The sequence below is a fragment of the Microtus pennsylvanicus genome, chromosome 14 (assembly GCF_037038515.1).
Source record: "Microtus pennsylvanicus isolate mMicPen1 chromosome 14, mMicPen1.hap1, whole genome shotgun sequence".
Lineage (NCBI taxonomy): Eukaryota > Metazoa > Chordata > Mammalia > Rodentia > Cricetidae > Microtus > Microtus pennsylvanicus.
In genome coordinates this window covers 13598829-13743007 of record NC_134592.1, presented here as the reverse complement: position 1 = coordinate 13743007, position 144179 = coordinate 13598829, and the positions used below count along the sequence as shown (strand labels likewise).

At 49.7% G+C, this 144179-nt stretch overlaps 1 protein-coding gene across 4 annotated transcripts; it reads right to left on the bottom strand.

Moving 5' to 3' along the window:
* Positions 1 to 53998: 53998 nt before the first annotated feature.
* On the bottom strand, positions 53999 to 142688 carry Syne3 (spectrin repeat containing nuclear envelope family member 3). Of its 4 annotated transcripts, none has more exons than XM_075947450.1 (19): positions 142609 to 142686; positions 107033 to 107190; positions 100873 to 101045; positions 99585 to 99894; positions 94278 to 94439; positions 91898 to 92245; positions 89431 to 89564; positions 87948 to 88122; positions 84294 to 84476; positions 82276 to 82419; positions 80365 to 80499; positions 76441 to 76602; positions 76140 to 76312; positions 75560 to 75686; positions 72919 to 73077; positions 69113 to 69262; positions 67738 to 67776; positions 61914 to 62140; positions 53999 to 54236 (listed from the first exon to the last, which is right to left on the bottom strand). In XM_075947450.1, exons 2-18 carry the CDS (start codon positions 107174 to 107176, stop codon positions 61931 to 61933), a joined length of 2928 nt encoding a protein of 975 aa, XP_075803565.1. In that variant the 5' UTR covers positions 107177 to 107190; positions 142609 to 142686; the 3' UTR covers positions 53999 to 54236; positions 61914 to 61930. The 4 variants fall into 4 exon arrangements, with proteins under 4 accessions (XP_075803565.1, XP_075803564.1, XP_075803563.1 ...); XM_075947449.1 differs by lacking the exon at positions 53999 to 54236 and adding an exon at positions 120068 to 120207 and having other exon boundaries at positions 55099 to 62140; positions 142609 to 142688; XM_075947448.1 differs by lacking the exon at positions 53999 to 54236 and having other exon boundaries at positions 55099 to 62140.
* Between the last annotated feature and the right edge of the window lie 1491 nt (positions 142689 to 144179).

Here is a 144179-nt window from a genome sequence, read left to right as displayed (position 1 = left end):
CCACGTGCTGATGATTTGTCACCCCGCCCCCCCTTATCTGTCCTACCACCCCTCAGCTTTCCCTCCCCCACTCTTCACCCTGTTCCTTGGACCTGGGTTGGATTCCATGGCTTGCTTGAGAAAGGGAACATGGCAGCTGTGATGCCCACCTGAGACTGGTCATAAGCAGCCCCGTAGCTCCTGCCTGGACTCTGTGAACGCCCCTTGGATGAGGGTACTGCCCTTTATTCATTCATCAGCACAAGCCTGAATACTGGAGGAAATGCAGGCACGTCCCATGATGCAGGATGAGCAGAAGAGAGAAAGGCCTGCCCCACCACCCAGCAGCTAGCGCAACTGAGCTAGCAGACAGACGACACGGGAGCTTCGTTCCGGAGCCCACGTCCAACCCAACTGAGCTGTGGAGGGTTCCAGCCCCAGCAGTCACCGAATTACATGAGAGATGTCCAACATCACAGAAGAAAATGTGTGGATGCTTTAGAGTGCTAGATAGCATCACAAAGAACTAGAAAGCCAGAACCTAGCCCCCCCCCCTCTGTCTCCAGGGTCCTCTGTTCCAGTGGCTGATACACCCCGCCCCTACTCCCTTCACCACTGCCTGCCTGTGTCATTTTCCCCTGAAGGCCTCCAACCTCTTCCTCATCAAGTTATCTTAAGTCACCATTAGAGACAATTGATTCTAATCCTTGGTGTGTCCACAATCCCTACCATACACACAGACACACACCACACACACACACACACACACACACACACACACACACACACGGCCCTCCCCTCCTTCACCCACTCCATTCTCCCAGGCTATCTGCTCCTATTAGTTCCTCCAAAGTGCTGCTTATATGCAACCTCTTCAAAGGCCCCCTCAAAGTCTGAGGCTCCCCCATTTGAGAGGGCTGGGAATGTAGTTTGCTGTGGAGTGCTTGCCTAACATGCACAGAGCTCTGGGCTCTAGCCCTAGCAGCCACATAAGCTGCCATGGTGGCGCGTGCTTCTAATCTCATCGCGTGAGAGTGGAGACAGGAAGACCAGAAGTTAAGGTTATCCTCAACCACGTAGGGAGTTTGAGGCTAGCCTGGGCTGCATGAGACTCTGCCTGGGGGCAGGGGGCTGGCCAAAAGATGTGAAATGTGTTTGAGTGGTCCTCACATTTTGTCCTCTATAGCCTGAGTGAGTGCCTTGACTGCCATTAGGAAGAGAATAGACACATCACAGAACCATGTTTATCAAGGAGACAGGAAGACACAGGTCAGTCTTAAAACCACACCATAAAGCCAAAGAATCCAGACACAGAAATGTGAACTGTTAAGAAGTCCCAGGGCTGGTGATGGAATGTAGCAGAAGTCCAGATGAAGATCTGCCTCGGAGGCAGAGGGGAAGGGGCAGGAAGATAGGGGCAGCCCCAGAGTATGGGGGAGGGGTAACTCGGCTTCTTACAGGGGCAGTTCTAATAGGCCGGTTTACCCATTTTCTGGGTGGATGTTCAAATGAGTGTTGGGGGGGTCTGCTGTCCCACCTACCAATCGGCTTTCACATTCACTCTTTGGCTCTCTTCCCTTGGTCTCTCTTTGGTGACCTCCTATGGGTTGCTCTGAGATAGCCCAGCTTCCCCCTTCTTCAGAGCAGTCCTTTTCCTATTGTATCAGACTGTTGTGGCCTCAGAACAAACACAGCCATGAGGAAAGTGACTGAAAACAGTGATTGTAAACTCACAATTCTGTATTTGGAATGCTCATGAGCCAGAATGTCAGATTGGAGGGCTCCATCCATACAGTTCTCAGGGATAGAACCATCGGGATATGACATGGGTCGTCTGTCTAGGCCCCTCAGTGACCAGAAGGAGACCAGACTCACGCGGAGATCAGGTTGTGATTGCTGGTGGGCATGGATTCCAATTCCAGCCCTACCACCTCCTTCCTGTGCCACTTTGGGTAGGCCTGAACGTCTGCCTTTGTGAAATGGAGTCACAGCAAGTTTTAGAGACAGTAAATGGACACTGTGTGCAGAGCCGCCCCCTACACATAGTAGGCACACAGCAAGGACCCTCCCACTCTCCTTCCGTCACAGGCTAATGTCACTTGGAGGCAAGTACAAGGCTAGTTCCCTGGTGAGAGGGGATCCTGAGGTGTTCAGTGGCCTTGGTATCCTCAGTGCCACAGTGGCTATGGCCTGGGACAGCTGTGACTAGGGTGTCCCTCTTCAGGAGCAGGTGCTGGGCCTGCAAGGTCCTCTAACCAGCCACATTTTTGAGCTATTGCTGAGTCCACTAACAAGAAGTACTACTACAGTGTCTCCTTTGCTAGTTAGACAAACCCTCCAGGCGCCAGGTTAGCAATGCCATATTAGCCTCACTTTCGGGCATGCCCTAGGGTGTGGGTCAGAGAGAACCAGGCATTGTCCACCTCCAGCAGTGTGGAACACAGGGGTTAAAGTTGGAGGATGCTGGCATTATCGCTGTAGGGTGTGCAGGAGCCCTGCCCGCTTCCCCCCTCCTCCAAGCCTAGGAACTGGCTCGCTCTCTAACCAGCTCCCCTGCCCTTGGGGTCATTCCCCAGCCTCAACAGGAAGCTGGGAAGGAGGAGGAACTTGGGGACAGATGGGGTTAGTAGCAGTGATGGCAGGGACTCTGGCACTTATCTGAATAAGTCCCAGACTATCTGCCTAATTTGTTGGCCCTAGTCTAAGAATGGGCTGATTTGTTTTTAAGCCCTTCTCTAGGAAGACCTGCCTATGGGAGTATCTCCTGACCCAGGGTCGGATCATTGCAGAAAGTACTGTGGAAAGCAGGAAGCTGGCTCCCATCAGACGACTGGTCCTGAGGTGAGGCTCGGTCCTCCAGCTTCGCCATTCACAAGGGGCATTGTGTGGGCCACACCCCTACTGCAGGACCTTCGCCAGCATCACAACAAGAAGCCTCTTCCAAGAAGATGGAGACCTCACTTCAGGGCCACAGGGTCTCACTGCAGTGTGGGGACAGGTGTGGAGTCTCAGTTCCACTTGATCCTGACAGGACATGGAACAACTGTGGCCATAGACCTCATGGCTGACCTCATGGCTCGTTGATTTCATAGCAGAATTCATCTCTCAGTCCTGTACTACTCAAGGGGCTGCTGGGTACTCAGTGGAGATGCCAGAGGGTACGTCCACGACAATGAGGCCACAAATAAAGGTGTTCCATCTGAACCACAGTGACACTCAGGAGGGAGATGGGGCGGGGGAGAAGTGATTGGTATGGACAGGAATCTAAAGCTGTGGATAGAAGGAACCAAAGGCCGAGAATTCCAAAGATGGAAGGTTATCCAAGTGTGGACAGGGGGGCCTGACTATGGCGATAAAGACTGGCTTTATGCCAGTGGTGGTGGGGAAGAGGACAATCAGCAGCCCAGACTTTCCCGTCTGTCCCCTGTTGTGGACTGTCTCCATCTTCCCAGGGCTTCTTGAGTCCTCCATCCCTTCCTTCCTACCCTTCCCACCTCCTTCACCAGGCCTCATTGGTACTCATTCTGTCAGGGCACAGGGGGTCCCATGCCAGTCCCTGCCTCCAGCACCATGGGACAGTGGGAAAGAAAGGGGACAGTTTGTCATGCTCCGGGTGGGTGGGGACAGACATGGCTGTAAGAACTTTTGTCACGTGGAGTTAGACTTCCTTCTCTCATGTCTCTATTTTAACTCCACCCAGGAGATTTGCTTCGTTCTATGGACATTAGCAATTGTGACCCACACAGAGACTTAGATAGGACTTGTGCACTCAGATTTGTGCCTGCCTTTGGGTTTCTTGGAATTCTGAGACCAAGGTGTGCAGAGCCCAAGTGAGTCAATCACTGAGGCCATGTGGAGCTGCCCCAGCAACTGTGAGCCAATCCATGCAAGGCCTGCTAGATCATCCAGCCCTGGAGTATTCAGCTAAGCGAGGCAGTATCTTCCTGCCAGGCAGCGCTGCATATCCCGGTTGATAACTGAAGGAGATCTGCCACCCTGGAAACTGGACTTCACGCACAAGCTCACTTGTTGCAGTTGCTACTTGCAGTTTGCATGCAGTTGGGTTTGATCATTGCTGAAGACTTACACAGTTGTGAGATAGCCCTTGAGGATGTATTGCAGGAGAGTTTGCAATTGAAGAAGGAAGGGACCTGGTTCTGAGTGTGCAGTTGTTAGAGCCTCGGATGCAGAATAATCAATTGCTCCTTGCCTGACCTGTAGCCCCATATCCATGAATGGGGCTATGCTTGCTTCCGGATGGCCTTGCAAGCTAGGAGTCAGGTCTGTGGATTGCTACTCAGTGGCAAAGGCTGATGCATATACTCATATCCCTCCCCACCCCCCAATGCAGACAGTCCAGGAAAAGGCAGATAGCCTTTTCTTAGTGAAGCCATGTGGCCAAACCTTAACCACCCTTCTTCTTCCTAACTAGTGGGGATGGTACTGTTTCTTAACTGCTGCTCAATTCAGTGATGGGTCTCAGGGAGGAAGACAGGGGTCTTGTCAGTTCTCTGAGACGATACCTAGCAGAGGTTCCCAGAAGTCCTTACCTGGAGGAGGCCAGCTTCCTCACGTGGACTGGCCACATGCTGCCTTATTTTTACTTGGTTTTATATGTCCTCCAGTTTTCGGAACCATTCTTGTCCAAGAAAAGCAAAATTAGACATTTATACCAATCAGAAACCTTGAGGGGAAGGCCATAGGTAGCATCTGGTGGCTGGTTTGCCCCTAAATGTCTCGAATGGATCCTGATAATACTCCCTCGAAGGGAAAGCAGAGCCAAGTGTAGAGCATAAAGCTCACGGGGGAGTTCCTTGGGGATCACAGGGACATGGTACCCCCATAGGACATGTGAGCTAATTACTCAGGCGGTCACCATGACTTCAGGGTACCTGCAGTGAGCATCCTCTTGAGGTCTGAGTCAGCTCCGAAGGGACAATGGACTAATGTGAGGAGGGGAGAATGTGAGTGTTGGGGTGTCCACCTCCTTTTCCTCATGGAAGGAGACACCTTCTGAGCTCAGAGAAGTGGCCATAAGCATCCAATCTCAATGGCAGGAGCATACAACTAGTATGTCAGCCACAGACCCAGGGAGGCTGTCACTGCCACTGCACTGGGTGACACTCTACAAGCTGTGTCAGACACTTGAGTGCTCCTACCTTGTTCCATGTTTCCATGGGATAGGCATGACCATCTCCATTTCAGAGAGAGGAGACAGCTGATAAATGTTGGTTCTGCCTGTCCAACGACCACTCCCTCTCCTTCTGGTGTAAGCATCTTGACTTTTTTGCGGGAGTTGCTTCTTACCTGGGAATGGGCTAGCTGGTAGGATTCTCCGCCAAGAGGCTCATTTTAGTCACCTTTAATGGCTGTGAAACATCATAGCCAAGGCAACTTGGAGAAGACGGTTTATTGGTGGCTTGCTAACACTTTCAGAGGGTGAGTCTATTACCCCCATGATAGCAAGCATGGTGGTACACAGGCAGGCATGGTTCTGGAGTAGCAGCTGAGAGCTTAGATCTTGACCCACAAACACAAGGCAGAGAAAGCCAACTGGGAATGGCATGCACTTTTGAAACCTCAAAACCCCCTCAGTGATACCCCTCCTCCATCAAGGCCACACTCCTAATCCTTCCCAAACAGTTCTACCACTGGGGACAAATTATTAAACATATGAGCCCATAGGGCGCGGGGATCATTCTTCTTCAAACTACCACAAGATTTATTTCCTATAGCCACAGATCAAATATAGGACCAGTTTAGTCCATCCAGAGCAGACCTCATATAAGTGTTACAACTCTGAGTGGGATGGTTCCAGTGCAAGTGTTACAGTTCTGAAGGGAAAGGTGTCTTAGCAGTTGGGAGCCAAGGAATACCACCAAGTCACACTGCACAACAAACCTCACGGAAGAGATTTATTGGGAGAAACCCAGGAGGGTAGCTGCCTCTGCTCAGGCAAGAAGTAACAAAGAACTGAGTGAGAGGCTGGCTTATCTAGAGTTTCTTAGGGATAGAGTTTTCCAGGGTGGGGATTGGTGGAATTTCAAGTCCCCATCTAAGGGTAAGCTCAGGGATGGGTAGGATTTTGAGCTCCGAGATTGGTGAGGTTTTGAATCCTGATCTTGGGGCAAGCTCAGGGACTGGTAGGATTTTGAGCTTAGAAATTGGTGGGATTCAAGCTCCAGAAGTGAGCTTGGACTTTTTACCCCACACCTCGGTCCCTGCAGTTTCTGTCTTGCAGAGGGGCAGCTGCGCTAAAATTGCAGGAAGCTGACTTGTCTAATAAGAGGACAGAGCAGTGACCCAGGCGACCTTCCTGAGGGCTCCTGCTGCCCAGACTGCTCTGTTCCACCCCTACCCAAGAAGCCAGAAGCCTGACAGGGGACCTTGGGCCTGACGTTTCCTGCATAAGCCATGCTGCTGTCTCTTGCTTGCAAAAGAATTCTGACACAGGAAGCGATCCCTCAGCATCCTCCTGCTGACGAGTAACTGAGTCAGAACCAAGCCCCCAAATTTCACCAGACTCCTGGGCAGACACTGTTCTCCAGTGCCTGTGGTTGGTCTGGAGGGGGCCCTGCCACAGCTAGAGCCTTTGAAGAGGAGTGAAAATATCAACCAAGGCCTGGGATGGGATGACGCCTGTCACCATGGAGCGGCCGTGGATACCCACGCTCTGTGAAGGCATTCGGCGGAAGCATGAACCGCATGCCCTCCCTGCCTAGAGTTAATGGGATATCTTGATTGCTCCTGTCAGCAAGCTTCTCCACTAGTCAAGCCTTCGATTCATCATGTACTTTTAAAAGCAAAATCCCGAGGCCTCGCTTAAACAAGCTTCCTTGTTTACCTAATAATGGAAGCTTATTGACTGACCAGGGACATTCTGTAAGGGACATTCCCTTCATAGCGTCCTGCAGGATCGGAGCAGGAGACTGGGTGGGGTGGGGTGGGGTGGGGAGGGGTGGGGTGGGGTTGGAGGAGCAGCCCCAGGCTGGCTTGGAGTCTTGGAGGCTGTGGAGAGAGCTTCCTGGGCTGGCCTGGAAGTCACTTTTAGGCTGCCTAGGTTTTTTAGCACCCCTCCCCCAGACCCACTCCTGAGTAAGGCAGGAGTAGCTTCTGACACTAGCAGAGGCCCAGGGTTTTGTTCCTCTCACAACTCTTTGCCCAGTGGCCTCTGTGACCCTCTGATTGGGCTCCTGGAGCAGAAAACCAACATGCACCTCTAACGAGAGGCAACTGTAACCACCATGACAGCCAATCTCTCGAAGAACTCACTTCCTCCTCTCGCCTATGTTTCAAGGCCCTCTGATTCCTTTTAACCCAAGATGGCTCCCAGACTCCATTTTGCTCATCTCTGGACCCGTAATCCATCCTGAAGTCTGAACTTGGGTCAGCGGAAGCTCCCGACAGCCCCGCCACAGACAACTCTCATGCGGCTGTCAGACGCTCATCCCCTCCGCAGAATGGAGGAGCCGGCAGTCCTCATGGTAATAGCCATAACTGTGGCCAATTTCAGCAATTTCAGAATTGCCAGGGAATTCCAGCCTGTCACAGCTGCTCCTTCGAGCTGCCTTTGATCTCCACTGGCCTCCACGAGACACAAAATACCGTTGTCGTCTTCAATTACTCGAAGGGACAAGGTAGCCTTGACCTTGCGATCAGGCTTCCCCAGCCCACGTGAGGCAGAAACTGTCATGGAGAACGAGGGGACTTCCTCAGACCCATTGTAGGGGTTGGGGTTTCCGCAGCCACAGTTCAGACTGTGTGTGAGCACGGAGGGCCGGTGTCCTGGGGTGGTGAAGCCCAGCTAGAGCAGGCTGCAACACCTCCTTTGTTCCGGCATGCTTCCTCTGGGACTCCTCTGCCAGGAGTATCGCTCTTTCTGTTTGCTGGGTGTGGAAACTGAACCCCAAAGAATTATGCAAGTTGGGGAATGGGTTAGTGGTCAGGCCATTGGCTCCACCCTGTTTGGCTGCCTCCAGCTCAGAGCTGTCTATGACTTCTTGGTTTGTGTGAGGTACCAGAAACTGAACCCAGAGTCTGATGCGTGAGAGGCAGCCACGTTGTCACTGAGAGGTATCCAAGCTCTGGGTTTTTGTTTCTTTGTTTACTTTTCATTGTGAGCCAGACTCATACCAGGTTGCCCAGGCAGGCCTTGAACTTGAGTTTTTCTGACCTCAGCTTGCCAAGGTGCCAGGATTACAGGCCATTGTTCACAGCCCTGGATCTGGGTGCATGATGAAAGCCCACCTTTCCTACTGGCTCTCCAAGATCAGAAACCGGGTCTCCCCCTCCACAGCCCCTGTCAGAGGGAGGCTCTGTGTTAGTGCACCCCAGTCAAGCTCTGGGCTTCAGTGTCCTTTCCACACACTCATGTGTGTTCTTACTACCTATTGCTGTCTCAGCAGCTGTTCCCATGACCCCTAACCAGCTCGTCCAATCCCCAGGCCTCTTACCGTTCCCTCCAGAGCATCTGTTCTCAACCTGTGGGCTGCAACCCCTGTAGGGTCAAACAACCCTGCTACAGGGTCTCCTAACTAAGACCATTCAGAAAACACAGATATTTACATTACAGTTCACAACAGTAGCAAAATTGCAGTTATGAAGTAGCAGCAAAAGTCATTTTGTGGTTAGGGGGTCACCACAACAGGAGGACCTCTACCAGAGGGTCACAGCATCAGGAAGGCTGAGAACCCCTGCTCCAGGACATATTCCTTTGCAGTCTCCCCAGCCTCAAGTGGGGCTTGCAGTCCTTCTGGGCAGCCAAGTGAAGGCCTTTGTCCCCTTCATCCCTCTCGCTTCTTCCTTTAAGCCTTAAGCTTCCAGTTTAACATAAAAACAAAATAAAATCCATAACCCATCATGTCTTCCTGACTGTGCTGCCTCCATCTCTCCTGGGACAATGGTAGCCACTTCCACCCTACTTTATCACTTCGGATCCATAACCGTCCCCCGCCCCCCTTAGATGCCAGGCTAGTGAGTGGCAACCTAATGATTTATGCTGTGGCTTGATCTAGCCGCTTCCCTACCACTGCCGCTCTTTGGGCTGAGGAGAGCTGGGCACACGCCCAGAGACCTTTGCACTGCGGAAGGTTATTTGGTGTCAAACCCTGCATCTTTCTTGTCCAACCAGAAGTTTCTGTGTACACAGCACTGTAAACCCCATCTCTACTTCCTTATAGAAGCCAAGACTGCTTTTATACCCTTCCTTCTATGTGAAACCCCTTGGAAGAGTTCTGCAGCCATGGTCCTTTCCCCTTGAAAAGTGACATAGCCTTTACCACGAGGCTCACACCTACGTTTTATAGGCACGCGCTCCTGGCGATCTCTGTCCCACATTCATCATTTCAGGAGGAGCTGGGGTCAGAAGCCACATAAAGGAAGAACTGTCAGATTATTCACCTAAAGTAGGGGCGTTAAGGGTGAGCTGAGGCTCCCTAGCTCATCAATTCAAGGAGGATGCCTTCAGGATCAGAAGGACAGAAGTTCTGCTCCTGCTCAGTCGGTTCCCTTGGGCAAGCTTCACACTGCCCAGCTGGCAATTTCTCCAGAGCATAGTAATGATGGTGTTTACCTGACCGCCTCCACAAGGACTGATGTCATGGGCCCCACAGAGGGCCAGACACAAAGGCGCATGCCCAGTTAGACCTCACTACTCTGTGGGCTGTGGTCACACTTGGGCAGCCCTAGTGTGTGGGTGGCACTGAGGGAAGGGCTCAGTGCTGCACTGAGAGGTGGCTCTCTCCTGCCTGGGACACAGCCTCTTGCTGTGAGATCCCAGAATGAGCTCTGGGGACAGACAGAAAGAGACCAGCTCATCCCACCATCATCTTGATGACACTTCCCTAGGAGCTGGTGTGAGGCAGCATAGACCTTTTTGTCGTTTCTGTTTTAGTTTGGTTTTCTCCCACCACCAATCTACTAGCCACCACTTTGCACGTCTGTGCTAGCCCCGCCTTGGTAAACATGAGGAAGAGCAGGCCTTAGGACAGTGTCTCCATGTGGGGTGTGGGAAGGAGACTAGGGGTGAGTTTGTTCAAACGCATCAAGAGTCTTAGGAACGCCTGGTGCTTTCCTGGGCACAGGGTGGGCGTGGCGAGGAGGAAGTAAACAGGGAGTGTGCCTTCAGAGAGCTATAATCCCACATGGACTGCTGAGCAGACGAAGATGGAGTGATAAAATGCCATGTGGCCATGGGCTGTCTGGGTCAGTGCTCCACTGCTGTGGCAAATAGCTGGAAAAGTCAACTCAAAAGAACAAAGATTTGTTTGAGCACACACTTTCAAAGTTTACCGTCCACCGTCAGCTGGCTCCATTGTTTCCTGGTCTGCAGTGAGGAAGAAGGTAATGGTGACAGGGCTTGCTGGAGTAGGCTGTTCATTCGATGGCAGCCGGAAAGAGAGGAGGAAGGGGAAGAAGAGGAGGAACTGGAGACTAAACCCTTCAAAAGTTTGACTCCCACCCCCATAGTGACCTATTTGTTTTAAACTCACCCTCTAGTTTCCAAAGCCTCCAACCTCATGATTATGACTCTATAAATGGGTCTTTCCATTGATAAAGACAGAACCTTCTCATTTACTGGTTCATGTAATTTGTGGGTTCGTGTATACTGCAGATGCTACAGCTAGTATGTGTGTGTGTATGTTTGTATGCATGTATGTCATGTGTATGTATGTTGTGTGTGTTATGTATGTGTGTATGTGGTGTGTGTATGTGTGCATGTGTGTATGTATGTGTTTGTGTGTGTGTTGTGTGTGTGTTGCATATGTGTGTATTTGTGCATGTTTGTGTCTGTATATAATGTGTGTGCGTGTGTGTGTGTGTGTATGTGTCATGTGTGTATGTGTGTAAATATGTCTGTATGTATATGCATGTGTGCATGTGTGTGTTATGATTGAGGTAGAAAGCTTTGTGCATGCTAGGCAAGTACTCTACCCCTGAGCCACACTCTGAAATATTTACTCAGAAGAGAAGCGTGATGTAATTTGCTGTCTTGAAGGATCATACTGGCTGCCGTGTGGAGAAAAAGTAGGGCAGGGTGTAGCAATGAGGAGGCCTGTGAGGAAATAATCCAGGCAAGGACTGATAGTGACTTGGGCCTGGGTGGGGTTAGGGAAAAGAGAAACAGATTCCAGAGCTACTTTGAAGTTATTTGCTGATGTTGGGAGAAGAGGAATGAGAAAGAAGCAAGAATGATGGTGGCTTGAATATTTGGGTAGACACTGAGACAGGCAAGGCCAAAGGCCACTGGATACTGCAGACTGGAAGTCTGAAGACAGGGAAGAGGCAATGCGTCCCATTCCTGAACTGTCAGAGGCAGGACATGTGCCCGGTCCTATGGGACCCATTATCGCAGCCAGTGCGGTCTCACTAGCTGTACTTCAGGAGTCGTAAGGATGTAAACCCCAGGGGAGAATGAAGACTGGCCATCAGCACCCAGAACATCAGCCTTTTCTGTGAACAGAGGCTCTGGGATGCTGTGCTGTGATGGCCTAATGTGAGCCATACGTCTTCCATAGCTCACCTTGTCCATAGCTCAGGGCGGATGGGGAAGAACAATCTAGGTTAATTTCTACGCTGAGAACTTCCTTAGCTTTGTTAATCACCAAGACCCCCATTAAAACTGCTCAACTGACGTAGCAGTGAGGAACAAAGTTCACTGGGGAAGACCTATTTCTCCCAACCCATTACTCACCCATGATCAATGAATGGATTGACTCATGATGCATACATTCCTTTCTTATTCTCTCATTCACAGCTCATCCATTCAGAAGCCTGGTGTGTGGGTGGGGAAGAGACAACTGGACCATGGAGTGCTGGCCTTTGCCTCTCTCTGCTTTCTGAGCACCACAAAGAAAGTCTTCTGCCACTTGTGTTCATAGTAGTGTGTGTGTGTGTGTGTGTGTGCGTGTGTGTGTGTGTGTGTGTGTGTGTGTGCGCGCGTGCGTGCGTGCGTGTGTGTGTTGGGGGTATGAGAACAGGTAAATTCCACACAGAGGGTGGGGAGAGGAGGAAGGCAGGAAGCCTAGGCTCAAGAATAGTCTAGGGAGAAGGTAACAGTCATCAAGGTGAGCTAGGTTTGCCTGGGGTGGGAGGAATAGGCTGCATTCTCCAAATAGAAATAGACCCCAAGCCCCAAGACAAGTGGAGCAACATGAAACCACGAGGCTTTGGAAAGCTCCAAGCAAGGGCAGAAATCTAGCCAGAGCGGCTCTGCCTGAGGAATGATGAGGATTATTAGAGGTGATCACTGAGCAGACTAAGATTCAATCACTTGATTGAATTATATCATTTCCTGGGCGACCTCCCGTGCCAGCTCCTTGGATGGGAAGGACATTATCTCTAGCTGTGTGTTTAGAAGGCCCTAGGTGGCAGGCCCCCATTGGTACTCCTCTGTCTCCTACAGTATAGACCAGACCCTCTGGGCGGGACCTCAAAAGTATGACTGGGCTTGGATTTCCTGACTGTCCCTGTGCTCATTCATAGCAAAGCACAGACAATAAGCAGGAGCCTGGAGACTTCACAAATACAGAACTGAGAACCCATCCACCCACCCAACCTTCCGTCCCAATCTCCCTCTGACCTGGGGGTGTGGAGAGTGCTTTTCTCTCATCTGAAAGTAGCAAGACCTCAGGCAGTGGAATGCATGCTCTCTCTGGCTTCAGGGATAGTTTGATTGGCCCTGAAGAAATCTCCAGGGTAATCGCTCAGGCCTATAATCTAGCACTCAGGAGTCAGAAAATGGAAGGATCACAAACTTGAGGTCAGCTAGGGTATGTGGCAAGATCTTGTGAAGAAAGGAAGGAAGGAAAGAAGGAAGGAAGGAAGGAAGGAAGGAAGGAAGGAAGGAAGGAAGGAAGGCAGGCTGACTTGGGCTGACAGGTCAGTCAGTAGATGCGTGTTGTGCAATCCTGAGGACCAGAGTTCACTCCTTGGGACCTCTGTGAAAAAGCAGGATATGGTGGCTCATACTTGAAAGACTAGTACAGGGATTTCCCTGGCACTAGTGCAGACCCCTGGGGCTTGCTGGCCAACCAGCCAGCCTAGACGAGTCAGCACCGAGAGTCCATGCCTCAGAAGAACAAGGTAGATGGTAACTGAGGTTCGCCTCAGGCCCGCACACCTACAAACCAAAGAAAGACAAATGTCAATCTTTAGGAGGTTTTTTGAAGTGACTGTGACACCAGAGGATGGGCAGGCCATACTCTCCTGTGATTATTGGACTTCAGATACAGAGTTCCCAGGAGCCTTTGTGTCACGTGACCCTGCACTCTCTACCTCAGGCTATCACCGGACAGGAAGAGATGCTTCAACCGTGACTGAAGGTAGGTAGGTGTCTCATTGCTACATTGAATGAAGGTTCTATTTACTAACCTGAGTTCAGGGGAACCACTGGCCTCAGAGAAGTATTTGAGTGAGCCAGAGGCTCCCCACCCCCCATGCCTCATCCAATCTCTCCACCCAGCAAAACCCGGCACATCTGTCTTCGAGGTCTAGACTGATGCACGTTGTCCTCACTCATCATCAAGGACACTTCTCTTTACAGCAGAGATTATTACAGAAAACCTCAGCCAACCAAAATGCAGAATTGTTGAAATCAGTCCCAATGAATATATCTACAACTCCAACACCCAAGGCTCAGAAAACACTTTGTCTGAAAGACTGTAAAAGAGAGGCTCAGGGAGTTCCTTTGAGACTGTGTCTCCTATGACTGTCAAAAGTGACATCCAGACAGTCTCACCAGTAAGACTAACATGCCTAAACGTGAGCTGAACAAGGACAACGTGATAATGTGGGCAGGGGAAAGGCCTCACCTTCACACAACTACAGGCCGCTAAGGAATGCTGGGAGTGGGAGAAACAGGTCCTCTCTAGGGAAGAGCACACCAATTGAGTAGTCATTACCAAATGGTGAGCCCTGAAAACATATAAACAAGTGACATTATATAGACCGAGCAGGGTGTACTTAGAAACGAGTGTGTGTGTGTGTGTGTGTATGTGTGTGTGTATGCGTGTGTACATTTCACTAGTAAGAGCTAGTGAAAAAAGAGACCATGAATTTGAAAGAGAGCAAGGGGTTTGGAGGGAGGAAAAGAAAGGGAGGATGGTATAATTATAATCTCAAAAAATTAAAAGGAATACTTTTTTTAAAAAGTGAGTTGGAGACTTCGTGAGGACTCCTTAGGATTCCTTCCTGCGGTAGCATGGGCCTCAGGAACAGGGCTTGAACAAGTGACAGATAGAAGGGACATGTGTATGCTGGGGCGGAGTGGAATGTTCTTGATTGCACACCTGCAAGCCCCAATCGATTACTCCAAGTCCCAGGCCCTCCCCTCAGGCCTGTGATTCTCTCTGAGCAGTGTTGCTATCACTCTTGTAGAGCAGGTGAAGGAGAGATGTGATTGATAAGGGCTTGGATCCAGTGTGGACAGGATGCCTGGGTGGGATTCTCTGGAGTGAGGGAAGATAAAGACTTGAACAGAAGCCACTCCCATCAGGAGTTTATTGGACTCGACTTCACGTGGTGCGTCTCAGGAGGGAGGAGTTAGGTTACGGCACCTTCCCCAGCTGGTTTGGGGGCTCCCATTGGAACTGACTAGTGGTCCAGAAACCATTTTCTTGCTGTTTTACACATGGCTTGCACTCAGTGCTGTGTATGGGCTGGGCAGGCGTTCTACCTTCAGTCTTCCTTTGAGACGTGGTCTTACTAAGTAACGCAGGCTGGCCTCAGATCCGTGGTCCTGCCTCCACCCTCTGAGTAGCTAGAACTTAGAGCTTTTTGATAGGTAAGTACTAGCATCAGGGATTGGGTCAGGTTCAGAGTCCAGATATTTGCAATAGGACTGAAGGGGGAACTTTAGAGAGGCAAGGGGGTGGGCTCTCCACCTTTCTGGGTCAGAAGAAGAGAGGTGGCAGAAAAAGGCTCACCCTGCTGCTTCCAAAGCAGCAAGTCTCATGGAGGCAGGAGGAAAAGCCACCTAGGCATGGACAGTGCAGGCTCCAAGCTGCAGGAGAAACAAGGGAGCCAGAAATAGGAGTCCCTGGGGAATGTGTTCTGGGAGCCTTGGTTGTTTGCACAGTCTTGGAAAGTAATTCCTGGGAAGAAAAAGGCAGGAGCCTGAGCGATAACACAGGGCGGGAAAACCCTAGCAGGCTTGCCAGCTGTCATTCTCCTAGTCCTAGGGGCAGGCCTGCATTGTCATTGCTCAACACTTTACCCCATTCCTGCAAGGCCTTGACTCCTGGAGATGACCTGCAGAGTCTAAAGCCAGATCTTACTTGTTCCCTACTTTAGTGGCCTCATTGGACTCCAGTGGGTATTTACAAGTATGACTTAAACATCAATAATAATGATAAGCAGTAGCATTATTACATGAAATCCCCAGCCAGGCCTTCAGCATCTACAGCGAAGTTGTGCAGCCCCCTAGAGCTGAAGAGAATTTGGGCGCAGCTTCAGACCCAGGTACGCTGATTGCTGTAGCGCATAGAGTAAGTCGATGCCTTTCCAGGCTGGACAGAATTTGCACCCTGAGGATAACTAGGAAGCCCAAGTGAGATGAGAGATGCCCTTAGGCGTGTACAGAAGCAAGACATGGATGTATTTAACTTATAGGTAACACCTTCTCCTCTGCATGGTTTGCCGTGCTCTGAAGTGACATAAATGGAACTCATCCTGCCTGTGGGTAAGGAGCCATGGTGTGAGCATAGAGGGACCATCGAAGCTGACAAGATATCCTGTCAGGGCAGCTCCTTGATACCCAGGGGTAGAGAGTTCCTGCCACACTTTCTTACCATGGTATTTCATTTCTCAATCCAGGTGAGGGATCTGTGTTCCCTTCTCCCTTCTTTGGATGCCCAAGGGTGGATGTTACATGGACCCATGCCTTATCCAGCCTTGCCAAACTGACATGTAACAGAGCTGAGATTTAAGGATTGCCTGCCATTAACACCTGTCTCACCTTCCTGCTCCCCCAGTTTTCTAGCATCAGTAGCATTGCCTCTCCTCTTTGAGCAAGAACACAGACACAAAAAATCCCCCAAAAAACAAGGACAAAAACAAACAAAAAACAAGGTGAGTATCCACAGATCTCTTGTTCAAAGTCTATCAAGAATCATGGTCAAAGATTGAGGGGATGGCTCAGTGGGCTCAGTGTCTATTGTGCAAGGATGAGTTCTTGTGTTTGAACGTCCCAAAACTCATATACAAAGGTAGATATGACTCATTGGCTCATGCTTGCCATCCCAGTGATGACAAGACACAGGTGAATCCCTAGAGTGTGATGGCCAGCTAGTCTAACCTACTGGTCAAAGTTCCATGTCAATGAAAGATCCTGTCTCAAACAGAAAGGTAGAAGTGACCTGAGGAACACACCCAAGTTCTGTCTGTCAGTCTGTCTATCTCCCCCGCCCCACACACAGAGAGAGAGAGAGACAGACAGACAGACAGACAGACAGACAGAGAGACAGAGAGAGAGAAAGAGAGAGAGAAACACACAATTTAAAAGTAGAATATCAGGCAACTGACATTAATTTGAAAACTTCTCCCTAAATTATATCTTACCTGGTCCTGTCTCCTCCAAAGAATACAGACAATTCCCGAGTTTATATGATAAAGTAGCATCAATAAATCTGATTTTTCTCTAGAAACAGAGTCCTGCTATGTGCTGACTCCTTCACCAGGGCTCCAGAGCCCAGGTTTTTAGTAAGAACAAACCTAAATTCTGCTGAATTGACTCTACTAGTGGGAAGTATCATTGCATCTCTCTTACCTAATAGAGCGCCTGGAACCCAGGTGATGCCTGGCACACCTTTGTGAAGATGACAAAGGAGTAAAGATGCGCTGGCCAGTCAAGCTATTAAATAAACACAGCAATCAATGGCACTTGTTGTGGATCCAGGAGAGAGGTGAGGAGTCTGATTTCAGATTTTCTATTTCTCCTTGAGTCAACACAGACAGGTAGGTGACAGCTAATCAGCTTGCTATCACACTTCATCTAAGCTGTCGGAGGTCCTCCAAGAAGCTGTCCCCCGATGTCTGCAGCAGCTAGCAGATGTTCCCTCCTGTTTATTTGAGAGGTCCCGTTCTATTTAAGATACGTCCTAACTCCTCCAGCAAATTTCTCCGTTGACTTTGAAGTACCAAGCACATGGTGAAATTTTCAAGATGAGTCTGTAATGAGGGTGTGCTCATAGACACTGTTGTGGAGGCAAGAGGAGAAGCCAGGGATACCAACCTTTGCTTAAGTGTGTTAGTTCATCATGGTTGCATGCACTGTTTTATTATTTTGTTGTATGCACGTGGGTATTTTGGCCGCATGTATATTTGTGCAGCAGGTGTGTGCCTGGTGCCTGTGGAAGTCAGAAGAGGGCATCAGATCTCCCAGGACTGGAGTTACCGACTAGTTATGAGTCACCATGTGGGTGCTGGGAATTAGCCTTCTGTAAGAGCAACCAGTGCTCTGACTACTGACCCATCTCTCTGACCCCTTTTTTTTTTAAAGTATTATTTGTCTTGGACCGACATAAAAGCTCTGTTGGTAAAGTGCTTGCCTTGCACAAACATGAGGCCCTTGAGTTCATCTCTAGAACCTGTGTAAAAAGCCACACAATAGCATATACTTGTAATCTCAATGCAGGGGCTCGCTGGTCAGTCCAGCTGAAACAGAGTTTCCTGCTCGATAAGAGACCTTGTCACAAAAAACTAAGGTGGAAGACACCCCATGTGACCTCTAGGTGAGCACAGCTGCACATACATATATGCATAGATTCATGTCTCACATACACCTGTGCCATCAGGTGACATGCCGTGATGTTTTCTCCAATGACAAGCCTATGGAAGAGGATGGCCCCAAAGATGATGCCGTCTAGCGGCACTGTGGCTATCTTGGGTTATATAGATACACTGGATGATGCTCGCATGACAAAACCTCCTAACAGTATGGATCTCAGAACATTGTTATTAAAGCAACATGGGACTGGATTTCATTACCTCGCCTCCTGCTTCAGTTAAACAGACTGGTTCACTATGGGTTCCTTTCCTCTTTTTTATCCTAGATACTTTTTAAAAAGTGTGTTTTCTTCCTCTCCCTTCTTTCCTTCCTTCCTTCCTTCCCTCCCTCCCTCCCTTCTTTCCTCCCTCCCTCCTTTCCTCCCTCCCTTTCTTCTTCCTTCTTTCCCTCCTCCTTTCTTTTTCTTTGTTCTTTCTCTCTCTTTCCTTCACCTCCTCCTCTCTCTTCATTCCTCCTTCTTTTTTGTTATGTGAGGATCCAACCACTGATCCACTCCCCCAGTACCCTTGGGCTCATTGGCTAATTCAAATGCTCTTCTTTAGCTTTGATTTTTGAGAATTTGATCATTGCGTTCATTCTTCTATATTCTAACTTCTAGGGTTGATATTTGCTAAAAATTTGGGAAAACTGCCCATTATTTCTCTGTATATATATATTTGTGTCCCCTGGTCTCCCTTCACAGGAACTTCTGGGTGCACATATGTTAGCTTGTTAGACATTGTCCCGCTGCAAGCTGAGCATTTTTCCATTGGTTTCCCAATATCATTTTCTCAGTTTGGACCATGTTGTGTTATCAAGTTCACTGACCACTTACGCCATTCCTAATCTGCTCTCAACCTGCTCAATAAATGTTTATGCTTTTATTGCTGTCTAGTTGACATGTAATAAATCACACATATTTAAAGTACAAGCTTTGAGTTTGAGCCCAGGTATTGCCCTGGAAACATCACTATGGTGAAATATCATTATCTACTACCCCCTCCCCAAAGTGTCCTGTGCTACGTTACAATCCATCCCCTCTCTCGATCTTGATTCCCAGTGACCACTGGGCTGGCTGATTACTGAATTTGCATTTTCTGGGATTTCAAGTCATTGACTGACGGTGCACAGTAGCACAATCTGCTCTCTCTGTCTTCCTCAGTGCAGCGTGAAAATTATATACCAGTTCCGTTCAGGCTTCAGCACTGTGCGCCTGCCATACAGCGTTCTGTTATATGGATATGTCAGTCCCTGAGGACATTACCCGGCTGATGGACACCTGAGCTGCTCCCTGTTTCTTTCTACCAGCGACGAAACAGCAGTGAGCATCCGTGTTTCTGTCTTTGTGGAAACAAGCTCCAGTTTCCTTTGTGCAAACACGTTAGTGTGGAGTGACGGGGTCAGAGACATTGGCTTCAGAAACTGCCCAGTCCTTTCCCAAAGTGGTTGTCCCATCTCACATTCCCATCAGCACACACCCACAGCAGAGCAAAACACAATGGGATACTTAAAGTTCTGGCAATCTATTGTGAAGTTTGTAATGTGTACACTAGGATATGCGCTAAATTGGCACAAAAGCCAGGGAAGGGACAGTGGAAATACACAATCATAAAGCTCTCCCACAGTGTGAGGCATTACTGTAAGGAAGTGTGTGCCATGATGCAGCGACTGCCAACAGATAAAGAAGGGGCATGGCTTAAAAGACGATGTGGAATCATAAAATGTTCTCCATACAAAACATGAAGGCAGATAAAGAAAAAGGGGGACCAAGGAAGGATGGGGTACCCTCAACCAGCATGATTTAGTGAAAAATCCCTCACCCAAGGAATCAGAACACACGTGAGTTTCCAAAACCCAAGGACCACACATCAAGGTGAGCATCTACTGTGCTGAAGAACGATTCTCAGTGAGTGCAAAAAAATTCCAGTTGTGCAGAGGATTGAACATGCTGAAGATACTCAGAAACAAGCATCGCGAGAGGAATGAAATAACACATACGTTTTAGTAAAGGTTATCATTGTTGTGAAAAGACACCATAACCATGGCAACTCTTATAAAGGGAAGCGGTTAGTTAGAGCTTGTTCACAGTTTCAGAGGTTTAGTCCATGTCGTCATGGCAGGAAACACGCCAGCACACAGGCAGGCATGATGCTAGAGAAGGAACTGGAGCTTCTTCATCCAGATCTGCAGTCCACAGGAAATGAAAGAGAGAGTGGGCCTTGTTTGAGCTTTTGAAACCCCAAAGTCTACCCTCAGTAACACTTCCTCCAACAAGGCCATACCTCCTAATCCCTCCCGAGTAGTTCCACTCCCTGATGCCTAAACATTCAAACATATGAGCCTATGGGGCCATTCTTATTCAAACCTCCACAACATGACCCATTAACATGGGTCAAACAAAAGAGTTCTTTGAAGGGAATGCAGATGCACAGAAAAATATAGATTGGGGGGAGGTCATTAAACTAGAAAGTCTAGATGACCTAGGTTTTCACCTGAAGAAATAGAAGAAGGAGAGACAAAGTGAAGAAAAAGGCATTTAAGACAACAATGCAATTGAAAGTCAGAGAGAGAGAAATATAATAAAACCAAAAGCTTTTCCTTTTAGAATAATTAAATTGCATTTTCTTTAAATGGTTTAAACGTTTTAGTTCTGTGGGGGGGGAGGGTGGGTATTGCATGAGTGCCGTGCAATGCCCACAGAGGGCAGAAGAGGGCGTTAGAGCCCCTGGAGCTGGAGTTACAGGGTTATGAGCCACCCACTGTGGGTGCTGAGAACCAAACTTATGTTCTCTGCAAGAGCAGTTTTTCTCTCACCCACTGAGCTGCCATCTCTCCAACACATCCCCCCCTTTTTTATTGGGTCGCCACCAGACTTGACTTGATTTTTAGTGCCTCCAATATTTGTTGGGCACCACACACACACACACACACACACACACACACACTACACTGATTGGAGCCATATGAGAGCCCCGTCTCCCTTGTTTGCTGTTCTCAAATTGTCCAAGCATGAGGTAATCCCATGCTCACTTTAGGGAACTCCTGAGAACTGGTTCTAGTAGACTCTGATGAATAAGACCAGTGAATTTCTGTCCAAAAACATCCTTTGTTTACTGCCAGCGGTGTGGTAATAATGAATTGGAGATGGCCTCCGAGTCTAACTGAATTGTCCTTCAGATCCTGCCTCGGTCACTTAGGGTCATGACCTTGGAAATGGGCTGGCGAGATTCTCTCTATCGCTGGGATTAAAGGATGCATAGAAAGCAACTGCTACCCTAGCTGCTGCCGGAGCTGGTGCCATAGCTGCTGTCATATCTGGTATCATGGCTAGTCCCATAGCTGGTTCTGTAGCTGGTAATGTAGCTGGTGCCATAGCTGCTGCCCAACAAAACGACCTTCTCCTTCCCTTTCTCCTTTCCTTCCTGTGCTGGAAGCAGTCATCAACTTACTCTAGGTAAATTGAGAACGTTTCCAGATGCTAATATACAAATGAGCCCAGATTGTCCTTGAACTCAGGCTCCTCCTGCCTCAGTCTCACAAGAGTTGGAATCACCATCATGGGCTACCACGCTCAGTTTCAATTTTTCTTCAGTTGTGTGTATTCTAGCTAATCGTAAAGCGTCAAAGATCCTATTCAGCATAGCAAACCTCTTTCCAGGTTTGTGGTACACCCTAGGTGCCACTCCTGAGAACACAGTGAGAACAGAAGAGTGGGTTCTGTTCAGGGACCACCAGAGTCCTGAATCCAGCTGTCTCCCAGTGAGTCAGTTCATGGCTGGGATGCATGGTGTCCGTTCTTGGTCAGCACGGGTGACTTGCCTGCCTTGGGTGCAGTTCTCTCTGAAACTGACCCAGCTCTGCCTGATGCGTGCGATTGGACAGCTAGTGACTCAACAAAAGGGCACCAGGGGCACTGCTCTAGCAGCATCCCTACCTCGCATCAGTAGCCCAGTTTGTGCAGCCGCCTGCATCAGTCCGTCTGTAATACTCCACTGGCAGCCAAGCCTCGCAAGGGGCAGAGGATCCCTGCCCTGAACTGCTCTAAGAAATACTGTTTTTCTGTTTCTTCCCTGACAGAAACAGGGGATTACCATCCTAGATATCCTAGAATATAAACTGGAAGCCTTTCTGGGATGTTTCCTGCAGTTTACAGTTAGAATCTAGCTGGGCAAAAGTTACTTGAAGGCCTGACTGTGCACAATGTCCAAAATAGCTCGCTCAGCCATAGGGCGTCAACCGGGAGCACAGCAAGGCATGAGATCATTGACTCCACGGCACAGTGGCTGAGACCTGAGGGATATCATTCCAAGATTAGCATGAGATTGATCCAAGCATCCCTCCACATACTTCCACACTTCTTCCGACGTTGCCCTTGTACCCATTACATCTCTCGCTGACGCGACGAAACACCCAAGAGAAGCAGCTTACTGGGTTTTATTGGAATCACAGCTGGAGAGATACAGTCCATCCCAGGGAGAGAGTCGCGGCAGCAGGGGTAAGTCAGCTCGACCCGCTGCATCCACAATTAGGAAGCAGAGAGATGAATGCCAGTTCTCAGCTTGCTTGCTTCTTTTTGTGCAGTCCAGGAACCCAGCTGTGGAATGGTGCTGTCCACATTCAGGGTGCATCTTTCCTCTTCAGTTAAACGTTCCTGGTACCACCCTTATAGATGTACTCTGAGGTGTGTTTCCATGGTGATTCCAAATCCAGTCAAGCTGACAGTGAAGATGAGCCATCAAACCCTAGAAATCTTAAAGCATCGCTAAGGCCGCTCCTATTGGTGAGGTAAGTCGTTAAAGTTGGCCCTGATTTGGAGTGGGGCTGATACCATAGTCTGCATCCTGATTAGCAGATGGAAATCCACAGAGGAGGATCCTGTGGGATTGGACAGGCTGTTGGGGCTACTTTTGAAAAATACAATGCTCATCAAGCATTCGCCATAGAACGTTCTGGGGCCACTAGCATGCTCCTCATAGGGGACATGTGCTTGGTGTTTATCCCTGAGATTCTCAGGATGGAGCATGTGACTATTTTACAGATACTGACCCTGGAGTGTCTCAGGGTCTGTTCACACCATCTGGTCATGCCTTGAAGCTTTAGTTCAAGCTCTGGGTTTGCTTCTTGCTTCCAACTCAGAGGTGCTGCTGGGCCTCAGTTTCCCTTTCTATTTCGTTATTTTTACCTTCTTTGGAACTCCCATGTAACATGAAGGCCTGCTCGTTGGGGTTTCTGTCCTGCCCAGTACCCCACAGCCGGCAAGCCCCAAAGAAAATCACAGAGAGGTCTCCATAAGTTATAAACTGATTGGCCCATTAGCTCGGGCTTCTTATTAGCTCTTATAGCTTATATTAACCCATTATTCTTATCTATGTTAGCCATATGGCTTGGTACCTTTCAGTCAGGCAGGTTACATCTTGCTTCTCGGTGGTCTGGGCTGGAATGGGAGGAATGGGCTTCCTCCTTTCCAGCATTCTCCTGTTCTCAACGCCCCGCCTCTACTTCCTGTCTGGTTGACCCACCTATACTGGCTAATCAGTGTTTTATTAAAATACATGATTGACAGAATACAGAGAATTTTCCTGCACCACTCCCAGAATTGTTATGAAGGTCTAAGGACACACCGGAAGTGAAGGTGTTTTGTAAACTGTAAAGACCAAGACTGTTGATGGACTAGTAGCTCCACGTTTGGAGGTTCTCCCTCTCTGTACCCAGCTAAGGCAGGAGAAACCAGCTCAAGATAATCAGATGTCACCTGTAAGCCACTTGCTAGGGTCCAGTGCTTAAGGGTGTCCCTGGGGATGCTTTTTGGTTGCTATGGATTCTGAGAGTGCACAGAGAGTGGATGAGACGCCAGGATGCTGGCTTAGGTGGGTGTTCCAAGAAGGCCAGTCAGTGAGTAAATGAGGTAATGGTGGATAAATGAGAGGAGGATTGAAGAAGGTTCAGCCAGGCATTTTGTTCAGAACACCTTACAGCCCTTTGAAAGCTCAGCTGTACCTCTTAATACTCTTCACTTCATTTCCTTCAGATAAAAACAAATAGCACGGGTAAAATAACAGGCAGGTAAAATATGGGTTTATCTCTTCTTCAGACTCCCGGGATCGTAAGAGGTCCTACCTTGTTTCTGGGTTACCTAATGTTTCTGTTAGGGCCTCTGCCCATCTCCCAGGCTGACTGACCCTCTCCACTTTCTTTGAGCACACTGCAGTCAGGACTCACGTACCAGACACCGGCTGGCACCGAGGACACAGCCTGGTCATTTCTTCAGCGCACCACTTCTCAGCGGCCCCCTGTGACTGCCCTCACTTCTTTCTCCCCAGCATCTAGCCGCCTTGAATCCTGCCAGCTCAGAGGACGCCGGCCGGCGAGGAAAGATTAGATGAATAAACAAATGTCCTCATGTTCCGAGTGAACGACTTTGGAAAACACTCCGGGCTTGTTCTGGTTCAGTGAAAAGTGAGCGTTTGGCTTCCGCCAGGGTGCATTCCACTCTAGGTTCCAGGGTTGTCTCTGTCCAGGACTCTGCAGAGAAGCGTGGGTTTCTCCATGAGCGGGGACTGCTCACAGGTTCGGAGAGCTGCAGTGAGGGCTTCATTAGGGCCAGAGAGGCAACTGAAGCCTTCACCTTCCCTGCGTCCCCAGAACCCTGACACTGAGACAAGTGTCCCTGAGGCTGCAGTAGAGGCGGCAGGCAAGTCCCTCACTTATCTCCTGCTCTAGGGCTGGCCCTGATCTGTGCCCCTTAGCCACAGGGGGGCTGGCCTCAGACAATGCATAGTATGCAGGACCCAGGCAGCCCTGGGCTGGTCACAAGTGTAGCATTGAGCTGCTGTGGCATCAAGGAAGGGACTCTGAGGCCTCTTTGTTCCAGGGTTCACATGGGGTGGTTGCTTGGCTTGCCTCACAAGTATGCAAAGACTCCATGACCCTGGAGGTGGAAAATACCTGCCTGGCCCAATCAGAGCAAGGATTAAGTGCAAGGCCAAGGAAGGTGACCAAGGGAACAGAGCTGTGCCTGTCCTCTGATGTGCACCTGCAGGCAGTCACCCGGTGTCGTTCCCAGCCAGCAACCCCACCACAATGCAAACTTTGAAAGGTTCTATTATTAGGCAGGGGATGGGGAAAAGTTGAGGCTTAGGGACTGCCAAGTGCTTAGGTAGGGTTGGTGAACCGGAAAACCGGAAAACACTGGTCCCATGGGATCATAGATGACATGCCCGTGAAGGAGCAGAGGTTACAGAAAGCTCTTGCTTGTTTTGGAAAAGCCAGGAGCCGGTGTGTTACGTGGGAACTCTGCAGGAGGTGGCCAGGTATGGAAAGAATGCAGGCCTTGGATCCCATCATTTCCAGGCTTAAATCTGGGCTCTGTGTGCTGCGGCTGTGTCATCTTGGGCAAGCTATCTGACTGCTCTGTGCCTCCGCAGGAAACATTATACTCATTACAAGTGTGTGAGAAAAGCCAGCACAGCCAGCGCCAGAGTCAGGCCCCTGGGTATCTCTCGACTGGAGTTGTTACTACTATTTCAGGGCCTTCAAACAGGGTCCCTCTGATCTTCCATGCTACCAGACCAGACGTCACCCAGGCTGGGCTCCAAGTTGCCTCTGTGAGAGATCAGAAGGAAAAGAGACAGGACTAGAAACAGGTGTCTCAAAAGCATGCCATGTGTTTGCGGGACCGAGCCGTTTTGTCTTACCGCACTGTCTGGGCATCGTGAGAGACACAGCAGTTTCCCTGGCCCCTGCCCACCAGATCTCAGAAGCTCTACCCTTCCTAGATGTGCAGATGGCAGATGGCAGCTGTCCCCTGGCGTGGTAAGGAGAAAGCAGGGCCTGCTGTTTGACTTGTGCGTGCTGGGCTCTACAGGCAGCAACCCAGCTCCCTGAGTCTTCCCCTTTACATAGGAAGCGTCATGTTCTGAAAGCGCTCATTCAACCCCTCCTCCATGCCCGACCCTAGCCGGTTCTGAGGTCCAAGTTGGAGTACTACTTCCTCCAGGAAACCGTCTGACTTCCCCAGACTCGGAAACGGGCTGGATTCTGCTTGGTCTCCCAACAGCCTCTCCTGATTTGGGGCTCAGTTAGAGGGGGTGGGGCTGGCCATTTGAGGTGGTTTGGGTGTCATATGAAGGACAGCTAACGAAGGATTTCCTTGATGCCAGGGGCAGGGAGCTCTGTGCAAGGTTAGCAGCTGAGGCAGGAGCAAGGACTGTAGGAAAGACATGACAATAGAAGGAAGCCCCGTGAGCACCTGCTGATTGGCTAGGAGCCTGAGCCCCTGAGCCTTGCCATTCGCACCTATAAAACGGGACTAATCACCCCATCTCCGGAGGACTCCTGTGGGTTTGGGTTCAGTAAGTGGTGTCTGTGGCCATGATGATTGGGGTCAGCACTAAGGAAGCAAGAGGTGACCAGGATGTGTCAGGTAGGGTTGATGTGGGCAGTCTGCAAGCAGCTGGGCACCCTGGACTGCTACAGGGCCCAGAGCAGCCTTCCCTCCTTGGGAGGCTAGGAGAGCAGCCACATTGTTGAGCTAGCCCATGTGGGGTCAACAGTGTCCCCTACTGGATAGCTTTCAGAGTGCAGGGGCAGGGGTCTGTTCCCTTGGACTTCACAGAGTTGTCTGAGCCTGTCTGGTTTGACACAACCTTCCAGTCAAAGAACAGATCATGAAGACTCTCTCAGTGCTAACTCCTTGCCCACTTTCCCACACCCTGCCAATCCCTGCCTTTCTTGGTCCAGCCAGGTTCATCCTTGCATTTCTCAGATTTAAATCAATCATCTTCCTCTGGGGCAACAGAAGCAGTGGGCCAGGGGTGACTGGACAACACCCACCTGCCATTTTGCCTCTGAGGAGGAGGGGCCTGTGCTGTGAGCATGCTCAGTCAGCTGAGCAGTCTGTTCTTCCTCAGTAAGAGGGGAGACGGCTCCCTCCTCCATGTAGCAGGCACTTTCTCTCCCCCAAGTACTTACCGAGGTTGCCATGGGCAGCTGTGGGCACACATGCTGGGCATTAACTCTCCCTGGAGGGGGGTTCTACTGTGGTCCCCATATTGGAATGTCCACAGACTTCCTAGTTGGTTTCTGCAGAGGGCAGGGGTTTTCAACCTGCAGGTGGACGTGAGATGGCCAGATAGAAGGTCACCTTGACTCCTCCTTTTGTGGGACAGGAAAATGTCCTTGTACTGGAAACTAAACTTTGTTATCCAGGCAGGTCCCAAAGTGCTTAAATGGGGTTTTCTGGCGAGAGGGATGACCTCAGTGTCTTTATTTTTCTAAGTGTCAGGAGCTGACCTCCAACACCCATGAAGCACAGGTTTGCCATGTTGAGAGAAAAGGGGGCAAGGACGGAGTTCAGGTGGCTTCACTCATCTCCTACTAGGTCTGTAGCATCTCCCCCTGGGGCCCTAGGATTGCTCTTGCTAGGCTCATCCACTGACTGCCTTGCCCATGCATAAATGAAGGCTACTCACAAAGCTACAGACGAGTCTCAGGCACTGCAGAAGGCCAAGGCACAGACTGTCCAGGTGGCAAATGGTTTGCCCTCTTGGCCAGCATTCACCAAGAGAGTCTCCTGGCTCTCTTCCAAGATGACAGACTGGATTCTATCCCAGCCTGCTGATGGCCTCCAGGAATTCCTGCCACAGCCTTGAGCTGGGCTAGCTGGGAATTTCCCTCGAATCTCTATAAAAAACACTGTGTATGTGTGTGTGGGGGGGGGTGTTCATTTATTTCAGACTAACTATAAAAAACAAAATTGAGAGATTCAAATTGATTTTTGACTATACGTTGACAAAGATACATTTTAGTGTTTGTATCATGACATGTTGGAGGATAATTCTATTAAAACCTATTTTGGGAATTTTTTGGGGGGGGTGTCTAAATCCAAATTTAACTACACATCTTATATTTGATTTGTTAAACTTGCGAACCTACAGACACATAAACACACACATACGTACATGTGTCCTCTCCATATTATGTCCACTGTACACAGCCCCCTAGCTGTCTATGGAACGTTGGTCCTAAAATCCCCCTCAGACACCCAAACCTACTGATACACTCAAGTCCCTTACGTAAGATGATGAGGCTTTTGAATGTCACCTGGACACACCCTCCCATGCACTTTAATGCTACATAAAGAAATATGCTGTCTTGCTCGGGAAACCATGAGAATGTACAGATGCAAATATTATAGGTCTAACTATGTTTTTCACATTCTATGACAGCAGTTGGCTGAATCCACAGACAATTCCATGTGTCCACAAATAAGGAGAGCCTGCTCTACACATGAAAACTGACGTGCACACACATTACTGGTATGTGTAGTGGCTGGGTTCTGATCCACACATATGCACGCAAATGCATACACATGTACACACACACACACATCCCCCTCCCCTCTCTGTGGACCAACACACTGCATCTCCAAGGCACCTTCAAAGTTAAGTTTATAGCCCTTAGGCCTGCAATTGTTTCCTAGGGCTGTTTCCCCCTAGATTCCTCTAGGAACCTGTGTTTGCTGGCAGCCATTGCTCCTTCCTGAAGCTCCAATGGAGTTAACAGCTTGGGCCTGGTTTTGGACCAGAGGCCTGGAAAGGTGGCAGACTCTCCCCCTCCCATTCAGTCACCTTGCCCTCCCTCTCCCTAATGGCTTCTCTGTTACTTTCTGGCCTGTGAGCTGCTGGCTGGTGGGCCTTGTCAGGAGCAGGCCTTTCCCCTTCCACTCCCCAGCTGCTCATAGCTGGTTTACGTCCGGGCAGTGCCTACAGGGCCAGCAGCCTGGATGTTCTGAGAATTTTATTGGCACCTCCATCAAGATGAGGGCCATGGGGGTCCTTGGGGCCATTCGGAGCTGCTTTATTGGAACCGGCCTTCCAGACGCAGCAGGGAGCAGCCGTTTCAGGGGAATCTGGTTTCTCTGCAGGCTTGGGCTTGTTTCCTCTCTGTTTGGCTTGGCAGAGCTGCAGCCTGGCCTGTTTTGAGCTGCACCTCATGTTTGGGCTTTTTGTGGCCTGTTGGTGGATGCGGCGGTGCAGGGTTAGCCATTTCCCCCACAGCCACAGGGACACAAACGGAGCTCTGTGTCAGCTGGCGGCAGGTGGAATGGAAAGAGTTCAGGCCCCTCCAGGGCTCAGGGGGACAGCTCTGGAGTTTGAAGCCGTTAAAATGCAAATAAAAACACTCCACAGCACCTACACCTTGGGAACCCAAGGCTGCCTGTGAGAGGACCGTATGGCTGGGTCTCAATTACCACCAACTCCTTTGGGGTCTGGGATAGGAAAGGGGCAAGCAGAATTAGTATTCTGTAAGGGGATTTAAATTTTAAAGCCTCTCAGGGGGTAAAGTTCGCAGCCAGGTGAACAACAGACGGGACAGCGTGTCCCTGGCATTTGAAACCCGGAGGGCACACTTAGGAAGAGAGGTTTGGCTGAGAGAGCCCTGTGCCATCCGTGAGGTGGCTAAGGTAACCCTTTCTGCATTTGCTCAATCCCCAGGTCAAATAAATAGTAGTCTACTTGAAATAAAAGAGCCATAGTATCTGACTGGGGCTCCTACCTCAATCCATACTTCAGAATCTGCCCCTCAGATTGTGACTAATCGAAGACAGGATCTCCAATGAGATAATTGTTTAAATGAGGGCGTTAGGATAAACCTCATTCACTACAATTGTGTCTTTTTCTTATGTGTGTGTGTGTGTGTGTGTGTGTGCATGCACGCGCGCACGCCTGTGTTTGCATGAAGATGTCTGTGGAAGCCAGAGATGACATCGGATGTCTTTCTCAATCACTTCCCTACCTGATTTTTTGAGACAGGGTCTCTCCCTAATCCTGGATCTCCTCCTTTCCACTAGACTAGCTGTCCAGTGAGCCCTCCCACCCCGCATCCCCTTGTCTCTGCCCTCCATCCCTGTTTGTTATATGGGCGCTGGGGATTCAAACTCCGGTCATCATACTGGCACAGCAGGTACTGTTCTGCAAGGGTTAAATTTAGAGATAGTACAGCAAGGGCCATCTCCTCAGCTTCAGCTGTGTCTTCATAAGAAAACATTCGAACACAGACACACACCGAGGATCATGTGAGACAAAGGGAGAAGACAGCACGGAGAAGCCAAGTGAGAAGCTTCATCAGAAACCAGTTCTATCCACCCGTGGTCTCCAGAGCTGGGAGGAAAAAGAGTGCCATTGTCTTTGGCATTTGGCTGGACGGTGCTAGGGAGCTCAGAGGGTCAGCAGCAAAAAGGGAGTCAGCCTAGTTTGCCTCTCTGTTGCTGTGGCAAGCACTAACTGGGAACAGCTTGAGGACAAAAACATTGATTGCAGCTGCACCTCCCAGGCCACCGTCCATCACTGAGGGAAGTCAGGGCAGGAACTGAAGCAGAAGCCATGAACTAACGCTGCTTGCCGCCTCACTCCCCTCTGGTTTGTGCTCAGCCAGCTTCCTGATATAATCCTGGACCCCTGGTCTGGAATAGTGCTGTCCAAAGTGAGCTGGACTCTCCCACAATCAATAATCAAGTCAATTCTCCACAGACATGATAGTTACTTACAGGTCAGTCTGACTTGGGCACTCCTTTAAATGAGACTCCCTCATCCTGAATGGCTCCTTAAAATTTTTTATTATATATATATATATATATGTGTGTGTGTGTGTGTGTGTGTGTGTGTGTGTGTGTGTAATTTTAGTATATATACGATTGATTCTATGTGGTATAATTATATGTGTGTATATATATGTATATATAGATATATGGGTATTTATGTGTATGTCTGTGTACCACATGTGTGCAGTGCCCACAGAGACCAGAAGAGAGCATTGAATACCCTAGAGTGGAGTTGCAGGTGGTTGTGAGGCACTATGTGGGTGCTGGGAATCAAACCCAGGTCCTCTGAAAGAACATTGAGTGCTTTTAACTGCTGAGCCATCTCTCCAGCTCCATCTAAATGACTGTTGATTGTGTCCAGCCAACACTAAAAACTAATGATGGCAGGAGTTTCCAGGTAGAACTCTAGTTCTGTTTCTTACTCTGTGGATTTGGGGACGTGGGCTCACACAGCATGGGAGTGAAGCTTCTGGAGCACAGAGTTGAAACTGTCTCCTCTACCCTGAGCACATCAGCACAGTCACCCCGGCTGCCCTCATCAGCTGGATCTCATCAGCCATCCAGTGGTGGCTGGGTCCTCCCAGAACTGATGTTTCTCATTCACTCAAGAGAGAGTGAAGAGTGGTCAGGGGGGCCCAGTTCCCTGAGACCCTCTTAGGCAGTGGTTCTCAACCTTCTCAATGCCGCAATCCATTACCACAGCTCCTCATGTTGTGGTGATCCCCAGTCATAAAATTATTTTGTTGCTACTTCATAACTGCATTTTCTTCTCTGTTATGAATCATAATGTAAATATCTGATATGTGGATTATCATATGGATAACTATCTGATGTAGATTATCTGATATGTGACCCCAAGGGGTCTCGACCCACAGGTTGAGAGCCGCTGCTCTTCGTGATTCTTTGGAGTACCTTTCATAATTATTCCACAATAGGGCGGGACAATGGAGCACCACCCTCTTAGCCACCTTGCCCCTCCTTCATGGATTATATTGGCCCCAGGGTTACTCTAACTGCTGGAGAAGGTGACCAGGTGGTCAGAAGGATAGGGACATGGGAGGTGACCTAAAGAAGCAGGAATAACCTGAAGAAGGAATGTCAGGTGTTAATGGCCCCTCCTCCTCACCACAACTATGCGTCTCCTAGGAGCTGGCTAGCCATAGGGCTGCACAGTAACTCACGCTGGCCAGAGCTCAGGATGGGCCTGCTTCCTGGAGTCTGTCTCCCCTGAACACCTACCTCTCTTCTCTTGAAAGAATCTTTGTGCTTCGCTTGCCCACACTACCAGGGGCAGAACAGACGACGGCTCTTTCATCATCCCTCACAATACCTTTGGCATCAGCTGTGTGTTTGTGTGTGGTTTCCCCACACAGCGAGTCTTCGGCAGACACCAGCTGGGCATCCTGTAACCCAACTCTGACACAGGCTACTCAGGTAGTGTCAGATTACTGCAGGCAGGAGTGTTTGGTCCCCTGAGATCACGCCCTTCTTTAACATCAATCACAAGCCCCTGGTGGTTTTACCTGTGACTCTGACTGACTGGCTATAAAGAGATTTGATTTGATCTGACTTGATTACTTTGCTGAAGGAGCCCACAGACCTCAGGAAAACAGTTTAGCCACAGGTGGTAGAGGGTGTAACCCTGGATACAAAAGTAAATGGGCAGGTGAAAGAGACACACAAGGCCAGGGACAGGGAAGGGACCAAGTTCCCTGCCTTTTCTGGATGGGCCACTCTCCAGGAACCTCTAGGTATTCAACCAAACAAATCCTTTTAAGCCTGAATCCCATCCCGTCTGGGACAGCCCTATCCCCAGTCATCTCATTAGCATATAAGAGGTCATCATCACGTCAGAGCTCTCTGGGACACTTGGAGTGGTGTGTAGACATCAGATATATATTCCTGTGTCATTATACCACACATACTTAATCCTGGATCTGTCAGCAAATCCTTCCTCCAACACTCCATCAGTGCTCTCAGACTGGAATCTTCCGAATTGTGAACCACCCTCATCTCATTCCCCTGGAACGCTGGTGTCTTCCTTGTGGCTGCGGAGTGGTCCCAAGACCCAACTTGTCAACATAGTAAAGCTTTCCCTTGCCTCGGTTCCCTCTCTCCTCCCTTGCCTTCCTGTGACACTACCCGGGGATGCGAAATCTAAGAGATGGGCATACTGGGAAATTTTGGTCTTTGGAGGCATGTCCTTGAAGAGGATTATGAGATTCTGGTTCTCTCTTCTCTCTTTCTCACTTCCCGATCCATCCATGGAGTGAGAAGTTTTATGCCACCACAAGGTCCCCGCCACGACATACTGCTTGCCCTAGTCTCCACAGCAGTGGAACCAACCATCAATGAGTTAGAATCCTTAAGCCCAAGTAAGCCTTCTATTTTTACTAGTTGATTTATCCCAGGCGTTTGTTATGGTAATGACAAGCAGACAGACATAGTCACATACTGTTGTGTGTCTCCTAAGGTTTTAGGTTTCCATTTCCCTTTGGGAGGAGCCTGAGAGTAGAACTGTGGAGAGCCACATCGTGGGTAAGTTTCTAAGAACTTTCCAAAGTGACTTTGCCTTTCTGCACTCCGCCAACAGTGCGTGCGCAGACCTGCCTCCCCGAACACTGTCTGCACGCAGTGTTTGCAGGACAGCAGCTGTTTCTGTGGGGTTTGCAGTGCTATCTACTCTCTACTGGCCGGTCACACATCTCCGTTCACTCAAATCTTTCTGACCTATTGCATGGAGGGATGCACGGCGTGAGAGCATTTTTCCTACACGGTGTTTAGAATTCACCAATCCTCGTCTACTTCCCACTTTGTTTAAACAATAAGAGAGCTAATTTTCACTAGTACTGCTTTATTCTTAATTTAAAATTTATAACAGCTTTATGGAGGTATAATTTATAATCCATAAAATCCACTTATTTTAAGTGAGCATTCGTGATCATTTTAATTTTTAATGCTGCAAGTGGTTTTAACTGAATGAAGTCCCATTCTTCTTCACTGGTTAATAGTCTTTTCATCCTAAACATTTTCTTTTCTATCGCAAGCTCGTGAAGACATTTCTCTTCTTTCATTTTCTTCTGCAAGTTCTCCAATGTGAGCCCTTGTGTTCACACAGCCCTTTAAGTTGACATCTGCTTGCTGTCATGTGTTTGTTCTAGGTAAGTTTTTCAGCAGACACAGTCAGAACATATATAATATGCAAAACAAAAGTTCCAACTGATGGCCTTAATTTAGAATACTACTACAGTTCTTCTTATTCTTAACCCATTTCAATTTTATTTAAACCATTTCTATCTTATTTACTTCCTCCAGGTCAGGCATCCTGATGGTCAAGGGCTTAAAAAGGAGATTAAGAAGAAGGATTAAGAAAAAGATTTAATCCCTAACAGTTTGAATCTCCTATTAATACCCATTTTATTATTTGACACATTACAATCTTGTGACATTAATAATATCTTCACCAAGCAGGGCATAGTGGTGCACGCCTTTAATCCCAACACTCAAGAGGCAGAGGCAGGCAGATCTCTGTGAGTTTGAAGCCAGCCTGATCTATAGAGTAAGTTCCAGGACAGCCAAGGCTACAAAGAAAAACCCTATCTCAAAAATAATAATTATTATTATTATTAATATCTTCACTAGTTGTCAAAGTGCCTTCAACTCAATGGTTGAATTTAGGACCTTATAATGCACCCAAATGCTCTACCACTGAGTTGCATCCCCCAGCTGTAGCTCATTCATTAGAGATTGTTTTGCTTGCTAGTATGCATGAATCCTCTAGCAATCACATATAACTGAGTATGGTGACTCACACCCATAATCCCAGCACTTGGGATCTGAAGGTGGGAGAATCAGAAGTTCAAGGTCATCTTTAGCTATTTCTTTCAAGTGTTGGGATAATTTTTTTTTTACACTGTATGAAGATGTGTCTGTTTAACCTCACCTGCCTTAGGTATCTTCTGATTGGTTTAATAAAGATCTGAACAGCCAACAGCTAGGCAGGAGAGGATAGGCGGGACTTCAGGGAGAAATAGGCACTCTGGGAAGATTTGCCAGCCAGAAGCAGAAAAAGATGGACATGTACCGTAACAACGTGAGGTAACGAGCTCCGTGGCAGAACATAGATTAATATAAACAGGTTAATTTGGCTAATTTAAGTTATAAGAGCTAGTTGGGAGCAAGTCCAAGCAAGGCCAAGCTATCATAATAAGACTTATTAATAAGAAGTCTCCATGTCATTACTTGGGAGCTGGCAGTCCAAAGAAAGACCTGTTACATTCAAGGCTCTCATGGAATACATCAGACCATATCTCAAAAAGTAATGATGGTGGTGGTGGTCAATGTGATACCAATTTTGACCACTGAAAACTGCTATATTTTTTTTCTTCATGGAACAAGGTATTGTTGTGTAGCCCAGTCTGGCACTGAACTCAAGATCCCCCTGCATCAGCCTTCTGAGTGCTGGTCTTACGGGCATGGGAGCCACTCCTAGTTCACAGACGCTTTTCCTATCTGTCTCCCTCTTCATCAGGTTTCTCTGTCTTCCCTGTTGCCATGCCATGTGTCCTTGCTGGAGCATGTGGCTAACACTTCTTTTTGTAGGCTGTTAGGTGACCACACAGTCCCTGTGTTGAGTCCCTGGTCACCCTGGTGCTCTGCACTCTCCTCTCTGTCAGATTCTTTGTGGGGAGTGGGGGACTCTGCAGCAATGGCTTCTGATTCCTACAGCTTGGTGACTTTGTTGTGTCTTTACACACTTCTCCTTCTGTAAACTCATTTTCCTGAACATAAATCCCTCTGCTTGCGTCCTCTTGTGTATATGAACCAAGACATTGCTTTTCTGCTGTAAAATGATACTAGTGAGGAAAAAAAATATGACAGAACACGACACCACCACTTTCTTTACCTCATCAATCACGTGCTCTTTGTTCCTAATTGCCCACAGGAACTTCTTCCTTCTTCCTTTTTCCTTTCTGGTTTTTGGTTTTGTTTTTTCAAAACAGGGCTTCTTTGTGTAGCCCTGACTGTCCTGGAACTTGTTCTATAGACCAAACTCACCTCGAACCCACAGAGATCCTCCTGTCCCTGCCTCCCGAGTGCTGGGGTTAAAGCCATGTGCCTCTACTTTTCTTAAAGGCGATGATTTGGAAAGACTGTTAGGGTGTTAGTGGTTTTTAGCTGATAACTGCGGGTGTGCAGGGTGCTCTTTCAGTGATGTTTGCTCTTCTTATTTTTAAAAGTGTCCTTGTATGACTTATTCTTCACTTTCTTGCTGTTGTTTTATCTCTTACCCACACACCACGTTTTCTTGGACTATTTTCACTGCTCTCAAATCTTTACCTTTCTTCTTCTTTTAATTTTAAAAATCTCAGGCCACAGAAATGGCTCAGCAGGTAAAGGCATCGAGTCTGATGACTGGAGTTCTATCCCTGTGACTCACATGGTGGAGGACAGGACTGACTCATAAAGGTTGTCTTCTGAGCTCCACACATGTGCCATGGTGCATCTGCACCAACACAGACATACACACACACACGCACACACACGCACAGACAAACGGACAAGCACAGACAGACATACAGACACACATGCACAGGCAGACAGACACACAGATACACACACACACACACACACACACGCATGCAAGCGCCCAACAGGCACAAAGCAGTTGGTGGTTTTCCTTTGGTACGGAGATGCATTATGACCTGAACTTTGAATGTTTCTCCTCAAGATTTACACACTGAAATCTTAACTCCTAAGGTCATGGAACTAGAGGGTTGCATTAATCAGTTTTCTGCTACTGTGACAAGGGCTCTTATAAAGAGAGAGGGTGTGTGCTGGCTTCCAGTCGTGCCCCAGTCCATGATGAGTTGGCCCCGTTGCCTTGAGCTCATGACGCCCATCATGGTGGGTGCCTGTGGTGGAGAAAGTCTGGTCAGCTCAAGGCTGTGAAATAGAGGAAGAGGAAAGGCCAGGGCCCCACATTCCCTTATCACATGTCCCCAGTGAGCAGAAGACCCCCTACTGGGCCCCACTGCTAAAAATTCCCTCAATCTTTCCAATAGCACCAACCCATGGATTCAACTTTGAAAACAGCAATGGGTCCTCAGGGGACACTCCAGACACAAACTGTCACAAAGAGGGAAGTGTTTAAGTCTTGGGTGGTGGGGTCCTCATGAATGGAGTTGTAGTCTCAAAGGGGTGGACAGGGAGAGGCTCTTCACTCTTTTCTCCATGTGAGTTTAGAACAAGTAAATAGGATCTCACCAGAAACCCATCTAGTAGGGATCTTGGTCTTCCAGCCTCCATAACTATGAGACATAAACTTCCGTGTTTACAAACCACTTAGCATATGGTGTTTCGTTGTTGTAGCCTTTTGTGACTCTAAAATGTCTGTCCCACTGATGATGATACTTACAGGTATTGTCTTAGTCAGTGTTCTATTGTTGCGCGGAGATGCCATGACCACAGAAGCTCTTAAGGAGGAAAATATTTAATTGGGGCTTACTTACAGTTTCAGAGGTTTAGTCCATTAACATCATGGTGGGAAGCATCGCGGTATGCAGGCAAACATAGAGATGGAGAAGTTGAGAGTTCTACATCCGGATCTGCAGGCAGCAGGAAGAAAGAGAGAGCCTCTGGGCCTGGCTTGGGCTTCTGAAACGGCAAAGTCCACCCCCAGTGACATACTTCCTCCAATGAGGCCACACCTCTTAATCCTCCTAAGTAGTGCCATTCCCTGGTGATTTAACACTCAAATATATGAGCCTATGGGGACCATTCCTATTCAAACCACCACAGGGATGTTTGAGGATACAGGTTAATTCATTTATCAGACAAATATTGGGTGAGCATCGGCTCTGTGTTGTATTTGTACTAGTGACCTTGGGACTGGAGATGTAGGTCAGTAGCTGATATCATGCTTGCCTGGAATGCATGAAGCCCTGAGTTCCATCGCCAGCACTGTATAAGCCAGGGTGGCACACACTTGCATTGGGAAAGAGGAGGCAGGAGGATCAAAAAATCAAGGTTATCCTTTGCTAAGTAGTAAGTTGGAGAATATGTAAAGCCCCAGAAGAGGAAGAAAGGGGGAGGAGGAGAGAAAAATGGAAGGAAGGAGGTAAGAGGAAGGAGGGAGGATCCATCCCAGGCCTCTTCTGTTTGTAGAATGGAAACCTGATGCCCCTTGGCAAAATATTCCCAGTGCTGTAAAATGACAATATTTGCTGCTGGGGACAATGGCTCCCTGAGCAGTTTCACCTTGTTGAAAGTAGATTTCCTCTTGGGAACACATACAAAAACACAGGCCAAACAGAACACGGCTTTTCATGTTGGTGTCTGGTTTTGATTTTCTCCTTTGGTGCCCAAATCAGATTTGTGATGCTAAGGAAGCTAACCGGGGCCCGAGATGGAGCTGGGGTTTTGTACTGAGTCCAACCCTTTGTGTGATGCCCGTTATCTTCAGCCTTCGAGCAGCTGTTCCTATGATCTCCAATCTGCCCCGCACTGAGGCCTGACTTTATCATGAAAAGAGATGAAGGGGCAAAAGGTTTGCCTTTTTTCTCTAAGAGAACGCTATAACTTCACAAGAAAACGTTTTTTATCTGATCACTGATTGGCAGGATTTACAGCCTCCCAGGAGGAGAAAGGTTAGGAGAGGTCCGCAGCCTATTTTGCCTGCAATTAGGAAAACAGAAGGCCTCGAAACAGGATTAGTTCTCCACTTGGGTCCTTTGGGTGCTTGGCCTCCCCAGGGGTCAGATCATTCCTCAAGGTGTCTTTTCAGCTCCATCTGGGTGCCAGGTGCCTTGCCTCATTCTTCAGAGTTAAGTCAGCCCAGCTTTGAAAGCAGGCCAGGGGCAGAGGAAGTCCGAGTTTGTCTCTCACCCTCAGGGCACAGGGCTTCTCATACAGGGCATCAGGGGTGTCCTTAGCAACCCCAAGGTCAGAGGTGAGTGATGAGACCAACATACTGAGGTCAAATGCAGAAAGACAGGTTCAGGCCCAGGCTCTCTGAGCCTATGTCTCAAACCAAAGCCCTGGGTCAAGGGTGGAGGTGGGGGAAGGCAATGCTGATGGCCTGTGCTTGTAATCCCAGCACTGGAGTTGGCATGGGGGAGGGGTTGTACACAGAATTCCCTGGGTCTTGGTGGTCAGCCTTGGTGGTCAGCCAGACTAGCCCAATCAGTGAACTCCAGGCCAAATGAGTGACTTGGTCTCAAAAAGCAAGCTCCTGAGGAATGACATATGAGATTGTCCTCTGGTCTACACACACACACACACACACACACACACACACACACACACCACACACACACACACACACACACAAATGTTTGTATATATGTATCTATCATCTATCTATGTATCTATCTAATCTATTAATCTAACTACATACTTACTTACCCCCATATAATTCTGGTCTATTTATCTATCATAAATGATAGATAATATGTATCACATTATATATGATATATAATGCTGTGGGAGAATGCTCTTGTACACGGTAAAGATTTGTTACCCATACTGGTTTAATAAAAAGCTGACTGGCCAGTAGCCAGGCAGGTAGTATAGGCAGGGAAATCAGACCAGGAGAATTCTGGGAAGAGGAAAGGCAGGGATGCAGTAGTCAGCCAGATGCAGAGGAAGCAAGATGAGAATGTCTTACTGAGACTTACTTACATGGCTAAACATAATTAAGAATTATGGGTTAATTTAAGTTATGAGAGGTAGTTAGTAACAAGCCTGAACAATAGGCCAAACAGTTTATAATTAATATAAGCCTCTACATGTTTATTTGAAACTGAATGGCTATGGGACCAGGCAAGACAAAAACTTCTGTCTACAATATATTTTATATATGTATATGTATACACACATATATACATACACATATGCATATATACACTCATATAATTTCTGATGTCATCAATGCATTTTAATATCTTCCTGTAGGCTAACCAGCCTCTGGGACTCGGACTGATGGAACTCAATGAGGTTACCAGCAGTCATGACTTCTTCTAACCTTCCATCCCTTACATAACCTAAGAGCAACAGTAGCAAACTGACACATAAAAATTGTTCTCTGGCCAACACGTCACTCATCCAGTGGGTTCATCCTCTGGGAAGCCTAGCTGATCTCCCACTCACCATACTGACATTCAGCATGGGGCTTGCAGAGTTCTGGCATTGTATTTGCTGGTCTTAGCACCCAGGAACTAGGGGTGAAAGGTCAAATGAAGCACTGATTGAAGGTGGGTAATGTCTTGGTCAGTCATTTTACAAGAGAAAGGATAGGAAGAGCCTGATGGACCAAATAACAGAGCATCATCTATGGAGGGAAGGCTCCTAGGAGATGCTGGTCTGGGGACCTTCCATGCTCAGAACCAGGGGACCAGCGACAAATGTGAACCCACCCACAGTTAGGAAGCTTAACTGGTCTCTAGGGCTATCATTTATTTTCCTGCAAGTGTAACCACCCAAACAAAAGTGGCTTCTGGAAGGTCACGGGTGGGTGGAGTGTGAGTGGGTGCACTGTGAGCTTGGTGGATTCTGTTTCCATCACGAAACTGAACACCCCAGGGAGCCAGGGCACATAGGAATCAGCAACACATCCTGGATCTGACACTGGGTGAGCGTGGGCCGTCATCTGCTTCTGGCAGCCTGACTCTGCGGCTTGTGTGGGATGGCGATAAGGACACAGAGAAGTGTTGTTTAGTGCTCAGCATGCCTTACCCTGTAGCAAAAGCCTGAGAGAAAACCGGTTGTTTCGCAACCGCCACAGTGAGTTACCTGACTCCTGGGGCCACGGTTTCAGATGCTGCAGCCTAGAACTTCACCCCCCTAGAGATTGCAATCTGACCCGAAACCAGAGAGTAGCCTCGGACATGACCAGTGTTAGAGAAACCAGAGAGCGTCCCGCTTCTGGTCACCACAGACAAAAGCTTGACACTAGACATGGCCTGAGGCAGCTCAGCTGACAGAAACTACAAAGACCTGTAGGTGTGTGACATCCTGTTGTAGCCACCTTGGGGAGAGAGATTGCTTCCTTCGCCTCAGCTAGAACCCCAGCCAGAAACACATGGCATTTCCTGGGCTTCCCTTGTCACTACAGATATAAAGGTCAAAGGTCTTGGCGGTGCCAATTTCCTTGACCCGGGTCATGTGACCTCTCTGCATGGGGGCTGGCTTGTAGTTGAGCTCGCTCATTCCACAGCATGGAGGATACAGCAGCTCAAGGAGAGGAGCTCTGATCCCAAGGAGACCAACATATTAAGATGGGTTGGACAAATACATATACACATATATATATATATTAAAAATAGAAAAAGAGGATATATTAGAGAAACATGGCAGTGACTGTGGCACCTTCCTGCTGGGGCACAGGTTAGCGGTACCCATTGGCCGTGTCTGTTCCCTGCCTCCCCTTTCTGTCCTCTCTGTCCTAGAGAAACCAGCTGATTCTTCCATGATGTCATCTGTGAGTTCTCCAGGGTGCTGCTGAGAAAGAGGAATTTCTGAGGGACTTGTGGAGGGAGCATCTCTTCCATGACTCTCTCCAAGCCTCTGGTAGTGGTTAAGGGTCCCCAGTTGTATGCAGGATTAAACATGTGCCTCTGTTGGTATGTGACCATCTTCTTATAGATACCAGGAACATTAGATTCAGAGCCCAGCCTGCTCTCCAAATATGGTCACCTTCGGAAGAACTGGGTTAGGATGTCAGTGCTTCTTTCAGGGGGAATACGCAAGCCCTAGGACCCACTAACTGTGGGGTCAGACCTCAGATGGCATAGCCTCACTCTGTGTACCTGAAGCTGGACACGGTGCAGCCAGCATTTCAGGTGGCTATGGTGCCGATGTGCTTGGTATTTAAAATTCACAAGTGCCCCCACAAGCCAGGCATTGAGACCACCCCTCTCCCCCGCTTAATCAGGGGCTCTCTAGGTAGCCCAAGCTGTCCTCAAATTTAAAATCAGGTCTGTGCCGCCATGCCGGGACCGAGTACTTTTTAAACGTGAGCTTGAGGCAGGGAGACGGTCAGACTCAAGACCACAGGATGTAGTAGGAGTAGAGTTGGGATTTGAGCTGGTGTTCTCGACACCTCGCGAAATTCCCTCAAGAATCGCCTTGCTGAGAATAAGGGTATAATGTGCATATATATTTGCTGAAGCACTCTGGGAACCCTTCAGACAGGCCACAGATACCACTGTGGTTGGTGCAAGCCTTGGCAGAGAAAAAAAACTTGGATAATTCTTCATGGAAGAAAGGACCTGTCAAGGCCTAACAGACAGGGTTAGATTTCCTAGGGCAGAGACAGGGAGTGGGGGATGGGGACGAGGGAAGTGGGGGTGGAGGTGGGGGGTGGGGGTGGGTAGTGAGGACTGGGAGTGGGTAGTAGTCCATCTGGCTGATCCCAGCGCTCTTGTCTCTAGATGAGACAGGAAGAGGGCTGCTTTCACTGAGAACGCATGCCGAGGGAATCTGTGTGGACTTAACCTCCAGGCTCCACTCCAGTAGAAATGTACTTTGAAAGTTTCATTCCAATCACGAGTGGGGACATCTCAGCAGGGGGTGGAAGCTGGAAGAAAGGGACCAGCTGAGGAGGCCCAGTGCCTTTCTCCTTCCCACGGATCCAGAGCCAGCCCGCATCCCAGCCCAGAACCCAGAGCACTGAGGGCAAAGCTGCCTGCCAAAGGCCGGCCTAGATCCATCCTAATGTCCAGAGTGGAAGACTCCCAGGGAGCCAGTCCCGCTGCTGGGGGTCTGTTGTCTGCGTCAGGCGGCCAGCTGTCACAGCTGAATGACATTTGACAATTGGATAATACTTGTATTTTTAGGCACGGGTCACAGCATCTTTTTTCTACTGCCAGGTTCACCCCTCCGCTGGGACTCTAAGGGACAGAACCTCTGGGTATCTAAAATTAATGGTACAGTAAAAGACGGTGGGTGCTGTCTGCCAGGCCAGACACTGTGTCCTAGGGTGAGAAGACCGCTACCCAGGAGATGGGGTCTCTTTGGTGTCTTGGCAGAGGATAGCCACTGTAGCTAGTGCTAGCCTACATAGGTCCAAGTTCTGCCCTTGTGGTCCCGCAGGAGGGCCATACAGATTGGATGGGGGTGACTTGTGGTATGGGAGCAGGAAACAGGTGACCCCATCCAGCCAAGCCACCAGGATCAGGAGGAGCCATGAAATGCCATAGGTGGGCAGCTGGCATGAAGTGGAGTGAGGGATGAGCTCTGAGGGTTCTGGCCACGGAGGGATTCAAAAATAGAATGTCCATATTAGGGCCAGCAATGGACAAAGCTGAGCCCCAGGCCGTGAGCAGGGCTCCTCGACCCTGACACTCAGCCTGCAGGGCTGGCTGGGTCTTTGTTCTGGGTTGCCGACTTCTCCACTGTTGGGCATTTAACAGCATTCCTAACCTCTACCCAGAAGATGCTGACAGCAGCCCTCCCTAGCTGTTGACAATTAATAATGTCCCCAGACATTAATAGATGTCTCCAGGACAGGGACATAAAACTGTCCCCCAGGGAGTGTTAGGAGGACCTGTGGGCTGAATGGTTTGGGGAGAGAAGTGCCAACTACAGTGCTGGAGATGAATAATGGCCCAAGCCATGGAACAAAGGACAGGCCAACCCTCAGCTTGCCCTTGGTGCTATAGTAGGGCCCTGGGGAAAGCATAGGGCACCTCACTATTCTGCTCCCACAGGGAGCACCCAGGAAACTGTGACAGGCAAAGGGAGAGGCTGGAGGATGCTGGGAAGATCTGGGTTAGAAATGGCAGGAACCAAGGCATCCTTGGTTTCCCCATTTGTGTAATGGGGGTTTCTGATGCTGTGAAGAGACACCATGACCATGGCAACTCTTATAAAGGAGAATATTTAATTGAGGGGGCGGCTTACAGTTTCAGAGGTTTAGTCTGTTATCATCATGGCAGAGAGCAGGGCTGCTGGGAGTATGGTGGCATGAAGGAAGACATGTTGCTGGAGTAGGAGCTGAGAATTCTACATCTTGATCCAAAGGCACCAAGAAGTGAACTGACTCACTGGGCATTGCTTGAGCATATATGAGACCTCAAAGCCCACCTCCACAGTGACACACTTCCTCCAACAAGGTCATACTTATTTCAACAAAGCCACACCTTCTAATACTGCCAGTCCCTTTGGGGACCATTTTCCTTCAAGCCAGCATATGGGGTAAGAACAACTGCTTCTTCACAGAGGCCGTGCAGGGTTGACAGCATTTCTTTGCTTGGTGTAGGGAGCATCAGCCAGCATTGTTGCTGCTGCCATAGTTGGTTCTCCTGTCTTCCATCATGATCTGAACATGGCTCCTTCCACCCCCAAGTGCTGACACCTTCCCTTGGTGTCCTGAGCTCTCACTATCACAGGAAGCCGCGGGCACCGTATACACTAAGCCAGTGCAGATTTCCATTCTGCTGAGGAAACTTCTTGGCATTTATCTCAAGATTCTGGCAATGCTGTCTTGAAAGTGTTTGGGAGAGAATGAGTGTGGCATGAAAGTCGCAGGTCCCACAGGTGTTTTCTCAAGTGAGGCTGTGACATGCTATGGCCAAGGGACTTTCCCAAGTGTTTTGCTATTATTGATTGTTTGATGAGCAAGATAACAGATTGCAGGGAACGGTCTAGGCTGGACCAGAGCAGGAGGCAGCATCCAAGAGGACAGGACATAGTCTTGGGTGTGAAGCAGCATGACTGGACATGTCTTGCTTTGGGCTCCAAAGAAGAATAAATCTCAGCAGAAGCACATCTATAATGGAAAGGAGGGGTGACAGCTCCCCCCAAACCAGACACTCGGGAACCTCAGTGGTTAATACTGTCAACTTGACAAGATCTAGAATGTTGAGCAGGCAAACTCCTGAGCATGCCTGTGAAGAAATCTCTAGATTAGGTTAGTCTCTGGGCATGGAAGTTTCTAGAATAGATTGACTGAGGAGGAAGATCTATTCTGAGTGTAGATGGCACCATTTCATGGGCTGAGGTCTTGGTCTGCATAGAAACAAGAAAGAGAAATGATTACAACATCCATCACTTTCTGTTTCCTGACTGTGGATGCCATGTGACTAGACACTTCACACTTCTGCTGCCATGCCTTCCCTGCCTGATGGACTGTGTACCCTCTGCCATGCCTTCCCTCCGTGATGAACTGTGTGCCCTCTGTCATGCCTTCCCTGTGTGATGGACTGTGTTCCCTCAAACTATGAGCCAGAATAAACCTGTCTTTCTTAGGATGCTGAGTTAGGTATTTTGTCACAATGACATCAGAAGAAACTAACACAAGGACAGAGTATTAGCCATCAGTGACTCCAAGAAGCGTGAGATGAGGCATTCAACACCAGCCATTGGTGGTGTGAGAGGGCCACGGACAAGCAGGTGTGTGCCTCCTTCCATGCTCTGGAAGCTCTGTCATGATAAAGGATGATGTAAATGCGACCTCTCTGGGGCACATGGTGGGAAGCAGCCTCATGGGGGAGCAAAAGCCGCTGGCTCCAGGAAGAAGGCAAGAGACTTGGGCCCCAGGTGGTATGTTTATTTTACAATTGCTTTGTATTGACGCCAGACTTGAAATGGTTATGCAGAGAGCCGTCACTGCAGGCAGTTAAATATTTACCTTCTCATTTAACAATTTCACCTTTAACAGATAAAGCCCACTTCATCTATCACCTCTGCCAGGAGCAGCTCAGGTGAGCCCACGACAATCCCCCCCACCCCCCAACCCCCTCCCCCAACCCCCTCCCCCCAACCCCACCCCCCGACCCCACCCCACCCCACCCCCGTCACAAAGGGATGTCCCTAGAATGCCAGGCAGAGAAGCAGTGGTGTGGGCTGGAGCTCCCCCACAGCAGGCCCAAAAGTGGTTACTGATGGAGGCAGGAGAGTTTGACCACTGTCAGTGGCAGCCTTTGGTTTCCTTCTTAAGTTAGCAAGCTTAACTTGCTAAGCCTCACTTTCTCCATGTGTAAAATGGGCAGAAAGGGGCTGCTCATTCAGGGCAGTGAAGCTGAACTAGATGGGGTGCCAGATACGTGACAACAACTATTGGGGGAAGGGATTTAAACTGTGCGGGTTCAAATCCCTCCTCAGGCTAGGAGAAACTAGCTTGGTGCTCGGAGACGTTCGTTCCTATGAACTCCAAAGTGGTTCTCATCCTGGCACATCGGGAAGCAAGCATGCAGAGATGCCTGAAAGTAGGGCCCCTTCCCTCACCGTTGTGAGCAGAGCAGGGATAAACATGGGTGTGCAAGGGTCTCTGTGATAAAGACCAGACCTCTTTGGGTGTCTGTGGGAATGTTTGGTTGGGTCATATGATGTGTGTGTGTTTGTGAAAATGTATGTTGGTATTTATGTGTGTGTTTATATATGTGTATATATATGTGTACATGTGTGTAAATATATGTGTGAATATGTGTGCATGTTTATATATGTGTGTATATGTATGTATATGTGTGTGTGTATGGAGAGAGGAGAGAAAAAGAGAGTGTCTCACAATATCACCATGTAGCTTTGACTGGCCTAGAACTTAGTATGTAGATCAGGCTGACATCTAACTCCCAGAGATCTGCCTGCCTCTGATTCCTGAGTTCTAGGACAGCCAGGGCTGTTACACAGAGAAAACCTTGAAAAGCAAACAACAAAACAACAACAAAAACCAAGAGTGGTACATGTATACATGAATGTATGGATGGATGAGTCTGTGGATAGATGGGAAGACAAGCAGTGGATGGGCGAGTTAGTAGATGGACACATGGGTGGGGAGATGGATTTAGGGATGAGTGGATGGATTTGTGGATAGAGGAAGACAGGAGTGAATGTATGGATGAGTGGAAGAGTTGGTGGGTGGACGAATAAGTGGGTAGGATGAGTCTGTGGGTAAATGGGAAGACAAGCAGTGGATGGGCGAGTTAGTAGATGGACATGTGGGTGGGTGGATGGATTTAGGGATGAGTGGATGGATTTATGGATAGATGAAGAGATGAGTGGATGTATGGATGAGAGGAAGAGTTGGTGGGTGGACAAGTAAGTGGGTAGAGAGATGGATGAATATATAAATGGATGAGTTGGTAGGAAGATGAAAAATAGGTGGATGGGTAGATGGGTGAATGGTTAGGGTACACTGTCAGCTAGAAGAATGAGTTGTGGATGGACGAGTGGATGGGTGGATGGAGGTGTGGATGTGTGTATGGATGGGTTTGCTGGTGTGAGTGTATGTATGTATAGATTGATGGATGGGTTGACTGTTGATATGTGTTTGAATGGATTAATGGATTGGTTACTGAGTGGATGAATAGAAGTATGTATGTATGTATGTATGTATGGATGGATGGATGGATGGATGGATGGATGGATGGATGGACGGACAGATGGATGGCCTTCTGTCATCTCCAGGGCTGAGACCATTAAGGAATGTCTCTTCTTTCCTACCCCAGTCCCTAGAGCTGTCATTTTCTCCCACCTTTATCAATCTCAAAATGCTTCCCGCTCAGCTTTATGGTGGGAACCTGTTCTCTTTCCAAACCACCCACAGAACTGGTCAGCTCTAGTCGTGAGAAAATAAGCCTGCCACTTAATCACCAGTGAAGTCAGTCTGGGACCCTTTAACAAAGAGATTCGTTCTGCTTTTATTTGTTGCTACAATGAAAAGCATGACAAATTTAACAGCACCCTAACGGGGACCAGATGGGAGAGACACCAGCTTTCAGAGCTTCTCTGTCTCTCCCCCAGACCAAAGGTTCTTCTGGACAGTTGCCGGGACAGACTGCAGTCAGGTGCCTGCGCTTACAGGGCTGCAGGTTCAGGTCCAGCTCGAGAATGTTTGTTGAGTTCCTCACTACAGTGGGTCAAGTTGCAAACCTCTGGAACAATGGGGATGTCACTGTGGATCTAGATATGAAACTGGGGTCCTCCCAGGCTTTAGGCACACACCTTTGGGGTTTCCACTGAATGCTGCTGATTATGTCATAGAATTTCTACCCATAAAACCCCCAAACTTTGAAAACCGCAAAGAATTAAGCTTGATTTGGGTTTGTGTGGCACAATCATGAGCAAGGTCTCTGGGCCTAAATTTTCAGGTGCAGAAAAGAAGAACCAAGGGGAAAACTCGTAAGGTTTGAGCAAGACCAAGCCTACAAGATCCGAACGGACACTTGCTTATGACCTCCTCCTGGCTATGTGAGGAAGGGACCAAAAGTTGACTGAGAGACTTATCAGGCACATGGCCTGTGGGTCTCATATGAAATTTCTGAGGAGAATCTTTCAGATTATTAAAAAAAAAAAAAGCTTGCAGAGCGACTCACTATGGATCATACCAGCCTGCGGACATGCATGCATACAGTATACATAATTACTTTTTAAGTATTTGCATTTGTTATCATTGGGCTGGGGAGATGGCCCAACATGTAAGAGCGCTTGCTGCGTATGCCTAATGATCTGAGTTCCACCCATGGATAGAACTGGAGGTAGTGGCGGGCGTCTGTAATCCCAGCACTCCCGCAGGGAGATGGATAGTGGTATGTTACTTGTATTTTAATAAATAAACCTTGCCTGAAGACCAGAGGCAAAGCTAAAGCCACTAGACGTCAGGTAATGGTGACACACACCTTTAATCCCAGGATTTGGGAGACACAGGCAGATGAATCTCTGTGAGTTCAAGGCCACCCTGGGCTACACAAGATCGATGCAGAAACAAATCCAGGTGCCTCACACCTTTAGTCCCAGTCCCAGGGAGTCATGCCTTTAATCCCAGCACTAGAGGGAATATAAAATGGGAGGATAGAGAGGCTTAGTCTGCTTAGTCTATGGTCACCCAGCCTTGGTAAAGGTAAAACTTCTCTAGCAGCTTAGCCTCTCTGGGTCTGTGGATTGTTGCCTGATTCTCCTTTACTTTACAGCTAATATCCACTTATGAGTGAGTACGTACTGTTTGTCTTTCTTCATCTGGGTTATCTCACTCGGGATGATTTTTTTCTAGTTCCATCCATTTGCCTGAAATTTTCATGGCATTTTTAACTGATAAATAATATTCCATTGTGTAAATATACCACATTTTCTTTATCTATTCTTTAGTTGAGGTTGTTTCAAGATTCTGACTATTATGAATAAAGCTGCTATGAACATAGTTGAGCACATGTCCTTGTGGTAGAATGGAGCATCCTTTGGGTATATGCCCAAGAGTGGTATTGCTGGCTCTTGAGGTAGATTGATTCTCAATTTAATTTTTTATGGACTCACCATATTAATTTCCATAGTGGCTGTACAAGTTTGCACTCCCACCAGCAGTGGAGAAGTGTTCCCTTTGCTCTACATCCTTGCCAGCATGAGCTGTCACTTGTATTTTTGATCTTAGCCATTCTGACAGGTGTAAGACAGAATCTCAAAATAGTTTTGATTTGCATTTCCTCAATGGTTAAGGATGTTGAGTGTTTCTCGGCCATTTGAGATCCCTCTGTTGAGAATTCTCTGTTTAGGTCTATACCCCATTTCTAACTGGATTGTTTGTTGACGTCTAGTTTCATAAGTTCTTTATATATTTTGGAGAATTTTCCTATTGGGATCTCATGAGTTCTTCCAGTATTTACAATAGCTAACTAAAGCATCACTATGCGGTACCACGCCATCACGTGTAATAGCGAGATTTTGTTAGGGAGAGCAGCCTGGTGGGCATGGTGGGCCCTTTATCAGGCCCTTTATCAGGTGTGGAGTTGATGAAAATATTTTCCTATTCTGTAGGTGGCCGCTTTGTCCTAATGATGGTGTCCTTTGCCTTGCAGGAGCTTTACAGTTTAATGAAGTTCCATTTTATTACCCGTTGCTCTTAGTGCCTGTGTTATCAGTGTTCTGTTCAGGAAGTTGTCTCCTGTGCCAATATACTCAAGTCATCTTCTGTAACCAGGCGAGGTTTCCAATGGAGGCACTTGAACACCAATACAGCCACAAAACCTTTGGCCTACAGCTTGTCCTGCCTGCAAGGAGTGTTGGGAGAAATGGTGGCACAGAACTGTTGGGAGTGACCAACCAAAGGCTGATCCAACTCGAGGCCCATGCCACAAGAGGGAGCCCACACCTGATACTGCCTGGATGGCCAGGAACCAGAAGCTGGGCAGCTCAGACACCTGGAATAGAACCAAACATGACTCTGGGGGAAAAAAAAGTCAATGAAATGATCCCTAATGACATTCTGCTCTAACTCATGGATCAGAGGCTAGCCCAGTTATCTTTAGTGAGGCTTCATCCAGCAACTGATGGGAGCAGATGGAGAGACCCACAGCTAAACATTAGGCAAAGCCAGGGGAACCCCACATAAGAAGGGGAGGAAGGACTGTAGGAACCAGAGGATCTGAGGATACCACAAGAACATGACCCACAGAATCAACTATGCAGGGCTCGTAGGGGTTCACAGAGAGAAGGGACAAACACAGACCCTGTATGATGTGAGCTAGGACCCTGCATATATGTTATGGGTGTGTAGCTCAGTGTTCTTATAGGCATCCTAATAGTGATAGTGGGGGTGTCTCTGACTCTTTCTCTTGCTCAAGACCATTTCCTCCTACTGGGTTGTCTCTTAGAGCCTTGATAGGAGGGCTTGTGCCTAGTCTTATTGTAACTTGTTATACCGAGTTCAGTTGGCATCCCTGGGAAACCTACTCTTTTCTGAAGGGACATGGAGGAGTATATCTGGGGGACAGGGGAGGTGGGGGTGCCTGGAGAAGCAGAGGAAAGGGAAACTTCGGTCAGTATATAATGTATGAGGGAAGAATTTAAAAAACTGGAAAGGACAAGGAAAATTGAAAAGAGACAGACAGAGGAAGAGAGAGAGAGAGGACAATGGGGGCCTGCCTCAGAAACAAGGTGAAAGGAGAGAATCGATTCCTCAAAGTTGACCTGACTCCACATGTACATTGTAGCACACCCACACTCACACAATAAACAAACAAATAATTAATAACTATAAAAAGATAGTGCTTACATTGAACTCTGAAATCTTGAATGACTGGGAAACCATCAGACTCACACCCCAGACACTCCGCACATGCACATAGCAGCACCTGGACAGGCCCCACCCCCTCTGTGGTGGTGTCTTCAGCTGACTCTGGCCAGCTCATTGCTGTTTTCTGCCAAGAGTCTATAAGTCCATGAGTTTACAGACCCAGACTTAGAACAAAGCCATCACTAGAAAGAAATCAAGGCCAGAAGAAGAGCAGGCACGCCCCTCCACTGTTTGGATAGCGCCCAGCTCCTTCCCCTAACACATCCTAAGATGTTGGGAACAGTGAGACCCCAGATCCTGAATTTCTTGTAAACAACTTGTTTCCCCCTGATCTGAGTGCCTACAGCTGCTCTGAGCACGAGACCTTCAGGCGTTCCTGATGGCAGGAGAGTGGTTTCTGGTGGGTTTGGCTGGGGCATGGCTATCTCTATATACTCTGCCCCTGAACACAATAAAGGGGGTATTCTTGGGGAATTCAAGGATGACCCGTGTCGCTGTCTGTCTGTGTGTGTTTGTGTATTTTAACCTCCAGCCCCCTTGCCCGAACTGGGTAATAGCGCACAGAGCGCAGACACGGATGCGGGGTGCACGGCACTCAGAGTCCTTCCTAACCCTGTGCTGTAGGCAGTCACGAGAAGACCTACTGGGCCCTCAGCGGTAGAAGAGTCTTTCAAGATCGCCTGGCGCTGCTTCCCATCCTTAAGGTCTTGCTGTGCCCTGCATAGCCGGTGGTCCAGGGGTTGGGATGGACGAGAGACGAATAGTGGGAACTCTACTGTGCTCCCTCTTGCAGGTTCTTGATCTTACAGACCACTAGAAGGCAGAGTCAGAGGGCTGTTAAACCACCCCTTAGATCATGCCCTTAAGGTAACATTTCTATTCCTTTCAGACATTTATTTGTTGCTTTGTCGCGAGACACTGTCTCACTTTGTAGCCCAGGCTAGCCTAGCATTCATGGCAGTCCTCGTGGCAAGAGCTGGGGTCATGAGACTGAGCCATCAGGCCCTGTTCTTAGTCGTCTCCCTCTCTGACAGCCACGGCGAGAATCAGGTCCAGCACCATGCAGCTGTGTGGGTGGAAGCATCTGGCAGCTGCTGATGCTGCTTTATCATTTCATGAAGGCCAGCACAGATTACCACTGAGTGCAGGGCTCTATTCCTCCGGTCCCATTTCCAGAACACCTTCAGATTTTAATATGTGTCTAAGTGAGAGGTGTTTTCTGTTCAGTTTGTGGGGTTTCGTTGCGGTAGAACATGCCTTTCAGCAAAACTTTGATGGCAAGGAGGCAGTTGGTTTGTGAAATGCCTTCTCTTTGCTCATAGCCCAACATATCGCTGTAGTCCAAAGCTCTGCCTGTGGGTGTTCAGGGCTGCCTCTAACTGCACGGAGCCCCGATTCCTTCTGACTCCTGCCGAATGCTGAATGCCTCCTAGCTCCTCTCCCACAGCTCAGAGTGATCACTGAATTATCACATTGCCTGGAACAGAACAAGGACTCCAACTTCACTCTCTGGCTTCTGAAGCATTGGTTTTATTAGACTCAGCACTGAAGCAGGCTCTCCCAGGGATGTGCGCCCGGAGTCCTGTGAGGCTCCCAAGTACAGTGGTTTACTGAGTTATGTGCACACATCTCCGCATGCCTGTAGGCATGTGTGATATGTCCATGTGTGGTTTTTATACCTGATAGATACGTGTGTTGAGTTCCAATCTGTAACTGAAGGTAATTTAGTCGTATCTGTGTAGAGTATGAAATGTGGTGTGGTATGAAGACGTTATGTGTACTGTACATGTGCATTTGTGCTGTGGTTCCTTCTTTCTACCCTTATATGAAGTCTGGCTTTGGGTTTAGTTGCAGGGCTCTCTGATACAACCTGCTACCTTGCTGTCATCTTGTGATCCACAGTGATGTAGAGCAAGGGTTTAAGAAAGACTGACACCGCCATGAGTCTTGTCTACCCTTCTTCTTCCTCTTCTTCATTTCTGACATACAATAGAAGCTCATAATCTCTTATTAATTTTGGTAGTGCTGGGGATTGGATCTAGGATCCCTACCATAGTTAGGCAAGCCTTCCAGCAGAGCCACCCTCCCATCCCACTACTACAAGCCTGTGAGCCCTCTAGGAAGGGCTCTTGATAGGTGAACAAAAGCGTTCACCCTGAGCACACCCGTCTTCCTCTACCTCCAGTCTCCCCCATACTCACTCATGAACAAAGGCATGGCAGGAAGGGCGGTGGCAGTCAAAGTCATTATTCAGTACATAGGCTTCAGGACATGAAACTCGGATGGAAATTACAAAGCATGGACATGCATGCATTGCCAAGGAGACCGCTTAGAGAGTTGCCACTTCTGTAGGAAGGAGGTGCATTAGGGAGCATAGTCCTGTTGCTGGTTTTGTTTGAAAGAGGGCATGTGGAGACAGGGGGGTACATGGATATTGAGCACCCAGAGGTGTGGCCCTGGGAGGTGCTGTGGACTTGCTGGATCATTGCCCTTGAACTCTTCGCAAAGTGCTCCTCTGTGGTACATGAAGGGCAAAGTAGGGCTAACATGTGCTTTGCCCTTTGGCTGAAAGTTCTGGATGCTATGGGGCTTTTCCAACTCAGATTCTCTACAAGGAAGAGGAGGATTGGAGGTGACAGCCTGCTGAGGGCCATTGTTAAGAGTGGCAGCGGAGACCAGGAGACCTTTCCATTGACAGCTCCCTCCTGTTGGTGCCATCAGGAGGGGCCAGCATGGATGGGGGAGAGTATGGGGTAGGAGGATTGTTTGTGGAATGTTAGCATCTACTCCTACTCCTGCAATAGTTGTGTGAGCCACTTCCCCACCCGTGACAAACCTGTTTCTCCCCAAACCAGTTAGACTGGACTCTGTTGTCCGCAACTGAACTGACTGATTCTAGAATCTTCCCTCAACTAGTCTCCCCAGGACACCTGGGAGTCCTATTATTGCCACAGGGCTTTAGCATCAACCTAAACATGATGGAGAATGGCAAGCGCAGATGATAGATGGAATACCCTGCTTCAAATCCACCAAGGAGGATTGAGAAGACGATGGGGCCAGTCCTGGACAAATGGTCCCTGTTCTTGTTTACCATGTACCTGTATATTCAAGTCCAGTCTCACCCAGTCCTCAAAACTGTGTTTCTCCAAGGGAATAGTCAGCGAGGCTGAGAACTTGCCCAGGGCCAATTGCCTTGTAGATGGAGTTATTCAAACCACATGCTCACCAGGCCGTTCCAACCCTGGTGGATTCACCCCTCTGAAGAAAGAAAATGAGAGCCCGTAAAGACTATTTTTAAAACATGAAATTTTAATTTTGGGGTGATTCGAGAAAGCCTGCAAAAGCAGCACAGCGTTCCCACCACCTTCTCCCAGCCTCCACTGACCCCTTACATTCCACGGGCATTTGTCAAAATCAAAAGGACATTAACGCCGGCATAGCCGTGTTATGGGAACTCCAGACAGCATTTCATTGGCTTCCTTCTAATGGACCTCGCTGTTCCAGGATGCAATCCAGAACACACACTGCACTTAGATTTTTTTTTTTAAAACTTATTCTTTCTTGTCACCTCCTTCCAACAGAAAAGGGGCTCTTCAATTACTTGTTCATGCTCAAGGCCGAGAAACACACGCACGAGCAACGTGAGCTGGGCTGTGGCTCAAAAACAATTTGAGCAATTTCCCTTTACACTCTTCGGTGGACAAGCCCTCTCAGGGAAACTGGCAGCTGAAGGCCACAGGACAGGCCAAAGCAGAGCCAGACACCAATTGCAATAGCTTCCAACCACGGTAGTTCCCAGCAAATCGAATCTCTGCTCGGGATGTGTAGCCGAGGGAAGCAATGTAAAGAAGGTCATGGAGGCAGGGACCGATGACAGAGAGACCCTGCTGAAGGATAATGTTCTTACCCAGGGGTCCACAAGAAGAGGATGAGCCTCCCCCCTGCAACCTGTCACTGCTGCCATTGGAAGCTGTGGATGAAACCAGAGGGAACTGTTTCACACCTGACTTAGAAAAAAAAGTCACAGTCATAAAAATGAATGAATCACCCAGCCAGGCACACGAGCACTCCAGGCAGAGTGGGAAAGCATGTGTGTGATTAACGCTACATTTACAGTGAGCGGAGTCCCTGAAAGGCGCTAGACGGAAAGGGGAGGGACTGGGTCCAGATTTCTTACCGAAACTGTGTTTTCACACTGAGGTTCTTAACTCCCGGATAGATGGATGCTTCTACAGGGAGGTAACTTAATGGAACACCATAACCAACCCCACATACAAACCCAGGGTGGAGGCAGGCAAAGAAAGTCAAGGAGGGGCCAGGGGTCTGCAGCCCCCAACAATATAGAATAATAGAAATGGGTTAATTTAAGTTGTAAGAGCTAGTTAACAATGAGCCTGAGGGGCTGGAGAGATGGCTCAGCGGTTAAGAGCACTGACTGCTCTTCCAGAGGACCCGGGTTCGATTCCCAGCACCCACATGGCAGCTCACAACTGTCTGAAAATGCAGTTCCATGAGATCTGACACCTTCACACCAACGAACATAATAAAGTTAAATATTTAAAAAAAAACAATGAGCCTGAGCTGATAGGCCAAATGGTTTGTAATTAATATTAAGCCTCAGCGTGGTTATTCAGGAACTGGCGGGTGAGAGAGAAACCTCCAATTACAATAATCCTGCTGCATCTTCCACCTCATGCCTTCCCCAGATAACCCCGACTTCAGAAGAAGGACTGGCAACCACACGGCATCTCATAGACCAAAATAGAGCTTTTTATTTCCAAACATAGAGCAGATACATTAAAAGAAAAACATAAAGCAACAATGAAAACATGAACTCATCTTTCAGAGCACTGCTGCCACCAAAGTGAGCAAGAGGCAGGAACCCTCATGCAGTTTTATAACAGCAGTGAGCAGGGGCCAGAGAACGCACATGGCTCTTCCCACAGAGCGGAGAAGCACGGAGGCCCTCAGTCAGCTCTGGACTTGATATGACCCGAGATAACACACACATGTTCCAAGACAATCATTTGGCTCCAATTCTGCCTGCCTTCCCAGAAAGCTGAACTTATCAAAAATTCACGTTTTCTAATCACAGACCTGTGACAAGAGGAGATGGTCCCTCTGTACTGTTTACACAAGGAAACAATGAATTTGATTGCTCTGGACACCAAAATACACTTATGCAACACTCATACACACGAACATGCACGTGTGCACACACACACATGCGTACACACGCACACAGACATGCACACACCTACCCTGTTCACCTCTTTATCCCAGAAGCTCCAAGAACTTGCTCGAACCCTGCATCTTTGCTCTTCTAGAAGAATTTGGCTCCATGAATAGTGATCTCTCAAAGCAATTTCTATCCTGCATCTGCCGTTGATAGCAGTGGCCTGAGTCTATTTCTAGCCCTGCCCCTGGTACTCTATCCTGGTGCTCCCAGTTCCCACTGGCAATGGGAGTCAAAGAGCTTGCTGGCAGAGTAGATACAGGAGAGGAACTCTGCAATCCCTGCACAGAAATGGTACCCTCCAACAGGCTAACCAGATAGATACGGAAGTAACAGTGGCCTGGGGTCCATAAGGGAAAGAAAAAACAATGCAAGACGAAGGCAAGCTCCACACAGTGGCAGAAAAACACCCAACTTGTGACCAGTCACCCCTAGGTTCCAATCCTAAATGTCTCACTTACCCACTGGCTGGCGGCTTTTAGATAGGTTGCTAGCCCTGTCTGTGCTCTGGGCTCAGTACATAAGCTCATGACTCCACAGCCCAGGCTCTTAGGAGCTGGGCTGTATTGAAGGCCCTACCTTGTGAGTCTCTTTTTTTGTCTTCCCTTAGAACTAGAAGAGGAGCTACTGGCTCTGTCCCTCATCTGCATTGTCACTAGGAGTCCAGGTGGCCTGACTGTTGAGCTAGCACAATACTGAGCAGGAACCCAAGGAATCACATGACCTTTCCCACAGGGCTGAGAGGCGCTGAGGCCTTTAGTCAGCTCTGGACTTGAAAGGAAGCCTTGGATCTCTTAGGAAGCAGAACTCCTCTGCCACTGCTATTTCCTGTGTTCAGGGATGACTGGGTACCATGCTGTGAGCACCTATGATGTTACCATGGGAACCACAGGCAGGTGCCTGGAGGATGCTGAGTCCTGTGGGCTGCCTATAAGGCTTGTGCCGAGAGACCCTAGGCTTTTGTTCTTTGGTTATATTTTTGAAAATAACCCCACCTCTCCTTGCTCATATGTCGATTAATAGAAAGTCCTCCTCTTGTGCCTTGGGGCTGAGGGGGAAATGTTGGCTGATCATAAGTCCTCCAGTTGCAATCCCATGCTGGAAAGGCTGGGGTCTGTCTGCTGGGTGATGGTGGGTCTCAGTTAGAAGGTTAGCACTAGTCTGGAAGAGTTGTGGCCCTTTTTTCCTTTCCAGGATTCGCTCTTAGGAGCTCAGAGTAGCCAAGAGAGACTGAAAGTCACTGTGTGCTTCCTGGAAGATGTGAACACAGAACAGGGTGGGGAGTGCAGCCCGGGCTCTGCAGGACAGGGGAGCTGCCTCTGAAGTGCACCTCTTCACTCCCAGGTTTCCGGATGGGCACTCCACGACGACGACGAGGCTCAGGGACTCCTGACAACCAGCAGGGGCTGGCGGACAGCACAGAGGCCACACCTCCAAGTTCTACTAACAGAGCATGAGACCCAGATGCAGCGCTCAAAATGAACCTTGAATTTTGGCTCCAATAGTGGCTGATACATCCAGGCACCAGCCTGATCCATTCTACCTTTCTTCCTTGCTAAGGAAAACTGACTTATTACTGGAATGTTCTAAGTTAATGTGGGGGTTGCAAGAAAGAAGCAGACATGAATTTGGTCTTCTGAGGGGGCTAGGATCAGGGATGAGGATGACAAGCAGGTACTTTTCCCACAGGACAAATTAGCAGTACCACTTAAAGTGGTTTGGCCATTCAGGCTGGAGAGAGAGAAAGGCTCAATGACCAGCTACTCATGTCTGTCACAGGAATGTTAAGGGAGGGAATGGCCCTCTTCTCTCTTCCAAACTGACCTGGACAGATTACAAGACTAGGGTGAGGGGAACAGAGGAGCCTTCACTATAGGCTGACCTCCACGAGAGGGAAGTGGGGTGTGACCCCTCCTGAATTGTGTCTAAAAACTTAGATGTCCACAGCCATAGACAACCTTGGGCCTCCTGCCAGGCCTCGGTGCTCAGACCCCAAGGATCCACCTTTGGCCTTCTAGAGGCCCAACTGTGAGCTTCCTTCCCCCTCTGCTGTGTTCAGCCCCTTTCTGCTGTCCCTCAGCTGGCCCCCCTAGTCCATCTCCTCTGCCCTCAAAGTCACAGTCACTTTTAATCTGCAGAGGCCACGAGACACACTCCTCCTTATTCCCAGTCCCCCTGTGTTTCCTCCATGGCCCTCTAGCTCCTGGTGGGCTGAGCAGTACATGTGGGAGGCAGATGAGCAAAGTCAAGGGCCAAGACCCTAGTCTGGGTTCAACATCTTATACAGAGCAGACACTTCCTGGTCCCAGATGTCCAAAGGGTGGGGCCTAGATTTTGTTTATCTTAATGCACCAACATGTGTGGTCCCAAGAAGGAACTCCAAGGGCTTAATAAATGGGTTAGGATGAAAAGGGGACAGGGCACTTCCTCTGTCTGTCTGTCTGTCTGTCTGTCTGTCTGTCTGTCTGTCTATCCATCCATCCATCTATCTACCTACTCACCCATCTTCCTCCTCTCTCTCCCTCCCTCCCTCCCTCCTTCCCTCCCTCCCTCCTTCCTTCTCTCTTCTACTCCCCACTTCCTATCTCCCTTCCTTGCTGTCTCCGTTCTTCAACAGTGGTAAACACACACAACATAAACTTTGGTTCCATGGCAACTTAGTGTGCACCAGTGCAGCCTCTGTGGTCCCTGACTCTGCTCTCCTCCTTTCCTGTCCCCATCTGATTACCCCGGCCAGATCAGCTCGGCTTTGCTTCTCAAACCCTCTGCAGCTCTTGTCGATCTGGTCAGTCCTGGCTCACACTAAAGGGAGGAAGAAAGGTCCCCCTTAGTCTCTCAGCTTGAACTAGGCTGGGCGCTGTGGGAATCAATGAGATGCCAGCCCTTTGCTGCTGGTTTCCCATGGAAAGACATCACCGGTGTCTTAGGGTTTGTTTTTGTTTTTTGTTTTTTAATTTTTATTGCTGTCAAGAGATACCATGGCCACAAAGAAAACATTTAATTGCAGTAGCTCGCTTACAGTTTCAGAGATTCAGTCTATTATCATCATGACAGGGAGCATGGCGGCATGCAGGCAGACATGGTGCTGGCTACATCTCTACCAGAAGACAGCAGGATGTTGACTGACTGTCACACTGAGGGAAGCTTGAGCAGAAGAGATCTCAAAGCCCACCCCCACAGTGACACACTTCTTCCAACAAGGCCACACATCCTAGCAGTGGCACTCCCTGTGGGAGCCATTTTCTCTCAAACCATCACAGCCTGTGTCTAGAGAGTGGCCCCTGTGCCCTTCCCACCAGCACCTCCAGGGCTTCCTAGCTCACCTGCTGTCCTGACCACTAACTCCATTTACTCCACCTGCATTATAAACATGTACTCTGCCCTTGCATTCTGCACTCAGAGAACAAATGGTGCAGAAAAGGGCAGAAAGAGGAGCACAGGGTAGGGGACCAAGAGCACTGATATTACCTCCTTGGATCCTTACACACACATATTCCGGGGCTGACCTAGGATGGTTACATAGGAACACTGTACGCAGAACAAAAGAATAATAAAACCCACACCCACATACACACACCCACATACCCACATACATACACACATACACACATTAACATACGCACATACATACACACATACACACACACACCATACACACACCCACATACACACATACATACACACACCCACATACACACATTAACATACACACATACATACACACATACACACACCCACCATATACACACCCACATACACACATACATACACCCACATGCACACATACATACACACATACACACACACATACCCACATACATACACACACCCACATACCCACATACCCACATACATACACAGATACACACACCCACATACACACATACATACACACATATACACACCCACATACACACATACATACACACATACACACACCCACATACACACATACATACACACATACACACACCCACATACACACATACATACACACATACACACACATACATCCACACACACATACATCCACACACAACACTCCTAACAAAGACCTTGTCAGCTTTTTAAGCTCCAACACTTCTCTCCAGAGACACCTTCCAACTTGCTATGGTTACTGGCTAGGAGACCACGTCACAATAGCAGGTGTCTATATCCATTTTAAGCAAAAGAAGTTGTGTCTGAAAAGCACCCAGAAATGGCTAGTATGTCATATTCCAGCTATATTCATATGAAAGTAATAAAAATATCAATCCCCTCTGTTAAAAAAGTTATGCAAACGGGCAACCCACAGTATCACTGTCAATAGTTAAAAATACAATGTTCTCAACCACCCCACCACCCACATATCACAGCTTCACCCTCCCCAGCATTTGCCACGAGACAGGGCTACATTCATAGTAAACAGCTCTCTTTTTTGTTTTCTCTTTATTTCTCGTAAGTTCTAGGGATGGAATCCAGGACCTACACCTGTTGGCCAAGTGTTCCACCTCTGAGCCACGCCCTAGCCCTCTTTTTCTTGGGAAGGAAAATATGGGGAGGTTGTGCTATCACTTGAAGACTGTGGTGACCAACCCACTTAGGGCTTTATAGGTTCTTGCTGTGTGGCTATGGGTAAGTGACTTCCCTTCTCTGGGCCTCAGGTTTCTCACCTGTGAAATGGGGAAGTAGAAAAGGAAGCGTTAATGTCCTTTGCCACAGTTCTGACTAAGTGGACCAATGGCCTTAGTGAGCATCAGGATTCGGCTACCTGGGTCTGAGGTCAGGGTTCACCAATCGTTGATTTCCCAGCAAAGTGGCTGGGTCCAGGGGAGGCCTTTTGGCTGAGGTTACAGACCAAGCAACAAGCCCTAAGGGTTGTATTCCTGCTAGTCAATGCCCAGCCTTTCCTAGGTTCTGTGCTAAGATGGAAGCTGTACATGGTGTAGCCTGATGCCAGCTTGGGAGGGACTGTGTGTGTGTGTGTGTGTGTGTGTGTGTGTGTGTGTGTGTGTGTGTAAGGGTGGTGACCTTTGAGTCGGGTCCCTCTTAGGGCCTCAGTATTTGTCGTGTTTAAAGTGCCTCTCCAGGTCTTTAACACTGGTTGTGCCTCTGATGGCTAAGCCTGAGGGTATCCACACCTTACAGACAAATTCCATCTGTTAAAAAGGGGGCATTAAGAATTTTCTAAAAATTCTAAGAAAAAAAAATGTCAGTTTAGGTCAAACCTGATCCAGTTTTAACCCTCTTAGGAATCATTCCAGCATTCCCTGGTTATGTTTCCAGCCTCAGGCATAGCCTGGAGTCACACCAGATGCCTCCCACGCGTGCCTGGAGCCCACTTTGCCTGCTCCTGCCTGGTTCTTAGTGGTGAGCCCTAGGCCCACGGGGGAAGAAGGTAGGACTTGCCCAGCCCTGTAGACCCACCAGTCCACACAGTTCCTTCTCGGAAGGGAAGAGAGACCCCTTCAGATGGCCTGAGTCTTCTCTGCCTCATGTGGGGCCGTGTTTCCATTCTGACCTCAGTTCGTACCCTAGCTGGTAGAAAGCCCAACAACAAAATGGCACAGGCCTCCTGGGACTGGCACAGGCCACTGGCAACGTACTTCACCCTTGTGCATCAGAATAAAATGCCAAGTTCGTCTTCCTTTTTCTTTCTCCTGGAGAAAACACACAAAGAAAACCCCAGCCACTTCCTGAAGACACAGGGTCACGGTCATGGTCATGGGCATTCCTCGCGGTCTGTGCTATCAGTGGCTGCTGCGTGGGGGTGAAGTGCTAAGCACCATCACTCTGTGGCACACTGTCCTTCCTTTACAGGTCTTCTGCTCCTCTCTCGGTGTCCCCCTGTCCCCCTGTCCCTCTGTCCCTTGTCCAGCCTCACTGCTCTGACTGTGCCTGCGGCTTTAACCTAGTCACATGCACAAGAGCCCTAGGACTCCGGTTCTGCTCAGCTACGCTCACAGCTCAGCGACTTCTGCACTGACGCCTGGGTTCCTGGGTGACAGGTCATCATAAAAGTAATGTGCGATTTCTCCTGTCTGCCAGGGATGACAGGAGGCTAAGGCACGAGTGTCACAAATCCCATTAGGGAAACATACTGCTGGGGACTCACATCGAGTCTGAAGTTATCTACACTGAGCATATACATACACACATATAAAAATTCTGTACATTATTCCCTAACCACACATAGTACACATTCAGTATAAATAGACAGAAATGACATCGTAGAAAAAAGCAAGTTTGTTCTGGGAACGGATGCAGCATTTAGACCGAGACTGTTCTGGGTGTCTGGTCTGTCCAGCTTCCCCCCAAAGCCAGCCTCAGAGGGACTGCAGAACGTCACCTGTAGGCCCCAGAGGACTAGGTGGGCGGGGGGCCGTTGTATCGAAGCATGAGAGCGAAGGAGCGGGCGAAGTTGTTGGCCAGGGCGCAGCTGCGCTCTTCCTCCCCGGCTGGCAGCAGGAAGAGCAGCAGCAGAAGGAGCAGGAGCAGGAGCTGTAGTGGCAGCGCCACCCGGCAGGCCTTCCGTAGGAGAGAGCAGGGATTCCGCCACCGCCTCTGCTGTCGACTCTGTAAACCAAGGCAAGATACACGGTGAGCGACTAGGAGGTTCAAGAGGGAATGGGGCAGGGGGACATGCTGGATAAACTGTGTGACCACAGCTGCACAGTCTGCCCACTGGGAAGATAGCGGCGATGGTTAGTCTTGGCTGTCAATCAAGAGTCACTATGGAAACAAGCCTCTGAGTGCGTCTATGTCTATGAGGGAAGTTCTAGATCCAGTTGAGGTGGGAAGACCTGTCCTAACTGTGGGTGGCACCATCTCATGGGCTGAGATCTGGAATGAATAATAAGAAGAAACCATGTCATGAAGAAAGAAGAAAGAAAGAAAGAAAGAAAGAAAGAAAGAAAGAAAGAAAGAAAGAAAGAAAGAGGAGGAGGAGAGGGAGGGAGGGAGGGAGGGAGGGAGGGAGGGAGGGAGGGAGGGAGGGAGGGAAAAAGGAGAAACCATTCAACATCCACCTCTCTCTGCTCCCAGACTGTGGACACAGTGTGACCAGACACCATGACTCCACACAAGGGAAGTCCCCACTGTTCCCCACTGTACCCTCAAATCCCTCCTTAAGTGGCTTTTGTAATTTTTCACAACAGTGAGAAAATTAAGACATGCAGCTGATGTTGATTTTGCCAGCCACGAGGATCTCTGCAGTTTCCTTAAACCATCCCAGGATGCGAAAGGAAACGGCACAACAGAACCATAGATTCGATTCGGCCAGGGATGACACAAGCCCTTGGCTGGTGGGCCCACAGTCCCAAACTCATAAAGACTTGACTTAGAAAGCAACACATACTCAGAGGAAACCATACTTCCGGTTTTGAACTTTTTTTAAAAAATATTTATTTATTTATTTATCATGTATACAATATTCTGTCTGTGTGTATGACTGCAGGCCAGAAGAGGGCACCAGACCTCATTACAGATGGTTGTGAACCACCATGTGGTTGCTGGGAATTGAACTCAGGACCTTTGGAAAAGCAGGCAATGCTCTTAACCTCTGAGCCATCTCTCCAGCCCCCCGGTTTTGAACTTTTAACCCTCAGCTGTGACAGCTAAACTCTACCACGGGAAGCCAACCGATGCCTTCTGAGGTTGGTATCACTGTACCCCACCCACCCCGGGCACCTGCTGGAAGGCAGCCATTACCTTACTACCAAGAAATAAAGCAACCAATGCCAGAATGCACTCGACTGAACAGCCTCCACAAAGGAGCTGGGATGTTGTGGGTCAGTAGGTAGAGTGTGTGTCTAGCATGTATGATCCTGGCTGGATCCATAGCAATGGGTAAGTGGGTACGATAGTGACCACCATGACACTGGGTAAACAGGTATGATAGCGTCCACTGTGACACTGGCACTCAGGAGGTAGAGGCAGAATTAGAAATCCAAGTTTATCCTCACAGTGAATTTGAGGCTAGCCTGGGCTATGAGAGTCTCTGGGAAGGGAGGAAGGGAAAGAGAGGAGTGAAGAAGAATGGGACAAAAATCTAAGTTCCAGCGAGGGGAAAATGTAAAATAAATTATGTATCTTAAAACCATGGGAATATGATCAGATAGTGCCTCTCCTAGGTGGCACCACACATGGGCGAGTGCACCAAGAGCGCCTTGGCACACTGTGCCTGCCTCTGCAAACTGGAGAGCAGCAGCTCCAGTCAGCCCAGGGCTCCAGTGCAAAGACTGTTTTCAGGGAGGGCGACACACGTCCCAGGCCACAGCGGGGCTTGAGGTGACTCACGGCCCGGCTGCCATTCAAGCAGCAGCTACGATTTGTGTGTCTGAGTGCTGCAGGCAAGCATCCACTGGCACCGAGCTGGCTAACACGCTGGCAGTACAAGTTTAATAAATCTTAATTATTCTGTTTATGCAAACAAACAGGCTGAAGCTGCTGACATAGCTGGAGCCTCAGATGACTTGAGGCCTGGGGGGAGTAAAGGAAGTGTGGAGAATCAACCGCACATACATCATCAGCTCCACAGTGGGTGTCTTTCTTCCCTGTGGGCTGAAAATAACACACAGAAGGGTTTGAAGTTGGTGTGATTTCAACTTCTGCAGAAGGCACTTCTGTTCTACCTGGCTGGCCTCTGCGTGTGCGCGCATGTCTGTGTGCACAAGTACACGTGTGCATATGTGTATATGTGCATGCTCGTGTGAGTTTATGCATGTGTGTGCATCTGTGTGTGCACACATGTGTGGAGTCCTATCATACGTGCACATACCTAACCTAAGCTAAAAACACATGAGGACTGTGAATTTGGGTTTTGAGTGTCCCATAGGGACTCATGAGTTACAGAACAGTTCTCCACGCTAGAGTATTTGGAGGAATGGAATCCTTAAGAGGTAGGGTGACGGATGACTCAGCTCTTGCAAAGGACCTAGGTTCGATTCCTAGCACCCACAGGGCAGTTTACAACTGTCTAACTCCAGTTCCAGGGCCTCCAATGCCCTCTTCTGGCCTCTAAAGGCACTGCATGCATGTACTGCACAGACACAATGCAGGTGAAACACTCAAACACATGAAATAAGTAACAATGATGAAGGAGGTGGGACCCATCGGAGGACCCTTAGGTCATTAGGGGGTGTGTCCTTGAAAAGGATTGTGGAACAGACCGGGATCTTCTCTTCCTCTTCTTTGGCTTCCTGGCCACGAGGTGGGTAGTTTTGTTCCACCTCAGGTTCCCACCACAATGTATTACTTCACTAAAGGCCCAAAGCAACAGGGACAACTGACCATGGATGGGAAACTCTGTAAAACTTGTGGGCCAAATAACCCTTCCCTCTTTATAAGTTGATTTTCTCAAGCATTTTCTAATAGCAACCAAAAACTGACTAACACGAGATCTCTGTGTCGCTGCTCTTTTCAAAAGAAGGAGGAAGAGGAGGAGGAAAAAGAAGAAACAGTGTTCACACGCCTCTGAGGCTCAGGTCCTCACATACACGATGTTTAGAGCCTGCTATGTGCCAGTTGCTTGGAAGGAAACTTCCTGCCTTTAGTTTAGAGGACTCATTTCTGCCATTGCAAGATCATGGTCAAGTAATGTCACACACACCGGTGACTGAGCCTGGATCTGAATCCAGAGCATAAAACACCAGTTCTCAAAGTGTGGTCTCTGAACTAGAAGTGTGAGCAACACCTGGGACTGTGTGAGAAATAGATTTACAACCCATCTAGACCAGTGAATCAGAAGCTCAGGGCTGGGCACAGCCATCTGGGTTCACAGGCCATCCCAATTGTCTCTGAATATCAAGCCGCCACGCATAGCTTCCTTCTTTATAGGAAGCTGAGGTTTATTGGCTTAAAAGGAAGCCAGAACTGAAGTCAGCATTTTATACACCTACCTGTGAAACATAGCACAGATAAACACATAAACCCTTCTAGTTAGTATTTCCAACAGTACAATGGCCGGCATCTCCTAGCTGTAGTTAAACAGGGCTATTTGGCGACGACTGGGGTTGTGAGCTCTCGTGGTTGCTCTAGAACCCTCTGACAGAGATGGCCAAGCCCCAGCTCTGCACAGATGTTCCTGCCGCTCTGCACCCACCAGGTGCACAGGCTCCAAGATGGCACACTGTCACTCTTTGGCTGGTTGATGGGTTTTGAGCACATTAAACAGGCACAGAGTCATCACTGACTCGGCACTGACAACATAAATGAACAACGAGAAGTCAGAGGAGACCATGACTGTGCCAGGGATCTGGATGCAGCCACCACTTAGAATCTGCCTGACAGAGGTGTGCAATCCATGGCCCACATGTCACGTGCACCCCAGGGTAGCTAGGGACGTGGTCCAAAACTCTTTGTAACTTTGTAGGAGATGTTATGTCTCAGTGTCGAAAGGTCGGCCACCTCTGACCAACTCTAGCCTAGGCTGCGTAGATGGAGACTCATAACCATGGAGGGACTTAAAGTGAAGTAACAACAGGCAGATTGAATACTGGGACTTCCATCTTCCACCACGGGCCACCAGGCCAGGCAGTCCGGGCCACCTGCCCTTTCCAAACCTCCTTTCCTAGTCCCTGAGGTTCATACCCTTCTGAACTAGGGAGAATCCTGGGACAGACATGTCTGCCTTGGTGTATTCTGGTTCACACCATCTTTAAAATTAAGTCACAGAGTAAATTAAGACAACATTGACATTTCCATTTCACACATGGGAAAGGGAACCCTAAGGCAAGGTGATTTGTCCAAGGTCATAAAGCTGGTTGGCAAAGGGCCCTGGGTGTAGTTTTGGTTCATAATAAGCCCTACTTGATCCCTGAGTCACCCATTCTCCTGAGTTGCCAGAGGCCAGGAATGGATCCAGGGAGCCCACACCTGGGATTTAGACTCTGGGGAATGAGGATCTGACGTGACTGCAGGTTCTGTGAGACAGAGTATGCTGGGGGTTCATGTCACTACAGTAGATGTTAGACAAGAAATCAAGGGCAGCACTGGGGACAGCAAGGGACAGGACCCTGTGAAAAGTTAAAACGTAGCTGTCGAGACCTGAGGGCTGATGCTATTGGCTGTCACAAGCCTGGTGGACACGCCAGCTCCTCGTGCCATTTCCCCCCAGGCTTAGAGCTGAGCTAAGCATGATACTTGGTGTCAGTGTTGGGGTAAAATGAGATGCCCTAGCCACAAGTGTCCTGACTGGAATCGGAAATATACCCACAGTCTCACGGTTTTGACTGCTTGGTCCCTAGCTGGTGGTTCCTAATAAGGGAAGGTTGTGGACCACGAGGGAGTTGGGGCCTAGCTGGCTGAGGGTCATACCAGGTCTGGGTCCTCAATTTCTCCCTCTTCTCCTCTCCCTTTCCCTCTCTCCTCCTCCCCATCTTCACTGCCCCCTCCCTCAACCTCTCACTTTTTCTCTCCCTCCCTGGTTGGTCAGGAAGTGGAGAGCCATCCTCTGCCAAAGGCTCCCAATACAAAGACAGACTGCCCAGGCACAGAGTCCTAACGACTGTGGCTGCACACTCCGAAACCCTGAGCCAAAGCAAATCCCTTCTCAAGGTATTTTTTTTTTTTTTTCTGTTAGATATTTGGTCAAAGCATAAGAAACGGAACTGAGACTCCCTAGAAACCAGTCCTGGCACACAGAGTTCGGGCAGTGTGTGCGCCACCTAGAGGCCGGAACTGGTACTGTTCTCACTTTAGCTGTGACTAAAATGGGGAAAATCACGGGCCTGGTAGAGCAAAGGACTCGGCCACTCTTTTCTAATGTGTCCCCTAGGACCAAAGACGCCACACAATCCAATTTTCCCAGAATATTCCAGGCTCCTGGATCAGTCCTGGTTTACACCTGCTGGTACAGTAATCAAAGCAGTGTCTAGCCGATAATCCAGTACCCAGTGTGTTCTGGGTCTGGATGACAAATCTGAGGTCCTTCCTCCATTGTGTGGTGTGTGTGTGTGTGTGTGTGTGAAGACTAATCTACATACTCTTTTCAATCCTTTCCTGAGGCTGGGGCTTCCTGAGAACACATACCTCAGGGCCCAACCCATTACAACCCAAACTTGGTTCTTTATATCCATGCCCTTCAGATGTCATGGAACATTCTAGAAAATGCAGACACCCTGCCCCAGAATCACAGGTCTTTTAGTTGTGTGGAGCAGACGGCAGACACATACCTTTTGGAATGCAATCAGCTCCTCTGGAGAACTCTGCGTCTGTTATTTTAGGGAATGGAAAGAAATGGGTAAAAAATCAGCAAGGCGCGTAAAACTTCAACCTCAGCAGAACCCGTAGGAGAATATCCATATTGTCAGGGGAGTATTTCGTTAAAATTTCTGGTCATCTGGACAACCTGCGCCAGCAGGGGATTCTGTTTAATGAGCTTTTTAACACACTTCAGGTCCAGGTGGCACTGTCTGGATGGCCTTGGCCAGGGCTGGGGATGTGGCCCAGCTGACTTGAGCTGGGCTGACACCTAGTGGCCAAACTGGCCAAATTGGCAGTTGTGGGACTGGAAAAGCCTGGAGTGCCCGAGGCTATGGCTTCTGGGCTCTGAGGCCTGAAAGGGAGGCTTAAGGTGGGCATTTTGCCTATTCCTTCCTGGGCCTAGGAAGCTTAACTTCTTTGTCTTGCCGACATCATCAGTCCAGGGTGAAGGATACCCCTTCTCCTGTATGGGCGTGTCAGGAGACCATAGTATTTAACAAAAGCTATCATTACCCATGGTTTGCGTAGGAGACAGGAAGTCCAGGAGAAAAAAAATGCTAGGCCAAGGTCAGAGGAAGAGAGGACTAACTCTCAAGACTGTTGGCATCCACCCCATGTATCCCAGCATCCACCCACGCATCCCAGCATCCACCCACGCACCCCAGCATCCACCCCATGCATCCCAGGATCCACCCACGCATCCCAGCATCCACCCCATGCATCCCAGCATCCACCCACGCATCCCAGCATCCACCCCATGCATCCCAGCACCTACCCCATGCATCCCAGCATCCACCCACGCATCCCAGCATCCACCCACGCATCCCAGCATCCACCCCATGCATCCCAGCATCCACCCCATGCATCCCAGCATCCACTCCATGCATCCCAGTATCCACCCCATGTATCCCCGGCATCTAACCCACACATCCCTACAGCAGCATCACATCCCAGAGATTTAACAGAATGTTGCCTCTGCAGGGAAGATCTGTGACCCGAGTTTCTAGCATTGGGGTCAGGGGTAGGACTCAGTTATCCCCTCTGGAGAATGGGGTGCAGAGGTTCCAGCAGAAGGTGGCTCTAGGACCAAATGGGAAATGTACATAAAACTCTAGCATGGTGGGAACAAGAGATCCGGACACTGTTCACAGAACTCCAGCGTCACCGGGAGGTAAGATGGACAAAGAATGACCTAAGTGGAGTGCCTGAGACGCGGGTGTGCCCCTCACTTCCTCTGAGCAGTCACACTGGCCTGGTGTATGGACGCACCAGGATGCACTAAATAGATCTAGCTCTGTCTCTCCCAAGCTTCCTGGATCCCCACCCTTTACCCGCAGCACCTACCAGCAGGTGGCCAGAGTCCTTGAGCTTGGATTTGTATAGCATCCATTGATAGCGCAGATCTTCCAGCTCATTGGAGGGGTCCCTTGCTGGCCTGTGATGGAGCAGGTTCTCAAACAGATGCTGGCCTTCTGGGATCCGTGCCTCTAGCTCCTGAGAGAAAAAGTAGCATCATGCTATGGCTGCCCTGTGGCCTAAGAGCCCCACCTGGCTTAGAAAGAGATGCCAATCAAGTGCTACCTGAGGCATGTTGGGAGATGTGGACAGGACCAGTAAAAATGAGACTTTCATCCATGCAAGTTTTTTTTTTAATGCTTTTAGGGTTGGAGAGATGGCTCAATGGTTAAGAGTAACAGCTGCTTTTGAAGAGGACCTGGGTTCAATTCTTAGCACCCAAATGTTGACTCGTAACTACTTTTAACTTTAGTCCTGAGGGATCTGATGTCCTCTTCTTTCATCCAAGGGTACCAGACACACATGGGATGCACAGACATACATGCAAGCAAACACTCACATACATAAGATAAATATTCTTTTTAAAAATTGCTCTTAGGAGTGTCTATTTTATGTGTACGCATGTTTTCCCTGCACATATGTATTGCATCAAGAGTGTGCCTGGTGCCTGCAGAGGTCTGAAGAGGGCGTCAGAGCCCCTGGAACTGGAGTCACGGGCGGTTGTCGGCCACCATGTGGATGCTGGGAACCGAACCCAGTCGTCCGTGAGAGCAGCAAGTTCTCTTAACCTCTGAGCCGCCTTTCCAGCCTTCATCTATGCACCCGGAATGTTAGAGAACATCCCACAGTGTTTACCTTTAACACTGACATTCCAGGACCACAAGAGGTTTGTCACAGTAGTCACCATCACAAAGTGATCACCGTGGACATGCCACCTGCTGGCATTGCTGAGACCAGTAGCACTGATGTTGAGTTGGGGAGACTGCAGCTCTCCCCTGGAGTCCTGAGAGGAGGAGTGGGATGGAGAAGTCTACAGGCTGGAGCCTAGGCTTCAGTCCCAGCTTGGACCCTGGCTAAGCTGCTCAGCATTTACCATGCTGCAGGCTGGACGAGAGGTCAAGTTTGATATGATTGGAGTGAAGGGCAGGCAATAGATCTGAGCGGGGAGGTGGGTGGCAAGACTTGCTGTGATATGCAGCCCCATCAGCAGGATGAGCTATACACTGAGAACACATTGCAGCGTTTAAAGCCTTCAATGGGATAACAAATAGGAGAGGCGAGTCAGGACAAAAATGCAGCCAAGGCGGTGGAAGTGCAGCTCAGGACAGAACACGTGACTCGTATGTCTGAGGCCCTGGGTTTGATCCCCAGCACTGTAAACAAAATCACAGAAGCTCTGGGGATGGATGAAAACCCAGAAAAGCGAGGACTTTGTTCAGATCTCCTTTTGCTCTTAGGACTTTTACCAACCTAGAGGGAATAATACCAGCTTTGAAAACAATCTGTGTTTTCACAGCCTCCCAAGGGTAAGGTGGTGAAAGCGAAAGCCTGGGCTCTGCAGAGGAAGGGAGTTATAAGTGATTCCCTTTGTAGACAGGATGCTTGCAGGCTTACACTCAGAGTGAAGGGAACCATAAGTGAATCTGAACCTTGAGGACACATATCATCCAGATCATCTCAGTGGGCCAGGGAACTATAAGACTTGAACTTGGACTCAGTAGCCCCAGAATCTTAAGGCCCCCCTGCTTCTGGGAAATATCAAACAAAATTCCCTCTGGAGGAAGAGATTATCCTAAGTCCCAAATTAGTTTTTATGTGTATTTTGTTCAGGACAGAAAGTAACCACACAATAATACATGGCACCAAGAATGAGAAGCAGAAATATGTGGCAGAAATATTCCTAAACAGCCGGAGATATCAGAACTATTAGACAGTGTAATTATGATGGGTTACAGTTCAAAGAATTAAAAGACAAGCTTAAACATTTCATCAAAGATGTGATGAAAGCCAGAGAAGTAACCAACCAGATCAAAGGGACCCAAATACAAGCTCTAAAACTGATTGCTATGACAACCAACGTTAAGACCTTCATAGACATATATAACAGCAAATGAGACACAGCCAGAAAGACAATTAGTCAAGTGGAAGCTGAGTCAGAAAAAAATATTCCGAATTCAACACTCTGAGTCAAGGGTGAAAAATACACAAAAGAAACAAAGAGACAAAAATATACAGTGGGAAGAAAAAAATGTAGATTCCATTGACATATGGGAAAAAGTCATCAAGGCAAAAGTGATATTTTAAGACATCTTGTCAGATATTTTTTATAAAGAGTCCACACCACAAATGCAGTTCAAATGATTGCCAATGACACAGGATACATAGGAAGAAATTTGGACCCTAAAATATCATTGAGATTTCACATAAATAAAGGAGAAGAGACACAGTGTGGGCTTGATTAGGGAGTCTTGGACAATGGCTTAGGTTTGAACTCTATACTAAAACTTTCTTGTGGGGGGGGGGTTAAGGTCAGATTAGTGGTTCTGTTGGATCATGACTGCCTGCAGAAGGAGCCATGACCCGGTGACAGTCCACCAGAAAAGAGAGCAGGGAGGAAGCTGCTACCATAAACAGGTGATCAGTAAATGCAGAGGGGACAGAAGCATCCAGGAAGGGGACTCCAGAAGGGTCTGGTGACTGCCATGGGTTGAACGGTCATCCCTTCCCAAACCCAAGCTGACAGTATGGGAGATGGGATCATTGAGAGATGACCTGGCCCTGAGGGTGGGGTTAACGACCCTTAGGGGCTGGACTACGGTTGCCATGAAAAGGCCTTTTTTACACCCTTTGCCTCTTTGTGCCTCCTCCATCTTTTGGCCATATGCTGACTCAACAAGGAGACCTTGCTAGGTTCTGGTACTTGGACTTTCTAGCCTCTGGGGTGGTGAAATTCTCATTTGTTATAAATTACTCAGTCTGGAGTATTTCATGATAGCAGTAGACGCAGACCAAGACTAGCAGGATGGCAACAAGATGGATGGCTAACAGGATGGCAGGAAGGGGAGAGCATGGTAGACTGAATACAAGCTTGGGATTCCCTTCCCCTGTCCACCATACTTTGACTTTACATCAAGGGGTGGAGTCTCTTTTCTCTTCCCTTGATCCTGAGATGGCCTGTTGACTTTCTTTGTACAGCATAACACAGAAGAATCCATGTGACCCTAGCACGCAAGCTCCTAATCTAGGCATCCAAGGGCCTTTCCCATTCCCACTGCAGCCACATACATGAAGCAGTCTGGGCTGTCCCATATGAGAATGAGACATGCATGGTCCATGTCCTGTTTGTCTCCACCAACTTCCAGACCCCCACAAGGGTTACCTAGATATTCCACATCCATCAAAAGATAAAGTTGTCCAACAGATGTGTCTTGGGCCCAAGAACTGGCAGAAACCAAGCTGAGCTCAAATCACCAAGTGTCAAAATCATGAGTTAAACAATAGCTGTTGTTTTAAGCAACTCGCTGTCATGGTGTTTTATGATACAGTAACAGCTAACCAATACCAAAGTCAAGCAATCCGTGGTGATATTTTTCAAATAGAGAAATATAAAGTGGATGGATGGGTACATGCATAAATGTATGATTGATAGATGGATGCATGGTACATGGATGCATTAATGCATGCATGGATAAACAGATGCAATGAAAATTTGGTTCTAAACTATTTGAACAGAAAAAATATAAAACGATTACTTAGACTCAGGTTGGCTTACAAACAGCTATTAAGTATGACCTCCTTCATTTGAGGAACTTCTGGTGGCATGGACCCCATTAGGATCATTCCTTGGAACAGACCTGCAGCTTCATCTCTCTGGTCCTCAAGTCCTTGGCTGTGGCTGTTCTCATAGTGACGATTCCAGCTAGCTTGGAGTTTTCAACCTGCAGCCACTGTTCAAAGTCCCTCAGGAGCTGGGAATAATCTTCATGAACGTCATGTTCTTCCGGTAGGTTTGCCTGCAGGCAAGCATGTGATTAGATGTGAGAAAGGCCTGCTGGCCATGGTTCCTGGGGAAAGCAGAAGGATGAATATGAGGACAGGGGACCTGGATGGCATGGCAGAGGCTCAGAGGGATGCTGAAGGGGTCTCTATTAATCCATATTTAGAAGGCAAGAGCATCTTTCACCATCACCTCTCTGGAGCTCCAGAAGCTATCGTCATCCTTGACCAGGACGCCTACCCAGTGGTCATCGTCCTTGACGCCTACCCAGTGGTCACCATCCTTGACCAGGACACCTACCCAGTGGTCACCGTCCTTGACCAGGACATCTACCCAGTGGTCATCACCCTTGACCAGGACACCTACCCAGTGGTCATCATCCTTGACCAGGACACCTACCCAGTGGTCATCATCCCTGACCAGGACACCTACCCAGTGGTCATCATCCTTGACCAGGACACCTACCCAGTGGTCATCATCCCTGACCAGGACACCTACCCAGTGGTCATCACCCTTGACCAGGACACCTACCCAGTGGTCACCATCCTTGACCAGGACACCTACCCAGTGGTCATCGTCCTTGACCAGGACACCTACCCAGTGGTCATCATCCTTGACCAGGACACCTACCCAGTGGTCATCGTCCTTGACCAGGACACCTACCCAGTAGTCATCACCCTTGACCAGGACACCTACCCAGGGGGTCATCATCCCTTGACTCCTACCCAGTGGTCATCATCCCTGACCAGGACACCTACCCAGTGGTAATCATCCTTGACCAGGACACCTACCCAGTGGTCACCATCCTTGACCAGGACACCTACCCAGTGGTTATCATCCCTGACCAGGACGCCTACCCAGTGGTCATCTTCCTTGACCAGGACACCTACCCAGTGGTCATCATCCTTGACCAGGACACCTACCCAGTGGTCATCATCCTTGACCAGGACACCTACCCAGTGGTCATCATCCTTGACCAGGACACCTACCCAGTGGTCATCATCCTTGACCAGGACACCTACCCAGTGGTCATCATCCCTGACCAGGACACCTACCCAGTGGTCATCATCCTTGACCAGGATGCCTACCCATCCTGGAAGTGGTCATCTTTCCTACATTCTTGTGGACACGTGGACAGAGCGAAATGAAAGCCAGTCTAGCCAAGTCCTTTCCCTATCCCTCGGTGGTGCCTCACTCTTCCCTGATGTGGCCAGAGGGCCCTGGGCTCCAGTTCTACAGGCTCCTGAAGGTTGAGCTGCCTCCCTCCTTCTCCCCTCCTCCTCGCTGGTGCAGGCTGCAGCTGTATCTCAGCATCTTGAACTCACCCTCCCTCTGGGTCTCTGTATATATTACCCCCTCTCCTGAGAAAGCGCCTGCTGTGGTTTGAATGATAATGGTCCCTAGAGCCTCATATATTTGAATGCTTGGCTCCCAGTTGGTAGATTGTTTGGGAAGAATTGGTAGTATGCCCTAGTTGGAGAAAGTGTATCACTGGAGGGGGTGCTTTGAGGTTTCAAAAGAACCAGGCCATGCCCTGTGAGCTCTTTCTACCTTGTCCTATGGATGAAGATGTGAGCTCTCAGCTATTGCTCCAGCATCATGCCTGCTTGCTGTGGCCATGCTCCCTGCCATGATGGTCCTGAACTCTAACCCTCTGGAACTGTAAGTGGTAAATGTTTGCTTGATCAGAGTGTTTTGTCATGGCAATAGAAAAGTATTTAAGACAATGCCTTTCCCTCCCTCTCCCGTTCAGTCTTGAGGGTTCAGCTGATATTTCAACATTCTTAGAAGGGCTTCTTCACCCCAGAACTGGGTATAGCATCTAGCCTAGATGCCAGCACATGCCACACCTTTTAAAATCCTGCTTAAGGGCTGGAGAGATGACTCAGAGGTTAAGGGCACTGTCTGCTCTTCCAGAGGTCCTGAGTTCAATTCCCAGCAACCACATGGTGGCTCACAACCATCTGTAATGAGGTCTGGTGCCCTCTTCTAGCCTGCAGGCATACATGCAGGCAGAACACTGTATACATAATAAATAAATAAATAAATCTTTTAAAAAAAAATTAAAAAGTCTGCTTAAGTGCCTGGACCCCGCTCCTTTGTTTCTCAAGTTGTGGTCTCAACAGCACAGACCATACGCTGTAGCTTGTTAGCCATGCAGAATCAGGCTCCTGGATCAAGACCTGAATCTCCAATCTGTTTGCTATCTGGGGTCAGCAGAAGGCTTTTAACCCAGTTTTCTCCCAACACTGGCTACTGCAGGGGATCAGATAAGCGAGGGTCAGTCTTGTCCAGGTGTGTTCCTGACCTTCTGGGTGATCCTGCAGGGCCTCTGAAATCTTAGACCCCCAAGACCATCAGTTCTCTAGCAATTGGTTGCTTCTGAGGTCACATCAGGGGCAAGTAACAAGAAAGTAGATACATCCTGTGAGTTGAGCTATGCTAGAGGCCCCGACCTCCTCAACTGACATCGCCCAAAGCCTGTGAGACAGACTCACCCGCCGCTGCCTGGGAATGGGGTCCTGGGGGTTGATGAGAAAGCCAGCCTTTGGAATATTGTTGGTGAAGATTGGTTTCTTTCCCGTGTCCACCTCTGTTCTCTGCAGCTGCTGGTTTCTGATGAGACTGGAAAGGCAAACGCACTTACTCAAGGCGGCTGTGTGATGAGAATCTATCAGGTCCCAGGAGAAGCAATAGTACCCGGGATACCACGGAAACTTTGGGGATTCACTACTACTCTTAAGAACTTAGCAGACACCTTTCGGGACAGTCAGAAGATTCCCAGACATGTTCATGCTATTTCTTACTTCATCTTACCATACGAGCTAGGTACATATACCTATGGATGCAGATAAAGAAGTAAGCTCAGGCAAGAACAGACTGGAGGCTAACTCCCTAGTGAGGAATGCTCTCCAGTCCTCAGAACCCTACCAGAACTACTAACTGGACAAAAGATGTGGATATCCCCAGGTTCCCGGCACCATGCCTGGCACACATCCCCCAGTCATATGCTCTTGGGACCCTAGGTGGTGAGGAGGCATTGTCTGAGACAAAGTAGGGAGCAAGGAAGGCCCTTACCTCAGCAGATTCTCCTCCAATAGCCGCAGGGCCTGCCACGACTCCATCAGCTTCCTCAGATCCTCCTGGACCATGGCTGCCCCCTCTGGGGAGGACTTCTTCATCACAAGCTGGCCCAGGGCTTGGAGCAGGGACAGCTGGACCTCTTTCTCTGGAATTTCAGCCAGCAGCCTCTGTGAGACACATGGATGGATCCACATGCATGTGAGGTACTAGTTTGGGGGAGTCTGTGTACCCCAGTATGAAGGGCATCCCGAAGGCTTTAGGGGATTGCAGGCGAAAGGATGAACCAGCACCTTACCTCAAGTCCAGCCTCTTGGGACTCAGCATCCCATGGACGCACGTCCCCCTGGTGTGACTCCAGTGTCTGCGTGACCATGGTGACCCACTGCTGCAGCTCCAACAGCCGGTGGCTGAAGGTGCAGTGCTCCCGGACGCTCTGCTGACAGCCGTCCACGAGGTCCTGCGGTACAGCCAGGAGGGCCAGGAAGTCTGAATGCTGCTTGAGGCAGAGTGCAAACGACACCCCAATTCTCCTAGGTACCTAGACATGCCTACACACCCCCCACAAGGATCAAGGACCATTCCAGAAGATGGGGTAGACAGGATGTAAGGGCCAGAGATGGGAAGGCTGCTTTGACGTGAGACAGCGGGTAAACTCATGAGCTCACAGTAGCTGTAGCTACAAAACCGGGCCAGTTAGCATTACAGCTTGGGTAGAAAGGGGCTCACGAGGCCGCACCCCTAGCTGTTGGCAGTTGAAGGCTGACGGGGGATGAGGAGTCATTTCATCTTTGGGGTGCGGCTTCTTGTAGGCAGTGGGTGGCCCCACACCTAGCCCTGTGTGGGCAGCACTAACTATTCAGTGGATAACAACTTTTAAATAGGGAAAGGGCAAGAAGGTGGGGTGGGGACATGCTGGGGTGGTTCGGGAGGAGGGGATATGATGAAGATTCATTGTTTGCATGTATGAGATTGCCAGAGAATAGCTTAAAACAGTCTTTAAAAAGAATGGGCAGGCTGTGACCCCACCCCCACCCCCCGCAGCATTGTGGAGGAATCTGTAAATCTTGTGTGGAGGGCTGGAGCAAAGAGCTCTGAGATTAGGGCTGTCTTCCAGGGTAAGTGATGGACAGAACAAAGGGGTGGGGCATAAGGCAGGCTGGTGTCACCCTAGGTTTTGTCTGGGGGTGCTTACATGGATCTGTTTGTTCTTTAAGATACATTGAGCCATGCCAACATGCTTCCTTTTCTGTATATGATTATGATTCTATAAAAAGGCTTTCAAGGCTACCTTACTTTCTTTTCTCTTTTTTTTTTTTTTTTTTTTTTGGCTCCATTTCTAGATCCTGTTTCCTGGGGCCTGTCAGTTTCTCAGAAGCCTGAATCATGATGAGCCTTTCTCTTCCTTGTCTCCAAGAAACCTGGGCACTGTCCTCAAAAGGATGGCCATTCTCCATTCTTCTGGTCCCCTTGTCTGGGACTCTATGAGCCCCCTTTTTCCGCCCACCATGAGCCATTCAGACTCCAGCCTGCTGCCACTGTTTCCACTATATAGCCTCATGCCTCTGCGCTGGACTTCTAAAGACCCCTATCTCCCTGTATCTCAAAAAAAAAAAAATCACTCGCAAAGATATGGATGCCAGGCCCCTGCCAAGGGGCTCTAAGTCCAATCTGGGGCTCTGCCTTCAACAACCCATCAAAGATAGCCTCAAACATTTGCTAGGCCCTATTCCTCTGCATTGCAGTGCCAGGACCTGGGTACCAATACTAGCTAACCATCCCAATGACATCCTGCCATAGGGGCCTGTGGCCTCTGACACAGGAGCATGCTCCCTGTGGATGTGATTGTCAATCCTGCTTGCCAGCTTGACCCAAACTAGAATCAGCATGGAAACAGTCTTTGAAGGATTGTCTAGGAACGATGAACTGAGGTGAGACATTCCATAAAGATGAGCTGCACCACTCCATGGGCCAGGGCCCAGGACTACATGGGGGAAAAAAAAGGAATAGTTGGATCTCTGTGAGTTCAAGGCCAGCTTGGTCTACACAGGGCTCCAGGGTCTATCTTTCTCTGCTTCCTGACTGAAGACACAGTGAGGGTGACTGCGTCAAGCTCCCGCCACCACGGATCCCTGAACCATGATGGACTCCACCCTGGAACTGTGAGCCGAAACAAACCTTGTTAATGTCATCTTTGTCAGATGATTTTGTCACAGGGATGGCAGGACATGAAGGCCGCCTGACTGTGAGGTAAAGATGAGCTTAAACTCACTCGAATTAACAAGCACTGGATGTCTGGACAAGGGGGACAGTTCCTCTTTATAGAAGCATGATGGGATGTCACCCTCTTGCGACCTCGAATGACACCAGCAAATGTGTCCTCTAATGATTGGCCTGCTCATTATTTGGATATAGCTTTTGGAGTTGATATTTGCAGTTTCTAGGGACTTCTAGAAGGTGAGAACAGTGTCCTATCTATCTCTCTATGCCCTTCCCTTACCCCTGAGACGATAGAAGCAAGTTTACTGAGCAGAATTAGTGAATTCATCCAGACCCAAGGTCGCTTAGGCCAACAGGGCTCCTTCGGTCCTCAGTGTATAGTAATCATCATGTTTCCATGTAAGGGGCTCCCACTCTGTGGAGGGAGGGAGACATCCCTGCCCCATGTCCCACAAAATCCTCTCATGCCTGTCCATCTCCATGGGGACTAAAAGCCTATTTGCCATGCCCTGGGATAGGGCTCTATGGTAGTCTGGATGTAATTGGCCCCAATAAGCTCAAAGGGAGTGGCACTATTAGGAGGTGTGGCTTTGCTAAAGTGGGTATAGCCTTGTTGAGGGAAGTGTGTCACTGTGGACAGGCTTTGAGGTCTCCGATGCTCAAGCTACACTCAGTGTAGATCTAGTTCATTTCCTGCAGCCTGAAGATCATTCAGCTCCTTTTCCAGCACCATGTCTGCCTGCACGCTGCCACGTCCCACCATGATAATGGACTAAATCTTTGAACTATAGCCAAGCCCAATTATATGTTTTCCTTTCTAAGAGTTGCTGCGGTCAGCTCCAGAGAATTGGGAGTGTGGGGGGCAGGGGAAGGGTGGAAGCAGAGAAGGGAGGAAGGAAAGGGAGTGGGAAAATATATAGATCAATAAGAACAATAAAAAAGAGTTGCTGTGGTCACGTGCCTCCTCACAGCAGTAAGAACCCTAACCAAGACAGGGTCTAACGCCACACACAGATGCAAGGGAGTCTTTGAAGTTCTAAAGAGGCCACTGGCTTGTCTGGGCACACACCCATCTTATACACAAAACTGCGCTTTGGTTTGGTCAAGATTTTAATCTCACTCCTTAGAGGCAATGCTGGGCGTGCTGCCTGGCATGGCGTTAGTGGTTGTGGCATGAAAGGAATATTTCCTGGCCTCTCCTTGTGGCCAGAGCTTAGCTAGCTGTAGCCACTTAGACGCGACTTGATTGCAATGTCTCTTTAAGAGTTTCTTTCCATATGGTCTGTGGGAGTACTGTGTCCACCTGTTATCATCAGGATGGCAGAGAAGGTGTTTGCTGTGGAAACAGGGCATACAGGGCCAGGTGGGCCGGAAGAAGTTAGCCTTAGCACTGGGTTTTTTGAGGTGTGGCCAGGGATCAGCTTGAACTCCGTGATGATTTAATTTAAAAAGCAGAGTCAAGTCTGTCTGAATCAGGGTGTGTCGGGAGCCTGGATCCTGCATCTCTGCTTGTCTCCATCAATTGTGTAGACGGCTGGGATTCTGAACATCCCACTGGAGGAAGTAGAACCAATCCTGGGCACCTGAAAGTGCTCGGGGGGCCACTAGAGGGCGCTGCAGACAAGGCTCTGAGGCCACCAGGGCTAGGGGGACACAAACAACTGTGTACCCATACAGGTAAATGGGACAAGCCAGCCTGTGAGTTCTCTCCTGTGGCCCTCATCATAACCTGAAACCCTGGCGTCGCTCACTTGCTGATTCACCGTCCTTCCTCTCAATCCTCAGGAAAGCAAGGCCCTGTCTGTCAGTGTGCACTGTCTCCCCTACTGGAGCCCAGAACAGCAGCCGGCATACAGAAATCGCTCAACAATCAGAAATTACACAAATGAAGACGAGGAGAAAGAAAGACTGAAAGGAATGGAGGACGGAAGGAGAAAGAACCCAGGAATATAGGATTCTAAGACCTGGCCCTCACTTCTCAGGCCCTTCCCTGGTCCCTTACCTCCAAGGACCTCTTCAGGGCTTGCTGGTCAGAGGAAATCTGGTCCACTTTGTGCTGGTGGTTAGAGTTCCCCTGGGCAAGAGGCCTCACAGCCTCTATCTGTGTCCCCAGATCAAGGCCTTCTTCCTGCAGCCCCTGTGATGGAGAAGAGCAAGTGAGGTTAGCCACCTGACCCTCCACCCTGGAGACCCTCCCACCCAGAAGACCCCATCCCAGAAGACCCTCTACCCAGAAGACTCCCATCCCAGAAGACCCTCTACCTAGAAACCCCTCCATCCAGAAGACCCTCCACCCAGAAGACCCTCCACCCAGAAGACCCTCCACCCAGAAGACCCCATCCCAGAAGACCCTCTACCCAGAAGACCCCATCCCAAAAGACCCTCTACCCAGAAAACCCTTCATCCAGAAGACCCTCTACCCAGAAGACCCCATCCAGAAGACCCTCCACCCAGAAGACCCTCCACCCAGAAGACCCTCTACCCAGAGACCCCTCCATCCAGAAGACCCTCCACCTAGAAGACCCTCTACCTAGAAGACCCTCCACCCAGAAGACCCCATCCCAGAAGGCCCTCTACCCAGAAGACCCCCATCCCAAAAGTCCCTCTACCCAGAAAACCCTCCACCCAGAAGACCCATCCCAGAAGACCCTCTACCCAGAAGATTCCCATCCCAGAAGACCCTCTACCTAGAAGACCCTCTACCCAGAAACCCCTCCACCCAGAAGACCCTCTCTCCTGGAGACTCTCCATCCAGAAGACCCTCCATCCAGAAGACCCTCCACACAGAAGACCCTCCACCCTGAAGACCCTCCACCCAGAAGACCCTCCATCCAGAAGACCCTCCACACAGAAGACCCTCCATCCAGAAGACCCTCCACCCAGAAGACCCTCTCTCCTGAAGACCCTCCACCCAGAAGACCCTCCACCCAGAAGACCCTCCACCCAGAAGACCCTCCACCCAGAAGACCCTCTATCCTGGAGACCCATTGGGGTGGGAGCTCTGAGTACAAGAGTCCCTAGTTGGGGTTCCCAGAATAGCATGCTCCCTCTATCAGTGGCTGCAGCACTTGGGTGGTCCAATAGATTCCTTTTCAGGGCAAATGAATCTTTAAAATTCAGACACAAATATTCCAGGGCACTATTAAAATAAACTACAGGAAGACCAGACAGCATCTTGGGAAAGAAACTCACGTCTGGACTCTCACTTGGTGATCACTGGCTGTTAGGAAGAATTATAACCACTTCAGTGTTAAAGCCTCAAATGTGCCACGCTTAATGTTTTCCAGAGAACGCTGTCAGCTTATACAGGAACCGTGTTTGGGTTTGAAACAATAAACATTGTGTCATGTGCATGATAAAAACCAGTAAAGCTCTCCAGCCAGCCAGTGATTACCAATGACCCGCCTGCATGCAGTCCACACATGATATAAAACATCGCTTCCTAATCGCAAAATTGGTTTATTCAACTGAAAGTCTCAGGGCTCACCAAAAATAGTTCATACGACAGTTAGTTCTCATTGTCAACTTGACTGGATTTGGATCACCTAGGACACCTCTAGGTGTGTCTATGGGGATTAACGGAAGAGGGAAAACCCATACTGAATGTGGACGGCGCCACCCCATAGGCTGGAGTCCCAAACGGAGTAAAAGGAGAGCAGGACTGAGCACCTTGTTCAAACTTCGGAACCCACGCACAAACAAAAAATTGCTTGTCGCCCCGTTAGGCTCCAGACCTAGCAGCTTTGCGGTGCTAACAGCCCTGCGGAGCCCAGGAACTACCAGCTGAATAAGCAGATTCTACTGAGACCCGCGAGTCAGGTCTGGGGTCAGGCTGGGCACTGCTTTGCAGCTTGCTGCCAGCAGGGGGAGCTCCCGCGCAGTCAACAGTGTGCCAGGTGACAGAGCCACTCACCTGCAACCTTAGCAGCTGAACCTGCTTTCCAGGAAGGTCCCGCTGAAGCCCTTTCTCTGCTTGGATCCTGGCTTGGAGGTCTAGAAGCTTTCTGTGTAGGGGGTCAAAAGCCACCCCGAAGTCCTTGTGCTGGACGAGCAGGCTCTGCAAATACAAATGAAGCATTTTTCTCACAGCGCCTGGGAAGAGCCCACAATGCTGCTCTCTTCAGTACTGGCTCCTGATCCACCTTCTCCAGGAAGCACTCCCTGATGGAACACTCTAGTGTTCTCTTACCACACTTTAGCCATGGTCCTCGAGAACAGCCCTCCCCCATATTCCAAGTCTCACCGGAAGCTTGTTTGTAAATAAGGTTTTATTAGACCGCGGTCCCGCCTACACATTTCCTTTTGATTCTCTGATATAGAGGCGGAGCTGGGCCAACTGCCTGACAAACACTGGCATTTTCACTGCCTGGGCGCTTGCAGCAGCAGCAGTAGTAGCAGCCACAGCCTGTAGACCAGAGGTTCTCAACCTTTGGATCGAGACCCCTTTGGGGTCAAATAAACCTTTCACAGGGTTCACCTAAGATGACTGGAAAACTCAAATGTTTATATTATAATGCATAGTAATAGTAAAATTATAGTTATGAAGTAGCAACAAAAATTTTTTTTTGGTTGGGGGGTCACCACAACATGAGGAACCACATTAAAGGGTCGCAGCACTGGGAAGGTTGCGAGCCGCTGATCTAGAACTTTGCTGAGACCACTCTGTAACTAACTATCCTTGCGTGCTTGTCTCTACCAGCAGCCGCAATGGTGACCTCACTTCCTTTCTGGTTTCCCCAGCTCCTGCAACCCTGCCTCATCCTGCTGAAGTGAGAATTGCTGGCTTGGAATCAGGTGATGCAGCCTGAACCCTGACCTTGCCATCATAAGATACCTGACATTCTTCTCACCTGTAAAACAGGGAAGCTGGCAGCACCTCCCCCACAGTGTCAGCTGGACAAAGAGTAGCAGGTGCCTGGCCCAGAGCCAACACCTGAAGACCGTAGCTATTATTATCATCATTACTGGTCACTTGTCAAATATTTGGCAGCTAGAACTGGCTGTCTGCAGAGTGCCAAGCCATTGCTTTGACTTATTGCAGTCAGAAGCATGCCATTAATAAAATTCACTAGCTGTGGAATAATCTTTTAGTACACTGTGAATATGTATTACCCTCATTGGTTAATAAAAAACTCACTGGCCAATAGCTAGGAAGAAAAAGGTTCGACAGGACATGTGGTCAAAAAGAGAGCCTGGGGAGAAGAGGGAGGAACTGCCAGGAGACAAGGAGAGAAGCAAGATGGCCATGTCATGCTGATAAAAGGTACCGCTATGTGGCAGAGCTTAGATACGACATATGGGTTAATTCAAGTTGTAAGATCTAGTTAGTAATAAGCTTAAGCTATCGGCTGAGCGTTTATAATTAAGTCTGGGTGGTTATTTGGGATCTGGCCAGCAGTCCTGATGAAAAACTCCACCTACATTCAATCCTGGGATCATGGAGGGTTAAAGTTAGCGGGCCCTTGTATCTGCATTTTCTATTACATTTAGTTTATTTACGTATGTGTGTGCATGCATGCGTTGCACACATATAAACATGAGGTCAGATGACAGCTGTAGGAGTTAGTTTTCTTCTCCTACCATCTGGACCCTGGGGATTAAAATCGAGTGGAGGCTGAGCAGCAAACACCTCCACTAGCTGAGCCAACTCACCCACCCCATCTTTGCTTGCCCATCCACTCTGTAGAAGATGGGGTGGCTTGATTGAAATGTAGGGTTATTAGTGACCAGCAGCAGACAGGTGACTAGGGAGCCAGTTAGAGGGGTCACGTGAAAGTCTTGCCCTATCTATGAATACAGAACCCAAAACTGTGGGTTAACAAAGGCATCTATCCAGAGCCACGGGGAAGGGGGATGAGGCTGAAATCAGGGTACCAAGAAGGGCTGTGCCCGCCCCATGGCCACATTCCAGGGCGGAGCTCTGATGCTCACCTGCAGTTTGCTCTTCCTCTGCAGAAGACTGTTATGCAGTAAGTCTCGGTCCCTCACAGAACTCGCCACCTGCTCCAGGAGAGCGGCTGCTCTGTCCTGGCCAAAGATGCTACCGAGCAAGTCCGTCTTCAGCTGCAGCATCGCCAGTTGCTCTTTCAGGCGGGAGCTTTCTGCTAGGGCCGCCTGTGGGAGACAAGGGACCGTGCCCGTCAGACAGCCAGAGAGGCCCAAGCTCACACCGTTTTCTACTATTCCTGCAATGAAGCCATGTGTCTGCGGGCGTTGGAAGAAGCAGCACAGTAGAAACAGACTGGTAGAAATACATTGGGAGGCCCTGAATTTCAGGATCCATGTTGGCTGTCTTCTACCAAGCCTCACCCATCTCATTACCAAAGGCCACGTAGCAATTCATCACCTTTCCTGTCTGGGAAACCCTGTCTCCCCCATCATCACCACCACCTGCTATGACACCCTGTCCCTGCATCATGACCACCACCAGCTATGACACCCTGTCCCTGCATCATGACCACCACCAGCTATGACACCCTGTCCCTGCATCATGACCACCACCAGCTATGACACTCTGTCCCCCCCTCTCCATCATCAGCACCACCAGCTATGACACCCTGTTCTCCCCCATCATCACCACCACCAGCTATGACACCCTGTCCCCCCCTCTCCATCATCAGCACCACCAGCTATGACACCCTGTTCTCCCCCATCATCACCACCACCTGCTATGACACCCTGTCCCCCCCTCTCCATCATCAGCACCACCAGCTATGATACCCTGTTCCCCCATCACCACCACCAGCTATGGCACCCTGTCACCCCCATCACCACCACCAGCTATGACACCCTGCCCCCCCATCACCACCAGCTATGGCACCCTGTCCCCTCCATCATCACCACCAGCTATAGCACCCTGTCCCCCCATCACTACCACCAGCTATGACACCCTGCCCCCCCCACCAGCTCTGAAAGAGCAGTCAGTGCTCTTAACCTCTGAGCCATCTCTCCAGGCCTAGACTTTTTTTTTTAAGACAAGGTTTTACTCCATAGCCCAGGCTGGCCTGCAGATTACTACATAGCTTAGGCTGGTCTTGAACTCACAGTGATCCTCCTGCCTCTGTCTCTAAAGGGCTGGGATTACAAACATCACAGTCCACAGCTACATGACATGATCCTAAATGCACAAAAATTACAAATTAATTAGAATTTCTATCACATGGAATGGTATGAATGGATTTTATCAAATAAAAGGACAGGTTTGGGATGTTCTGACCTTAAACTGAGGTTTGTAGTACACACAAATTTCATTTGAGATCACTTCATAAATACTCATGAGGATCACCTAAAAAAGGTGACCATCAGAGTTTGGAGACAAGGCTCAGCCACCCTTCCAAAGGACCTAGGTTTGATTCCCAGCACCTACATAACGTCTGACAAGTGTCTGTAATTCTCCTTCAGGGATATACTGATGCCCTCTTCTGGCCTCTGTGGGTACCAGGCACACAGTGGTGCATAGGCACACACACAGGCAAAACATACACACACACACACACACACACACACACACAAATAAAATAAAAAATTTAGAAAGATGACCACCAGAGCCTCGGAGATAGCACAGTGGTTGAGAAAGTATACAACAATTGCAGAGGACCTGGGTTCAATTCCCAGCACCCACCTTAACTCCAGATTCAGGTGGACGTGTTGCCCTGGCCTCCTAGGGAACCTGTGCTCACAGCACATACCCACACAAGGGCATACACATAATCAAATCTATTTTCAACTTAAAAAAAAAGATAACCAGCATCCTTCAGTGCCTACACATGGGAGAAAGGACCTGTTGGACCCTTGGGAGGTAGGATCATGTCCTGTTGTCAGTAATCATGGAGCTGGGCTTGGTGGCACACTTCTTTAATCTTAGCATCTGGAGGGCAGAGCAAGTGGATCTCTGAGTTAATGGCCAGCCTGATCTACACAGTAAGCTCTAGGCTAGACAGGCATACAAAGGGAGATCCAGTCTCAAAAACTAAATAAAATAAATGATTAGGGAGAGATTGAAGTTGGTGAGATGGCTCAACATTGAGGCACTTACTTAACAAGCCTGAGGACCCGAGTTTGAATCCCGAAAAACCCAAACAAATGCTGGAGGGAGTGGTGGCCCAGCTGTAATTTCAGCTTCTGACGGTAGAGGTGGTAGCGGATTTTTAAAGCAAGCTAGCTAGCAAGGCTAACCACACCAGTGAGCTCCGGGTTCAGCGAGTAAGGTGAAAGGTCAATCGAGTGATTCCCAACACGGACCTTGGGTTCACACATGTGCATGCCCCAAACTGCAGGCTGAGCAGTGTTCTCCAGGGGAAGCAAGGTCAACCCTGAGTAAAGATTCTCCCAGCAACACCCGGGAGGCTAGAATGGTGAGGGGGGAACTGTTCTGATGTGTTGATGATGTCCTGTGTCTTGTGGGATGGTGGGTACTTTTCCCAGCAATCTTTACATTTTTCTCGGGAACGTAGGTATGTTTTTATAAGCAGAATAAAAACATATACAATGTGGCTGGCACCTGGCACCTTTTCACGCCTCTGTCTGCTCTGTGTGTCTGAGAATCCCTGGACACAGGAGCATCTCATGGACTGAGCTCAGTGGTCTCACAAAGCAGGGTTTATGAGCCAATCAAAGCCCCAGTGTTGAAGGACCCTGGCGGATGCTGCCAAATGCTCTCCCTGTAACTATTTCTCTCCAAACAGCCAACGTTTGTTTTATGCTCAACTGAAGGCGCAGAATTGTTAGTGTTACTGGTACAGCCAATCATGACAATTTCACCATCTTCAACCAGACACTGGGGTAAAGGATGGTCATGTGACCTGACCAACCAATGAAATGAAAGATTCCCAGGAAGGTGTTACTTCCTTGTTGGCAGTGAAAGTGATGATGGATGGAGGGACTCCTTGGGCTCCTGTACAGTTCCCATCAGTAACGAATACCACTTGCTCCTTGGCAGCTAAGTGGGGGCCAGAAAGGGACATGCCTTGGAGCTAGCAGAGCCTGTGTTTCAGATGACACTGTTGAGCCATTGAATTGGCCTGATCACATCTGTATTTAAAGTTTCCACTGGTCAGGCTATCACTAAAGACACAGTGAAGGCAATGACACTGGCAGAGCCATTAATACTCTGCCTATGGTGGAGTCCCCAAGGGAGACAAAATTGTGGTTTCAAGAAGATCCATGAGGGGCTGGAGAGATGGCTCAGTGGTTAAGAGCATTGCCTGCTCTTCCAAAGGTCCTGAGTTCAATTCCCGGCAACCACATGGTGGCTCACAACCATCTGGAATGAGGTCTGGTGCCCTCTTCTGGCCTGCAGACATACATACAGACAGAATATTGTATACATAATAAATAAATAAATAAATAAATATTTAAGAAGATCCATGAAAAGTCACACCAGGCTTTGGCTCTACCTGAGGACTAAGGATGACTTCTGTCCCTGAGAACAAGTGATGGCCCTTCCTGTACACTTGGCACTTGGCTGACACAGAGCAGTGAGTGGGACTCAGGTGTCTCGAGGACCCCCGTGTGCACTTGCCCCCGGGAGAGTAGCTGAGATGCCACCCCTTAGGCCAGCAGCCTCCTCAGCCCCACACTGGTTACCTCAATCTGGGGTAGAAAGGTGTGGATGGAGGGCAGGTCCGGCAGGCTGGTGGTGATGTCCAGGAGCCTCTGGGCCAGGGCCTTCCACAGCTGCAGGTCACTGAGGGGCCGCTGGAACCGCTGCCACAGCTCTGCCCTGGTCGCGTGGTGGAGCCTGGCGTTCTTTCCCTTCATACTGCCAGGGCAGCACAGGGCACAGATCCAGAGAGAAGAAAGTGAGATCAGCTCAGGGTAAGGCCTCTGCCCAGGCTGCCAGGGCAGGGAATGCCCTCCTTACACATGGGCTGCACCGAGTGTGTACAGGACACACACATAGGCCATAGGGGAGAACTGATAACCGCTGAGACAGAACAGCAGTAACCATGGGCCTAGAGTCTTCCTGAGCACAGACCCTTGGCTCCCTCAGGCCTGTAAGTGCTCAAGGAAATAAGATATGTGAGTATCCTCTGGTTCTGTAGCATCTGAAAATCTGGGAGTCTAGAGTAAGGCCTAGCAGCTGTGGGTTGTGTGCCTTAGCTGTCAATTCCTCTGAAGAATTAGCAACACAGTACAGTGCCCTTCACACTGCTCCAGGAACATTCATGATTCCAACACCCTTCACACTGCTCCCAGGAACATTCGTGATGCCAACGCCCTTCACACTGCTCCGGGAGCATTCATGATTTTAACACCCTTCACACTGCTCCTGGGAACATTCATGATCCCAACGCCCTTCACGTTGCTCCCAGGAACATTCATGATCCCAACGCCCTTTGCATTGCTCCCGGGAACATTCATGATTCCTGACCTAGCTCTTCTTCAGCATCCAGCACTATCCCAATTTTACAGATGTGAGACCTAGGAACAGCTGTGGGAGAGAGACACAGCAGATGAAGTTCCTCTGTCCAACTGAAGGAATCCCCCATAACCAGGCAGGGGTATAAGATGTACTATGGGGTGCTATTGGGATGGCTGAGCTATTTTTAGGATACCTTCTGAACAAAAATAGGTGAGCGCCCCAATGTGCAATGCTCTCTTCTGCAGTGGGAGGCCATGGCCCTGCTCTTTGCTGAGCCTGACTGTTCCCACAGGCAGAGAGGTAAGTAGAGGCAGTGTTGAAGATATGCTCTGATATTTAAGTCTCAGCATGGTCAGAGGCAGAGGAGTGGTGTTCACTTACATAGCAGCTCTCCTTATGACCCCGCATGGCAAAACCCTCCCAACAATCAGCCACTTAAGACCCAGCAGAGGTGGGCCTTTGACCCTCCTCTTCCCCCAGCCATGAAAAGCAAAGCTCATGCCTCTTGCTGGGAGTCAAATGCAAGAATGAGGAAAGGGCAGATTCTCTGCAGAGTGGAGATTGGCCATCCCCAGATAGCCCATCTTACACACACACACACACACACACACACACACACACACACACACACACACGGTGCCAAATATCCAGCACCCTTAGCCCCGCCCACCCTCAGTCCTGCCTGCCCTCTGCCTCCCTGGGTACCTTTGATATTCCTGAATGGCAGCCACCACACTGTCAGAGAGGGACTGTAGGTCGGGGAAGGCGACAAGCTCCTTTAGTTGAGTTTGTAGTCGGTCTACACGAGGCTCCTCTGAAGCCAGTGAAGCCTGGGTCCCCTGCAAGACATGACAACCAGGCACTGGTGAGGCCCCTTGGGGAATGACAGTGTGTGTGCAGAGGCTGAGTGGAGGCCGGGGACTGGCCAGGCTGGAGGAGCTGGTCACCAAGGGCATGGACTGGGGGGATCTCACCCTTAGGCTCAGCCCCTGCTCACTTCCCTGTAGCAGCCCGGTTATACATGACGTCATCTTCCTCACAGTGACACTGTGACAAATGCCAGCTTCATTCTACTCTAGCTGTTCCCATTGGATACAGGCTTTCCCATTGGTTCTGGGATTTTTTTTTTAATTTAAAATTTTTTTTTCCCACTCCCTCCCCTCCTTCCATTCTCTCCACCTTCCCTCCCCCAACCCCATCAACTCCCCAGAGAGACCAAGGCACATTGTTCCTAGGAAGGAACAAGGCTCTCCCCACTATATCCAGGGTGAACAAGATATCCATCCAAAGAGAATGGGTTCCAAGAACTTTAAGTCTTTGAAGAAAGAAATTGAAGAAGATACCAGAAAATGGAAAGATCTCCCATGTTCTTAGATACATAGGATAAACATAATAAAAACAAAAGCAATCAATAGATTCAATGCAATCCTCATCAAAATCCCAACACAATTCTTCACAGACCTTGAAAGAACAATACTCAATTTCATATAGAAAAACAAAAAACCAAGGATAGCCAAAACAATCCTGTACAATAAAGGAACTTCTGAAGGCATCACCATCCCTGACATCAAGCTCTATTACAGAGCTATAGTAATGAAAACAGCTTGGCATTGGCATAAAAACAGGCAGATTGACCAGTGAATTGAATCGAAGACCCGGATATTAATCCACACACCTATGAACACCTGATTTTTGACAAAGAAGCTAAAATTATACAGTGGGAAAAAAAACCATCTTCAACAAAATGGTTCTGGCATAACTGGATGTTAACATGTAGAAGAATGCAAATAGATCCATATCTATCCCCATGCACAAAACTCAAGTCTAAATGGATTAAAGACCTCAATGTAGATCTGACCACACTGGTTCTGGGATATCTTAAACTGCAGTTCAATCTTGGCACTAACAAAAAGAATGACGATGAAGAACAAAGCTCCAACAAGAGGGATTTAGAGAATGTAGACCATTGGAGAAAGGAGAGGAAGCCGCCTGAACCAGGGCAGTCTGGTCCCACAATCCCCACTCTCAACCACTGTAGCACACTGCAACTCAGAATGAAGCGAGTGGCCCTTGAGGATGCGTGGTCCCCTGTGTAGAAAGATCGGTGTGATCTGTCTTATAGGGAGGCTGGGTGAAAAAGCTCCCAAATGCATAAAGGTGGACGAGGACACCTTAGCACCTTAGCGCTGTGGTGGGGCAGGAGAGAGATCAGAGTGACTATTATCTTTTTAAGATAGTTCCTTTGACGCCCACCCACTTGAGGGGCTAGGGAAGGAACCTGGAGTCTCAGTCAAGCTAGGTAAGTTCTACTGCTGAGCCTCAGCACTGGCTTTGGACAGGTCCTTCAAATGCATCACGATATGAACGATAGAGTAAGGGTTGGGATCTTTAGCTAAAACCTGTCTGCAAGTCACACTTCCTGTGGTTCGAATGGTGCTGGCAGCAGTGCTGTGAGCTTTTGGGGGGGGGGTAGGGGATGGTCCTTAGGTCTTTGGATCCATAGGGCCTGCTTATCAGCTGGCTGGCCCTGCTTTCTGGCTTAAGAGGTGATGGTTTACTCTGCCATAGACTCTTCACCATGACTCGCTGTCCCCACCAGAGGTCCAAAGAAAGGCAACCAATGGATCTCAAATGGCACCTCCAGAACATGTGCCAAGACAAACCTTTGTTCCTCATAAGTCGGTTGCCTCTGCTGTTTTGTTACAGTAACATGGAGGTGACTAAGACTTCCTGAGTGGGTAGGAGTCCACACTGCCTTCCCGAAATGAGTGTCCTTGCCTGATCTTCCCAGACCCTGCCCTGTATTTTCCTCTCGTCATCTCTCCACTGCTAATCTCGCTGCTCCCTGGCCAGAACATCCATCCCTCATCCCAGTGCTGAGTAAGGAAAGGACTTCAAAGCCCAAGTCTGGGTGTCCTGTGTTCCTTGGGTCTTAATTAGTCACAAATTTACTGTGCTCCTTTAGGGATTGCAAGGGGAAAATATTTCAGGCATCCAATTCTTGGTCTGGAAAATGGAAATAAATACCTGCCTTCTAAATGACCCTTTCAGAGCATTCAGGTGTCAAAGGATAACACACTCACACCAGAGGGCATGCATAAAGCCAATTACAATTCTCCATCACAGAGTGATCCAAGTGGCAACCTGAGGCCCACTGCACCCCTGAACTTACCGAGAACAGCCTCCAGTGGGCCACCAGCTCATCCTCTGTGGCCGTCTTCACCGTGGGCTCCAAGCCCTCATGGGCCAACCTCTGAAGACTTTTCTTGAACTCTCCCAGCTCTGCCTCCAGCTGCATGATCTGCTGCCCACAGGCCCCCTTGGACTGGAGCAGGCCTTGCAGCCTCCCTTCCTCCTCCTTCCAGAGGACTCTCAGCTTCTCCAGGACCCCTCGCATCTCCTCCAGCTCCCCCGAGATCTTCTCTGCACCCAAAGGAGAGGTGTTCCGAATAACACCCTCAGCCTGCTCTTCCAACCTGTCCAAAGACTCCTCGCCCTTAGGGAAATCCTTGGCGATATCCTGTCCAGGGTGATGGAGAGACAGCAGGAAAACAAAGGTTAGCTGTGCTCTCAGGGCAGACCTGGGGATCATGCCAAGGGTGACTGCTCCAGGTAACGTGGACTTGTGGGATGTGAACTGTTTCCCGTCTCCACCAAGCCACTGAGTACTGGATGTCTCTGTCCGGTGTGCCTGTCTTCAACACTGTCTGGCATTTGCTAATGTTTCTTTAAAACAAATCAACTTGGGCTGGAGAGATGGCTCAGAGGTTAAGAGCACTGACTGCTCTTCCAGAGGTCCTGAGTTCAATTCCCAGCAACCACATGGTGGCTCATAGCCATCTATAATGAGATATGGTGCCCTCTTCTGGTGTGCAGGCATACATGGAAGGAATGTTGTATACATAATAAATAAATAAATCTAAAAAAAAGACCACAAAAAAAATCAACTTGAAGCTATCAGCAAGATATGCCGTGGGGCCACAGGAAATCAAGGGATACCGAGCCTCACTTTATGTGTGTGTCAATACCTATTTGGATTTCAGTTGCATGCAAATCTGTATCGATGTGTCTTATAGATACATGGAAAATGTGTATGTGGCTGATGTATCCCAGGTTGGCCTCAATATATACCTAAAAATAACTTTAAATTTATGATACTCAGAGTTCCCAGGTGCTGGCATTACAGATATGTATAGCCATGCCTGTTTCTTGTTTGTTTCTTAGTTGGTTGGTTTTTGGCTTTGGTTTTGGTTATAGTTTTTTGAGACAGCGATTCTCATTGTAGCCCTGGCTGTTCCAGAACTCACCCTGTAGACCAGAGTGGCATTAAGTTCACAGAGATCCTCCTGTCTCTGCTTCCTGAGTGCTGGGATTAAAGGCGTGCACCACCACTACCCAGCTCCATGCCTGGCTTTTGTTTCTGTATTGTGAATGGTACTGGCTTTCCCTCTTTACAACAGTGATTCAAGTTTTCTTTTCTCTCCTTTTTGAGTAAACAGGCTCTGATTATAGACATGTGCTCATCTTTATAGTTATCTTTCCCAGGCTGGCTTCCAAGTTTCCATGCTCCCACCTTAAGCCCCCAAGCATCAGGCTGATGGCTGTGCACCTCCACCTGACTCTTAGGTTTTCTTTCTCAATGTTCACCAACTTCTTCAAAGGCCAGTTGACTTTAATATAAATTAACACACCAAGCACATAGTGCAGGGAAAGCTGAGAAAGTGGCTCTTGAATTGCTGAAGATAACTTGCTGTCTGGTCTAAAGGGAACTGCAGTTCCCCAGACTCCAACAGACAGGGCAAACATCACGCAATGAGCTCAGCCTGGACCACAGCCCCTTACAGCCTGGCATCCTCACCATCCTCAGCTCTATCCAGTCTGCTAGCCATATCTGGTCCACTTCTTTCTCTTTCTGTCGTGGACACTGACAGATGCCTCTGGCTGTTCTCACTCTCAACAATCATACCATAGAGGAGTCAAGTCAACAGTTTCTTCACTGTACATCTTTTGCATACGTCTAGGGTAAAACCCTTGCATGCACTCACTAGATGCAGGATCTAGAGACTTCCTGATGGCCATGCAGTGTGAAAGGTGACATGGACCCACTTCTCCTGACCCTGCCCACAGCTCTTCATCGTGGCATGATTGGCATTTGAATGGGATGATTCTCCACTGTGGTGCTGCTCTGTCTACTGTAGTACAGTTGAAGCCCAGGCCTCCATTTTCTGGGAGCCAGGGGCAGTACCCGCTCAGACTGGTACTGAATAAAAATGGCTCCTGACTTGTCATGCACCCTGCACTGAGACCCATGAGTCTAGACCCGGCTCCTGGAATCCTATGGGTTCAAGTGTCCCATCAGTCAGCCACTACCCCAAATGTTTTGTACTGGGTCCCCCGGCACTCTTCCCAGGAGTCTGTGCTGTGCACTGTGGGCATCTGTGTCTGGTGTGAAAACTAATATTATCCCCATTTGTAACTTGTAGGGTCTCCCTCAGCCAGGGTTCGAGACGCCCTAGTGGGGACATTGTCCTGGTTGGGTCATAGTAGCGTACCTGCAGCACAGAGAGACGAAGCTCCGTAGTCAGCTGGCAGTTTCGCCCCAGGCAGCTGTGCACTTTCTCCACCACCGCCTTCAACCAGAGCTGGAACTCGTTCACATCCTCCCGGTACTGCTCATGCTCCTGGGCCACCTGGGTCAGGAGGTCCACCCTGTGCTGCAGGAAGAATTGCCTGCCATGAGGGTCCCCAGCCTGGCTAGGAGCCCATTGCTCTGGAGTCCCATACATGCCAGCACCTGGCCTAGCAACCCTACAGCTGGCATTCCATCCTGCCATGTCCAGGGAATGCCACTTGACTAGGGCATGGGTGTAACATCGACAACAGTAATGACCACAGAACGCTGCCCTTCTGAGCCCTTGTTCTCACCTTTGCCTTCACCCTTGCTTGTTGTGGGCATTGCTAAGAAAGTCCCATGCCAACTCTGGAAACTCCCCTGCCCATTCGTAAGGGGCTCTCAATTGTATCCCAGTTGACAGACAAAGACATTGAGGACCAGAGAGTGATATGCCCAAGGCCACCCAGCTAGGACAGTCAGAGATGTGGAGGGTCCAGGCTGTGCAAGGAAGGTGTAAAACCTAGAGAGGAAGCCATAAAGAACACCAGTAGAAGGCAGCATCCTTCCATGGTTTCCACTTCAGCTCCTGCCCTGACTTCCCTGGATGAGGGACACTGACCTGGAAGAGTAAGCCAAATGGACGTTCTCCTTCATTAGGAAGCTTTTGATCAGAGTTTATGTCACAGCAATAGAGGAGCAAAGGACGACAGAAGGGGCTTGCAGAGAAAGTCGAGGAAAGGATTGGGGGACTATTCACCACGCCACCTGTGTGGCTGGGCACCCATAAACCATAACCTACTTAACCCCCATTGGCCACAGAACTATGGGTATTAAATGGGTCACCCTCCTGAAAAGGTGCACCCTGGAGTCAGGAGGGCCTAGGACTCTCACAGGGCCCAAGCTGAGATCCAGACAGCAACCATGGCAGTAACTACACTCTCCATCCCCACATAGGGATGGGGGGGACCCTCAACCTGGGGGGACCCCAGGCTGTTTCTATCAAGCCAAAGGCTTGTGGCTTTGCCTGTCATGTGACTTCGACTGCCATTACTCACTCGGGAGCTACTTGCACATAAGCAGCCAGACAGTGGGGAAAATAAGCCCTGTTCTTATGAAACCTTCTGTTATGAAGCCTAGAACTTGAACTTCGTGTCATTTCTGTATGTCATGAAATGGCTTTGAAATTTTCCCTGTCCATTTAAATACCTAAGAGCTGCTCTTAGCCCAGTGCCAAGCAGCCCTACGAGAAACCAGACAGGGCAGCAGCCGAAGGTTGGTGATCTCAGCTCCTCGCTGTAGAAAAGGCCATATCTAAGGAAGGCCCAGAGCCCATGGGAAGCTGAGTCTCAAGTCCTCCACTACGGAGGGCAAGCAGGTGGGTTTGAAAACCTTCCCCAGCAGTCTGTGCACGGTTCCCCTCCTTTGAGACACTGTTCACCAACACTACTTAATAACTCATTAAACCTCAGCAGTAACTACAGCAAGCAGAAGAAAATCTCCCCATTTTAGAGATGCGGTAGCCAAGGCTTGAGATCAGGTTACTTAGAAGGAAAGGCTGAGAATCTCAAGATGAGGGCCACCTGCATCCCAAAGTAGAGCCTTGGTAGGGACCACTGCCTTCACAGATTGGTCTTCAACCTTCAAAAAGTGGCTGGAGCCTCTTCAGTTCCATCAATGGTCCCCAATTCCTGTGGTTTGCACACTTGGCTCCTCCAATCCCAGGAAAGTCCCAATAAGTCACAGCGGGTTACCAGGGACCTCAGAGGCTAATGCTGAAGGTGACAGATGAGGGTTGGAAAGGACCCCCCCATTAAATGAACTGTGTATAGCACTGCCTGTGTGAATAATGAGGTGCTGGCACCCAGAAAAGTCCAGAGTAAATAAAAGTCGGTGTGATGAGGAGCAGGCGCTGGCAAGGAGTGGCAGCAGGCAGGAATCCAGACTAGCTGAGTGCCAGGCACAGCCATTTCAAAGCCAGCTCAGCCAGGGGGAGGGTGTCAGGGCAAGGAGTGGCTGAGGGCTCCGCCTTCTCATTAAACCAAACAATTAAACCATCTGCAGCAAGCAGAGTTATCAGCCATGTCAAAACCCGAGCAATTAACAGGGTGGCTTGGATTTATGTCCCCAACAAAGGGCTGCAGAAAGTCTAGGACCCATGGCCTGATGCCAGGCAACCCTTCTCAGAGGCGGAAGAGGGAGGATGTTGCTGTTTGCCACTCGGAAGCAATGTTTCAAATCAAACAAGGAAGACACTCCTGGCACCAGCTGGCCTGCCTGCACTTCCCTTTTGATGCCTGGGGAAGACAGAAGCTGTTGCTCACCTCTGGACTGGGCCTAGAAGCTTTGCAGGGGTGGTCCCTGAAGCCAAAGGGGGTGGTCCTATCCTCACCCATATCAGAGGCTCACCACCTCACATGTGGGACATCTATAAAAACAGACTGGGGCTGTCAAGGCGGGTCAGCAAGATGCACAGCCAGGATGCACAGGGTAGAAAGAGAGAAAGCTAGAGAGGCAGCTCAGTAGTTCAGTGCGCCTGCTGCTCTTACACAGGATCCAAGTTTGCTTCCCACCACCCAAGTTAGGCAGCTCACGAGTGCCTGTAATTTCAGCTTCATAAGATCCAATACCCTTTTCCTCCTTACAAGAACACATACACACATCTGAGTGTGATGTCACGTGGGCCTCTGTGTTTTCCCAAGCCAGCTGGTTACTTAAACAGTCCCTCTAACTCCTCTGGGGTTCAAGAAGAGAGAATCAAGGGTTCACGGGCTTCATCCAGCAGTCAAAAGGTGAAATAACTTGCTTCTGCAGAATCCACTCCCCTCCCACCCTAACACCTCATTTCTATGTTGGGGTCAACCTACAGCTGTACCAGAAAGGCTCCCTGCTTCCCACCAACCTTGCTGGTCCCATCACGGAGGTCTCATGCCCCTATGCCCAGCTCCTCCGAGAATATCAAATCCTTTCTGTGCTAATGCTCTGAAGCAACCACACCGCAACCTACCCCCTCAACCCTACTGATGGACTCAGGTGTGGCGACTGCCGGGATGTATGTCTACGTTGGGAATCAAGAACTTCTGGCTCTTTCTATTGGGTCAGTGGTACCTGGCCTTTGGACATGGAAACCAACATTATTATAGAAACTCTTCCCCATAAATTGTGGGCATGAGAACCCCAAGAGACCCCAGCACTGAGGACAAGTGTATACCCTCCCACAGCACCAGCAGGAATGTGGGAAAGAGAGACGCATCCTTTGGAACTGCAGACACAGAAAGGGACACTTTGCTGCAGAAGTAGGACACCGTGACCACCAGCCTGAAGCACATAGTGCACCCAAGTCTTGGTTGCTGGGTCTGGGGCTCTTCCCTCAGGCTGTAAGAGGAATAATGACTTTCAAGCCCAAAAGAGCAGAGAGACAAAGCCCTAGAGAGCTGCCCTCACCTGCCACGGTGGGACCACGCACACACTTCTACAAATGCAAAGCAAGAAGGAAGCAGTTGCCTAAAATAAGTAAATAAATAGGCAACACGCAAAGCCAGCCATCTTGCAGAACATGGAACAAAGAGCCTAAGGCATCAATTGGGCTCAGCATTCAGTTTTTAAAAACACTCACAGCCGGGCATGATAGTGCACACCCTTCATCCCAGTGCTTAGAAGGCAGTAGGGTTGGAGGCCAACCTGGTCTACAGAGTGAGTCCCAGGCCAGCCAGAGCTACACAGTGATACCCTGTCTCCAAAACAAATAAATAAGCACACTCACTTCAGGAACCACCAAGCAAGCATGGTGACAGAGAAACAGGGACCATGAAGGTCAATTCCCAGGGTGCCTGGCTGGAGCAAACACAGAGATCTGCTAGGGTAGGTTCAGCCATGGGGATGGGTGCCATGCCCTGATGGAAGAGGCTCAGTAGGAAATTACAGAGGCACAAGGAAGCCCATCCGCCCATAGGAGACACAGTGACACCGAGTGCCCACCCCTGCAGCTTCCACTGTTAGACATTTATGCTTAATAACAGCGAGAACATAACCCCACTGCAGGAAAAGGACATTTTTATAAAGGAAAGAAGTAGGTAGACATACTAACAACCAATTAAGAAAAACAGAATTTCTAAAAGGTAATCATTTAACGTAGTAATTCAGTGAACCATTGCCAAAACGTGGCCAGGATAAGGCAAGAGGATGGGCAGGATTGGGATAAGAGCAAGAATACTAGTAGATAGGCTTAAAGGATGAAGGGGAGGAAGGGAAGTAGGGGGAAAGTAGGGAGGGTAGGAAGGACGGAGGATGAAGTGATGTGGGAAGGTCATTTGTCAATCTGTTTTTCATTGGTTAATCAATAAAGAAAACTGCTTGGTCTGATAGTCAGAAAATTAGGTAGGTGGAGTAGACAGAACAGAATGCTGGGAAGAAGGGAAGTTAGCCAGACGCTATGCCTCTCCTCTCTAGTCAGACATGATGAAGCTCTAGCCCAAGATGGACATACGCTAGAATCTTCCTGGTAAGACACCACCTCGTAGTGCTACACACATTATTAGAAATGGGTTAGTCAAGATGTGAGAGTTAGCCAGTAAGAGGCTAGAGCTAACAGGCCAAGCAGTATTTAAATAAATACAATTTGTGTTATTTAGAGGCATAAGCTAGCCAGGCGGCTGGGAGCCGGGTGGCGGAACGCAGCCCACAGCTCCTTCTACAATGAAGGGAAGCACAATCCTCCACTTTGTAGCATATTTACTAAGCATCTACACGAGTATGAAGCCCTAAGCAAGTCTGGGCATGGGGACAATGGGAGGAAGGATAGGTGGATGGGTAGGTGCAAGATTGGTCGATGGGTAACCAGGTGCTGGATGGGTGAGCAAGTGGACGGATACAGACAGTGAGTAGGTGGTGGGCAGGAAAATAGATGGACACGATTACTACATGAGAGGATGTCTTGATGGGGGACAGATGGGTGGGGTGGATGGCTAAGTGGTTGAAGAGACAAACAGACGAGTTAGTTAGGGAGCGCTAGACTGGTGAGTGAGGGACCAGATGGGTAGGAGAGATAGGAGAGTGGAGACTGACGGACGGGGTGGGTAGTAGGGAGTGAAAGGGAGGCTTGCAGACACACTGAGGAAGGGAGCAGACAGGCCAGGAGGCTGAGTGGGGAGTGGGTGGGGAGATAGACTGATGGAAGGTGGCTAATGAAAGAACGGCTGTGAGCATGCAGAAGAGCGATTGGTGGGAGATGGAGCCATCCACGACTTACCTGGGCTCTGGCCTTCACAGCGTCGTACTCAGCCTTCATCTTCTTCTGGGCATCTTCATCCACGCTGGGGTCCCCAATCCTGTTGAACAAGGAGCCCGCCTCCTCCAGCAGCCTGTCCAGCAGCATGGCCTGATTGTCCACATTGTGCAGCAATACCTGGGCGTGGCTCAGCTGCCACTGCTTCTCCTTCAGGCCCAGCTGCAGCTCCACAGGGGGCTCCAGAGCGACCACCATCTTCTGGAACCAGCGGTAGAACTCATCCTGGGCCAGCAGATACTCACTCCAGTGCAGCCACACCCACTCGATGCGACTGTGGAAGAGAAGGCCAGGCTGAGAGGCCTGCCCCTGGCCCCTGGGTGAGAGACCCCGCCACGGCCCCCTCCCAGATACTAGGGCCTGTGTTAGAGGGACATGAAGGTGCCTTCTCTGCACTGAGTCACACTCCAGATTCTAGACTCTCCTTTCCCATGAGACCTTGCAGTCTGTAAGTAATCTCTCACACGAGGCCAAGCCCAGATTCTATACGTACCCTCAGCCACCCACTGGGGAGATGAAGTTCAGGTGGCCCTGAGCCACCAGTACCCCAAATTCTGTCTCTGAACTCCTACTGGCAGTACACAAATCCTTCGCTCTGCCCACAGTGGTCCCAGGCCCTTAGCATATGCTACCTGGAAGCAATTAGAAGATTGCCCCAGGACTGTGCCTGACCTTAGGCAGAATACAACTATCTGCAAGCCAGTCAGTGGCCACCAAGTAGGGATAGAGGACTGAAGGTCTATGTGAATTCTCAGGGCAGCCCCGCCCCTTCATCTGCCCCACTGCCTGCCTCTCTAATGTGGAGATGGCCCTAGCTCTACAGTCAACATCAAGACATTTGTTTGTGATGTCAGAGAGGAAGGCTTGGAAGGCAGACAGCTGTTGGATCAGAGCTCTGGGGATCTGAACTCAGGTCCTCTTACTGGCAAAGCAAGCACTTTAGCCACTGAGCCATCTCCCTAGGCAGGGACAGGCCTTCATATGTTTGTCATGATGCAGAGGACACATACACAAACCCATTAGGTCTGCTGGCACAAATATTCAAGTTTCTCATGTCTGCCCATCATCACCATTATGCTTGCGTGGGATTAGAAAGAGGCCCTGGCCTGAATCTGAAGAGCACATGCTGTTCCCAGGACCCTAAGCCTGAAGAGGTGTCTCTCTAACAGGGGTCCCACGACAATACGGTACTGGACAAGGAGGGTCACCAGCACCTGAGCATGTAGCGGTGAGGTCCCCTGACCATCCCTACCTGTGGCAGTGAGTCATGTAGGTGACCGTCTCCTCCCACTGGGACTTGATATCCTTCAGCTGGGCCAGGATCTCGGGCTTCTGGCCCTCCTGGCAGGTAGCCAGGAGGGCCTCAGCTGCCCGCAGGACCAGTTCCACCTTCATGCATCCCTCGGGTTCCAGCTGGCAGATTTTCTGTAGGTATGACAGCAGTTTCCCAGGGTTAGACCCAACATCACGGGCACAGGCACTGGCCCTGCACCAAGAGCTGGGATTTTGAGGCTAGAGTCGCTGCAGCTCGGCTAAAGGCCATACGCTCCTCTGTGTGTCCCTGAGCAAACTGCTAAGGGCTTGGGGAAGGGAGAGGGAGCTCTGGAGGTTAGCCCTGCCCTTTCCCACTGCCTGCATCCAGCTTCCAACTCAGAGAAAGTTCACTCTCTCCTGGGATACTTTCCACATCCTGGACCATAGTATGAGTAGATCAACCTCTCGGACTTTAACTCAGAAGAAAACAAGGCTAGGCGCGTGCATCACCATGTGCGTGGCCGTGAGGTGACACCCTCAAGTCTGCTGTGAGACTCTGTTGTGGTCCCCACCCAGCCAAGCTCAAGAGGAGTCAGTCATACTGTTTTGCTCTTTACTACAAGGTCCTGCTCCCACGGGTGGCAGGAATTCTACAGTCCATTCCTGATGGGTGACTCACTCAACACCACAGAGCCTTGCCCATGTCCGGCCAATCTGGTCTGTCTCTCTCAGTCTGTGCCCTCATCTCTGTCTCTTTAACTTTATTTAGTGTGTGTGTGTGTGTGTGTGTGTGTGTGTGTTTCTGTGTGTTTCTGTGTGTGTCTGTGTGTGTGTATGAGTGCGGGTACATATATGTCATGGTACATATGTACCATGGGAGGCTCTGTTCTCTCCTATTTTGGGCCCTGGGACTCAGTCAGATTCATGTAGCCAGATGTATGCCAACTTAGCGAAACCTAGACTCATCTGAGGAGGTCTCAATTAAGACGTCTTCTGGATCAGACTGGCCTGCAGCGATGCCTGTGAAGGCATTGTCCTGATTGTTGATTACCCATTGTGGGCGGCACCATCCCTAAGCAGGTGGGCCTCGGCTATAAGAGAGAGAGAGGCAAAAGAGAGAGACTGAGAGCAAATTGTTCCTCCGTGTTTTTTCCTTCAAGCTTGATGCCCAGACTCAATTTCCTTCAGTGATGGATTATGACCCGGAAGTAAGTCAAATAATCCCTTTCTGCTCCACTTTTGGTTACCATGTTTATCACAGCCACGGAACAAACCTCGAACACACAGTAAGCCCCTCGACCCTTTTGATAAACCTTGCCAGTCCTGTACCCCATCATCATCTTTCAGGGGTACACCTCCTCATAGATGTCCTGCATTCCTTTTATCCCCTGAGACAGGGTTTCTCTGTGTAGCCCTGGCTATCCTCCTGGAACTCATGTGTAGACCAGGCTGACCTCCAACCCACAGAGATCCACCTGCCTCTGCCTCCTGAGTGCTGGGATTAAGGGAGTGCGCCACCGCTGCCTGGTGATGCCCCCACATCTTGAATCTCATCCTGCCTTCAGCTGTCTGAGGGTGCGCATGAGGCACAGCAGGCAGGGAACCTCAGCTACTGTCGCTATTGTTATTATTCCGTCTCACAGACATAAGTCTGACCTCCTGATCAGGTGGCAGGACCAATTCCAGGGCCATTGATGGACTCAAGGGTCACTCTAGAGTGACCTTTGCCATGTGGCTTTTGCACATCAGACCTATGACAGGCAAGAAGGTAGCAATGTCAACACCAGGGCTGCAGTAAGTCACACGCTAGCGTGCTGCCTGGCCTTCACGGTGCTGGCCGTCAATAACTATCCGCTATTATTACATTTTAAAGTATTTATTATGTATTAGTGTTTTGGGCACCAGATCTCATTATAGATGGGTGTGAGCCACCATGTGGTTGCTGGGAATTGAACTCAGGACCTCCGGAACAGCAGTCAGTTCTCTTAACCTCTGAGCCATCTCTCCAGCCCTATTATTACATTTTTTGCAGATAATAGAATCTCTTCCTTTTTTTTCTCTTTGATTGCCACCTACCTACTTGGCCTAACCTCAAGTCTTTCTTTGATTTAGGTCCTGGGCTGCCTGGTTGTCTCCGCCCCTTCTAAGTGGATGGAGAAGGAAGGGCTCCCGACACTCAAATGCAGCTTCTCTGACAGTATATGACAGTCAGGCAGATCACATGACTATCCTATGCATCCCTTCCACTTCAATACAGAAACCCCTGCTATGTCCAACTGATGTGGGATTCCCCTCTGTATGCTGTGAACATGTGTTATTACCATTGCTTAATAAAGAAGCTGCTTTGACCTAAAGCAGGGCAGAATATAGCGAGGCGGGAAATTCAAACAGAGATACAGGGAGAAAGAAGGCGGAGTTGGGGAGATGCCAGCAGCTGCTGAAAGAGTAAGATGCCAGAACATTACCAGTAAGCCACAGGGCACAGGGTGGTAATTTCTATGTAGAGCTAGCCAGTAAGAGGACTGAGCCATCAGCCAAACCGTTTGTAATTAATATTGAGCCTCAGAGTGGTTATTCGGGAACTGGCAGGCAGGAGAGGAACCTCCAGTTACATCCAACTTACACACTGTTGCTAAGCATATTGACAAAACTGCTACATAATTAGACAGACCCTCCTCCAACACATGTGGACAGTTCCCACCCCTCTTTTCTGCGTCATATGATAAACGTTAGCCAGGATGTCAGCGGTGTGTAATGCGGAGACTTCCCACTCCCACACGCTATCAGAGTTCCCTCCTGTTTCCCCTGTCTCTTTGAGGGACCAGGTCAGGAGAAGCACTGGGAGCATCCTTACAAGAGAGAAGAAGTTTCCTTTGTTCTATGGGGTGGTAAGATGTGGTGAGCCACCCTCTCTGGTCCTCCACACAAGGACCTGTGTCCCACTCAGTAACAACCAGCGGTGAGGAAGGCAGCAATACCTCCGTGACCACGGTAGACTGAAGACGCAAGAGCCACTTGCAGAGTGTTCTAGACTGAGCATTCAGCATGCGGGATGCCGCCCACCACCAGGAACGGGGTCCTGCGGTATGGCTGGGGATGAATCTTTTGCTGGCCGGAGATCTGATCTGACTAAGAATAACTAGTAGACGCTGTCTCTCATACCCAGATGTATGAAGGAGACGCCACAGTCCTCACACCTGCAAAATGGATGTGTTTCTCTCTCCAGTTTTACAGCTAAGAATGTTGAGGGTCCACAGACGCCGGGGGCTTTGGGTAGAGACTACAGCAGCCAGGGAGGCTTCTAGGTCCCTGAGTCTCACTGGGCTCTGCTGGCCTCTGCAAACCAAGAGACCCCTTAACTTGGGGGAAGAAGTAAAATTCAGCGTTGCAGGGCACACTCCCTAAGGGGTGTGCCTATGCCTGTGAGGTGGCCAGCACAAAGCTCTCCTTCCCCCAAAGCTAAGCACCCTACTGGGTGAGCTTGCCTTTGTCCACCTGATCTCCCATGGGAGGGGTACAGGCTGGACTTGGAGAGAGATGAAAACACCGAGACCCTCCACTCCTCCCAAGCATGGAATCTTGATGTGTCCTTGAAAGGGCAAAAGAGCTGACAGGTCCCAGAGGAGACAGAACCCTAAGCCACCTCCCTTCCCCAGACCTACAGGCTTGTCCCTACCTGTCATCAAACCAGAAGAGATATTTGCTGTGCCCGAGGCCAGGAGAGGCTGAGAGCCACAGCAGAGAAGGGAGAGGGAAGAACAGAGATGAAGAATTGGTCCCTCCTGCCATACCCACCCTGCCATGGCATGGGGGCTCCCTTCTGTAGCTTTTGCTCAGCCTAAGGACCCTCACCAGCAAGCGGGGATCTCAGGGAAGTTTAGCAAAACAGAAGCATCAATGTCACTTTGCTGGGTTGGGGCAGTTGGTGACAAGGATGGGAGCCAATTAGATGGAGAGAAGGAGGCAGCAAAAGCGAGGACAATCCTAGTCAAAGGCTTCCCTCAACCCAGCCAACGCCAGCTGACCATGGGCTAGGCATGGCGCTGGGCAGTGTGGCCCATTCTGGGATTTCCGGGCAGGACAGAGGGAAGGCTGCCGAGAATCCAGACACTGGTGCAAAAAGAACCACCTGGGAGCTCAAAGAAGAACTGGGAAAAATCCAAAAGGGCTTCTTGGAGGAGGCAGCGTTGATGCCACACGTAGAAATGGTGCCCACAATTGGAAAGGCGGAGAGGTGAAAGTGGAGAAGCAAGATAGAACTCGGGGTGCACACACCCAGCTTCTGGAGGTCAGACCGCAACGAAGGCTGAGGCGCTCCTGATAGGGAAGAGGCCTAGAAGCCGCTGAGAGATCTGAGGATGGGACTCAAGGACAGACCCCAGAAGGCTGGAAACCAGAGAGTGAGGAGAACGAGACACAGACATTTGGGAGAAAATTGGGAGCCCTGTGACCACAAGTATGGCCTGTGTCCCAGTGTCCTAACCCATAGGAAGCAGATGGTTCTCCCACTACCATGGCTGGGCCCTTTCACACACACACACACACACACACACACACACACACACACACACACACACACACACACACACGACCTGAACACACAAGCATATGAACACAGACGCGCACACACACACACACACCAGTCTAGAAAACAGTTCTTCCTATGTCCCTTTTGGCCCTTAATCGCAACCTGCCAGCCTGCCAGCAGGTGCAGGGTTTCACGTGACAGGCAGCTGAGGAAGGGCAGGGGAGGACAGCGGTGCTGATGGACAGCGATGGGCAGGAGGGCACCAGGAAGCCAGTATTCATTTCATATGCTCACTCATGCCAACTGATGGGTTTTCTGAGGAGACGCAGTTCGTGGGCAAAGGCTCAGTGACAGGAAGTAGAGGAGGGCATTGGTTTGGGAGGGGTAACAACAATGGGGGTCTTAGGGAGGATTTCTGGGGTAACAAGGGGGGTCTTAGATGGAGGATTTCTGGGGTAACAACACGGGGGGTCTTAGACAGGGAAGATTTCTGGGGTAACAACACGGGGGGGTCTTAGATAGGGAGGATTGCTGGGGTAAGAAGGGAGGATCTTAGACAGGGAGGATTTCTGGGGTAACAACAAGGGGGTCTTAGACAGGGAGGATTGCTGGGGTAACAACACGGGGGGGGTCTTAGACAGGGAGGATTTCTAACACTGGGGGAGGCTTAGTTTTCCTTTGGTAGACAATGGGAGCCACAGAGAGTTTAAGAGGAAACCAACAAAAGGCTCTTGAAGGTCAGCCTCAACTGTCATCGTGGCTGCTTTGAGAGCCACCTGGGAGACTAGCAAAGCACACCTCTGAGGGTGTCTGTGAGGGCTCTGGCCAAATCAACACATGTGTGCCTGTGTATGGATGCTACATGTGTATCCACAGGGGCCGAAAGAGTTTCTGATCCCCTGGAGCTGGGGTTACAGGCTGTTATAAGCTGCCAACATGGGTGCTGGGAATTGAACTCAGGTCCTCGGAAAGAATGGCAAGTACCCTTAACTGCTGAGCCATCTCTCCAGACTCCTCTCACTTTTTAAATAATTTCTTTTGTCTTTAGTTATGTGTACATGTGTCTGTGTGAGGGTCCGTGTGAGCGCAGGTGCCTACAGAGACCAGAAGACAACAGATCCCCTACAGCTAGCGTACAGGTGGCTGTGGGCTACCCGACAGGAATGCTGGGAACTGAACTCTAAACCTCTGCAAGAGTGGGATGACGTACTTAGAGCTCAGGCATCTCTCCAGCCTCCAACCAGCGGTTTGTAATTGCTCGCTACCTAGGGCAGAAGTGAGCCAATGCATGCCCAACAGAAGCCTTGGATTTGAGGGGTGGGTAATGGGCAGCGGCAAGTCTGAGCCAACAGGGGTAGGTGACCCTCCTGGATGTGAGGATGCCCACCCTGGTCTGGAAAGAGGAGTGTCTTATGACAGTCGTATGGACAAGCAACCGGGTCATCTTGTAGAACTTTCTGGAAGATCAGAACTTCGGTCTCAGTCCCAAACTACTCAGAATGTATATTTAAGCAAAATGATCAGGACATCTAAACCCAGGTCAGGGTGTGAACAACTCGATAGTCCCTCAGCTAGAGCAGAAGGGAGGCAGCCAATCCCACAGCGCCAGCGAAGCCGGATCACTGCCTACCTCCGTCTCACGCAATCGTGCTTCCAGGGCGGCTCGGGGCCCCTGTGTGTTGTCATTGAGCTGGAGCTGTTCCTGCACCACCTTCATCCAGGCCTGGGCATCCTCCACACTTCTGTCAAAGTCCTCCTGGGGCCGCTGCGTCATGGCACCTGAGAACACTGGGAAAGCCCACACGAGGTCAGAGCTATGGAGAGACCCCAGGCAGCAGACACAGCATATCAGTAACCCCCCCCCATTATTCCCCCCCATTTGACACAGCTGTCAATCTTAAAGCGCCCAGAGCTTGAAATGGGCAGGGAGAAAGCAGGTATAGCCTCTGCTGGGTGAGCAGTCGGCTGGTAGAGACATTCCCTTGTCACAAAGTTTCCTGTCCCATTCTTTAGCTTGGGAGCAAGGTGGCTCCTACCTACATTCTCAGGCCCTCCACAAAAGACTCTCAAAGCTCACAGGCAGAGAAGGTGAAACCCGAAACGAGACTGATTTGAATGAATCCAAAGCTTCAACTGAAAGAACATTGCCTCTGGCATCAGCAGAACGCACAGAAACCCAGAACACTCCTGAAATCCAAATGGCAAGGAGATGACTGTGTGGGCTTAGATTGTCCCTACTTCACACCAGCTTGGGACTCCAGCAATTCTTGTTTGTGTCCCTCTGTGGTGATGGTGGTGGGGGGTCCTCACAGACACAGACAAGCAGCTGACCCAGCCCGTCTGATAAAGCCCACCTGTTCCTTAGCGACACCTGCCAGCTGGGGCAAACCGCCCACCCACACCAATCCCCTCGGCTAGGTGGCTCCTAACCTCCTCCTGCACCGTGAACACAAAGCCTCAGAATTTCTCATCCAGTGTTTGTAAAATCCCATTAAGCGGGGACAAAAACGCTTTTTTGCATTCCGGATCTAGGTGTCAGCCGACAGCGACTATGCCTTGCTTTGGATGAAGGTTATTTACCTCCACATTCCATGGCAAGGGATTGGTTCTGACTTATCTGCCAGTCTCCCATGATGCCTTGCACAGAAATCCCAAGGTTCCTGGAAGAAGCCACCCAGAATGGGCACCCACGATAACACGCAACACCTCCCCACACCATTTTCTCGTTGTTCTGTTTTATTGCGAATGCTGGGGATGGAACACAGGACTGTGCACCTGCTAAAGAAACTCCCTCCCATGGAGCTGTATCCCAGCCATGCTGCTATTTAAGGTGGCATGAGAGTATAAGGTGCCCATAGGCAGGCATTGGCTGCTCTGGCAAAAGGACCTGAGTTCAGTTCCCAGAACCTACATGGTGGCTCACAACTGCCAGCTCCAGGGGTGTCTGGTTCCCTCTTCTGGCCTACACAGGTACTACATGCATATACATACATAGGCAGAAAAAAAATCTTTAAAAAAAAAATCAACACTAAAAAGAAAAAAATAAACATCACTCATATAAAAAGGTTAGGGACTCTCCATTACTGAGCCCATGTGACTAAGTTAGAGTTGAGGGTGTGTAGAAGTGGCCCAGCCCCTCAAAGTCCTGACATTTCTCCCATGCAGAGAGCCACCATGACCTCAGAAATTACTTGGCAAAGGGCACTATTCATGCCAAGATCACCACTGAAAGATTTCCCCACTTCTCTTTTATTTGTTTGTTTGTTTGTTTGTTTGTTTGTTTTCAAGACAGGGTTTCTCTGTATAGCATTGGTGCCTGTCCTGGAACTAGCTCTTGTAGACCAGGCTGGCCTAGAACTCACAGAGATCAGCCTGCCTCTGCCTCTTGAGTGATGGAATTAAAGGCGTGCGCCACCATCGCTCAACCCTTTTATTTATCTTTTTAAGTTATTCATATGTATGCATGTCTGTGCGTGTGCGTGTGAACATGGGTGCCTGAAGAGGCCAAAGGTGTCAGCTCCTTTGGAGCTGGAATTATGGGTGTTGGGAATTCCCATGGGTGCTGGGAATCGATCTCAGGTCCTCTGGAAGAGCCGTGCTTCTAACTGCTGACACATCTCTCTAGTCCATCCTTTCCTTATTTTCAACCTCACAAAATTTTGTGAACATTTTCAGGAAAGAGCAACCATCATTTTATGATTAAAAAAATAAGCAAAACCTTTTCCGAACATGACTGAATCACTCAAAAAGCCTTGGCTGGAAATCTGGCTGGCCTCAATCCCCATGGCACTGGGTGGAGGAATTTGTGGCAGACAAAGAGACACAGACAAAGGCCAGGCTAGCAGTGCGGGGCCAAAGGACATGGGCATGGGTGGGTGGTGCAGAACAGGCCGCATGCTAGGAGTGGCTGCTGCCCATTCAGGGCTCAGCCCCAATGTGTTGCTTTTCTTTTAGCGCTGTTTTGACATTTTTCTAGAAACTTAATACACACCTGCAGCCACTCCCTGTCTCTCGGGGCTTCTTTTGAAGGCGTCTTCACATGTGCTAGCCTAGACATTGGTTCTTTGCGGCTCTGAACGGCTGTCTAGTAGCTGGTCTTGTCTAACTTCCAAGAATTCTGCTTTTATTTTTACGAAGCCAGGAATGCAGGGACAGAAAATCATCCCCAGCTCCTCAGAGGACAGGAGTCCTTTGACCAGCAGAGCGGTGGGTCTAGCGGAGCCCTTCCAAGGGCTGTGCGGACAAAGCAAAGCATGCCAGCCTGGCAACCTGGTAATGTACCTCTCAGCAGGCAGGGCTCAACCCAGCCTCAGGGGGCACTCACATTGGCTGGTGAGAATGCTGGTGGAGTTCGGGAGATCGGAACCTCTTGGACAAAGCTGCCCCACCCAGGAATTTAATTAACACAGCACCCAGCCCACCTGGGTGGTAGCCCCAGCAGTAAAGAAATAGACACAGTCCAGGCAGAGATCAGGAGAGACAGCTGCCCACAGCTGCCCACAGAGCATGTGTGCCTGCGGGAGGGTAAGCTCCTTCCCCATGCAAAGAATTGAAGGAAACCAACCACAGTACGACTCAGTTACCAAACATGGAAAATCATATTTGGGAGGGACGGACACACACACACACACACACACTTGTACACACACACACTACTCCTATTACTACTACATTAACACAGTATATTACATGACCTAACCATGGATCTGATACCTCCTGCAACTGAAATAATATTGGACATAAACAACACTTGGAGACATGTGTGACAGCTGCACTGTTAACTAAAAATACACGTGAGAGAATGCCAGGCCCCGCGAATAGCAGGGGTCTTCACTGCTGCCTGTGTGCACAGAGGAAAGCCAGCTGCTCAGGGTCAAGTTGAGGTAAGGGTGGAGTCAGCGTCCCGTCTAAGATCACACGATTCTGAGTTCTACCCAGGGGCCTTATCAGTACAAAGACCCTTAGGGGACAGCCTGAAGTTTAGCTAATGGGAGGAGACTATCTCTGCAAGCAAGTGTAAGAAGTTGGCAGCTTAAGCCAGGTGGTGGTGGTGCACGCCTTTAATCCCAGCACTAGGGAGGCAGAGATGGGTGGATGTCTGTGAGTTCAAGGCCAGTCTGGTCTACAGAGCTAGTTCCAGAAGAGGCTACAATGCTACAGAGAAACCCTGTCTTGAACCCCCCCCCAAAAAAAAAGAGAAAAGAAGAGGAAGAGGAGGAGGAGAAAGAGGAGGAGGAAGAAGAAGAAGGAAGAAGAAAAAGAAAGAAGAAGAAAGCTGAAAAAGCAAACAGCAAACAAAGGCTGGAGAGATGGCTGAGGGGTTAAGAGCACTTACTGCTCTAGTAAAGAACCCAGGTTTGGTTCCCAGCACCAACAGAGCAGCTAGGAACTTAGCAGTTCATAACTATCTGTAACTAGTTCCAGGGGATCCGATGCTTTGTGTGGTCTCTATGGGCACCAAACACAAACACAGTGCACACACAAATGCACATACGTGCAGGACAGGCAGTCACTTGTACACTCTCCTGGCGGTCAACTTGACAACATCTAGAATTAACCAAGACAGGGTAAACCTGTGTTCTGAAGTTGGAAAGACCCACTTTTAATCAAGATCTTTTGAGGTGGGAAAACCCACCTTTAATCTGGGCCACATCTGCTGAAACAAAGGACACAGAAGAAGGAAGCTCTCTCTGCCTGCTTGCCCTCACTCTCACTGGCAAGTCCATTCCTTCACTGCATTAGGGCCTACCTTCTTTGGGATTTCAGTACACACTGAAGATCAGCTGAGAGTCCAGCCTCATGGGCTGAATAACTACTGGATTCTTGTACTTACTGTTGGTAGCCAACAGTTGTTGAACTGGCCAGATCACAGCCTGTAAGTCACTCTTAATAAATCGTGTGTGTGTGTGTGTAAATATATATGTATGGGATTATATAAATATTAAACATATATTAATATATATGCCTTAACCTCCCAAGTGGAATAGTATTTTTAAAAGAAACTGTGCTCACTATAACCTGTTGGACATTTTATGAAAAACTAGAAGGAGCTTGAAGGTCTCAAACATGAATACAGCAAGCGGAAGGGCACTGAGCACAACAGATGATGCTGAGCACAGGAGAGGGATGCTAGGACAGGAGAGGGACCCTGGGCACAGAAGAAGGATTCTGGGCACAGGAGAGAAATAATGGGCACAAGAGAGGAACTCTGGGCACAGGAGAGGGACACTGGGCACAGGAGAGGGACACTGGGCACAGGAGGGGGACACTGGGCACAGGAGAGGGACACTGGGCACAGGAGAGGGACGCTGGGCACAGGAGAGGGACGCTGGGCACAGGAGAGGGACGCTGGGCACAGGAGAGGGACGCTGGGCACAGGAGAGGGACACTGGGCACAGGAGAGGGACACTGGGCACAGGAGAGGGACACTGGGCACAGGAGGGGGACATTGGGCACAGGAGAGGGACATTGGGCACAGGAGAGGGACGCTGGGCACAGGAGAGGGACGCTGGGCACAGGAGAGGGACGCTGGGCACAGGAGAGGGACGCTGGACACAGGAGAGGGACGCTGGGCACAGGAGAGGGACGCTGGGCACAGGAGAGGGACGCTGGGCACAGGAGAGGGACGCTGGGCACAGGAGAGGGACACTGGGCACAGGAGGGGGACACTGGGCATAGGAGGGGGACACTGGGCACAGGAGAGTAATACTGGGCACAGGAGAGGGACACTGGGCACAGGAGGGGGACACTGGGCACAGGAGAGTAATACTGGGCACAGGAGAGGGACACTGGGCACAGGAGGGGGACACTGGGCACAGGAGGGGGACACTGGGCACAGGAGGGGGACACTGGGCACAGGAGGGGGACACTGGGCACAGGAGGGGGACACTGGGCACAGGAGGGGGACACTGGGCACAGGAGAGTAATACTGGGCACAGGAGAGGGACACTGGGCACAGGAGGGGGACACTGGGCACAGGAGAGTAATACTGGGCACAGGAGAGGGACACTGGGCACAGGAGGGGGACACTGGGCACAGGAGAGTGATACTGGGCACAGGAGAAGGACGCTGGGCACAGGAGAGGGACGCTGGGCACAAAAGAGGGACAATGGGCACAGGAGAGGGACGCTGGGCACAGGAGAGGGACACTGGGCACAGGAGAGGGACACTGGGCACAGGAGAGGGACACTGGGCACAGGAGAGTGATACTGGGCACAGCACACCTTGTATACATGCACTGAATTTGAATACTGTATACAGAAATAAGGGTACTATATGTGTCAATCAAAAGAAAACATAAAATTAAATGACAGTTTAAAAGAATGATTTCCTGGGGTGGGAGAGATCACTCAGAGGTAAAAGCACATACTGCTTTTGCAGAGAACCTGGATTCTGTTCCCAGCACCCACATTGGGCAGCTCACAACCACCTGTAATTCCTGTTCTAGAGGAACCTTCACCTCTGGCCTCAATGAACACCGTGCTCACATGTACATACCCACACATACAGATAATAAAAATAAAATCTTTTTTAAAATGCCTTTGAAGAATCTAGTAGATTCCAAATATATTTCAAGTAAATCCATTACATGTGGTCTATTTTTTAAAATTAATAAACATCTTTTCCTCTTAGTTTCCAACTGTTCTCTCCACCCATGTTTGTGATTTCTGTGCCGTCTGAACAGTTTCCTGGGGGTCTGTTCATGATGTCCACATGGGTGGAACGGAACAAAGGAACCAAGAAGCTGCCAGAGGACAAAAGGGACCCAGAGATCAGCCATTAGGCTGCAAAGAAAAGAAGGTGGTGACATTACCAGACCTGTGTAGGAGGCAGCAGGAAGGAATAAGCCAGTAAGCAGCACCCCTCCATGGTCTCTGCATCAGCTCCTGCCTCCAGGTTCTTGCCCTGTGTGAGTTCCTGTCCTGGCGCTTCCTTCAATGATGAACAGAGATATGAAAGCGAGATAAACCCTTTCCTTCCCAACTTGCTTTTAAGGTCGTGGTGTTTCATGGCAGCAACAAAAATCCTGACTAAGACAATGAGTGTAGGCACAGTAGGGATGGGGAGGGTCAGCTAGGAGGGACTGGGCCAGAGCAAAGCACATTGCCCATTTAAAGGCTCCCTTTATCCTGATTCCGGCCCCCAGAGCAAAGGACTGAGCTGCAATTTGGTGTCAAGGGACCAGTCTTGCAGGAAGGGCAGGGTTCTTGGCATTGACAAGATTGCCCAACGTGGCCTCCTGCCAGCTGGAGCTCCACGTCCTGTCTGCTGGGGTCAGTTAGACCTCCTCCTTCTCCTTTCCTTCTTCCAAACTGAAGTTGCAGGCCCTGCTTGGCTCTGTAGTGCTGCTGGTAAGGGCTGAACCTCTGGCCCCAATCCCCTCATGCTGGTTAGTGTTTTTGTCAACTTGGCATGAGTTGGGGTCATCCAGAAAGAGGAAACCTCATTTGAGAACATGGCTCCATCAGACTGACCTGCAGGCACATCTGTGGGACATTTTCCTGATTAATGATTGATGTAGGAGGGTCTAGCCCACTGTGGTCTTGGGATGGTATAGGAAAGCAGGCTGAGCAGGCCATGAGAAGCAAGCGCTCCTCCAAGGTCTCTGCTTCATGTCCCACCTCTAGTTCCTGCCCTGACTTCTTCCCTTGTACTATAACCTGCAGCCAAATACACCCTTTCCTCCCCCAGTCGCTTTTGGTACTTATCACAGCAATTGAAAGTAAACTAAGACAGACAGACAGACAGACACAGACACACACACACACACACACACACACACACTACCCGAATGGCCCGTTCTGAAATTTGCTGGGCACTCACTGGCATGCCCTGCAGTATTCCTTGCCCTCCAGTGATGCAGAGTTCACGGAACCCTGTTTACAACTGAAGCACATCTTGTTGAGGGCACCCCTAAAACACTACACCATACACCCTCAAATAAAGCAAAGGACAAAGTCGGGCTCCCAACGTAACAACACATGTCTGGCATTATCGATCCCTTTCTGCAGTGAGGGAAACAAAGTCAGAGAAGCACAGACCCTGGCCAGAGCGGTGATTCTCGATTCACAGTGGGAACAGCTGCAGCCAGCGTTTCCCAGGCATTCTTCTTGTGCCTGGGTCTAGAGCAGTGGTTCTCAACCTGTGGGTCGCGACTCCTTTGGGACCATCAGAAAACACAGATATATATACAGTACGATTCATAACAGCAGAAAAATTATCATTATGAAATAGCAATGAAATAATTTTATGGTTGGAGGGTCACCACAAAATGAGGAACTGTAATAAGAGGCCACAGCATTAGGAAGGTTGAGAACCATTGCTCTACAGGGAGGGTTTGTATCTATCCACTTATTCACCCTACAAAGGCCATGCAGGCACTGACTATTCTCCTTACCATGGAGAAAAGAAATCTGGAGTTCGTGGATACTAAAAACCCTGCAAGTGGCACGGACAGGACTTGAATCCAGGACAACTCAAGTTCAAGCCATTGTTCATAGCCCCGAGTGTCACACAGCTTGCCTACCACGGCCTGTGCCAGGCTTCCACTGAGAGCCGACAAGTGATGTGGTGAGCTGGGGCAGCCAGCCCTCCATGGGCCGTCCTCAGAGACCTGGGTTTTGGACAGGCTCTATGGAGGCAGCCAGGCCCCTCAGGGTTCCCACACTGGCCTCCTCTGCCCTGTGCCCACCCATCGGGCCTCTTGACACTCTGTTCAGGATCCTGAAGGTATGGAGAGATCATAACCAAGGAAACCAAGGTCCTGCAGTGGCCCACTGAGAAGTTACATCCTGATGCTCCTGCCTGGTCACCCTAGCTGGGCCCCACACACACTGACCCTGAGTCCTAAGGGGCATGCTCCCTGGGCTGTGACTCACCAGACCCAGCAGTGACTCAGTCCTTCCCCGCCACACATGGTTCCCACCCTTCCATTCTGCTTCCCTCTGGCCTCTTCTCCCAAGATAGAATTTCATGATCAGAGCTGCAGCTGGTTTTAATCCTAAAGCTTCTCCAAGTGTGCTGTCGGAAGGCTCCCTTCCTCTGCGTCAAGGGGGGGTGCTGCAGAGAGGCCGCCATCCAAGAGTGCCAAGGGACAGTCCTTGGGAGTCTTCTTCATGGTGTTAACAGGAGGTGACTCTAAGAACAGAGTGTAAAAAGGAGGGCCGGGGCACACCCAGGGAGTGTGAACTAGCCATTGAACCAGGCACCTACATGCTACCCCATCAACCTTATACCCCTCCAGGGCAGCCAAACCTAGATTAGGAATAACCCCAATGCTTTTAGCCCATCTTGGAGGTAACAAAACAAGAGCAGACAGGCTAAGGGACTGAAGGAAATGAGTGCAAACTTTGGAGAAGTGAGGACCATCTCAGTCCACTAGGTACGCAGTCAGCCCAATGTCCATGGCTTTTACATCAACAGATGCAGCCAATCACAATGGTCATTTTTTTTCTTTTTTTTTTTTTTTTTTTTGAGACAGGATCTCACTATGTGAATCTGGTTGGCTTAGAACTCATTCTTTAGACTAGGCTGGCCTTAAACTCATAGAGATCCTCCTGCCTCTGCTTCCAGAGAGCTGGAATTAAAGGTGTGTGCCACCATCCTTGGCCTCGGTCTTGCTGTTGCTGTTCTAAGTTGCATTTGAGCTGGGCACAGGAGTGCACGACTGCAATCCCAAAACGTGGGGGGTGGAGACAGGAGGATCAGGAGTTCAACGTCAGCCTTAGCAACAAACCAAGTCTGATGTCGGTCTGGGCTAGATGAGGCTCTCCCTGTCTCAGCGCCCCTCCACCACTACCAGCAACAACAACAGTAAGAACTCTCACGTTTGTCAGCTAGCTCATTCCTGCAATCCCAGCACAAAGGAGGTTAATGCAGGAGGATTGCTACATGTTTGGGGCTACCCTGGGCTATAAAGTGACTTTCAGGCCAGTCTGAACTGCATAACAACACCCTGTCTCAAATAAATAAATAAACAAATGCATATGCCTTTAACATTGCAGGCATTTTCTAGTCATTTCCTGACACATAGAGTATATCAACTACCAAGAGCACACTGGTTGACTTTGTGGTTGGTGCATGCAGGAGGATGCACCCACAGGTTCTATGGAAATACTATGCCATTTTATATAAGGGACTTGAGCATGGATAGATTTTGATATCCACTGGGGAGGGGGCAGGGTTCTGGAACTAATCCCCCAAGGATACTGAGAGATGACCATCAACGGCTATCTAAGAAGCCCTGCTTTGAAAGAGAGTGAGAAGGCTCCCTTCCGTTAAAGCCACTGAGAACACAGGCCAACAACTGCTTTCAATAGCGTGCTCTGAAAGCGGCTTGAGATCAGCCCTCCCACCACAGATAACCAGTCCTTGGCTGTGAAGACTGGCTGCTGCTGGAGCCACCCCTTTGCCTGGATTGGCTGACTATAAAATAGCATCCTCAAGGAGCTGCCCCAAGCTCTCTATCAATAGTCATGGACTGGGGGATGCCAAGATCCCTCCTGGGAAACTCTGACATTGTCAACTCAAAGTCAAAATATAAGAAGCTGAGAAGGGAGAGAAGGACAGCCCTGGTGCAAGATGGGGCACCTCTGGTACAGGGTGGGGCTTCAAGGGCTTTACTATGGTTCCCCGAGTTTAGGTGCAATTGGTGCAGGCTCCAAGAGGGCAGTCCATCAGAAGCTGTGAAAGTCACAAGAGTCCTTAAGGGTTCCCTGGCAACGGGGCCAGCTGCTGACAGAGAGTGAACAGAGCTCAGCGGGCATGGGACGGGCCATCTGCTGTAGGCCAGATCATGCTAAGATGGGCGCTGGAACTGCTGGAACCTGACTGGGATGTGGAATGGCCCATCCTAGGCTGATGCCAGCCAATCAACACAGCTGGGCTTCACAAGAGGGCACATTAAATGCCTATATTTTACACTGAAGGTAGTGATGTGTCCACACATATACACACACATGCATACACACACACGCACCCTCTGAAGACCAACGGGCTAGGACAGTGGCACCTGCCCTCAAACCCCTTAGAAGCCTTTAGAAGTCCTGCTGAATCAAACTGCCAGAACTTATTAATCAGAGTCTAAAATAGTGGGATGGGGGCTGGAGAGATGACTCAGCAGTCAAGAGCAGATTCCCAGCACCCACATGGAGGTTCACAACCTTCTATGAATGCAGCTCTGAGGAATCCCTCTTCTGGCCTCTGTGGGCACTGAATGGTAGACTATTCAGACACGTAAACAAAGGAGCAGGACAGAAATAGAAGAGAGAAGAGAGAGAGAGAGAGAGAGAGAGAGAGAGAGAGAGAGAGAGAGAGAGAGAGAGAGAGAGAATGAATGAATATGAAGGTGCCCAAGTGTGAGAGGCCATGGGCCTGAGTGCACATACATTAGAGATCCATGGCAAGCTTAGCGCCCTCCTCAAGAGCCATCCATTTGGTTTTGGAGAGAAGGGTCCTTCACTGCTTGGGAACTTGGTTGAGGTTTTTTCCCTTTGTGTGTGTTTGGGGAGGGGCGTAAGAGAGGGGGAGTGGAAGGAGAGAGAGAGAGAGAGAGAGAGAGAGAGAGAGAATGGTATGCATGGAAACCAGAGAAAACCTTGGTACTGCCCCCTTTGAAATCATCCACCTCTGTTTTTGCAGGCAGGGTCTCTCACTGGCCTGGAATTCTCCAAGTAGGCCAGATGGGCTAGCCCGTGAGACCCGGTATCCACCTGCCTCCACCTCCCCACTACCGGGATTACCAGCATTTGCCTGGCTTCCCTGAGCCATTGCCTCTTCCCTAGGTGTGCACTCCTGACTACTAATGTGCATTTCAGGATGACCAAGGCTCTGGAAGGACAGGGCTTTTCCCAGCTGTGTGTGCAGCTGTCCCCATCATATATAAGATGTGAGGGGCTACCAGGCCTTGCCTGGCTTGAGTAAGCGTGAGCTAAGGAGAGAAGCAGGCGTTCAGTCACCGTCTACCTTTACTCCTGCACTCTGGCCTACACGGCCTCGGCCATTTCTCTTCCAGAACACAAAGCAGACTTCCTCCTTGGGAGGAAAACAGCACAGCCAGGCTCCAAGTACCATCTCCGGACTCTAATGGCTGTCACTACAGGAAGCTTCTAGTAGATTCTGTGGAGTAATCAGTGGTCTTGAGTGTTGCTCTCTGTCTCCCCAGAGGCACTGAAGGTCACCTGAGGAGCTGGCTGCTGTCCAAGATGGCAAGGCTCCTTGATATCACCTCCCTATGGCAACCATACCTCCCTATGGCAACCATACCTCCCTATGGCAACCATGTCTCCCAGACCTTGACCTTCCAGAACTCTTAAACTCCAGTTTTTGTTGCCTCCACCTCCAGCAAATTGTCTTCCCAAACCCCAAGGAGCTCAGTGCCTACTCTGAGAAAAAAGGCACCAGCAAAGTCCCATTTGGGAAGTATGGTCAGGGGAGCAGACAAAGTTAGATAGAGCCATTCTTACAATGTGGAGAGAAGGGGATCCTGGGAAAGCAGATCTGTCCTGTCCACCCCTCAGCAGGAAACACAGCGCTCACATGCCCAAGTATGCAGAAGGAATATCCAAGGGCCTACCTGGGCTGGGAGGACAGTTTCCCAGTCCTGGCCTGTGCTCCCCTGTGAAGTCCTGACTCAGCAAGGTGGAGTCATCCAGGAAGTCACATCCTGTCCCCACAGGGGTCCAGCCCCAGCATCCCTGTGTTCACTCTTCTCACTGGTACTATTTGGTCCTGGGAGTGGAGGCACATGCCAAGCTAGCTCTGGCCCAACCCTCAGTAACTAACTTTGTCTCCCCAGGCAGGATTTTTACCTACATAAGGGGAAAGTCTCAGAACCCACTAAACCTGCCCGGCCAGCTAGCCACTTCCTGAGCCTCTCCCATAAGGCCTGTACCTCCTCAAAGGACTGTCTGTGTACCACAGTGACCATGGACCCCTCAATACATACCTCCCATTGCGACTCCAGACATAACAGCTCACTTTTGCTCCCCTAAACCCATCATTCCTTATTTCACAAGACAGGGTCTTGCTGTGTTGCCCAAGGCTCAAACTCCAGGGCTCAACCTCTTGAGTATCTGGCACTACAGACATATGTCACCATGCCAGCCTCATCTTACCAATGTTTTTATACTTGTGATCCAGCATACCCTTCCAGGGCTTCTGAGCGCAGAGACTCCACCATGCACTGCCCAAACCTCTCACCCGCCACGCTTCTTAGTGTGCTAGTGCCAGGCATTGGCTGAAGGCCAGGAGGATGAGGAGCAGGTAGCCAAGAGAAACCTGCTCCAGGTCCAGGGATGCTGCTTGCCAACTCGTTGGCTCTCTGAGGCCAAAACCAGGCACTCTGAACCAACAGCCAAAAGGGTGTGAAGCCAGAAAAACAAACAGACTCACCCAATGTGCATCGGGCAATCTGAACTCCAAAAGGCACCTCTCTGAGCTCGGGCCCACCCTCCTGCCGGCCCCCAGCAGCTCTCTCCAGAGGCCCTGGACCACCATGTAGTTTTTGAGGCTGTCACAAACAGCATCAGGACAGAAGATCAGCAACCTGCTCCACAGGCCTCTGAGCTCCGAGCTTGTGTGCCCAGGCGCCTGTAAGACTATAAACACACAGGAGGCCTTGCCCTGGCCTGCTCTGATTCCAACACCTGGAACAGCAAGTACTCACAGAAATGTGTGGATGGAGACACGGTGAGACTGGAAATGCAGAGAGGAGCCTTTCCCCTCTTGCAGCTTAGTGGGTCTTCAAAATGGCCTCTCTGCTTATTTCATTCCTTGGTAAAAACAATTCCAACCAGTTCAGGAAGCCTGAAAAAGGCCAGAACCAGATGGACTTCAGCTAATGCTCTGTTTATCCCCAAGTAAGAGCTTCCTGAGGTCACAGATGGGGTAGACAGGTCCCAGGGCAGCCCCTCTACCAAGAGCTCTGAAGTCCAGTCTCTTCACAGCTAGAATAGGAGCAGTGGTTGCCACCTGGCTTCCAGGCCCTTCCAGATGGGTGAGCTGAAGGTGGGAAGGTTGCTGACAGGGGAAGGGGCTCTTTGATCCCCTCAGGACATATTTCTAACAGACGGCACTGGAAAAACTGGAAATGCTTGCAGCCCCAAGTCTGAAGCACTATGATTAGCATCTTCTGTTCTGATCTTCTAAAGGTTAATTGTTACCAAGTTACAAGGCGTCCTAGCCCTGGGCTGGAAAACCATCAGCAGAGTGGCCTTAAAATGTAGCACTAAATGCTACATTGTTCAGCACTACAACTCCAGCCATTGTCCGCAGCTCTCTCCTTGTTCTAGGAGCACCCTCATGAGGAGGATACTATAATTAGGTCTATGTTATGAATACGGAAATGGGATGTTAAATAACCTGCTCACATGCCTGGAGAGCCAGGATGGAGGATGGAGCAGTTTGGCTCTAGAAGTTTCCCTGAGCTGCTTGTTCAACATCCAGTTGGTCAGTAGTGGTCAAGTTGACCATCTGATGGGCAAGTAAAATAACAGCTGCTCTGGGAAGTAGGTGGGAGAGTGCTTCCCAGAAGTCCACTTCATGGTGGTCTATCTTATTCCTTGCTTCCATCTGCCCACCCTTTAGCTTGGGGTCAAGGTTTGCAGAGTGACCTGGTTAGTAGCACCCCGTGTTGCCATCCTCCCTCTGAACCTGTAGCCCTCAGTGCACAGGGCCAGCCAGCACGCCCCTACTAGTCCCTGGACTGCTAGTCAATCACCACGTGTCCCCTACTCAGTGCACAAAGCCCCCATGAGTGTGCAGTAACACAGAGGAGCCGGCCTGCTGCTGCTTACCCAGTGAGCACTCACTAACACTGACACTGCCTCCCACAGTCAGGCTGCGACCACCCCAGATCTGACTGTGGTTCCAGGTCTCAGGCTGCAGCGTAGGTCTTCATGGCACAATAAAGCCCCGAACAAGCCAAGAAGAGGAAAGTTCTGGGCAATCCCTCATTCACGTCACATGGAAATCCTCTCTGGAGGGCTGGAGTCTAGTCAAGAGAGTCACCCTGGGATCTTATTTTGAGACGACCTCTGTATAGCCAGGGCTAGCTTCAGACTGGAGATAGATCTGCTTCCATCTCCCAGCCTGCTGGGAGTACTGGTGTGCCACCCACATCTAAATTGCCAGGCCCACAGGACAGTGTAATAGCGGTAGAGCTACAGCTAGGATTCAATTGTGGCATAAAAGAAGCCTGGGCCTCTCTGGGGGGTAGTGTTCTAGTTCTTCACAAAGACCTGCAGATCAAGAAACAATGACTCTGACACAGACAGATTCTTAGTTTCCATCGAGGGTGCCAAGAGCATTCACTGGGCAAAATACGTTTTCAAGGAAGCATGCAGGACATTACCGACAACAGTAGGAAGCTGGAGCCCTTCTTCACACCATAGACAAACCCCAACTCAAAGTGACCAAAGGATTAAATGTAGGAGCTGGAAACAAAATGTAGTAAAGCGAGCACAGCCATGGTGCTTAGGGGCAGGAGGACCAGGTGCTCATGGTCACCCTCAGCTACGCAACGAGCCGGCCTGGACTACGTGAGGTTAAAAACTGTGGGCCCTCACGATGGCTTAGCAGGGCTGGGCATGGTGGCACATGCCTTTAATCCCAGCACCCTGGAGGCAGAAGCCGGAGGATCTCTGTGAATTCGAGGCCAACCTGGTAAACACAGTGAGTTCCAGGACAGCCAGGTCTACACGGGGAGAGCCAGTCTCAAAAAACAAAACAAACAAAAAGATGGCTCCAAACGCACTTGCCCCCAAATCTAACTCTAAGTTTGATCCCCAGAGCCCACAGAGGGAAAAAAAGAGAGCTAATTTTCACAGCTGTCCTCTGATCTCTGTGTACATGCTATGGAATGCATGAGTGTGAGCATACCACACACACACACAAATACACACAGAGTAAATAAACAGGTAAATGCATAAAAGAAGACTGCCCAGCCACCCTCTCCATGCTCTCCTGATCATCAGTGACCTACAATTGTCCTGTCAAGGTCATCTATGTATGTCAGAGGAGGATCCTATAGTTTGGATAAAATGTTACAAGTTCCAGTTACAATAGTAAGGTCTCGCACACATGGCCAGGCTAGCAACAGTCACGTGTGTGCGTTGACAAGCTCACTGACTACCAGAGCTTGAGTAACCCTCAACCTTCCAGACGGAGAAACGAGGCTCAGAGAGGCCAGATCTCCTTCCCAGATCAGTTAGTCACGGAGATCCTGACTCGGAAACGGGTCCGTGTGTGTCTGTTGGCAGCAACGGTGCCAAGCAGTGAATCGGTAACCCACATGCGGAAGTGAGTCACAGGCAATGCAGGGGGGCTTCCTTTTTGAGTCACAGCAGGACTTCCCCTCACACCCAGAAGGCTGCAGAGATAGACAAGGTGGCAGCTTAGCCTCATCAGACTGCCCCCTCCCTGTGAGTATCTGTCCCTGATGTGGGGACAAGCATGACAGAATACATGGCTTGGACTTAGAGCTGCTGGGCCTGGTGAGCCTTCCTCAAGCATTCCCAAAGTACATGGCTGCCCATGAGTCTACAGGGGCATTGGCCTGGCCTAGGACGGACAGCTAAGCAACACTCAGCGTGGCCCTTTCATCCCACATCCAAGGACCGGTGAAGACAATGTATCCCTGAGTGCGGAGCCTCTCATCTTCCCACGGGTACCATGGTCAGCATCTCTTTTCTCCTAAGCTTGGGAGACGCCAAATTCATCTGATGACAAATCACATTTCAACGCCCACTCAAGTCTGGGGGGCAAGAGATCACAGAGGTGAACGAGCAGGATCCTGTCACCCCAACAACAGAGCCCTGCCCTCAGCTGACCCTGACCTGACCACTCAGCTTCTTCCCTCTACGGGAAAAACAGCACCTGTTCTGAGGACTCCCCACACCCGTGCCCCACATCTCCAGTCTGAGACACAACCTTCAGGGACCCACCACGAGAATATAAATGTCCTTTAGAAGTGCTCACTAACATCCCTTTCCAAAATGGATCATTGTTGGGCTTCTGGAGGTGCCATGCACAGCCGTCACTCTAAGTAGCGTTTTGGCATGTTTCTCTTCCGGCAGAATGTCTGAAATTTTCATGAACCTCCTAGGGCTTCTGACCTATGGAAAACTAACATGCTTGCTACAGTGATCCTTGCTATTAGCTATTACTGTAAATGGCCCAGAATGTTCCAAAGAGGAGATACCCTGAGCTCTTCTTAATCTTTCCTGATTGGTTGCGAGCCTAGCCTTTAATGGCTGAGCCATCTCTCCAGCCTGGTCATGCTCTCTATATTCGGATTTCTCAGTCCAACTGGATCATGTGTGAATTTATTATCTGTTTAACCTCTGGTGAACCCCAGGACCCTCAGGTTGGGAAGCACACCCCTTCCTGTCTAAGCCACTGCAGACCCCTAGGTACCTTCCCGATCAGGATTCACTGCTGGTTTTTGCTTTCTGTATAGCATCGGGCATTTTAGTCAACAAAACACCATTTGTGGTCACTTGGGCTGAGCAGCCTGGCTAACAAAGGCTAGACCAGCGCTAAGTCTGGGTGGTGTGGGCTGCCGGGTGGAGTAGGGAACACCTGAGTTACAGCCTGAACGGTACAACGGGATTTATCCCACACAGGGGTTCTCAAAGGCCGATTCCCCGGAACCCCTCCTCACAACTGATCAGAGTCAGACAGCAGGGCCAGGCAGCCTGGATTCAAGCCTGACTTTAACACTTTCTCAGTCAATGGGTGCCATGCCTCCAACTACAACCTGCTGGCTGCTGCCCCAAAGACTGATACTGGTAAAATGCTTAAATCTGTGCCCTGCTGGCACACAGTGGGTGCTGCCTAATTGCTTGTTAAATCATACATTCACCAAACGCCTGTGCCCCTGAGAGGGGGAAGCAGAGGTGCGAAAGATTAGTCCAGCAAAAGGAAAATATGTGGCATCCATCCCGTGGAATATTTGGGGCCATTTGCCGCAAGAAATGTGATGACTAATATTTGGGCCAGCCGGGGCTGAGAGATGAGACAGGCTGCAGAACCGTGGGCTCCTGCGCCAGCCAGAGGAGGAACCGAACCGTGGGCTCCTGCGCCAGCCAGAGGAGGAACCGAACCGTGGGCTCCTGCGCCAGCCAGAGGAGGAACCGAACCGTGGGCTCCTGCGCCAGCCAGAGGAGGAACCGAACCGTGGGCTCCTGCGCCAGCCAGAGGAGGAACCGAACCGTGGGCTCCTGCGCCAGCCAGAGGAGGAACCGAACCGTGGGCTCCTGCGCCAGCCAGAGGAAGAACCGAACCGTGGGCTCCTGCACCAGCCAGAGGAAGAACAAAACCGTGGGCTCCTGCGCCAGCCAGAGGAGGAACCAACCGTGGGCTCCTGTGCCAGCCAGAGGAGGAACCGAACTGTGAGCTCCTGCACCAGCCCAGCCAGCCAGCTTTCCTGGAAAGGACCAGACAGTAAATACGCCCTGTGGTCATGTGGTCTCTGTCACCGAACCTGCCTCGAGGTGTGAGAACAGCTGCAGATGACCCCTGAAGGAGCTGGCTGTGTTCCAACAACAGCTGATTGACTAGAGCCGTGGTATCTGGCCAGTGGGCCACCACTGTCAACCCTACTGAGCACATCCTACTTGTGTGAGAAACTGATGGGGATGGAAACAAACGTGGACAACAGAGCAGAGGAGTCCTCAGCGCACATTCAGAATGCAATCTGGCTGCTGGTGGAGGCAGCCTGCATGCCCTGCTCTAGGAACATCCTCAGCTACAAAAGGAGACCAAGGCCAGCTTGGGCTATATGAGACCTCTTCTCAAATAATAATAATTATAATAATAACAAACAAATGTCCTTAAAGTGATAGGAGCAAGGAGGTATTTTAATCGATCTTGATTATAAGCATGTGTGTGTACACGCGCATGCACGCAAGAGCGTACATGTCCCCAGGTATGTGTACACGTCCCCACGTAAGTGTAGGTACCTGAGCAGACCAGAAAAGATCAGATCCCCTGAAGCTAGAATTATAGGTGACTATGAACCTCCAGACACGGGTGCTAGGTATGAGCATTCAGACTCTCTCTGAGAGCTATAGACTAAGCCGTCTCCCACCCCTATTTGTTTATTTGAAAAGTCTTTGGTGGACACTGATCGCTATTAATCCCAGCAGCACGCACCAAAGTGGCAGCGGCAGGCAGATCTCTGTGAGGTCAAGGCCATCCTGGTCTATGAGCAAATTCCAGAACAGCCACAGCCACACAGAGAAAAGGAAAGCTTTTAAGTTAATAGAGCAAGTGAGTTCAGGATCCCTAGACGTCCAGCACAAGTTACAGAGTCAAGCGCAACATTCTCCACCTGCTGTCTACAAACCAGACAGCTTCCAAGTCCTAGGACTAAATCCGGCTTCCTCACCTACTGGCTGTATGACTTCAGGGTATTGACCTTTCTGGCCCTTCATTTCCTTAGGTGGAATGTGAGTCACTTCACTTTCAGTCTGAGGAAACTCTGGCTGTTTTCAGGTCCTGTAAATTAGCCCAGAGCACTTGGTTTCGTCAATAAAAGGGCCAGTCTGGGAGAGGAGGAGGGAAGGACCTGAAAGGCTTCTGGTCGGGCTGGACGAGAGGCACATCAGACACTTGCTAGTTTCTCAGAGAATCTTCCAGAGTGTGTTTGGGGGGGGAGTGGGGGGAGTGGCAGAGTCTTCTGAGGAACTAGCTGTGGAGTTCTTCCAACAGCCCCATAGCAGGAAGCCCAGGCTGCTCAGCAAAGCCTCTCTCTCCTTCTCTGCCCTTGTCACCCACTTCCTCTTGCCTGTCTTCCAACTTGGCTGTTGGTAGCAGGAGCCCCAAATAGCTCCCAGGTTCAGCCCAACTTGCCTCTGCGTCTGTGGGCCCCTCCTTTTTCCCTGTCTCCCTGGTTTCTGTAAGCTGACATCACTGCTTCTGGGAACATCTACCAGTGTCCAGCAGCATTGGCCACCTAGGCTCCTTGAATCCTCCTCCAACTCTTTAAATATAAAAGCACCCACTTATGTAAAAGAAATATTACTAGAACTCAAGGCAGACATCAAACCACACACACTAGTAGTAGGAGACTTCAACACACCTCTCTCTCCAAGGGACAGGTCAATCAGACAGAAACCTAATAGAGAATTAAGAGAATTATTGGAGGTAATGAAGCAAATGGACTTAACAGACATCTATAGAACATTCCACCCAAATAGGAAAGAATATACCTTCTTCTCTGCAGCTCATGGAACCTTCTCGAAAATTGACCACATACTCTGAAACAAAGGAAACCTCCATAGATACAAAAAAATATCAGTGTCCACCTGTGTCTTATCTGATCACCACGGATTAAAGTTAGAAGGCAACAACAATACTACCCCCAGAAAGCCGACAAACTCATAGAAACTGAACAGTCAACTACTGAACCACACCTGGGTCAAGGAAGAAATTAAGAAAGAAATTAAAGTCTTCCTCGAATTTAATGAAAATAAAGAGACAACATACTCAAACCTATGGGACACGATGAAAGCAGTGCTAAGAGGAAAGTTCATAGCACTAAGTGCCCACTTAAAGAAAACGGAGAATGCATACATTGGGGACTTAACAACACACCTGAAAGCTCTAGAAAAAAAAAAAAGCAGACGCACCCAGGAGAAGTAGAAGACTGGAAATAATAAAACTGAGGGCGGAAATCAACAAAATAGAAACACAGAAAACAATCCAAAGAATCAATGAAACAAAAAGTTGGTTCTTGGAGAAAATCAACAAGATTGACAAACCCCTATCCAAACTAATTAAACGACAGAGAGAGAACACGCAAATAAATAAGATCAGAAATGAAAAGGGGGACATAACCACAGACACAGAGGAAATTCAGAGAATCATTAGATCTTACTACAAAAGCCTGTATGCCACAAAACTGGAAAATACAAAAGAAATGGACATTTTTTAAATAGACAAGAAATCCACAGACAGAGAGGTGAAGTAACCTGAGCAAGGTCACACAGCAAGTCACGTGGCTGCCTCATCCTTCGCACGGTCCCTTGGGGGAGGGGCATGCCTGAGTCTTCCCCACCCAGCAATAAAGAGGTCTAAGGAGCAAGTCCATCCCCAGGCACAAGCCCTGGGCTTCACATAGACAGGTGGCCAGTCTGATGTTCCCAAGCCCTGGCAAGAGCAGGTACATTCTATTTATAATCCCCGCTGCCTGCCATCCATGACATGGCCCAATGGGAAATGAAGGCTTCCAGGAGCTGGTGCTCTGCAGGTCTTGGTACAAGTTGGGTGACAGAAATTCCCATGTACTTCTCACAGGGCCAAGGTGTCATCTTGCAGCCTCAGCAGAATGGGGACTATTTCAAACCCCTTGGCAGTAGAAGTGTAAACCTCCCCCAGGATCCTAGGGAGTGGTTTGTTTCCCAAGCCTGACAGCACTGGCTTCAGTCTCAGTCCCTCCTTTTTCCCGTTCCCTCCCCCTCCCTCTGTGAAGGCTTCTATTGGGTGAACTTCCAGTCAGACCCACAGAAGAGACAGGCGCTGCCTGCTGTGTGCGGAGCTGAGAGTTTACCCAGCGCCCTCACTCTCTTCAGCCAGGGGGAGCTGGAGGGCTCTGCCTCACCCTGGAGCAGCTGAGGGCACCCACCTAGATGATGGGAAAGGATGGTCAGCATGTGAGCCCTCTGGGGGTGGAGCAGGCACACACACACACACACACTCACACACACACACACTGTGCACACAAACCCATCTGGCTTTCTAAACTATCTTCTCTCTCCTCTTAGACAATGCTGGCTTTGATTTGAGTTCCTGGAAGAAACTGACAGGCTTTGCATAAAAGGCAAATGCCATGGTCCCCAAGTGAACCCACAAAGAGAAAATTGCCACCAGTTTGTGGAAGGATGCATTCTTTTGATCACAAAGGAGGGCCGGGGCCTATGCTTTCTTGCTGCTTCCCCTATAGCTGCTAAGCTGTTGGCATGGGTTCCAGGCCCAATCACTTGTGTGTGTGTGTGTATGTGTGTGTATGTATGCGCACACACATGTGGGCACATGTAGGCACATATGGGTGTGTGATGGGGGAGGGGTGTGTGCGCCACAGCACCTGTGAGGAGGTCAGAGGATAGTTTCCTGGAGTCAGCTCTTTCTATCCTTCCTGGGCTCCTGAGAGCTCACCGCTAGTGCAGCCTTTAAAGCAAACACCTTTCCCTGCTGAGCCCTCTTAGCATCTGGGCCTGGCAGCACTTACCATCTGCTGGTAAGTTTGTTTACTGACTTACCTACTGAACTACCAGGCCACAGGCATCCCAGGAGCTGGAAATATGGCCTAAAACATTTGTAAACAACAACATCATAGTGTAATGTCGCAAAGCTGGACACACACCGAGGGCTGGGGAGATAGCTAAGTCTTTAGAGTACTTACCACAGGAGAGTGACCATTTGTGTTCTGTGGTGGTTTGAAGGAAAATGGCCCCCATAGGTTCACAGGGAGTGGCATTATTTGGAAGGATTAGGACAAGTGGCCTTGTCAGAGGAGGTGTGGCCTTGATGGAAGGAAGTATGGCAAGGGGGGGGGGTGTTCGGGTTTCTAATGCTCAAGCCAACTCCAATGTGTGTCTCTTCCTGCTAATCTAGGTGTAGAACTCTGTTACCTCTCCAGCACCACGGCTGCCTGCACACTGCCATGCTTCCAGCCATGAACAATGATGGACTAAATCTCTGAACTGTAAACCAGCCTCCAATTAAATGTTTTCCCTTATAAGGGTTGGTCATGGTGTCTCTTCACAGCAATAGAAACCCTAAGACAAGCACCATTCTCTAAATCCACGTAAAAAGCTGGGTATGGTAACATAACCATAATCCTAGCGATTGGGAGGTAGAGACAGGATGGTCTCCTGGTCACACAGCCTGCTAGGTAAGCTCCAGGCCAGTTAGTGACCCTGTCTCAAAAACCAAGATGGAATGACACTGAAGATTGACATAGCCTACACAGACAGACAGACATATACACAGACAAAAAAGAAGACATCTCTGAACTCTAGTTCCTTCTAGAATATCAATTCCAGGGCAACCACAACTTTTCCAGTCTTGCTCATCACTCAGCCCCCTACCCATGACAGTGCCTAGCACGCAGGACATCTGTATGCAGAGAACCTCCACTGGGAAAGAGAGCTTCATTCATTCTTTGGAGACAGCCAGCCGTGAAGGGCTTCTCAGCTTCCCTGCACCATGCTGAGGACCTCCTATGTTCAAAGTAGCCCCAGAGAGAGGCTGAGCCTGGGTCAGTGCAGAGGGGACTTTGTGGGGAGAGGATTCTGCTCAGGGGAGGGGAGACAAGGGACAAGGTGATGTACCTGTGGGAGGACACTGGGGGTGGCTAGGGAAAAGGCTCCTACAGAGAGGGAGCTATGACGTACAAGGCACGAATTTGCTTCAAAGTCACTTATCTCCAGCAAGGAGGAACTAAGCCCACACATCTACACACTCACAGAGATAACAATTATTAAATGTGCAGTTCTGGACAGACAGTATTAGTCCCAGGACAATGAAGTTTCCTCCTTCTCAGCAGACTGAGGGACAGGACCTTCAAGACTTCTAGAACATGGAGGCCCAAGGGGAGGCAATACCCCCTCATAGCCATCCCCAGTCAGAACAGCAGGAATGACCTGAAGTGACCTTCACCATCAGGGTGGCAGCAATGACCTTGAATAATCCATTGGTGCTGGTTTGGTGGGCACTTTTTGGATACTGAGCTCAGGTAAATATTCTTTCTGGGGCAAATTGAGAACAGCTGTCCACTTACTTTCACTTTCATGTCCCTTCCCAAGGTCCTCCTCCCCTCCCCGCAGCCATTCACAGTGTCCTGCAGCCTGTGTGTGCGTGTGCGTGTGCGTGTGTGTGTGTGTGCTCTCAGAGGCAGCCAAGAACCAAGCGCTTCTCCTGGGGACCACAAGGAGGGAGACTCTCACCAGGGACCAATGTCTAGGTGTCCCCGTCTCTACAATGGACATAGAAGACCTTGGCTCAGGTCATCCCGCTTCTAAAGACAGCAGCTTCTGGTCAGTCATTGCCTCCTGGGCTGGAGTGTCATCTCCTGAGGCCTCCTCCCAGCCCAGCTTTGACATTCAGAGTGACACTGCCCAGCAAACACAGACACAGTGAACTGAGCAACAGCAAGAGGGAGACACATTCACCCACCACCCGAAAGACACACACACACACACACAGGAAAACCAGAGCTAGCAGTGCCTGGAGTACACGCCTGAAATCCAGCACTAAGGAGGCTGAGGCAGGAGAAATGCCAAAAGTTAAGACCAGCCTGGACTGTAAAGCAACTACCAGGCCAGGACTACACAGCCATAGCAAGACTTAAAAAAAATACGACTACATAAAAATTAAAAATAAAATTGATACTGAATTTTACAATAAAAAACACCAGGGTTAAAGCTAGTAAGAGGCTCATCTCCACTGTGTTTCACAACACTTGGGAGACACCATTCTCCCAAATGACCACTCCAGAACCCTGTCCCTTCTAGACCCTTCTTTTTTTTTTTTTTTTTTTTTTTGGTTTTTCGAGACAGGGTTTCTCTGTGGCTTTGGAGCCTCTCCTGGAACTAGCTCTGTAGACCAGGCTGGTCTCGAACTCACAGAGATCCGCCTGCCTCTGCCTCCCGAGTGCTGGGATTAAAGGCGTGCGCCACCACCGCCCGGCTTCTAGACCCTTCTTCACTTGTCCAGAAGAAACTCAGAAAAAACACAATCCTTCCCAAATGTTTGTCTGTAGGCTGGAACTCTCTGCGGAGCAGCCCCCTGAGTCTGGAGCCGTCCCCTGCTGTGGCAGCTAGGGAGGCTCCTCCACAACACTGTTCCTCCAAGAATGTGAGGCCCTGCAGGACAGAGTTGAGAGCTCCCACCCCAGGGTAAAGAAGCTGGTTAAATTAATCCCATCAGCAAGCTCCCAGATCAATTGGATGTAATCTCCTGCAGGGCCCTGCAAGGGCATTGTTCCAAAAGGGCTGGGTATTTGCTGAGTAAATGAATAAGTGAGTTACCTCACCTCAGGCCCCTAGATAGTCAGCAGACAGCACTAAAACCTACTCCAGACTACTGTGGCTGGACTCAAATTCATGGCAATGTTCTTGTCTCGGTCTTCCTAAACACAGGGATTACAGGTGTGACCCACATCCAATCCTGGCAAGCAGCAGGGCCACCTCCTGCCTCAGGGCTCCTGAATGACCAGTTTGCCCACATGCCAGGGAGGTCCTGGGCACCCATGGACACCGAAGTCCTGTAATTTATTCCCCAAGTTTACAGGACAATGGTGACTCCAGGAAAAGATTCTGAGGACCAGATAGAAACATCTCAGAATGCTATGGATAAGAGGTAAACACATAGTACTGAGAGAAATCTCCACACCAGTACCAAGAGCTGACTAAAGCCAGCCTAGGAAACCCCTTTGTTACTTTGTTAACCCTCAGCCACTCACCATTGTGTCCCAGCTCTCTGGAGAGTCCAGGGTTATCATCACCTGACGTGAGGGCTGCTCCAGGGCATTGGCCCCACCCTTCAGCCACTTGCACACAGGACACGCCTGGACAAGCACACACTTGGCATCCCAGCATGGTACAGGGCTGCCCTGCAAGTGTGTCTCAAAGGGATGAATGGAGCTGACCACAACAGTAGATTGTGCCTTCAGTCCCTCCTGACTTAAGTTCATTCTGAAAGGAAACTTTTTATCTTTGCCTCAAATAGGGAAGCAGGACCAATGGCATATCTATTACACATCCTGAGAAATCAGTGGGCAGGGATAGGAACTCGTTTGGATGCCTCTCTGGATGCACGGACACCTGCTTCTTGACAGAGAGGAGTGATGGAAAGAGGACAAATTAGTGCCACCCTGAAGTGTCCCAAGCTGTCCCAGGCTAACCCCGGACTCTTAACTATGCCCACTCATCAGATTGCCTGGGAGTGTTCAAAAGCAACAAAGAAGCAGCCTCACTTCCAGAGATTGCTAATTCTGCTGGGCCCATTAGCAACCCAAGTGACCATGAAAATATCCTATAATCAGAACAGTTAGAAAGACCAGAAAGGGCCAGCGGGGTGGCCCAGCTAGCAGAGGGCTTAGCTAGCAGACACACAGCCCTGGGCTCAATTACCAGCAAGTCCTATACCAGGTGTGGTGGTAGCACATTCTTGTAATCCCAACACTCTGGAGGTGGAAGCAGGGAGGGGGGTATTGGAGGAGGGGGTCAGAAGGTCAAGGTCGTCCTTGACTACATACAGGTGCTCTGAGCTCCAGACACCCAGTTTCTGGGTCAGTCCTGCAATGTCCTTGATTGGGAGCTCTTCCCTACTCTGAGACCTACATTGAGAACCAGGAGAATCAAGGATGGAAGTCAGACAGCAGATCCTACCGTGCTGGGTCCCACACCCAGGTTAACTCCGCAAGAGAAAACGGCAACCGCAATTGGGGTTTGTAGCTTGCATCCTGTCACCCGAGCCGAGGGAAGAGTCACCAGCAGCTGTGCCAGCTCAACTCCACACAGGTGCCCTGGGTGGAGGAGATAAAACTGCTCGGCTTCCTGCAGCCTGTCCTCCCCACCTGGAAGCACCCAGGAAAAGGGGAGGAGTACCCCGGGAGGATGGATGCTCAGGGATCACGGAAGGCGTGGCCAGCTCCTTGGACAGGTGAGTTAGCCCTGTACAAGAAGGTTATGAGACGGCCAAGATATACTGCCGCTGAGAGAGTATAGGGGTGCTGGCAGGTCTGTCACACCATACCTCAGGCCCAGGAATAGAAAGAGGTCACTAAATAGAAAATGGAACTGACCTTTGCCTAGAGAAATTATGTAAGAAATACTTTGCTCTGTGGGGTGACCGAACACACCCTGACTCCTTGGGGTGCAAGGGTTCACCACACAGACCCATTAAGATGATAAAAGGGGCCCCTCCCTCCCCCACTCTCCCTAAAAGAGGGAGTTAAGACTCAGCGAGACTGCTCTTGGGTGAGATGAAAAGGCCCCACTTATCAGCTAGATGACTTCTGCAGTAAGGAAGGGGGCCTGCCACCAAGCCTAACCACCTGAGTTCCATTCTCAGGATCCATACGGTAGAAACTCCAGAGTTTCTTCAGCTGTCCCCTGCACATTATGATATATACGCATGAGCGTGTGTGTGTGTGTGTGTGTGTGTGCACATGTTCTCGCGCACGTATGTGTCTTAAAGGCTTTCTGGCCTGCCCAGCCCTGAGCTTCCTCCCTCCAGGTTCTCACCAACTGGGGGGGGGGGCTATGTTTAGAGCACCCTTCTTACCCATCAAACTGTTCCCACGAAGCAGGGACATGTCCCTGGCATCTTGCTACCCATTCCATCTCAGCCAAGGTCAAGTACATCAATGGAATGCAGTTGTCCAGGGTATGTGGGTTACAGGGCGGAAGAGCCCAGATCCCAGCCACAAACACGTGTCTCTCTGGCTTCCAGACCACAGCCAGCTCCTGCTAGGAGCTTCGTGACTAACCTTGCTACTTCCTGTGGGTGACAGACACAGGAACTCACAGGGCCTTCCTCGGTCCTCTTTACTGAAGCCAAAACTTTGCCCAGGAGAAGCCAGCCTTGGGCATCTGGGTGGCTTTACCCAGAGAGAAGAAGCAGAAATAAGAGAAGCCACCAGAAAAAAAAAATTGAATCCATTCCTTATTCCTTAAAATCATTTCCAAGAAAAGTTGGAGTTTAAAGTCCATAAATAGAGACAAGCAAGCAAATTACACAATCAGGCTGGCTGCCTGGTGCTAAGTGAACAACCGGCCGTTTAACCTGGCAAGCTCAAAGGGCTCACGTGCCACCTACAACCTCCAGCCTGTGGTCAGCAAGTCTCAATGACTAACCAACAAGTTGCAAGTGGAGTTCTGGGGAAAAGGGAGGTGGGGCCAGGGAGGGTGCTCCAGGGTAGGGCTCTTGCTCTGGGGGACCTGTGGCATTCCTGGGCCCATGCATGGTCTTGGGGGAAAGGATTTCCTCTGAGGATTGGCTTGGTGTAGGAGAGCCCGTGGAGCTCCAAAGGAGCTGCCCGGCTGGAAGGCTGAAGTCTTGGTAGGTTTGCCCTCCACTTTCACAAACTGTGATGCCTGGATCCGGGCACCTCTATTTAACCCCTAACTCCGTTGGCACCCGACGATGACGAGGGCGGGTTATTTAACCCTCTGCCCAGCAGTATGGCATCAGCACACCTCTCTGAAGTGCTGTGGGATGAGGAGAAGCGGTAAAGAACACTGTGTGCAATGCTGGCCCGCAGCAAATGCCCGTGAGAGGCCAGCTGTCATGGCAGACAGGGCTGGAAATCTACGTGACCCAGCCTGACCATCACTGCAATCTGCAAGCCTAGTCAGTCATTCAGTCTATGGTCAAGGATGCAACCAGACAGACAGAAAACACTTGCATCTGTCCAGAGTGGACTCACTTTTTTCTTCCCTAAATAACACAGCCTAGGAACTATTCACGTGGCATCTCCCTTGGGTTGGGAGTGTAAGTAACCCAGAGAAGGTTTCAAGAGCATGAGAGCCGGTGTGATGGCTCATGCTATAATCCCAGCCCTAGGGAAACTGAGGCAGGAGGATGCCAGTGAGTTCCAGGTCAGCCTGAGCTCTACATTAAGAACTGGGAATAAGTGCTGCTTGCCTGTAATTCTAGCACTTGAAGGCTGAGGCAGGAGAATTTCAAGTTCTAGACAGGTTTGGCTTTTAGATAGAGACCCTGTCTAAGAGCAAACAGAAGCATACTAAAAAGAAAGGGGGTGGGGGGACAGGCTAGAGAGATGGCTCAGCAGTTAAGAGCACTGGCTGCTCTTCCAAAGGACACAGGTTCAATTCCCAGCACCCAAATGGCAGTTCACAACTGTGAACTGTAACTCCAGTTCCAGGGGAGATCTGACACCCTCATACAAACATATATGTAGGCAAAACCCCAAATGTACATTAAATAAATAATGTACATTTTTATTTTAAAAAGAAAAAGAAAAGGGGGGAAGTTGTGTGTAGTGTATATAAACTACACAAGGACATGTTTTATAGACAGGTCTGTGTGTCATTGATCCTCATTGTCCACATGACTGGATATAGAATCACTATGGCAATGAACCTCTGGGTGTGGCTAGAAAGTTGTTCCCAGAAAGATTTACCTGAGGAGGAAGACCCCTAAGGATGGGCAGCAGTACTCAAGGACTAGGGTTCTGAGCCGAATTAAAAGGGAAAAGGAAGAAGGCAAGCCAAGCATGCCACACCTTCCCTGCCAATAACAGACTGTACCCTCCAACCCCCAGCCAAGATAAACCCTCCCTTCTTTAAGTCGTTCCCACAGGGATTCTGTAACAACTCAACCAGTATCCTGGAACCAGCCCTCTGGAGATGCCAGAGGGAAACTATGTACAGAGTAGCAAAGCTGGCTAGTGTCTGTCCCCGCCCTGTGTCACTCAAGTTCCTGTAGCAGAGATAGACAAAAGACACAGCTGTAGGCCCGGAGCTCCCATTTCAAACAGTGCTCAGTGTTGAGATGACAGAGACCCAGTGATAAGACAGACCCTGCTGGTGAGTGCCGGAAGGCTACTGTGTGGGCAGAGAGCTCTCTCCAGGACCAGAACCAGCCTCTGAGATCCAAATGGAAAGGCAGGGGTGGGGGCTCCCAGCAAAGGAGAGGAGTTGGGTGTGCCAGTGAGGTCAAGACACTGTCAAAGTTCCAGTGCTGACCTTTAGAGCTCCCAGCGCAGACAGCAGACAGACCCAGTGACAAGGGTCCTGAGGGATGAAGACAGGTGTCACGGCTTATCTTGCATCTTCCCTCCAGGGCTCACTGAGGTTCTGAGGAGCATGGAAACACTAGGGTCTGCCCCTCCCGCTTCATTCCCCAGTCCGGAGCATGTGTTCCCCTAGCATTTGTCAGGTCTGATATAGGCCAGAAAGCCTTTGGTCTAGGTCATACGAATAATGGCCTCTCTCTGGGCTGCCAGCGAGCTGGGAAGATGAATGCGCAACAGGCAGGCGGGAAGCCAGACTTGAGTTCTGGAAACCATTGATTAAATACCAATAACAATGTACAAAAGAACAGAAAACAGAAATCAGAATCCGTTGGAATCTTCTAGGCGGCGATGCCTACCACGTGGTGGAGGAATAGCAGGAGAAAGGAGTTGGCAGAAGTAATTGCTTGCCTCTGGTGGTCAGAATGAACGTGGGGCCTTAAGGACCCAAAAGCAGCCCTGGGAGCAGGAAGGAGGGCAGAGCCAACACTTAGAAAAAGGGAGAGAAGCCTAAGAAATCTATTCCTTTCTGGGTGGGTGGCACACTGTAGAGGCAAACCTCAGGTCCCCAAACACATATTGCTAGGCTTCCAAGTGAGCAAACTCCTCAGAGAGCTAAGTAGAGCCTCCCACCTTAAATGCAGGCAGCTGAGAGTGGCGAAGGTCAAATGTTAGCTCCTCCCATCAAGGAGGAGAGAGGCAGACTCAGTGAGTCAGCCTATGGTATTATTCTAGTAAATGTTTCTTGGGAAGGGTTCGGCCATTTCAGAGCTTACATAAAACCTGAGTCTTATTGGAGTCCCACCACTCCCAGCTTGGTGCTGATGGCTGGAGCCTAACCCAGTAAACCAACCTGCCCATCTTCATGTGGCCATGACGTCACACCACCATCAACAATGGCGCAGAGTACTAGGTAAGGTGTGTGTGAGAGAGGGCACGGGCTGGGAGTCAATAGGTCCGTTGCTGTCCCTGAGGACCAGAAGACTTGAGCCAGTCAGGCTGGGAAGCTGGCTTCATTGGTAAATTGCTTGCTTTGCTGGCATGATGACCTGAATTTGATCCCTGAAACCCACATTTTCCAAGAGATGTTTGGTGGCACACATTTGTTAACCCCAGTGCTGGGTGAGCAGCAGTCAGGAAGAACCCTGGGGGGAGGCAAAGACAGAAGGAATGCTCGGGCTTCTTGGCCAGCCAGGCCAACTTCAGGTCAGTGAAATACCCTGTCTAAAAACCAAGGTGGCCAGCTCCTAAGGAACAACTTCCCAGGTTGATGTCTGGCCCCTACATTCCAGACATATTCTCTCTCTCTCTCTCTCTCTCTCTCTCTCTCTCTCTCTCTCTCTCTCTCTCTCTCTCACACACACACACACACACACACACACACACACACAGACACAAACATGACAACTTTATCTGCTTGTGGAGACTCATTTTCCCTGTATGTAAAATTACAGGCTCAGACAAGGCTATCTAGAACTCTGGGATTCTCTTGTTCTCCACTGCAACTATGACTTCTAAGCACAAGTTGAATACTCCCAATCTCCAAAGTCCAGAACTCTGCAAGCACCACCATGATGCCACACCTGACCGCCTGTGTTCAAAACACAAGGGCACTAATATCTTATGCATAAGGTACTTAGGAAACATAAGCACACAGATACCTCTCCAGCGGGCAGGCAGGAAGAACACCTTCCGGTGGGAGCGGAGAAGGTTACTAGGAATCTGAGGGTACACCAGATACACCGGGACAAAACCAGGCAGACCTCGGGAGCACCCTGCCTCTGTCCTGCAGACAGTGTGTTCTGTGCATGGTGCAGTGTGGCCAGGCAGGAGCTGTCAGCTCAGAGAGTCCTGCAGCATGACAGCTACAAGGACCCCGCCCATCTGTCTTCTACAAGGCCACTTCCCTGTGGCCTGCCAGGCTGGGCTGGCCAGACTTTCTGCTTCTTGGCAGCAAAAACAATGTGTTCACAGCCCAGCACACGAGAAAACAAAACAGCCATCTTTTCAGATCTCACTGCCCTACCCTCACCTGCAGCGGGATTTGGAGGAAATCGCCCACCTCTGTGAACCTGTTTCCCTAGCAACAGCAAACCAGGACTGACCATTCCCAGAGCACTGTGCAGTCCGAGAATGAATTATCAAATAGGAGGAGAAAGAGCAGGTGCCTTAGTGGACTCGGAAACAGGACTCTCAGCCAAGTTCATGTACCACCTTCGGTGAGGTTTCTGCTCATGAGTCACCTTGCACACTGTGGCTCCCCTGACATCTTCAGTCAAATCAATGTCATCTCTGACAGGACACCTGTGCCTCCCTGCCTGCCCTCAGCTGCAGTCCCAGGGCGACAGGCTAGCGTGACAGGTGGTATCCCCATGAGAGTCACGCACAGGTGTGGCTAGCCATTATGCACTGTCCTCCTTATGTACATTCATGTCCTATGTTGACCTTGGCCAGGGCACTTCTCTGGGTTGTTAAACCAGCAAACTGGACCAGGTGACTTGAGGTCCCTCCCAGCTCAAACATATCACGATTCATAATTTGGAAACATAAATCATTAGGCCAGAACTTTAAGACATTCTGTTTTTATTTTGAGATTCCCAGCTGTGCCACTGCCAGGTGTTGCAGGACAAATGGAAAGGGAGACTGTGTCCCCGCAATAAAGGGAACTCATGTGTCACACAAGGGATTGTTTGTTCTTTTAAACCCAGCCAGATGAACATTTGAGTCCAGTGAATAATTTTCTAAAAGACTCAGAACATGCTTACTATCTTTCAGTTTTTTATACTATGTAAGATTTGATGGGACGGAGAGTAAAGCTCCTATTTGTAATGATGGAATATGAAAATACTTTAAAATATACATGGAGATGGCTTGGCTAAAGCACTTGAAGCCAAGCCTGAGAACCCGAGTGCCATCCCCCAGCTCCACATGGTGGAGGGAAAGAACCACGTCTTGAAAGTTGTTCTTTCATATGTGGGTCACGGCATGCACGTGCATTTACATACAACAGATGCTGTAATAAACGTTCTATATACTTTTTTTAAAAGATTTATTTATTTATTATATATACAGTGTTCTGTCTGTCTTGTATGTTTGCTGCCCCAAAGAGGGTACCAGATCTCATTATAGATGGTTGTGAGCCACCATGTGGTTGCTGGGAATTGAACTCAGGAACTCGGGAAGAGCAGTCAGTGCTCTTAGCCTCTAAGCCATCTCTCCAGCCCTATACTTTTTTAAATATATATACACACAAGGCCTGCACCGGGTTGAAGAAAAAGAACAGAGGAGGGAACAGGCTCATCTCTCACGTTGTCCCTCACACAGCCACAATGGTTTATGTTAACACCGCTTGCCCTTTTTTTCTTTTATACACCTCCTTACACTGATGTGGCAAGGCATGTCTACAACCCCAGCACTGTACAGCTGCAGCAGGGGGATCAGGAGTTCAAGGCCTGCTCTGTCTACATATCAAGACGCTGTCTCAAAATAAACAATGTAGCTCGATTGGCGGGGTACTTGCATGGCATAATTTTAGCAAGGGGAGGTAGAGACAGGAGTAGCTGTCTATCTACTCCAGGGTACCCTAGTTTATAACAGACCCTTGCTATTTAAAAAAAAAAAGTTTCATGTGTAAATTAGGATGGACACAAATGCTATACAAATTAGAACCTGTACAAACCAAATGATTGAAAAGTGACTTCTTTCCTAAGGGCCAACATTCTAGTTCTGCTCCTTGTCACACCACGGTGGCATGTGATTTCCGGTTAAGAAGATGCTAGGAGTCTGCAGTTGGACACCAGGCAGAGTGGGGTCCCAGCGACACTAGGTCATAAGGGCAATAGAAAGACAAGCAAGAGTATGGGCCTGGATTGCTGCCTCTGGTAGGTTCCCCCAAGCATCGCCCTGACTTATCTTCTCAGCAACCGGAAGTGGGTGGCATCACCTTAGAGATGAAATCAGGGCTCTGGATTTGGAGACCTGTCCTCATCTGATTCCGAGTTGCACAGTCTCAGGAATGGTTACGAAACCCAAAGTTAAGAATCCTGAGGTTGGGAGGTGTCATACCCCTTACAGAAATCTGTTCCTCCTGGGTCCTGTCTTGGCACTAAAACATATTGGGGTGGGGGTGGTCACAATCCATTTTTTCATTTCTTCCCATCAATGTCTTGATGATGACTGGACCTGCCTGATCTGCAGTTTTTCCAGTGGCTAGCATACAACATCGTCCTTGGACTGTCCAATATAGGATGTGTAAAGTAACGAACAACATTGAGTCAAAGGTCTAGAGTTCAAACACAACCGGCGAGTCAAAGGTCTGGAGTCCAAACCCTGGGACACAGCCAGGGAATAGCACTATCAGTCCCCTATCTGTAGTTGCCAGCAATGGCATCCTTGCCTCTCGCCAGGGATACAGGAAGTAAACAACAGGATACATTAATCCTAAGACTCCACAGCCACACCTGAATGCCCTATAGACTCTCTCTGATCTCCCTCCCCCCAGAATCAAGGACAAGCTTCCAATAGTGGGAGGATCCCAGGGGAGTGATTCAGACAGATTTGGGGAAATTAAGACAAAGAGGAAAGAGGCACAGCAGAGCCCTCAGGTAGCCTGATCAGCACCCCCAACCTCCCCCCCCCCACGCTTGCGTGCACACGCGCGCGTGCACACACACACACACACACACACAAAACCACAGATACATCCATCCACACCCCAGGAAACACTGTGAATATCTCTCCTACTGCTCATAATGCCTCATGGACAAAGTTACTGTGGGGAGCTGGGGTACCCCCTTTTCTAAAACTGACAAGTGAAATGACCAGCCTAAGGCCGTATACTTAGGTGAGGCCAAAGTGGCCATCTGATTTGGTCACCCCCATCCCTTACAGCAAGATGAACACAGGAGGCCAGAGGCCTCTGGGCTTACAGACTCCAGGGACCTTTGGAGGCAATGGTCCCCCTACCCAGTCATGCCTTCCAGAGTGGCCATACCAGGATCCCACAACAACCACAGGTCTCTGTATCATTAGGCAAAGGGGCTGTCCAGGCAGGGCGGGGTCCATAGTCATTCCAAAGCATGCAAAACCCCCAAGGAGGGTAAACAGTTGTTCCCATGGAGAAAGAACAACTCTGCCACACCCTGAGATCTTTTTGGGACTGAGGGGGGATAAACGATCCTGGGTTCTCATCCCTCCCTCCGTGACTCCAGAAATAAGGCCTCCTGGTACATTCCTACACAGCCACCCCCTGAGGGGCCTCTCTGGCTCCCAGGGAGCAGCTTGGCTCAGCTGTAACTGTCAGCAGGCCAGAGGGAATATGCCAGCCCACGTGTGTTGGAGTGTCGGTCCAGAGCACAGTTCATAGGAAAGCCAGCAAAACAGTCCATTGGCACAGATGCACCTTCCTGCCTCCTAGCCTAGCTCCTGACCTCTGTGAGCTCTCGGCTCTCCCTCCCTCTCCCCCCACTCCCCCCAGCAAGAGACAAAACTAAGCCCTTTAATATTGCCAAGTTCCCGTAATGTGGATCCTGGTTGTGCCGGCTTGAGCAGGTCACGCCCCCTTTCTCAACGTGTTTCTTCTTTTCTGGGTAGATGAAAGGGGCTGTCCATTTCGGTTACAGAGCCAATGTGGCACACAGTTCCCCGCCAAGAAGACGAGTCGCTTTTTCCCACCCATGAGGTACGACGTGGGCCCTCCGTGGCACTAAAGCCACCCCACAAGCACACTTTGCCTACTCATTATAGAAAGAAGCCATCCTTACAGAGATGAAGCAGGTCTCTAAGACACAGGGAAAGTGTCGCAGAGCCAGAGATTAAATGTTACCACCTTTGGAACAGTTTTGAAGCAGGGGCCAGCCAGGCTGTGTGAGACACCCGGCCTCGGATCGCGCTCCAGATCGACCTCAAATGAAGCCAACATCTAATTCCCCCCTACATCTAGAGATGTAGGAGGGGGATCAGCGAGACTGTGCCGCTCGCCCAGCGAGGTAGGTGGCTGATGGAAAGGAAACGAAGCGCACCGGGTGGGACGTCCCTTCCTCTACGTGCGCTCTCAGGCTCTCCTGGTAGAGCTCGTGGTCCCCAGAAAGGGACTTTCCGGGCCCTGGGGATATGAGAGAGGATTAGCAAGTCCTCCGGCCTCTAGAGGCAAAGAGGGAAGACACCTGGCCCCCAGGACGCGCTACCCCAGGCACTGCGGCGTTTTGCCGCCGAGTTTCTAGGGTGCCAGGATTTCACAGCGGGTGAAGCGGTTGCATTTGAACCGAAGCCCCGCCCGCCCGCAGCTGTCACGCTGGCCGCCGCCCCCGCGCTCCTCCCGGGGTCCCCAGACTTCCCGCGGCGCCTATTTCCCGGGACGCGTCAGGACAGGGGTGCGCTGGAGACCCGGACGCGACCCTCCCTGACCCGGCGCGGCCTCCCGCCTCCCTGACCGGACTCACCGTGCCCTGAGCGTGCGGAGCGCGGCGCCGCGGGCTGCTGGGCCGAGTACCTCCTGCGCCCTGCGTCCCGGGCGGCTCCGGGGCGGGGCGGGGCCGGGCCGGGGCGGGGCGGGGGGGGACACCGCGACTGCCCCGCCCCCTTAGGGACCCGCCCGGAGCCCCGCCCGGAGCTCCGCCACCCAGCAGAAGGGGAACCAAGACTGAGGACGAACCTCACCGCTACCAGTCACAAACCTAAATCACAAGAGGGCGGGAATACTGTGCCCCATGCCTAGAGGGTCTACCATTCCGATCCGGGATTTTCTTCACCTGTTCCAGCCCATTCCAGAGAATTGTGGGGACCACCCAGGAGGAGACAGGTCTGGGTAGGTAATTCTTCCACCTGTCCAGACTTGGGGAGGGCATCAGAGGATGACAGGTATTGCTCTCACAAAGCAGAGCAGGGAACACAGACAAGGTCACCAAATACAAGAATAAAACGACAGCCCTCAGTCAACCTAATAGAAGGTACTCTACTCATCTCTTCCCACTCCCAGCCCACTTGCCAGCCATACAGTGAACCACCCACTAAACCCAAGACCCAAGAAAGTCCATCTCCTTTCTTTGTTGACTCCTGCTCAGCATCCTCCCACACCATTGGTCAATCCCTGTTTCAGACTCCACCTCTCTCAACCTTGCTTCTGAAAAGAAAGTGGTATTCTTCTCTGCCCCTGGGCCTTTGCACTTGCAATTGCCTAAAGCCAGTCTCCTCCACCTGCCAGACTCCTAGGGTTTGCAATTAGTCTCCTGTTCCTCTTCCCCGCCTCAGACCTCATTTAAAAAAAAAAAAAAGACAAAAAGACAAAACACCCTGGGGCTCCGGAGTCGTCTCTTCCAGGCAGTAACAGATCCTCCTGTTTGAGTCGCTTCTGAAAGGAGAGCCTGCTGCCAAAGAGTTAACAACTTGAAAAACTAGTACCACATGAGCCTCTGTCTTCACGGTACAGGAGTGAACAGTCCACTTAAAGACGTCAACAGAGCCTCTAATACAGGCCCAAGGACATTCACAGTGTTCCCCCTCCTTGATGTTTTAGCAGAGCTGGCAGAATAAGTCAGTGTTAAAGTCACTGTCCTAAGAGATTAAAGTCAAACAGGACCAGTGTGTGTGTGTGTGTGCGTGCGTGTGTGTGTGTGTGTGTAAGAGTGTGTTTGAGAAAGAGTGCGTGTGAGAGTGAGTGTGGTGTGTGTGTGTGTGTAAGAGAGTATGTGTGAGAGAGTATGAGAATGTGTTTGAGAAAGTGTGTGTGTGAGTGTGTTTGTGTATGAGTGTGTGTGAGCAAATGAGAGTGTGAGAGAGAATGTGTATGAGAGTGTGTTTGTGTATGAAAGTGTGTGTGAGAGAGAGTGAGTGTAGTGTGTGTGTCTATTCCGGGTTGAGGAAGAGGCAGGAGTTAGGTAAAGCTCCTAACTCCCTGGGATTAACTCTGCTGTGGACCCAGTTTGAAGCTGGGTGCAGAGGCTCAGCCCATTCATTAAGTCACAATTGCTCTGAGAAGATCCACACAAAGGGCCTCCCCTGGTCTAGCACCTCT

Excerpts from the sequence above, each read along its gene's own strand:
- Syne3 (XM_075947449.1), bottom strand. The coding sequence starts at position 107,176 with ATGACGCAGCGGCCCCAGGAGGACTTTGACAGAAGTGTGGAGGATGCC. Across the intron at positions 88,123-89,430 it reads GCCATTCAGGAATATCAAAG|TATGAAGGGAAAGAACGCCA; the intron begins GTACCCAGGGAG and ends CTGCCCTGGCAG. Across the intron at positions 80,500-82,275 it reads TTCAGCTGCTAAGGTTGCAG|GGGCTGCAGGAAGAAGGCCT; the intron begins GTGAGTGGCTCT and ends TCTCCATCACAG.